Below are 130763 nucleotides of genomic sequence, written 5' to 3'. Positions count from 1 at the left end.
TTTTCATCTCAGAGTAATCAAAATAAGGGCACATTTGGGCCTCCTTCCCCCACATATGGACCTCCTGCAAATTCACCTCCGTTTGGAGGAAACTCTCAATCGTTCAGACCCCAAGAATTTGAACGATTTAATCAGAATTCCCGTCCTTTTGACAACTCTGCCCCAGGATTGCAAAATAATTCAAGCCCACAGCGTCCTTCTCCTTCTCCATTATATGGTACACCTTTTTCAAGTCCTACAAGTGTAGGTTTTAGTCAGGGGCCAACTCAAGGAGGACCTTACTCATCCTCCAATGGTCCATCTGCATCAATATCACCAAGTGCACCATATTCAAACACCCCAAATGCCGGTTTTAGCCAAGGGCTGACTCAAGAAGGTCCTTATTCATCTTCCAAAGGTCCATCTTCATCGATCTCACCAAGTTCACCTTTTTCAAACAATCCAAATGTAGGTTATAATCAAGGACCAACTCAAGAAGGCCTCTATGCACCTTCCAAAGGTCCATCTTCATCAATCTCCCCATCATCCAATAGTTATAATTCAGTCCAACAGAGTCGTCCGTCATCTCCATTTCAATCATCATCTGGTTCAAATCCTCCACAAACTGGATATCCACAACGAATACAGAATCAGCCTCAAGGTCTTTCATCAAATTATGGTTCACCTCCTGGTCAAGCAAGTCAGTCACCAATAGACAGGACCAAAACACCGTATACAGTGCCCTCCAATTCATATCAACCACCTTCACAATCCTTTGCAGGTGAAAATTCTCCATTGTCTTCATATTTACCACCATCTTTGAATTCATTCAGTAACCCTACTGGTTTTGGATCCAGTAGCAATGGAGCTTATGAAGCTCCAAGATCACCTACCAATCCAACATCTTCTAATACTGCATTTGCCACCAATGGGTATGAGATTCCTAGATTATCCACCAATACAATACCGTCTGGGTCTAGTGGAGCTTATGATGCCCAAAGATCACCTTCTGGTCCTGGATTTGGAGCTTATGAGGCTTCAAGATCGCCTTCTAGTCCAGGATTTGGCTCCAGTGGAGGAGGTTATGAGGCTCCCAAATCACCTACCAATTCAGTCCCTTCTAGTCTGGGATTTAGTACTAATGGAGGAGGGTACGAAGGTTCGAGGTCACCTACCAATTCAATTCCACCTAGATCTTCATCACCAGTCAACTCCTTATCGCCATTATATGGCACCCCTTCTACCAATTCTTTTAATCAAGAGGTCTCATCACCAAACCAGCAAGGCTACTCTTCTGGACCAGCTAGTTCCCCTGGTTTTGGCACTGGACCAGCTAGTTCCATTGGTTTTAACAGTGGGCCAGCTAATTCTCCTAATTTTGGAACTGGACCAGCTGGTTCCTCTGGTTTTGGAAACATTCCATCTACTACTGAGACTCCTAGACCATCAAATTCTAATCCTTTATCACCCATCTATGGTACGCCAACTCGAGACTACACAGATGCAGTCATAGGTGATTATAACCCTCCTACATCACCCGATCTAGGCAATACTTACTCCAATAGTGCCAATACTGTTGAAGATTTTGCCAATCTCAAAGGAAACACTCAGCCTTCTCAGAGTCCATCCTTAGATCGAGATACTCCAGCTCAATCAGCATATTCTGCTTTCTCACCAGACCCATCAAGACTCTATAGTGTTCCCAGACCATCTACTGATCTCACAAGTGAATCAAATCCATCCTCATTTGCTGGATCAGGTTCAACCAACTCTGAACCTCAATCAGAGTCAAATTTTGGCTCCCCATCTTCATCTTATTTACCACCAAGTCAGTCGGTTAATGGGGCATTTAGTAACGATGATATAGTTCCTTCCACATCATACACGTTACCAAGTGACCAGCCCAGTTCATCTCAACCAGGGGCATCCAACACTGTTAAGAACGTCAATCGAAATGTGGGATCTGATTTAATCACTGGAGCATCTACATCACCATTTTTACCATTCAAAGACGATTCATCTAAACCAAATGCTGCACCAGCACCATCCAGAGCAACTTATGAGAAATCCCAGGAAATTACCTCCAATGATCTTACCTTCTCTGGATATGAATCGGTAAAGAACTTGATCTTTTCTTCAAGAAGATGAAATTAGATGGATGCAAATACCTACTAATATCTTTTTTTTTGCAGGTTAAACCAGCCAAATACCAATTCAATTACGATGTGAAAGGATCAGGTCCAGAGTTTAGTCACCAAGAATCCAGAAATGGCAGCACTACCTCTGGTTCATATGGTGTGGTTCTTCCTGACGGCCGCAAACAAGTTGTCGACTATGAAGCTAACCAAGAAGGTTTCCATCCAAAAATACGTTACGAAGAAACTCCCAATAATTCTTTGCAACAAAACAACGATCAAAATCAAGGTTACAACTACTCTCCCAGTAATCCTGCGCAAAACTACAGTTCACCTTCAACTCAAAACTTGGGCTCAAGTAACCCAGGTTCTAGCTCAAATTACCCTCAAACACAATCATCTTATTCAAGCAGACCAGATTACAGTATAGGAACTCCGGTTAACCAAGGTTCCTATACATCTCCATATGATGCATCATCATCTCCATTAGGATACCCAGCAAATAATCAAGGATCTGAAGCAAATTTTAATACTTATAGTAATCAGGGCACAAGTCCAAGTAATCCAGATGGGTCTACATTTGATTCCAAACCTAGTAATTCTCAGTTTGATGATAATAATGGATATGATTACACTCCAGGAGGTAACTCGAATAACCAAGTTAGCAGCTTTGATTCTACAGGATATCCAGCTGCTCAAAATGGACCAAAACAAGTTCCATTTTATACGTAAAAGATGTCTTAATTTAAATCATTATTATGGAAAAATTACCCACTCACATTATTTATACATAAATTATATTTTCCGTACAGTGAATGATGAAATTCATACCTATCTATGTAACTACTACCTTCCTGTATTCTTTTGACCAATTTTGTATCGTGTTCATTAGATACTTTTACCTATAGGTATACCTACTTGTAATTTTCAATTGTGCATTTTTTTTAAATTGTATATAATGTACATAGATATACTTTTTTATTTTACCTATGTTTATTATTGTATCACTTGTGAATGAGTACCTACATATTTGATGAATTGAAAAAAAATTTATGGTTTATGAAACATGAAACAATTATTGCCATCGTAAAAAAATACACTATTTATGATGTTACTTACATGCTTGCTTAATACTGTTGTGTTTTAATTTCAAAGAGGTGGAGATGTTAGATTTATGTTCACGATTCAATTTGACATCGTTCGTTTAAAATCAATTTTTATGACAGAAAAATAACATAGATTCTAAACTAAATGTAATTTGAAACAATAGTTGTTGGAATCCAATTCGACATTATGCAATCGCATAGTCCACATTTTAAGTTACTGTTGATTGATCTCTTCAAACAGAAAGATTTGTTCATTAGATACCTAGAGACTTAATGAGAGTGGTAAATACATAATAATTGTTTTATGAAAATATCAATGATGAATACCTACAGAGATAGATGATTTATTTGTGCTGACCATTTTTAATTTCTTAATAATGTAGGGTTGTAGAAGCTTCGATTTCTGATAAATTTTTTAAAATTCAAATTGACCATTTTTGGAAATTTAGGCTTGTGTTTAAAAGTTCCTACACGAATTAGAGTTGGCGAGAATAATAATGCTGGAACTAATATCAACTCTCTCGAACCAAATTCCACATACTTCGGTCATTTCTTTCTAGGTCTTTCAGCATGACTCGAACTTTTCAGAGTCTCAAAGTCTCTCCGGACCAAAAATCGGATTGTGTCTTATCCTCAATTTCTTTCAAACGCTTATGCCCACATTTGAACTGATTTGATCGAAATGGTGAAATTTGAATTCAGCAGGCAGGTTTCAGTCAAGAAACGACCAATCGTGCAAATTTCAAAAATTTCCTCATAAATAAAATAGTGCCTGCAGGAAATTGAACCAAATGTGGATAAACTCGAAAAATGCACTTGCATTTTTGACATAAAAAGCAAATTATTTGGCAGCAAAAAAATTGTGATTTTTTTCCAAAATTCTGGTAAAAAAAACTGTTGGATAATTTTAATTTTAGAAAACACCTACTTATTTTGGACAATTTTGACATTTTTTACAATTCTTACAAAAACGTAGGATTTTTTGAAATTTTGGCAAAAAACTACAATTTTTTGGTAATTTTGGTGAAAAAAAAACTGTTTTTTGGCAAATTTTACAAAAATTATTTTTTTGCAACAAATAAAAGCAAGACTTTCTGGAAATTTTGACCAATAGGAAAAAGTTTTCTGCAGCTTTGGCAAAAAAAAACAAGATTTTTTGACAATTTTGATATAAATGAACCAGTCTAATGATACTTACTTATACCTATACTTACCTACACTCAACTAATTTACGAGTATCATCGAAAGGGACTTTTTCACCAAGTAGGCCCATTTTTCATGGGAGCCCACCCGGCTACTGCCCTTTTTGACTTCTCTGTAAATCCACGTTTGTCTTGAATCATCTGAAAGATTTTCATACTAATTACTCATTTTCAATAATTTCGTAACCTTTTCAAAAATATACTTACATTGCGTAAGTAAGTACCCAAGAGTTTCTCTATGAGCCAAGCATAACTTCTTGTATGTACCTACATATCATAAAATCCTCCATTTTCAAAAACACTATTTTATAATATCAATACACAAAGTAATAAAAATGTATCTTGAGAACACTTTCAAGAACCAATAGAACATCAGATACTATGCAAGGCGTGTCTCTAGTAACTAATAAGAAACGTTACGAAATGCGACGACTCAGATAAAGTACCTAACCCTAATTCAAAACGCCTCTCTTTTCAAAAAAAAAAATCGCAACTGTACATTTTTTCAAATCATCGCAGGGATTAGTGATACTTAATTCTTCATTTCTATACATTTTTCGACGAGTTGAATCATAGTTCGTGGTGCGTTTGATTTTCTTCAATAAATTATGGAAGATGCGGAAAAATCACCATCATCGGAGTCGGATAAACAATACGTTATAACGAGACGTCCTAAATGTGCAAGGTGTAGAAATCACGGTATGATTTCTTGGCTCAAAGGTCATAAAAGGCAGTGTAGATTCAAATCGTGTATTTGCGCCAAATGCAATTTGATTGCTGAAAGGCAACGTGTAATGGCAGCTCAGGTAGGCGAATTACAAAATCTTTTATAACCAAATCATTTAATTTACTTATCATTATTATCATTATTATTATTTTTTTAAATATTGGAGTACTTAATTAAAATACTTAGGTAGGTACTTACTTATTTACGTACTTGTAAGGTACCTACTAGTCTTGAAAAGCTCATGAATTTTGTGTTTATTTAAAATCAAATCAAAAAAATTCAATTTCAAATTGGAAAAATTGGTAAAATTAGATCGTAGACTGGCAATTTTCTTTTCAATAACATTTTTCTTAGAGCTCTTTTCGACTCACGTTTTTTCTTCATGGAAAATTTTGTGCATTTTGCTGACAAGAAACCTCTCGAGCTATCCATCTAAATTTGAATAGGGTGCAATTTTTGGAAAGAACACTATTTGAAAATCCCATAACCAAAATTTCATACGCTCAAGTTGACGATTTTATGCTTCTTTTTTGAAAAAGAAATAAATATTCACGCAGAAAAATGATAAAAATTAGTCCTGAAACTGATATCAACCTCTCAAATCCGGATTTCACTCTTTTGAACCATTCTGGAGCCTCCAGCGCAATTTTCGATTTCTCCATTATTTCGAAATTTCTCTAGAAGACGTAGAAATTGACTTGAGTGCCTGAAAATCGAGTTGTGGCTTAAACTAGACCTGTTCAATGATTTTATATACATCTGCAGGTGGATTTTTTTGACAAGGATTTTTTTTGAAATTAGAAGGAATTGCTGTTTCTTCACTAGAATAACCCCCCTCCACCCCGAATCTAAATTTTGCACTTTTGAGCCATTCTGGAGGATTCAGCGAGAATCTCGATTTCTCCAGAATTTTGATATTTCTCCAGCAGACCTGGAAAATAACTTAGGTAGCTAAAAGTCGAGTTGCGGTTTTATCAAAAAAATTTTGTTCACAAGAAAAATTTTAAAATTTGCAAGAATCACCGTTTCTAAACTGAAACAACTTTTTAAACTCTAATTCCATATTTTTTAGCCATTCTGAAGCTCTCTAATAATTCTAGAGAAATCAAAAAATATTATCGCCAGAATGGCTCAAAAGTGTGAAATTCGGATTCAGGGAGTTGATATCAGTTTCAAGACTGATTGGCATAATTTTGACTCCATAAAAATATTTATGCAATTTTTTTTTTTAAAGAACAAATCATCCGAACTAGTCGAATTTGGATTTTCGAAAATTTCTTAAAAATCGGAAAATCATCGTAGGTTGCGGAAATTTTGATCGTGGTTTGCCTTTTTTGATTTTTTCCACCCCTTACCTCTTCCTGAAAATTTGAACATCTGCAATTTTGAATCAAGGTTATCCCCAAACAAACCTGAATTTTACGAGAAAAATGTAATTTGAGAAATCAAAAATTTCCTATTTGCAAAAATAAAATTGAAATTCTCAGAAATTGTGATTCTACACTTTTCAGACTGAAACCAACCCTTTTGAATCCAAATTTGATCCTTGGTAGTTGTTCTGGAGCTTCCAGCACAGTTTTCAATTTCTCCAGAATTTTGAAATTTCTTCAGAAAACGTGGAAATTAACTTAGAAATCGAGTTGTGGCTTATATTTGACCTGTTTAACGATTTTATCCGCATTCGGGCCAATTTCAGTGCGTTTTCTTGACCATAATTTTCACCAGAGAAAAAATCAAAAAAATTTTTGATTTGCAAAAATGTATAGAAATTTCTGTTTTTAGACTGAAATTAACACCCTTCTTGCATTCAAATTTCATCATTTGGAGTCATTCTGAAACCTCCAGAGCGATTTTCCAACTCTCCACTCTCTCCAGGATTCTGACATTTCTCCAGAAGGCGTAGAAATTATTTACTCGGGCAGATAGAAATCGAGTTGTGGCTTTTACTTACTTGACCTGTTTAACCAGTGCGTTTTTTGACTAGAATTTAAACAAGGAAAAAAGTAAAGAAAAATTCCTGCTCACAAGAAAATTTATGAAATTTGTACATAGAAATTGCTGGTTTTAGACTAAAATCAACTCTTTAAATCCTAATTTTGCCATTTAGAACCATTGTGTAGCCATTTCAAAATCCTGGAGAAATAGAAAATTGTGGTGAAGGCTCCAGCATGGCTCAAGGGAAGGAGAGGAGAGGAGAGGAGTTGATATTGGTTTCAGGACAAATTTTTATCATTTTCACTGAATAAATATTTATTTACTCATTTATTTTTTTAAAGCACGAATCGCCTGAATTTTCAAATATGAATTTTTAAATTATTTTTCCTCAACTTTTTCCCATTTGTGTCCTGTACTACAAATTTGGCAGAGCTTTTCAAGAATTTGCTTTCAATTATCAGTTAGGTAGGTACCTACCTAGTACAGTTCTACATTCAGCTGGGTGTTTATTCAGTTGCAAAATTTCAACTTATCACTCATGGCTTTTAAAAGCTTCATTTTTAAATGTAATTTTCAATGTTTTGTAAATAATTATATTGCTTAGGTTGCTTTAAAACGCCAACAAGCTGCGGAAGATGCAATAGCAATAGGATTGGCGGCAGTTGCCACTGGAAACCAGTTCGGGTATTTACCACCAGGCCCTATATTTGGTATGAAAATAACTGACCCACAGGGTATGTTAATGGTGAAAACCTAAACATATTTAACATGGGCTAAGCTTATTGTTTTGCTGAACTTTCCGATCCACATTTAATTTTTTTCAAAAATTATAAAATGCACGTCAGAACAATAAAGGCCACTCACATTGCAAAAAGCAGCGAAAATAATGTAAATTCTTAATAAATTCCAATTTATAATATTTTGTTGGGGATTTTCCTATAAATTCTGCAGATAAGATGAACGCCAACAACGCATCCAAAAAGAACCACGAAGAAGTATTGAGTGAAAGCGACCAACCGGAAGAAGCAGATAAGGAAAGAAATGCTGAAAATTCTTCAACCGAAACATTGAGTTCTTCCAACAATCCAGATGCAACAAATTGCGCACTTTCGGGCGAAATTCCAACCACAGCTTTGGAAATGTTGTCAAAATTATTTCCAGAGAAGAAGAAATCTGTCTTGGAGTTGGTTCTTCGTCGATGTGGAGATGATTTACTCAAGGCAATCGAACAATGTAATCCTTTGAAAGAAGACTTGAGCTGTTTCAAATACGACTGTTTGAGAAAACATGGGAAGGAAAGTGTTGAAAAATTTAAAAATTGTCAAATAGGTAACATTTTATTCTGTTTGGGGTGTCTGGTCAGGAGATACGATTTAGCCTCGTGATTCTATTTGAAATTTGTCTATTTTTTCCACAATCATTCGTCCCTTTAATTAGTACATTAATAGACAACATATCCATTTTAAATTTTCTTTTCTGAATGTTACCCCCACTTGCATGAAAATTCTTAAGCTGAACATCCCCTAACCAGACACGTTTCGACTTCCAATCAAAAAATCAAATCACTTGAAAATACCTAATTTCCCTTTTAAAATATTTCCAGAAAAACCCGAATATCATTTACTGAACAAAATCGTCAAATTGGGCAGCGATTCGAATTTCAATCCGTCAAAATCTGCATTTCATCCTTTTGTTCCCGAAGAACCACCAGCAGCTCATCAAAATATACGCAGAGATGAAATGTTGCCCAATTTTCGCCTGAGTTATGGAAATAGTCACAATTTACCGGAAGCTCATCAGAACAACAAGAAAGATGTTCAAGAGTTATCTTCTGTTTTAAACTACAACAACAGATTGTTATCTGGGATGATTACCTCTGGTATTCCACATCACGCGACGCTTTTGCAATTACCCGCCACTCATCATCTATATTCGTAAGTTGATTTTTATAACGAAATTCTTACCAGTTCATTCAAAATATTTATTTGGCTGTTATGTCATCACAAAAAAAAAAAAAAATGAAAAAGCAAGCACTCTTTAGTTTTGCATTAAAAAAAAACTCAGATCAATAATTTTTATTTTTACATTTTTTTTCAGAGGTTCTGCTTCAGTTTTATCTTATGAACGATCTCCATTTTACCAACCCATTGGTGGTCCTTTACATTCAATTTTGGTACAACCTAGACCTCATGGCAGTTGCCGTTGTGTTGAATGTATTACTGCCTCTGCAGATTCCACCAATTAATTTCCATTTGCTTAAGTATTATTCAATATAATGTGTTAATTAAAAGTAAAATGTAACTTTATTTGTTTTATGAAAGCTGTAGTAGTAATTTGTTTTTTGTTTTCTTTGTTTTTTTTTCTCGAACTTCGTACTTATAGATACCAACCTTAATCCTAACACCTTTAAGGAGAATAGTTGCATGAAAAATTTTTTTCTAGTAGATTACGAAGTGTTGGAATTAGGGTATTAATATTATGTTGATGAGGTAGGCAGTGGGATATTGAAGGAGAAAAGGTATTCAGCAAGACACCTCAGAAGAGCCCATTCCGGAAATTGTCATTTTTATCCCACAAACTTCCAAAGTTTTGCTAAAATTGCATTTTTTTTTTATTTACATTTTCACAAACAAAACATAAGACTATTATTTGGCGAATTATGACATGAAAAAAAACTGTGTTTTTGGGATTTGGGAGGCACGCTTTCTAAGAAATTAACAAAAAAAATACACAATTTTTGGAACTTTAAACATAAAAAACTGGGTTTTTGGTGAATTCTGGTAAAAAACAGTACTTGGTTAGAACTTATACATACTTCAGCGAAAAACTGATCTTTTTTCGGAAATTTTAACAAAAAAAAAAAAACAAATTCTATGCCACCAAAAAAAAAGACTTTCTGAAAATTTCAATCTTGAAAAAAGTGTCATAAATAAAACAAGAATTGGCAATTTTTATTTTTTTAAAAACCGACCTTTTTCTGGTAATTTTAAAACATGTGCCCTTTTTACAGTTTTTACAAGAAAGTAGACTTTCTTAGAATTTTGACAAAAAAAATCAAAAAGTTGATTTTTGTTTCAAACTTGTACTTAACTAATTACAGAAAAAAACAGATATTTTGTGACCAAAAAAAAACGTTCTGGAAATTTTTATCAAAAAAAGAATATTTTTCTGGAATTTTGTCAAGAAAACAAGACTTTTTGACAATTTTTGACTAAAAAGAAGGCATTTTTTAAAATGTTGACAAAAGTGGTTTCTGCAAGAATTTCTATAGAAGTTTTGATCAAAAAAAGTTTTTTTTAGCAGTGTTGGTTTTTTTAAAAAAAAACACGAATTTTTAAAAATTAGGATTATAAGACCGATAAAAAGATTTTTCACAATTTTGGCAAAAAAATCAAGAGTTTCTGGCAATTTTGACAAAGCAAAAAAAATCATTTTCCGAAGTTTTGACAAAAAATTACCTATCTAAAACGTCTACCAAAAATTAGAATTCAAGTATAAGAATATCTTGGCAAAAAATTTATCCAAAGCAGTTTTTTTGATGAGAAAACGTAATCAACTAAGTATATTTTCTGAATATTTTGACCAAAAAAAGTGTTTTTTTTTTAAATTGTGGCAAAAAACATAATCATGTATTTCTGGGGGTATTTTATACAATTCTTGCAAAAAAAAAAAAATAAACTTTTTGGAAATTTTAATTTATTTAAAGAAACATCTACCATTAATTATCAGTTTTGAAGAAAATAGATCTTACAATTTCTACAGAAACCAGGACTTTTCGCAATATTCTGGCAAAAAAGTTCTGCTTTTTTTTTGTTGGAAATTTTGACACAAAAGCAGATTTTTTTGGCTATAAAAACCCATTTTCTGCAATATTGGCAAAAAAAACAAGTCTTTGACAATTTTGATTTTACTCTAAAAAAGTCAAGTTGATATTCAGACAACAATCAGATTGGTCTTGACAACTTTGAAGAACAATAGGTAGATAGGATTTTTTCCAATTTTGGCAAAAAACCAAAATTTTTGGGAAGGTTGACCATTATAAACAGGGTTTTTTGCAATGTTGGCAAAACATCCAACTTTTTTGCCCACATTTTTGGATTCAGAGTTGAGGATTTCATTTTTAGATATTAATTTTTTTTGTGATTTTCAATGAATTTGACTTTTTAAGCATTTTTACATCATTTCAATAGGTTTTTGACTCCTTTTCATGTGTTTTAAAGAGCCGTCACAATCATCATCTCGATATGCTTTCAGATTTTTTTTTCATTTCTATAAGTTTTTTGGGCATTTTAACACCTTTCTGACACGTTTTCAATATCTTTTTTTGTGCATCTTGGGTAATTTTTCATCTAAAATTTATCAGTTTCACATTTTGGGTCATTTTTGGTGGTTTTAATGCATTTTTGAGCATTTTCAAATCGTTTCAGTGAATTCTGAACACTTTTTCTTGCATTTTGTGAATGCTGTATTGAAATTTTATAAATTTCAGGGTAATTTTCAGCCATTTTGATGCAATTTTGACAGTTTGTTGACATCATATTAACACAATTTAAATTATTCATGAGGGCCCATCCGGCTGCTGTCCTTTTTGTCGCGCGTTGAATCCGCCTCTAGAAGTACCTCTACCTATACCTAGAGGTAATATCTATTTAGGACAGTGGCGTGCACTCTAATACTTTACCGGGCAAATGCCCGGTAAAATTTGGGGGGGGGGGGTGGTGGGTGGTGGTGGTGGTGGTGGTGGTAGCGGTGATGATGGTGGTAGTAGGCAAATATTTAATGTAGTTAGGAAAAAAAAAACAGACAAAAAATCTACTGTGAAATAAATTGTTAAATCAAAGTAGAAATGAAATAATATTAAACTGCTTAATACTGCTATCAAAGTAGTACCCACCGGCCACCTATGTCCTCCTATTATGACTTGAATGAAGAATGGCGATGAAGTGTTGTGTTACGTGATCAGTTGATATGTTTAAAAGCAGGCAATTGCAAATGTCGTTTCACACGAACTTCGAAAAGTGATCAAAAACTAGTGCCGCCATTGAAATGCCATAAATTAACCCTATTATAAATAATATTCAATTCTACTCAACAAAATTCATTTTTTATACCTTAACCTATCAGTACAAGACCAGCGGTACACGGAAAAAAAAATTATGGATAATTTTTACTATTTCATACAGTAACCGGATCCCATTCAAAAATATTGCGATTTTTACTATGAGATTAGTAAATTTTACTATGAGATTAGTAAATTTTACTATGAGAGTAATAAATTTTACCTAATTCTATAGTAAAATGTATTTTTTGGCGGAGTAAAAATCACTATTATTTTTGGATTGGATCCGGTTACTGTACTGAAATAGTAATTTTTATTGTTTTTTTTTTTCAGTGTAGAAATATGATTTGGGAACATTTCTAGGAACGAAAATATATAGCGGTTTGAGGGGGGGGGGTTGACTGAAAATTTTCCAACTGATGTAGGGAAATAATAACAATTTAGCTTCTGTTTTGGATTTTTGAGGACCCAAATGTGAATTTTTTATTTTAAAACAAGAAACAAAGTGGCCTCAGCGAGCAAGGGCGAAAGTTTTTGAAAATTTGTATTTTGAAAAAAGCAAAAAACGACGTTTTTGTATATGTATGCGAGGAGTTTGTTTCGCTTTTAAATTTTTAGGATTTGAAAGATCTTTTCAGGATGTTAATTTTGGAAAAGAAAAGAAAACAAGTCCGAGCAAAGCGAGGGCAACAGCTTTCGAAAATTTGTGTTTCGAGAATTTAAGGAAATGGTTTTTTTTTCATAGCGGGCCCTTCTTTTGACGGGCTCTCCAGAAAGCGTTGGCTCGAGGCGATCTGCCCCTTTGCACCCTTCTCCCCTCGAACCGCCCTGTTTTCAACTCTAAACTATTCCATAATATCGTTGACTTCACTAAACACAGCGAGTTGATAATTGCTGCACACACTCACCATAGAATAGTACCTATAGGTATTAGGTACTTCTCTATACGTAGGTACTATATTAAATAAGTTATAACTTGAATGAAAAAAAATAATGGGCAGGTAAATGTCGTATTTCACAAATATTTTGAAACGTGATCAGAAAGTCTGGGGGCGAATTTAAGGGGGTTGAGGAGGTATTATATCCCTCTCATTCATATTTTAAAAATTCGGAATTTATTGGCAAAATCGTTAATTTGCGGACAAAATCACTAATCTATTCTCAAAATTCTCATTTTTCAGACGCTTTTGCCCTCGCTTTGCTCGGGCTGAATTTGTTATCTTCTATTTCTCAAATTATTCATAATTGTGAGGGGTCCCGAAACAACAAGCGGCCCCCCGCGCCGGGGCCATGTTCAAACCAAAAAAAGATGATATTTGGACTTTCTCCAACGAAAAATTTTGTGAGATTTTTTCTTCAAAAATCTAAATTTTCAATTTTAGTAAATTCAAGTTCTGAAGTTGTGTGATCAAAAGAATAAACTCATCAGTCACCACAAAAAACATTGTTTTTTTCCACTCAAAATACAAATTTTTGAAATTTTCGGTCCTCACTTCACTTGGGCCTGTGTGTTTTTTTTTTCAAATTGAGATCGAACTTTTATAAAAATCTATTGAGTAGATAGGTATTCAAATTTCAAGGAATTTTTCAACAAAAAAAAAAACACTTCTCACCTATAAAAAAACGTTGTTTTTCTATTTCTCGAAACTAGATTTTGCTCTCACTCCACTCAGAGCCTGTTTGCTTTTCATTTTCAAATTTGAAATTTTTCAAGTTCTAAAATTTTGTGCTAAAAAAGTGAACAAATTTTTCAAAACCATCGTTTTTTACCTTTTGAAATGAAAATTTTTAAAAGCTTTTGCCCTCGCTTTGCTCGGGTCAATTTCTATCACTTTTCTAAATCGAAAAAAAAATACATTTTTTGAAACTTTCATAAATTTAGAAGGGAAATTAGAATTTTTCATTAGCCCAAATATGAATTACATAATATGTATATCAATTGACAAAATTGTCAATTTATCTTTTATTTCATTTTTAAAAAGTTCATTTAATTTGGCATACTTGATATTTTTTTCTTATGGCAAATTTCTCCTTCATCCTCGCTCTTCAAAAAAAAAAAAAATCGGTTCTTTTTGCTATTAGGTACCTACTATACCTACATAATAAATATTGAATAAAAAGACAAAAGTAAAAATTAATCGCACAACTTACATTCAAGTATCCAAACCTGAGAAAAAAATAGAACGAGAAAGATTCTTAAGGGGAAGAAAAAAATTTTGGGGGCCTCATTCGGTGCATCCACCAGGGGGCCCAAACCGACCCAGTCCGCCACTGAGTGAGTGATGGAAAAACTAGAATTTCGTATCAAAATTACAGTAGTTTTGCTTCTTCAAACTAAAAATTTTGAAGAGCGTTTGCCCTCGCTTCGCTCGGGCCCTTCATGATGATGCTTTCAAAAATTTTAAGAATAAAACTAAAGTATGAAAATTAGCAGAAAAATTCCAGAAATACTCATATTGAACATTTGAAAAATGCAAAATTTTGTGCTAAGCTGGTTAAATTTTATTTATTTAATCATTTCAAAAAAAAAAACTGATTTTTCATTCTATACTCAAAATTTTCAAAACACTTTGAATGCTTGATTTGCAAAAAAAAAAAAAACTTCAATAAACTGAAAAGTTTTCAAATTAAAAAATGTTTACAAGTTGAAAATTTTTAAAAATAAATCAAATTAAAAATCTGGAAAAATTTTTAAAAAATGAACAAGTAGATACACATAAGATCTTCAGTGACAAGCTGATAATCTACTTCTGGCATGGACGAAATCAATCGCAAGATTTATCATGGGTAAATTAACAAAGAAACCTAATTTTTTGGAACTTGAATAAGACATTTTTGAAAGCTTTTGCCCTCGCTTCGCTCGGGCTAAATAATTTTTATGTTTTTTCACCTTTTGAAGAGCCCAAGATAGAAAAATTTACTTTTTGTTTAAAAAAATACCAAATAATTTACTTCACCCCTCACTTTGTTCGGGTCCGTTCACTTAGTTTTCCTTTTTAAAATTGAATTAAAAAAACATTTATTCAAATTCTAGAATATTTTAAAGCCAAAAAAATGAACTCGTCAATGTTTTTTCACATCTCAAAATACAAATTTTCAAATGCTTTTGCCCTCGCTTCACTTGGGTCTATTGTTTCTCTTTTCCACAATACAACATTCCATATGAAGCTTCTAATTTTGTTGTTTTTTTAAAAGATAACTTTCATCAACAGTCATAAATCTGGATTGAATACTACTTCAATCAGCAAAATTCTTAAAATTGACTGTTTTCTTGGTAAAATAAGTATTTTTTCCAAATCAGTTGGAAAATTTCCGCTTGACCCTACCCCTTCCTAAAATAAAACGTCTAGTTTCGTCTTTGACTTGAAAAAAATTTTGGCCTGGGGGGGGGGTGGTGGTGGTATCGTCATGAATGAAAAATGCCCGGTAATCTTTCAACTCTGTGCACGCCACTGATTTAGGAAATGAAACGTTCCACCGTAAGTCACATAAAGACCTACTTATAGAAAATATTCGAGCACGTCCTTTTCTTATTCTTTTTTTTTTTTATTTTACCTGTTATTTATTTTATTTTTTTCGAAAAATATTTCCTACACGGGGCTATGAGTATACTTATCCAAGTGAGGAATTTGCGTTTTATTCGACGATTCAAAATATAAAAAATATCATCTAAGTTTATAAAGTCAAGCTTTTGCATATGTTTCTCGATACACGAATCTTCGTAATTTTTAAAATTGTTGGAAAATGAACGCATTGTAATGTTGTTATAAGAAAACGTTGGTTTTGTTATTTTTTTAAAAATGCTTGTTAGATTTGTATTTTAATTGGCAACATGCCGTTTGATATTTCACGTTAATTCGAATTAAAACAATGACTTAATGGAATTTTTGTTTGCTTATTCTTCACGTTACTTGGGATGAAATGCTTTTAAGCGAAATCGTTCGAGAAATTAGTTACTTGCTTTTTCTATACAATACGTAAAAATAACCACTATTTTTGTGTTCCATTTTTATCTTATTCGAAAGATTCATGAACCTAAATATTTGCTGATTATCATTGCATTAAATGAACGGGACCGGATGGCCGAGTCGAAATAAAAAATAACAAAATAAGAGATCTAGGAATAATTAAGAAGACTGATACGAAACTTACGAACTTTTTTAAATAAAAAGATTGTCTACATTCAGATCCACTCGAATACACACGAATTTAATTATTAATTATACGTAGGTACCTTCCATACGATTTTAAACTGTTTGAGATTAGGTACCTACCTAAAGAACATCTGAAGTAGCACGAAATGTTTTTGAAAACTCAACACTCTTATTTCTTCGTCATCATATACGAGAGATTGATAAAATAGTAAACTTTTCACTAAATGTTGTGCACACCGCAAATGTAATGTAATGCCGACAGTGTTTCAGCGCAGAATTGATTTAACGTCAGCCTTATGAATACAAATTTAGTAAAAAGGGAAGTTACACAGCCGAAGGGATATTTAATCCTGCTGTATAAACAAAGTTATATGAACGGAGACCACACAAGTTGTCTTCTTTTTCTTTCTTAATCTTATCAATCTTCACTTCCCTCGTGGTTTCTGTGTCTTTCTAGTATTACACTCGCTGCATTAAATTTTGATGTTTTGATTTGTTCTTGTTTACTTTATCCATTACTTTAAAAAGTTCTCGTATTGGAAGAAACAGCTCGATTGATATCATATGGTATCACGCTTTCATAATAGCTTTCGGCTAAAAGCAAAAAACAAATCTAGAAACTTAAACTATCTCCTCTTGTTGCGTATTTTTCTGGTCTCAATGAAAATTTATAACGTGCTCGACGTGGAAGGTAAATACTCGTAGGTAGCTGCAGAATCTTGCGGAAGAAATCGTTTAGAAAGGGGTGGTCGGTAGCCTATACAAAAAGGGTACCTAATCCTAATATTCGGGTCAATTACCTGCCTACTCACTTACCTACATCATTACTAGGTACTAAAATCGTCATGTTATCATTTGTAATTACCTATTACGATTTTTATAATGAAAAATTAAAAATACGAAATTTTCAAAAAATGTGTACGAGTGTTTTTTTTTTTTTTTTTTTTGGACAAGCACTGATCAATGTTATAGGTAGCGAAGTTCATTTTCGGCCTTTCCAGAGACATTTCAAATTTTTGGAGGAATTTGAAAACCCACTGGAGGCCTTATTTTGGGACAGAAGATCGTGTGAACGCAGCAGACCATTTTTCTGTCAGAAACTTATTAAAGGGTGGATCGCCCAAGTAGAAATGAACTGTTGTAAAATTACTCAAAAGTGCTGTTGCGACCTATCAAAATAAGTTAAAATTTCGCGAGAAAATCAAATATTTTTACAAAAATGATTTTTGAGCATTTTTGAAGAAATTTGATCCCAAAATTGGGTCATGTGATTTTTGGGATTTTGAAAAATGTTTACTGCGACCTATCAAAATAGGTTTAAATTTCTCGACGATATCAAATATTTCTATGAAAATGATTTTTGAGCATTTTTGAAAAATTTTGAGCCCAAAATTGGATCATGATTTTTTAGGGTTTTTGAAAAGAAATGTACTGCGACCTATCCAAATAAGTTAAAACTTCACGAAATGATCAAATATTTTTAGGAATATGGTTTTTGAGCATTTTTGAAAAATTTTGAGCCCAAATGTGGGTCATGAATTGTGGTATATCTGAAAAAGTTGGCATGCAACCTGTCAAAATGGGTCTAAATTTTGGCAGAAAATCAAAAATTTCAGTCAGATCATTTTTTGAGCATTTCTGGAGAATTTTGAGCCCAAAACTGGGGTAACGATGTTTCGAATGTGTGCCTTGTGACCTATCAAAATAGGTTGAAATTTCGCGAGAGAAACAAATCTTTCCACAAACATGTTTTTTGAGCATTTTTGAATAATTTTGAGCCCAAAATTTATCAATCTCTGTTTTTAGAAATGTTTAAAATTTGGTCAGAACTTTTTTGAGCATTTTTGAAAAATTTCAACCCTAAACTGAGATCATGATTTTAATTTTTTTTTCAAATATGCCTCCCAACCTATCAAAATGGATTACAATTTCGCGAGGAAATCAAATATTTCCACAAACATGTTTTTTGAGCATTTTTGAAAAATTTTAAGCCCAAAATTGGATCATGAGTCTTGGAATATCTGAATACTGTTTCATGCAGTCAATCAAAATAGGTTTAAATTTAAAAAAAAAAAAAAAAAAATCTCAGTCAGATCATTTTTTGAGCATTTTTGAAGAATATTGAGCCCAAAATTCAGTTATGAAAAATTTCAACTCTAAACTGAGACCATGATTTTAATTTTTTTTTTAAATTTGCCTTCCAACCTATTAAAATGGATTAAAATTTCGCGAGGAAATCAAATATTTCCACAAACATGTTTTTTGAGCACTATTGAAAAATTTTGAGGCCAAAATTGGGTCCTGAGTCTTACAGTATCTGAAAAATGTTTCATGCAGTCAATCAAAATGGGTCTAAATTTCAAAAAAACTCAAAAATCTCAGTCAGATCATTTTTTTAGCATTTTTGAAGAATATTGAGCCCAAAATTTGGTTATGATATCTGTAATTATTTCTGAAAAAGTTCACCATGACCTATCAAAATAAAATAAAATTTCGCGAGAAAATCAAATCATTTAACGAAAATGTATTTTGAGCATTTTAGAAGAATTTTTAGACCAAATTGAGGCCATGATTTTGGAAATTTTCGAAAATGTACCTCGTGACATCTCAAAATGGATTGAGATTTTGCAAAAGAATAAAATATTTCTACAAACATGTTTTTTGAGCATTTTTGAAAAATTTTGAACCCAAAATTTGGTCATGTCATGAGTTTTGGGACATCTCAAAAATGTTTGATGCAGCCCATCAAAATGTGGCTAATTTCCGGAAGAAAATAAAGAATTTGAGTCGGATCTTTCTTTGAGCATTTTTGATGAATTTTGAGTCAAAAATTGAATCATGAGTTCTCGTATATCTGAAAAATGTGTCATGCAACCTATAAAAATGTATCTAAATTCTGTCAGGAAATCCGAAATTCAAGCAGAACTTTTTTGAGAATTTTTGAAGAATTTTGTGTCCAAGTTCAAACTAGGATAACGGTTTTATAGAATTTTGGAAAATGTGCCTTGTGACCTATCAAAATAGGTTGAAATTTCAGCAGAAAATCAAAAATTTCTATCAAAACTTTTTTGAGCAGTTCTATTAAAAAATATAAACTTTTGATCTTTTTCTGAAAGTGTAAGTAATCATTTCGATGATTCACGAAGCGCTTTTTCAAAAATTCCAAACATCATGACCCAATTTTGGTCTTAAGATTCTGACCTAGATCGACGCAGAATTTGATGAGCTCTTTTGAAACTGGCCCATTTCACTCCAAAACAGGTTGGGTTGGAGCTAGAGCGAAAACAAAACAATTTTTTCCAGAAATTCTCTTTTTTTTTGAGAAATTTCAAGTACCTCATTCAAAACCAGGTAATTTGAACAGATTTTATGGCGTTTTTTGGAAAACTGGAATTTCCAAAAAGTCACTGGAGGCTCCAAAATCACGTGAAACCATCTGAAAGCTGCATTTGACTTGACAGCGTGTTGAAAGTAGAGTACAGAATAAATTTCGTTTCTCCTACTTCATTTGGAAATTTGGAGATTCCAAATTTCAAAAATCTGCTGGAGACTCCAGAACACCTCGAAACGGTTTGAAACCCTTTTCCATCGATTTGGTAGAATAAAAATAGGGCATGTCTCAAACTTCAGCTTTCTAGGTTAATTTGGTGAAATTTTGATTTTTTTTCTCATTTATGGCCAAAATTTGATTTTGAAAAATTCATCAAAAATCGAAAAATGTACTTTAGCACCTGAAATTCTAGCTAGTGACATATTTTTACAAGCTCTTTCGATCTAATAAAAATTACAAAATTCCATATGTTAGAGTTTGTACCTTTGGATCTTCGAAACTTCCATTCAAATGTGAACATAAAAATAGGTACATAAATACCTAATGCTAACATAATTTTCGATTTAAAAAAAAAAACAGACCACTCATTGCCTCATTGCAATATTTTTCTCATCTTCACACCTGGAATGAAAACACACACCACACTTGCCAATGTCATCTTTCATCATTTTATTTGTAAATCGATCGTACGATCTGTCAATGAAAGTACCATCAGCAATATATTTTCTTATACGTACAATAAAAGTGGTCTCAAGATGAGAGATGTATTAAGTAGTATATAGTAGACGATAAACATTAATTACTAATAAAGTGTAGTGTAAGTAGGTACACTGTTTGTTATTTGAGTAGACGACCGAATAAGAAAATAAAAAAAAATACGAACAAAGCAAACAATTCGATGGCAATTGGCGCTAAGCAACGGTATCTTTGGTGTGTGTGGTTATTTCATGATATAAAGATCTCGATATTGACATATCTATACTACTCCTATGCATTCGCATCACAATCACAACAAGAAGAAGAAGAGTACTTACCTATATTACCGTAATCTTTCGAGTAGAATATTTATAAAATGGACATGGTCGTATAAGACGAATGCGTATAGAAATAGGTACTTAGACTTACATACTTAGACATTGCGAAATGTCTACTCTCATCAAATGACTCAGGACTCGTCGCTTATACAATGAATAAGTAGACGGTACGTTATTAATTAAATGGCTTTTAATTTTATCATTTTGTACGAATTGCTTGCCTTGCGTGTGGGAACACCTGAGTGCCACCCGTAGAGTGTATATCGTGTATCTAATAGAGCATTGTAGTCGATAAACGATGATCGGTGACAGCAGGCAACTGTCGCAGTAGCATCGAGGACGTGATTTACCCAGTCAAAGGATAAGGAATAAAAAATGGTTCCTCGTGATCGAACACGACCACGATCGTGTATGCCAATTTTAATAAGGGTACTTAATCAACGAAACGAAAAATTTACTGGCGACCATCGTCGTCGTCGGCGATCATTTGAAGAAAAATTATAGCACGAGTAGCCCTATGACAGATGGACGAGGGGCAGATGCTCGTGTACTTTGCAGTATAGGTAAGTATTTTTATATAGAGCACATCTCGAATCGTGTGTACCCTTGTTTAGTAGCTCAAGGCCGGAGATAATACAGAATTATAGTTTTTTTCTCTTCTTCTGAGAGCTCTGAGACCACTGAGAGCAAATAAATTAGGTTGTTATTCGCGACTCTTGTATATAGTCTTCAATAGGTACGTGTAATAGGTAGAGAAAAAAATACTCTACGCGCGACATCGTGATTTGCATATCACCTTTGAATATTATTCTTTGGTCGCGTTCCGATTGGATTTTTCGCAAAGAGTAGCAGCGATGATCGTATACCTAGTATTGTTCGAACTAGTAACCGGAGGTATCCAAAGCGTTGGAAAAAGGTGAACGTTGCGTAAGTCTAAATAAGCAGAAAAGTATCTACTCGGGTTTCGGCTTCGACCAGCGAAAGTGCAAAAGGTCCATTGTATAATCAACTGGCTCGGGCTCTTCGCTCTCTTGTAAATTTTCATTTTTTTTTCTTTCGATACAGAGCTACAGCCTGTGTGCTGGCGCATCCATATTTAGAAATAGTTATGTATAGGTAGCTGTACGTTATGCGTAGGAGTAAGTTGTGCGCCTCATGCGTTAATTGGAGATATCTTAATAGAAGCAAAAGCATGTTTAGTTCTAGCCGAGCGTTATTATCGTAAGCCAATATCGCCGCAGCGCCTTTCGATATGACAGAATGTGGGAATACACGAGCCAAGATGACCTCAAAAGTCGACAAAACACGCGTTACGCTGAGTACAGATACAGAGTGTTCTGTAAATAAGAAAACTAGGTACCTAGTTAAGCATTCTATAAGAAAAACATATCTGAGCTTTTCACCAGATTTTAACCCATAGGTTGCAAGACATTTGTTAAAAAATTCCACAAATTACGACCCGAAGTTACCTACCTACTTATTTGAAAATATTCGAAAAACATTCTCATCGAAATATATTTTGAATTTTTCGTAAAATTTCAACTAATTTTTATTGGCTCTATGACATGTTTTCCAAAATTTTAAAAATTATGTCCTTGTTTCGAGCTCAAAATTCATGGTGAATGCTCAAAAAACATTTTTTTCAAAATATTCGAATTTTTCACAAAATTTTAACCCATTTTAATAAATTACACGTTATTTTTTCAAAAATTTCAAAAACCATGTCACCTTTTTTGGGCTTGAAAACACTCGAAAAACATTCCCGTCCAAAATGAAAAATCATGATCCTTTTTTCTGCTCATAATTATTCGAAACTGCCCAAAAAACATGTTCGTTGAAATGCTTGAATTATTCGTGAAATTTTAACCCACTTTTTGGTACATCGCATGGCAATTTTTCAAAAATCCTGAAAATCATAACTCAATCTTGAGCTTGAAAATTTTCAAAAAATCTCCAAAAACATTCGATTTGAAATATGTACATATTTGAAGCTGTTGTAAAATTTAAACCAACTTTGATAGGTTGCACATGACATTTTTTTTTAAATTTCAAAAATCATGACCCATTTTTAACCTCAAAATTCATCGATCTGCTCAAAAAACATTTTAATTGGAATATTTGATTTTTTCGTGAAATTTTAACCCAATTTGATAGGTCGCATGACGGGTTTTCTTAAATCCATAAAATAGGTACCTATCTACCTAATAACTCAACTTTGGACGCAAAATTCTTCAAAATTGCTGAATGAATATTTTTGCTGGAATATTTGAATTGTTCTTGAAATTTTAACTCATTTTAAAAGGTCACCCTATGACAAATTTTTTTGAAAATCTCAAAAACCATTTCCCATTTTCGACCTTGAGACTCAAAATTCATCATAAAAGTGCTCGAAAATTTTTCATTGTTGATGAAACAAATAGGTAGGTACCTACTTTTGCAAATTCATGAAAATTGAAACGTAAAAAAATTATACTCGATCATTCCAAACACCAGTGTTGTTTTTCAAATTTCGTCAATAATTAACGAATGGGTACACATGAAATGCAATATCAAAACACTGTCTATAGTTAAAGCAAACAAAAACACAAAGAATAATAATCTCTTGTGCTCTGCGTAATCAAATGATTTGCCGTACATTTTACATTTTATACCAACAACTTGAGTAAATTAAAACTGCTTTATCAAATGTTAGAACATAAAGCGTCATCACCGCACACATTGGTTTTCAATTTTTCAACAAATTAACTAGGTCTCTCAACAACAGTTTTTCGAATGAAATAAAAAACACCTTTAACTGAAAAAATTATTATAATATTCATATCGTACTTAGACAGGGTGATCATATATTCGTAACTTGTCTCTGTGAAACTGGCATTTCAAGCATTTCAAATGACTGTGAAAATAATTATTGGTTCATGTTTGATGTTTTCGTGCCTTTTTCTGTATGTAAAGGCAGATAAGGTTTACATTGATGTAACTGAAGACGAATTTGCTAATATGAAAGGGTAAGATAGCAACAATACCTCCTATAACTAAATATAGAATACTTGATCATGATATTGAATAGGTAATAAAGATTAATCAACCTCCATGCTTTTCTTTAGGAAAGATATTTCAGCAAGTTATATTTTATATAAATAAGTATGAGGTATGTTTTGTATATTGAATAAATATTTATCATAGTGATTTGAAAATTTATTGTATGACAATAAGTAATTCTGTTTGTAACTACGCAATCTTAGTTTATTATAACCTCTAGTTTAAGTTCACTCTTTACTTTATCACTGATAATAAAATATCATGATTGCTGCAATAGTTTTTAATTTATATTTTTTCGATCCAGATGGAAATCAGAAACATGTTACGAGTCTCCAATTCTTTGATCATAATTGCCACCTTATTTCACAAAAACAAAAAAATTGATAATTCTTTTGATTAAGTAATATTTTCAAGTGTTTGAGATGATATGTTAGCATCTAAACACAGATGCTAACATGGGTCGGAACACACCCACTAATTAAAAACAGTGTCTGTTCCAAACACTGATTCGAAATGGTGTCCGCTCCAAATACTGATTGAAAACAGTGTCTGTTTCAAACACTGATTGAAAACAGTGTCTGTTTCAAACACTGATTGAAAACAGTGTCATTTTCAAACACTGAGTCGAACTTGCGTTTGAACACATCCACTGATTGAAGACAGTGTATGTTTCAAACCCTGGTTTTGATGGTTTTAAACAGTGACTGTTACAAACACTTGTTTTTAACAGTATCTGTCACTGCCACTGGTTTTAAACAGTGTCTGTGACTACCACTTGTTTTGAACAGTGTCTGTCACTACCACTGGTTTTAAACAGTGTCTGTCACTACCACTGTATTTAAACAGTGTCTGTCACAAACACTGATTTTGAACAGTGTCTGTCACTACCACTGTATTTAAACAGTGTCTGTCACAAACACTGGTTTTGAACAGTGTCTGTCACTACCACTGGTTTCAAACAGTGTCTGTTACTACCACTGGTTTCAAACAGTGTCTGTCACTACCACTGTTTTTAAACAGTGTCTGAAACTACCACTGCTTTTAAACAGTGTCTGTCACTACCACTGGTTTCAAACAGTGTCTGTTACTACCACTAGTTTCAAACAGTGTCTGTCACTACCACTGGTTTTAAACAGTGTCTGTCACTACCACTGCTTTTAAACAGTGTCTGTCACTACCACTGCTTTTGAACAGTGTCTGTCACTACCACTGCTTTTAAACAGTGCTTGTCACTGCCACTGCTTTTAAACAGTGTCTGTCACTACCACTGCTTTTGAACAGTGTCTGTCACTACCACTGGTTTCAAACGGTGTCTGTCACTACCACTAGTTTCAAACAGGGTCTGTCACTACCACTGGTTTTAAACAGTGTCTGTCACTACCACTGCTTTTAAACAGTGTCTGTCACTACCACTGCTTTTGAACAGTGTCTGTCACTACCACTGTATTTAAACAGTGTCTGTCACAAACACTGATTTTGAACAGTGTCTGTCACTACCACTGTATTTAAACAGTGTCTGTCACAAACACTGGTTTTGAACAGTGTCTGTCACTACCACTGGTTTCAAACAGTGTCTGTTACTACCACTGGTTTCAAACAGTGTCTGTCACTACCACTGTTTTTAAACAGTGTCTGAAACTACCACTGCTTTTAAACAGTGTCTGTCACTACCACTGGTTTCAAACAGTGTCTGTTACTACCACTGGTTTCAAACAGTGTCTGTCACTACCACTAGTTTCAAACAGTGTCTGTCACTACCACTGGTTTTAAACAGTGTCTGTCACTACCACTGCTTTTAAACAGTGTCTGTCACTACCACTGCTTTTGAACAGTGTCTGTCACTACCACTGCTTTTAAACAGTGCTTGTCACTGCCACTGGTTTTAAACAGTGTCTGTGACTACCACTTGTTTTGAACAGTGTCTGTCACTACCACTGGTTTTAAACAGTGTCTGTCACTACTACTGCTTTTAAACAGTGTCTGTCACTACCACTGCTTTTGAACAGTGTCTGTCACTACCACTGGTTTCAAACAGTGTCTGTCACTACCACTAGTTTCAAACAGGGTCTGTCACTACCACTGGTTTTAAACAGTGTCTGTCACTACCACTGCTTTTAAACAGTGTCTGTCACTACCACTGCTTTTGAACAGTGTCTGTCACTACCACTGGTTTCAAACAGTGTCTGTCACTACCACTGGTTTTAAACAGTGTCTGTGACTACCACTTGTTTTGAACAGTGTCTGTCACTACCACTGCTTTTAAACAGTGCTTGTCACTGCCACTGGTTTTAAACAGTGTCTGTGACTACCACTTGTTTTGAACAGTGTCTGTCACTACCACTGTATTTAAACAGTGTCTGTCACTACCACTGCTTTTGAACCATGTCTGTCACTACCACTGGTTTCAAACAGTGTCTGTCACTGCCACTGGTTTTAAACAGTGTCTGTGACTACAACTTGTTTTGAACAGTGTCTGTCACTACCACTGGTTTTAAACAGTGTCTGTCACTACCACTGTATTTAAACCGTGTCTGTCACAAACACTGATTTTGAACAGTGTCTGTCACTACCACTGTATTTAAACAGTGTCTGTCACTACCACTGGTTTCAAACAGTGTCTGTTACTACCACTGGTTTCAAACAGTGTCTGTCACTACCACTGGTTTTAAACAGTGTCTGTCACTAATACTGCTTTTAAACAGTGTCTGTCACTACCACTGCTTTTGAACAATGTCTGTCACTACCACTGTATTTAAAAAATGTCTGTCACAAACACTGGTTTTGAACAGTGTCTGTCACTACCACTGCTTTTGAACAATGTCTGTCACTACCACTGTATTTAAAAAATGTCTGTCACAAACACTGGTTTTGAACAGTGTCTGTCACTACCACTGGTTTCAAACAGTGTCTGTTACTACCACTGCTTTTAAACAGTGTCTGTTACTACCACTGCTTTTGAACAGTGTCTGTCACTACCACTGGTTTCAAACAGTGTCTGTCACTACCACTGGTTTCAAACAGTGTCTGTTACTACCACTGCTTTTAAACAGTGTCTGTTACTACCACTGCTTTTGAACAGTGTCTGTCACTACCACTGGTTTTAAACAGTGTCTGTCACTACCACTGTATTTAAACAGTGTCTGTCACAAACACTGATTTTGAACAGTGTCTGTCACTACCACTGTATTTAAACAGTGTCTGTCACAAACACTGGTTTTGAACAGTGTCTGTCACTACCACTGGTTTCAAACAGTGTCTGTTACTACCACTGGTTTCAAACAGTGTCTGTCACTACCACTGTTTTTAAACAGTGTCTGAAACTACCACTGCTTTTAAACAGTGTCTGTCACTACCACTGGTTTCAAACAGTGTCTGTTACTACCACTAGTTTCAAACAGTGTCTGTCACTACCACTGGTTTTAAACAGTGTCTGTCACTACCACTGCTTTTAAACAGTGTCTGTCACTACCACTGCTTTTGAACAGTGTCTGTCACTACCACTGCTTTTAAACAGTGCTTGTCACTGCCACTGCTTTTAAACAGTGTCTGTCACTACCACTGCTTTTGAACAGTGTCTGTCACTACCACTGGTTTCAAACGGTGTCTGTCACTACCACTAGTTTCAAACAGGGTCTGTCACTACCACTGGTTTTAAACAGTGTCTGTCACTACCACTGCTTTTAAACAGTGTCTGTCACTACCACTGCTTTTGAACAGTGTCTGTCACTACCACTGTATTTAAACAGTGTCTGTCACAAACACTGATTTTGAACAGTGTCTGTCACTACCACTGTATTTAAACAGTGTCTGTCACAAACACTGGTTTTGAACAGTGTCTGTCACTACCACTGGTTTCAAACAGTGTCTGTTACTACCACTGGTTTCAAACAGTGTCTGTCACTACCACTGTTTTTAAACAGTGTCTGAAACTACCACTGCTTTTAAACAGTGTCTGTCACTACCACTGGTTTCAAACAGTGTCTGTTACTACCACTGGTTTCAAACAGTGTCTGTCACTACCACTAGTTTCAAACAGTGTCTGTCACTACCACTGGTTTTAAACAGTGTCTGTCACTACCACTGCTTTTAAACAGTGTCTGTCACTACCACTGCTTTTGAACAGTGTCTGTCACTACCACTGCTTTTAAACAGTGCTTGTCACTGCCACTGGTTTTAAACAGTGTCTGTGACTACCACTTGTTTTGAACAGTGTCTGTCACTACCACTGGTTTTAAACAGTGTCTGTCACTACTACTGCTTTTAAACAGTGTCTGTCACTACCACTGCTTTTGAACAGTGTCTGTCACTACCACTGGTTTCAAACAGTGTCTGTCACTACCACTAGTTTCAAACAGGGTCTGTCACTACCACTGGTTTTAAACAGTGTCTGTCACTACCACTGCTTTTAAACAGTGTCTGTCACTACCACTGCTTTTGAACAGTGTCTGTCACTACCACTGGTTTCAAACAGTGTCTGTCACTACCACTGGTTTTAAACAGTGTCTGTGACTACCACTTGTTTTGAACAGTGTCTGTCACTACCACTGCTTTTAAACAGTGCTTGTCACTGCCACTGGTTTTAAACAGTGTCTGTGACTACCACTTGTTTTGAACAGTGTCTGTCACTACCACTGTATTTAAACAGTGTCTGTCACTACCACTGCTTTTGAACCATGTCTGTCACTACCACTGGTTTCAAACAGTGTCTGTCACTGCCACTGGTTTTAAACAGTGTCTGTGACTACAACTTGTTTTGAACAGTGTCTGTCACTACCACTGGTTTTAAACAGTGTCTGTCACTACCACTGTATTTAAACCGTGTCTGTCACAAACACTGATTTTGAACAGTGTCTGTCACTACCACTGTATTTAAACAGTGTCTGTCACTACCACTGGTTTCAAACAGTGTCTGTTACTACCACTGGTTTCAAACAGTGTCTGTCACTACCACTGGTTTTAAACAGTGTCTGTCACTAATACTGCTTTTAAACAGTGTCTGTCACTACCACTGCTTTTGAACAATGTCTGTCACTACCACTGTATTTAAAAAATGTCTGTCACAAACACTGGTTTTGAACAGTGTCTGTCACTACCACTGCTTTTGAACAATGTCTGTCACTACCACTGTATTTAAAAAATGTCTGTCACAAACACTGGTTTTGAACAGTGTCTGTCACTACCACTGGTTTCAAACAGTGTCTGTTACTACCACTGCTTTTAAACAGTGTCTGTTACTACCACTGCTTTTGAACAGTGTCTGTCACTACCACTGGTTTCAAACAGTGTCTGTCACTACCACTGGTTTCAAACAGTGTCTGTCACTACCACTGGTTTTAAACAGTGTCTGTCACTACCACTGCTTTTAAACAGTGTCTGTCACTACCACTGTATTTAAACAATGTGTCTGTCACAAACACTGCTTTTGAACAGTGTCTGTCACTACCACTGCTTTTGAACAGTGCTTGTCACTGCCACTGGTTTTAAACAGTGTCTGTGACTACCACTTGTTTTGAACAGTGTCTGTCACTACCACTGTATTTAAACAGTGCCTGTCACTACCACTGCTTTTGAACCATGTCTGTCACTACCACTGGTTTCAAACAGTGTCTGTCACTGTCACTGGTTTCAAACAGTCCCGTACGGAAAAATACTATAGTTAGCCATAGTATTTTTCCGTACGGGGTGTCTGTTACTACCACTGCTTTTAAACAGTGTCTGTTACTACCACTGCTTTTGAACAGTGTCTGTCACTACCACTGGTTTCAAACAGTGTCTGTCACTACCACTGGTTTCAAACAGTGTCTGTCACTACCACTGCTTTCAAACACTGTCTGTCACTACGACCGTATTTAAACAGTGTATGTCACAAACACTGATTTTGAACAGTGTCTGTCACTACCACTGTATTTAAACAGTGTCTGTCACAAACACTGGTTTTGAACAGTGTCTGTCACTACCACTGGTTTTAAACAGTGTCTGTCACTACCACTGCTTTTAAACAGTGTCTGTCACTACCACTGCTTTTGAACAGTGTCTGTCACTACCACTGGTTTCAAACAGTGTCTGTCACTACCACTGGTTTTAAACAGTATCTGTCACTACCACTGCTTTTAAACAGTGTCTGTCACTACCACTGCTTTTGGAACAGTGTCTGTCACTACCACTGGTTTTAAACAGTGTCTGTCAGTCATATGGTAATCACGTGGTTTTATTATTAGTAGGCTTACAAATAATAGGTACCTACATATTTTAATTATGAATTAAGATTTAATTATAGGTAAGTACAAGTTGAATGTAATAAAGTAATAATAAACTAAAATTATTGGACCTTTATATCATTGTAAGGTACACAACTGCTAGGATCACAATTGTAATTCATCACATGATTTGGACCTTGACCCTTACCGTAGTGATCATCAGTACAACTATCTTCCCAAGCACAAACGAGCATTTTAGTATTTTTATAAACCAGTTCCTGGCCACCTGTTTTTTGTAACTGAACATTTCTCTCAACGCATTTTGGAAGCCCGTTTTCAAAGGGTTTATTTCCGTGTGAGACAGGAGCGTGTAAAGACCGACGGGAGGGTGTCTAGTTTTCACCGATAAATTACTGTTTTGATGGGGAGTGAAACATTTTCCACGGCTATTTATCTCTTATGTAGCTTCTTTTTTTGCGGAGGAGTACTACAAATAATAATTTTTGCGAACTTGCGAACTCTGAACATATTATCTAATTTAATAATACGAATCGAATTATAAAAAAATAAAAAAACAGAACTGTAGAACAGATACGAATAAATATGCTTATTATACGTGCATATTTTTTAAAAATCATCCAAGTATTCAAAACGAGCATTGAAATTGGACTTCCCAGTTCCCATCAACCACGAAAACAAGAACTATAGCTCCATTACTATATTTCTCGGTTACCAACGTTACATCTCGCTGTTATTTCTGAAACTAATGATCGAATTATTTATTCAAATTCACAACTTTGAAAATTTTGAATCGTCAATAAGACAATAAAACATTGTTATACTGTTACCTTTTTTTTTCTACATAGCAATGTTCACTTTATTCGAAGCCGGCAAGGTTGCATTAGTAGAGTGTACCTCCACTGATGCTGCAAAGTCGGGTACGTCAATTCGGGATTCATCACCATTGATCAGGTTTTCAATTCGGATGTCTAGTGAAGATTCATCGCCGATGACGCCGTTGATCAGGTTTTCAATTCGGATGTCCGGGATGTCTAGTGAAGTCTTTTCCGGTTTGGCTAGTAAATCTGCTATCGGCGCATCTTGTTTTTTTTTCTGAAACAATTTATCGAATTATTCAAATGCACAACTTTAAAAACTCTGAATCGTCAATAAAACAACATTTTTATACTGATTATGATTACCTTTTTTTTAACATCATAACAATGTGAACTGTCTTCGAAGTCGATAATATTTAAAGCTTCTGCTGTGTCACCATCCTCTCTTCGAAGTGGCTCCAAGATGATGTTTTCAGAATCTCCTGATAAACAGGGGCGTATACGTTTTTTCTTCTTTTCTTTTTTAAAATAATACGTCTGCTTTTCTATTTTACTGTTCGTGTTGACAGGATTCGAACGCTTCTCTTTCTCTGAATTTTCCTCTTCCATTAAAACTGCTGTCGCTCGATCTAGTAGTTTCCTGACGATGTCAATACTTTCTTTCTTTACACTTCGGTTGGATAAATAACCAGAAATTACATTACAGCGAGCAATTAAATCAACTTTTGCATCATCTAAAGATTCTCTTTGAACAGTTGGTAATATTTCGTCTCCGAAGTGGTAACTTTCCAACAATAGGTTCTGGTTGCTGTTTTCTGTTACACTGTTGGTAGGTATATCGCTGTTGGTAGGTACTACGGATAAAGAGTTACAATTTTCATCATCGGCCAATTCTTGATTGATCTCTTCGTCTTTTTGCACACAAGCATGAATGTGCTTACACATATTTCTATTGATCTGACTATCTCTGCATGAACACACGTACATACAAATGCAGATTTTGCATTCTTTGCATACATGAAAACAGCATGGTTCAGGTTGTTGTAACGTGACCTCGTAGTCCTTGACTTGATATTTTCCATTGTCAATTATTTCTACTGAATTGATATAATCAGCAGATTTAGCATGACTTTCTCGGATGGCTTTGGATTTCTTCGTGGGTTTTTCTTTGGCTAACTTTATAAGATGGTCATATTTCTTATCTCGAAGGTAGCGGAACAGCTGATAAATAGTATTATCCAATCGCGAGCATCGTTTACCATTCAAGTAATGATACTTGATCGTTTTATGAAAACTTTCCAAATGCATGTTCGTTTGAATTACAGCATGAGATCGGTAACAGGCAGCCCATGATTCAGTGTTTTTAGTATAATAATCATTCAAGTACTTATAAAATTTAACAGTATCTTCGTCTTCTTCCAACTGCTTCAAAAAGTTTTTATACTCTTGGCAAAAATTTTCAACATTAGGTTCAGCTGCTACTGCATACAACGTTTTTTTCACTAGTTTTCTTTTGTTCAAGTCATCAATCTTCGGAAAATGTTGGTTCCACGTTTTATACAGATGCCACAAGCACAACAATTGCCGCTCAGCTGAACCCATAACTGCAGCCCAAGCTGTGTAAAAGGTGACTTCGCCATCGGACATGAATATCTTCGTAGTAATCGTTTTTCCCAAGGATTCTTTGACTTTTTCAAAGAAAAGCGTATACAATTGAAGCGTGCCGCGATTACTAAAGCAGAATGCCACTGGGATTCCGTTGTCAAATTCATCCAAGACTACGATGGTGTACAAAATGAATTTATATTCGTTTAATCCATGAGTACCATCAATACAGACGCAACGATGGCCATATTTTACAAACATTTCCTTTTGGAACTCGGACATCATTATCAGAATAAAATCTTTTTTCTCAAACGATTCCAGCTCCGTTTGTTGATCTTTGAAAAAAATTATTGGGTTGCCTTTTTCATTCATTTTCATTTTCTCTATGAAGACAGCTACACTTGTAGGATCGTTATTATCGTACCTCAAAGGGCAATTAATTCCATAAGTTTTTTTTATGTTATGGAGGTCATTTCTGTCGGTGAGATGTATTCTTTTAATGGTGGTAGGCTCCTCTTCTCGGATATCATCCAAAACTCTGGACAACGGAACACCTTGTTTCATTTTACCTATCCACAAAATAACAATACAATGTAAACAAATTTTTGATTCAATTAACATTAATTAACTTGATTGTAAGAGAAAGATTGGTACCTGCTAATTCAGCTTTTTCTTCAGCATTCAACGTTAGCCTACCAACTTCACAGCAATGACCAACATGTGAATTGCAATAGTTTACTGTGATTTGTTGATTTGTTTTCGTCACTTTCATGTTAGCTGAACATGCATATCCGATTTTATTTGATCCACGATTTTTCCTTCGAGATGTTTTTCTTTTTTTCGTGCATTTGAAATGAAAACTGCGGTGACAGACGTAATATCCGACAGTACTACCATTCTTCCGAGTATATTCTCTCCTACGTTTCACGAATTTAGACATCGTTTTGTTTTCCTCTTCCAACTTCCATGTTTGGAATTCTAAGAAAAAATGAAAGAAAAATGACAGCTCAGTGATAATTTAGTCAATTGAATTAACAATATGCGAGAATCTTAATTAATGTACCTATTACTTACCACTGAAAGAGTTGAAAGTAACACATTGTTGCTCAAGATTAACATTGTGTATTAGTGTTAGATGGTGGTGAAAATTGGAGAATTTACCAGGTATAATCACATTACACAGAGGACATACAATTCGTCTTACTTTAACTTTGACTAAAACAAATTCAGGAAAATGATTTTTAAACATGAAAATTTCAAACAGAATGATAGATAGGAAGTTGGAATGCAGTACTCAATTAGATCAAGATTACCATTTTTCTTATTTATTTTTGGATTAAGATGAAAGTTTTTGATATGACGAACCAAATTATCTTTTCTGGTAAACGATGCACTGCAATGAAAACACGTAAGAGTAGTTTTCTCAGTCATTTTTCGGAAAAAAGAACTCAAAAAGGATGAACATAATCTCTCGTACGTAAGAAAAATATACCTCTCTAACAATGTTTACAAACAGGAGCGTGATAAGCGGAAAGATGATTTATTGGTGATAAATAGCCGTGGAAAATGTTTCACTCCCCATCAAAACAGTAATTTATCGGTGAAAACTAGACACCCTCCCGTCGGTCTTTACACGCTCCTGTGTGAGACGCCTACCGCTTTCTCGATCTGATAGCACATGTTTTGCATAGATTGAGCACATCCGCAAGTCGCTGCAACGTCTACCCTGAAAAAAATTTACGAAGGTCAATAATCTAGTCATACTTTTTGTAAATTTTTTCGCTGAGTTTCCAATTTAAAAAAAACAAGCACTACTTGCAAAAAAACTGTGGATTTTTAACCAGCACTATGCGTTTTTCCGAATTTTTTTTTTTCAAATAGGTACCTACCAAGGTAGGTACTTGAGAAAATTTCATGAACAAGCAGTTATCTTACCCTTTGAAATTAGCGAATTCATCTTCAGTTATATTCTTGTAACTCATTATGCATAGAAAAAGGAAAGATAATATCATAGATGAGCCAATAACTTTCACTGCCATCTTAAAACACGTAGGTAGGTATAATGAAATCAAATTCTGGTTTCAGTAAGATAAGCTACGAATAATCACCCTGTCTAACGTAAGTGGGCTATGATTTTTACTACGAGAATGATTTCAGTCCAGTTCTGTTTTATTTCATTTAAAAAATTGTTTTTCTACCACATATTACAGTCATTTTTTTACAAAAAGGAAAACCAATGCGTTTGTTGGATGATTACTTATTTCAACATCTGCTATAACGCAGTCGTGATACTACAAAATGTAACGTGCATGCTGAATTATTTGATTAGGTACATAGAGCGCACAGATTATACATACATTTCCTCTGTCATTAGTTCAGTTGCAGAAACCTTAAACTGTGGAATAGGGTTGACTTTCAAAATTTCCACGAGGTCATTATCGATAACAAGATGAGATGTGTTTTCAATTGAACAATTAAAAGAGCGGGTGTTTCAGTATTTAACCAATGTGTAAATTATTGAAAAAATTTGAAAAACAAAATTTTTCAAAACAACCACCAAATCCATTCAAAAATGAATTTATTGAAATTGGTGTTTTCGAATGATCGAGCAGGTACCGCCTTTTTTTGAGTAAAGAATCGCTCAGAAAATGTTTTAGCTTGGGGGTGTCTTTGGAAGGTTCTCAAAGAGAGGACATTTTCGACAAATTGTGGTTTTTTTTGCTTTAGCCCCTACGTGGCCTTTTCAGATAAAAATGGCCCGGTCCCAAATACCTAATGATACATACTTGAGATTCAGCGTTGACCTAGGCCGCAGAAGTCAAAATCCAAGATTACTTTTAAGGTTCTACACTGACAATTTATGGTGATGATTTTTTGAATCTTCATTTCATTACTTATGCCTTCATTAATAACGATACTTGCAATATTTCAATAGTGTTTATTGTATTGCATGGCATAACTTCTAAGGCAGAATGTCCCAACTTCTGCTGAAATATTAAAAAATGTCATGTTTTTTGCCGAAAACTCGGAAACAGTAATTTCTAATTTTCACAAAATGGTTGTTTTTGAAAATACGTATTAAGTTCTGTCCTGAAAAAAAATCAAGAATAGGTAATTGTGAATTTTCGAGATCTTTTGCCCTCACCTCGCACGGACACTCTTCATACTTTTAAAAATATTATAATTTCCTGTAAACTGAAAATGCCAAAGCCATGAAAACCAACTTTTCGCAGCATAAAAATAACAAAGTACATAGATCAATTTTTCATTAAAATATAGAAAAACACTAGCTTTTGATAAGATGACAACTTGAAATTTTATAATTGTCAACACCTAAGCCCCCAAAATTATTTATAAAATAAGCTTAGTAGGCACCTCAGCATTTATTCCGAAAATCAACATCAAAATTGAACTGTGTCAACATTTCGAGCCCCTTTTTAATTACCTAAATATAAAATTTTTATCGAGAATTTGATAAAATTCTCCAAAACGACGTTAGCTTGTGAGTAAATCAATATTCGTAAAGTGGTTCTGTTGTGATATTTTTTTTTTTTTTTTTTTTTTTTAGATTTATAATCTACAATTTATTGCAAGCTCTATTAAAATATAAGCAGTAAAAAAACAATTAGCCATTTTTGTAGATTTTAAACTCATGAATTTTGAAAACGGTGTCATGTGACCTATCAAAATGAGTTAGGTATAATTCTGCAAAAATTTTAAATATTTCAATAATTTTTTTCTTTTTCACTTCGAATGACCCATACATCTTAAATCACGAGTTCCTGATACAATTTTTTCAGCAATTTCAATAAAAATGCCAATAAAAAAAGATCCAACTTCTATATTTACATGATAAATGTACATGAGAATGATTTTATTCAGAATGAGGAGTCGCTTTTGAAATGAATGAATCATTTTTAAAACGAACAAACAAAATACACAAATAAAAAGATAAAATAAATAAATAGTATTAAAACAATGAAACTATAATACACATTAAGATTGCAAAAAATTAAATAACATTGTAACCAAGCAATACATAGGATAAGTAGGTACTTTCTCATCATTTAGTTGATACCTGCATAAAAATGAATAATTTGCATTTTGTTAAAAAATTAAAATCCATTCAATTTTGTTTTAATTTTAAACAAAATAATAAGTAAAATATCAAAACACTTCATGCATCATATGCTATTTTATTTTTTTTTCAAAACAAAAATTGGAATTTTATCTATTTATTCGAAATACTGGAAAAAAGACATAGATTAATACAACCCTGAAGGGAAATCCATAATTTTACCGCTGTATCCATTATAATTGATTTCCTTCGGACTACCAGCACATCTTTTAGGATAACTAGAAGTGATCGTGGTTACCTGATTGTTGTTATAATTATTACTCGATGAATTTTGAACGTGATTTTGTCCGGAATAAAGACCAGCGTTATTATGTCTTTTCAAAGTAAAATCAGAAACGTTGGTGGGAAATCCGTTGGATTTATTTAAAAAATAAGAAATAGGATTAATTTTAGTACTCGGTGGAAAAGATGGCGAATTGGGAGCTTTCACCTGATTCATCAACGGTTTCGTGCTAACCGAACGGGAAACTTTGGTATTTTGTTTTACACCTAAATTTTTATTCTTTAATTCTTTTTCAAAATTATTCGAGTTTTGTATAATATAATTATTATTCTTCTGGTTTATATTTTTTTTATTCTCGAATTTCGGTGGAATGTTCATCCTGTGATTCGAAACATTCGCCGTTTTACGTTTACCTTCATTTTGTAAGTAATGAAAGGTTTCGCTTCTTTTGAGACCATTGAGTTTTGTATTTTTTCGTCCATTAACTTGCGGACTCCCGCAACTTTTGTTTAGATAGGTATCGTTTTCGTAAGAGTAATCAATTTTTGAATATTCGTGATCAGATGCAGCCGATGAACAACACTCTTGAGAAGAACAACTACAGCGTGAATTATCTGCACTTTCATCCTCGAAAAAAGGATTCAATTCGATATTATCGTGTAAAAAATGCAAGCTTCGTGATTTCTTTGGTGGTTCGGGTAGGATTTTGGAGGGAATTATGTCGCTTTCTTCTTGAATGATAATGGCTCTTGAAACCGACTCGAAACTTGAATTTTTAACTTGAGATCTTTTTTGTTTCAAGTTTTCCTGATTATTATGGTGGTTTTTTACTTCGTTGATGAGATTCTGGAAACCTTTCATCACCTCGTCTATTGTAGGGTCGACTGAAGTTGTATCGCAATTATATTTGTACTTCATGGGTGGTGAATTGTTCTGTGCTCCGTATACGTATGTGTTCAAATTATTCTGATGATGGAGGTTATTCTCCTCCGAATCATCTTGATCTGACGAACTGATACCTTCGTCTTCGGCTGGTGTTGAATTTTCACCTCCTTGTTTCGGGTAATTGATATGAGTTTTGAATGTGAATGATTTTTCAATCGAGTTCGAACACGAGTCGGAAGTTGAGATGTTTAGTTTGGAGGATCGTTCTTTAAAGCGGTTTTCGGATAAAAAAGATTGTTTTTCACTTTGCAGAACCTGCAAAAAAATCAAAAAAAATTTATAATTAAAAAAACAGCATAAATTCAAGTTTAACGAAAAAAAATTGTTAGTGACTTAAATATAAGCATAGATGTGATAAGTTCTCATTTTAGATAAATTTTGGTGGGTAAATAGAGGTAGGTATCCATCTACCTACTTACTTATACGATTACTTACACAAACTTACCCTTATTTGTGCTTCCAGTTCTGAAATTTTTTCTTTCAACGCTGATATTTCTTTACATTTATTATTGTGATTATTTTTTAAGACTTCGACATCAATGTACAACCTTGACCATCGATTCAATTCCTCGGTTATTGCTTCATTTTCGGAATTTTTGGAAGGCATCATCTGTATAGGTAAAACACATATAATTTCGCGTAAATCAATTATCTACTACTTATTTTCAATTATTGAACTGGCGAGGGAACCTCACAAATGTGCAGTAACCTTACTTTGACCTGACTTTTAAAAAAATAATAAGAAGACCCTTATAGGGTATGAATCTATCACAACCTTCATAGCTGAATAATCGCAAAACTTTGGATCTCACAAGGGTCCAAAGGCCTTTAAACTTCCATTTTTGGGCAATTCCGTCCAAATAAAATAATTATGAAAAATGTGCTTAAAACAGTAAACCAGTGATTCCAATACAATTTCTTGGACCATAAATTTTCGAAAAATTGTCCAAAAACGATTGAAAAATGTGTTTGAGCAGCTAGAATTTTGGGATTCATATTTTCGAATCACAGAATGGGGTTTGAGTGCGAGTTTAAGTCTAAGCATTCAAAAAGACATTTTTTGGGATCGAAATTTTCAACCAAAAAAAAATCCCAAAATAGATCTAAAAATGCATTTGGGCAACTACAATTCTGAGAATCGTATTTTCCAGATACTCATCGAATTTCTTGAAATGGGGGGGGGGGTGATTTCATTCAAACACATTCAAAAGGGTATTTTTTGGGCCCAATTTTTTTTTTAAATTGCCAAAATGGTCAAAAAATGCTATTAGGGAGCTACTACTTTGGGATTCATATTTTCTAGTTACTCCTCAAGTTTCCTGATGTTTGGGGTTGATTCCGCATCTGCGCATTTAAAAAGGTAGTTTTGTAAGCCCATAATTTTCAAAAAATTATTTATCCAAAAATGGTTGCAAAATTATATTGGGTTCAGCTACAACTCTTGAAACCATCTATTCTAGTCAGAAGTCGAATTCACTGAAGTTTGAGTGCGATTTCAAGTCTGTACATCTTGAATAGTATTTTTTGTATCCAAATTTTTCAAAAAATGTCCAAAAATGGTCGAAACATGTGATTGGGCATCTAGGTAACAACTCTGTACATCGTCTTTTCAAGTCACAAGCCTTGTTTACTGGATTTTGGCGCAATTATCGAGTCAGCTCATCTGAAAGGGTATTTTTTGGCCCCAAATTTTCATAAAAATTGCCCAAAAATGGTCGTAAAATGCGATTAGGGAGCTGCAACTCTCGAAATTGTATTTTCTTGTCTCTTGTCGAGTTTCATGGGGTTTGGGGGTGATTTAAAATCAGCTGATCTGAAAAGGTATTTTTTGGTTCCAAAATTTCCAAAAAATTATGTACTCAAAAATGGTCTAAATATGAGATTGGAAAGCTATGTACTACTCTCAGACTTGTTATTTTTTGGCCACAAGTTGAGTTTACTAATGTTTGAGCGAGATTTCGAGTCTGCACATCCAAAAAATAATTTTTGGGGCCAAAATTTTCAAATAATTATCCAAAAATGGTCAAAAAATGATATTGGGGAACTACGTGAGTACGTGTGTACAGGAATTGTCTTTTGTAGTCACTCGTCGATTGGTTGGGGGGGGGGGGGGTGGGGATGATTTCAAATCTGTGAATCCAAAAATACATTTTTTAAGCCCAAAATTTCAACAAAAAAAAATGCTCGAAAATTGTAATTGGGCAGCTACAATTTTGAGAATCGCCTGCTCTGGTCGTTAGTCAAGTTTCTTGGAACCCTGCAGGATTTTTTCTGAGTTTTAAAAAGGTTATACAAAATGTCGAAAGGTAATTTTATCAATTCATTCCCACGTTCTCAAGTAAAAAAAAAAATCAATGTTCGTAAATTCCAAATAAACAAAAAACTTTGACAAAATACATTTCAAAGAGTCATTTTTGAAGTGACATACGAGTAATTTTAGCAATAATTCACGTATAGTCCTCCCTCTTCTCTGAAGAATCACCTCCACACGATACCTTTTTCGATTCCCCATTAACAAAAATAAAAATCATCTCCATCTCCATTACACTCTTTGCAGATCTTCCTTTAAAAGATAAATTTAACTCTTCGTGATCGGAATCGAAAATGAAATTAAACAATACAAAACAAATCGACCATGATGATCGATCATATAGTTATTCGTAGGATGCAATCAAAAATCAGAGGGAATCGATTTTTTGGGGTTCGATTGATCGAATTTTATTTTTGATCATTTTCTTAATCGGAAAATCAAATTTTCGAGCTGAAATTTATCTTTTAGTTCAAACATAATCGACCATATTGTGGAATCGAATCGAAAATCGTTCATGAACCGATTCTCGATCATGATCAATTTTTAGATCTGGTAGTTTATTTTTGAGGTTGAAATTAATTTACGAACATTGATCCATCACATGTCGATTTTCAATCATGATCAATTTTTGACCAGAGAGCCTATTTTTATGGCTAAAATTGATTTTTCATTTCAAACAATATGATCGGTCCGTAAATAAGTTATCGAAAATCGCAATTGAAACAATTTTCATGGTTTGATGGATCGATTAATTGGACAGCTGCCAAATAAAAATCAATCTATGATTGATCACAATTTAATTATTTTGTAAAAATGGCTTCAAAAACCTGCTTAGTAGAGTTAATTGCGAAAAAAATTATCAGCGGATTTCTGACAAGATTCAGCAGAAGCTTTCATTTTGAGTTGAATGTTACTCAGAAAAAATGTCAACTCCAAAAGTGCCCCCAGATACTTGTAAGATACTTAATTATTATGAGCCCTCAAAGGAGACGAAATTTTCGATAGAAAATTGTGGTTTTTTCAGTTTGGAAAAATAGTTTGGTCCCGAATGAAATTATTTGAGGTTCTGCGTAAAATCCAAACCACTTTTAAGGTTCTACTAACTGGTTAAAAATTTTCAAATTGCAAATTTTTGGATAAATTCGTGTATTGAAAATTTTTTTGGCAAATATTTTGCGTTAATTATACCTACCAAAATAATAAAATATACCCATAAACCTATCATTCTCAAAACTGGGGAAATATTTTAGAGCGAAATTATGTCAATTTTTTTGAAAATTTTACCAATTCCAAAAATCGAAAAAATTTGTGGTCTGGGTGCGATTTTGAGTCCGCATCCAAGAATTTCTAGACCCAAAATTTTCTAGATTAAAAAATATATATACACTATGTTTACCAAAAAATGTTTGAAAAATGGGATTAGGCTGCTACAGTTTTTGGAATTTTCTGAAACATTACTACACAATTGTCTCTAGAAAATATAATGATTTTCAAAGTTGTAGACCCAATCGCATTTTTTCGACCATTTTTGGGCAATTTTTTGACAATTTTTATCCCAAAAAAATACCTTATGGACTCTATTACTTTTTGACGTCCGATATACTCACGTACTTACTTATTCCGAGAAATACTATTTTAATGATTTATCTTAGGCACATTTATATCATATTTTATATTGGCAGAATTTTCCAAAAATCAAAATTTTGAGACTTTCGGACCCTAGTGGGGCCCATTGTTTCGAGATTGGGCAGCTATAAAATTTGTTTTAGACTATCCTAGGGGTCCTCTCACCTTTGGAAAAAAAAAATCGGGTCAAATCGATTACTCCACACTCGTGATGTTGCCTTGCGAATAAAAACTTTTTTTTTTAAATTTAATTTTGCCACAGAAATTTCAAGTCTCCCCTCCAATAGAATCTATAATATCAAATTCTATATTGCAACATCATACTTACATCTTTCAAAGTCTTTATGCTAAATCCAGCTTGCTCGAGTTCAGCTTGAATATAAAAATGTATTTGCTTTTTGGGCGAAGTTTCCAAAAACGTATTAATAAATCTTAATCCCGATAGTAACAAATCGGCGGCGGCTCCATTAAGCATGCTGACCAAAAACCGAAACCTAACGGGTTCTCCGAATCTTAACCGCATAGTCGACATCGCCTCGGATACCGCGTTATGACCAGCAATTGAATAACAGCATATTTTTGTCAATAACTGTGCAAAAGTAACGAGTTGTTTAAAAAACTTGAATCATTCAATAATAATCGTATAAATAGGTACGAGTAAAATAGCTGCGAAGAGAAGATACTCGTATGTATAGATATGTAGAATGAGTTTACCTCAAGAGCAATTATCCTAGATTTACTGACGCTGCTCATTATGCATACAGTGAGTGAAAAAAGACCAGTGGGGGCCATAGCTAATCTCCTAGTCGTTTCAGGACATCTCAGAGAATACCGGAGACACTGTAAACAAGAATTTTCATCAAGTAAAGACCGACGATGCAGAGCTGATGTTGCCTTCGTGTGTTGATTGCTATCGTTGGCTTGTATGGTGCGAAGGAGCTCTAGAAGTAATGTAATTCCATCTATCGGGTCAGCTACAAATTCTTGCACGAAACTGTAACACGAAATACACTGCAGTTGTAGAATAGGTAGGTAGGTACTTCGACTTATACATATGTAGGTATTCCAAGTTACTGAATGTAAATAAATTAAAAATTATACTTAGGTACCTATGCATTTCCTTTTTCTATTCAAAGTCACTGAAAACATTTTTTAAAATGCTTCAGAAAAATCTTTTAAAAAAAATTAGGTACCTACCTAATATAGGCGAGGCGAAGATCAGTTTTGAGTTTATTCAATAGATCCGAAATGCTAGAAAATTGTCTCAAGCTCATCTCCCTTTCAGCAGAACAAGGCTGAGGTGTCTCATTTTGCTCGTTCGTATTTACTATCGGTTTACTGGTCCATTTTTTCAATGATAAAGCGTAGTCTTCAGGGTTATAAATTGGAGGTCTCGATAATTCCTGTGAAAATTAAAACAAAACGTTATTTAATTAAATTTCTTCAAAGACTATTGAAGCTACTCATTCATATTCTTATAATAATTTCACAAAACTGATTTCAATGCTTTTTCCCCACATATTACAACGATGCAGAAAATATAACAGTAGCCAACAGCCAAGTCTTAAAAACTCTCGAATCACGAGAAATTATGAAAAGAACACTAATAGATGGTCTGCAGTAATTGACAAATTTCTTTTCATAGATAACGGTCGAAGGTAAGCTGCTGAGAGCTTCACTTTTCAAATATAAAGTGGAAATTTATTAATAACGTATTTACTACCTACGACTGTTTAAGTAAATGCGAAATTTCCACCTTTTTACCTCTATGTATTCATACCTACTTGTTATAAGTTGTTTGTATATACCTAAGTTCACTATACAGGCAATACTGTTTCCTGCGAATTAAAATATTTCGATCCATTATCTTTTACTTAATAACGTGAGACAATTCCCATAGACAGTAGGTAAACATTACCCACAGATTCATCGCTTAATGAATGAAATTATGCTCATAATCAACTTTTCGTTTGACCTAATTTTACCTACCTACTATAAGTACTTGCTAGAAAATTCACAAACGTGTACCTACGTATTGTAGGCACTTAGGTAGTCAAGTAGTCAAGTGAGTTGTATAGTATTTTGAAGGAAAAGATGTAGTTTGAGTAAATTTTGTTGAAATATTCATTTTAGAAGACGACGAAGTACACCGAACCAAGTACAATAGTATTACGTACCTACTGATACCTATACCTACATACACGAAAAATACATAATGTTTGAGATATGCAAGTAATCATGTCTCTCTGTACATGTATAATAGGGCCTTCTTCAATACACCTCCACTATATTATTCCTAGTCGTAGGTAACTTATTGTTAATTATAAGTGCCTATCTACTCACCTACAATCTACATGCTTATGGGCTTAATTCATTATTGAAATAAAATCAACGAGAAAATAGTGTTACACACTTGCAAAAACTATAAAAGTCAAGACGTCTGATTGAGGTGTTACTTAACAACCTACAACCACTTAATCAACCATAGACTTTGTATAGGTCTTTGTGACTTGGTTGGGTAACTCTATGATTAATTTGCTGTATGGATAGCTGCATGCAAAATGCTAAAATAGGTAGTTGGATTCAGAATCAGATAGCGTTGCTCACGAAGGAACCTTTATAACTCGTCAACTTCTATCGAGCTGAAATTTGGCTCGCTGAAAGAGCATGCCATCCGGACTTCAGGACCAAGTTTTCAGCTGAGGAAGTTGATTTTTAGATTTTTGGCGAATTTTCAAAAATGGCGGAAGTAGCCTATTGGCATTCCTATTAATTTTCTACAAAAATAGCAAACACAAAGAGATAGAAATTTTAAACTCTGTTTATAAGTATATTGATGTAGACCCCCCCCCCCATCAATTTCCACCATTTTTTAGCGGATTTGGAGACTCCCAAAAAGTTAGGATTTCTCCAGAAATCTCAAATTGCTGCCGAAGGACAGCTGAAAACTCTAAGAAATTGCTCAAAATTTCGGCCACTCATTATAGTAGAGACCTCGGGGATCAATTTTCATCATTTTCGGCCCGATTTGGATCCTCCAGCAAAATTTGACTTTTCTCTATCAATTCCAAATTGTTCCAGAAGGCGATGTAGGTAGTAGGTACTTTTCACCTACCTACGTAGTACCTACCTAATCAACTTCACAGCAGCTGAAAATCTCAATTTTTTCTTAATGTCCTAATGCTATGGATTTCCTTTTATTTCCTTTATTAATAGGTAGCATTTATCTTTCCTGATGCCGAAATGCGAGATCTTGTAAAAAAAGATTAACGGTTCATCCCTTTTTATCCTGAAAAATTGCAAAACATTTTATACCATTTGTTTCATCTTTTTATTTTTACTATCTTATTTCAAAAACTCCGAAACCACCCACTTCATAAGTCCTGACCAATTTCCTTTCACCACTTTGACGTACTTATCAGTTTTCAAAAGCTTTCACATTCACTTCACGTGGGCTTCAATTTTTTTTTCAAGATTGTTATACCTACTCGTACTTTGACAACAAGATACATATTAGCCTTGATTCAACTTCAAAAATGTCGATGATGGACAAAAAATTATTTTAAAAAATAAGGTGCTGTTCTCGTGTGAAAAATGAAAGAGTTGAAAAAAATGCGCTTATAATTATGTAATTTTAAGTGAGTCATTCACGAACGAATTGATTATTTGTTCGTGAATCATTCGCGAACGAATTGAATAGTTTTTGGTGAATCACTCGCGAACGAATTGAATAATTTTTGGTGAATCATTCGCGAACGAATTGATTCCTTTAAATGACTCGTTCGCGAACGAATCGGTTCTTTTATTCAATTTTTGGAGAATCATTCGCGAACGAATTGAATATTTTTTTTGGTGAATCACTCGCGAACGAATTGATTCCTTCAAGTGACTCGTTCGCGAATGAATAGGTTCATTTAGTCAATTTTTGGAGAATCATTTACGAACGAATTGAATAATTTTTGGTGAATCATTGGCGAACGAATTGAATAATTTTTGGTGAATCACTCGCGAACGAATTGATTCCTTTAAATGACTCGTTCGCGAACGAATCGGTTCTTTTATTCAATTTTTGGAGAATCATTCGCGAACGAATAGAATATTTTTTTGGTGAATCACTCGCGAATGAATTGATTCCTTCAAGTGAGTCGTTCGCGAACGAATAGGTTCATTTAGTCAATTTTTGGAGAATCATTTACGAACGAATTGAATAATTTTTGGTGAATCCCTCGCGAACGAATTGATTCCTTCAAGTGACTCGTTCGCGAACGAATAGGTTCATTTAGTCAATTTTTGGAGAATCATTCACGAACGAATTGAATAATTTTTGGTGAATCCCTTGCGAACGAATTGATTCCTTCAAGTGACTCGTTCGCGAACGAATCGGTTCGATCAATCAATTTTTGGTGAATCATTCGCGAACAAATTGAACATTTTTTGGTAAATCACTTGCGAACGAATCGGTTCATTCAGTCAATTTTTGGAGAATCATTCACGAACGAATTGAATAATTTTTGGCGAATCACTCGCGAACAAATTGATTCCTTCAAGTGACTCGTTCGCGAACGAATCGGTTCATTCAGTTAATTTTTGGAGAATCATTCACGAACGAATTGAATAATTTTTGGTGAATCATTCGCGAACGAATTGATTCCTTCAAGTGACTCGTTCGCGAACGAATCGGTTCGATCAATCAATTTTTGGAGAATCATTCGCGAACGAATTGAAATTTTTTTGGTAAATCACTCGCGAACGAATTGATTTTTTCGAGTGACTCGTTCGCGAACAAATTGGTTCATTTAGTAAATTTTTGGAGAATCATTTACGAACGAATTTAATAATTTTTGGTGAATCATTCGCGAACGAATTGAACATTTTTTGGTAAATCACTTGCAAACGAATTGATTCCTTCAAGTGATTCGTTCGCGAAAGAATCGGTTCATTTAGTCAATTTTTGGGGAATCAGTCACGAACGACTTGAATAATTTTTGGGGAATCACTCGCGAACGAATTGATTCCTATAAGTGACTCGTACGCGAACAAATCGGAATGCCAATGCGAGATCTTGTGAAAAAATATCAACGATCCCCATCTACTCCTGGACTTGTTGGAAAATATAATTACTTATATGTCAATTTGAATTTTTGATTTTATTTGGTTGTACCTAATTTCTATTTGGAATTAGATTTTTTTTCAAATTTAGTAATTTATCAAATTCTTTAATTGAGATTGAGAATAGATGAGAAACTTACCTAGGTACATCTCGATATTTTCTCCTTCAAGTTTCAAAGTTTTAAAATGAAATTTCAACCAGTTTTCAAAATCTTTACTTATTTTCCTCCTCGAACAAAACGTTATTTTAACCAATTAAAGCAGAAATTTTTTTAGTTTCAAAAACATGAAAATAAGTTATTAAAAATTTGCAAAAATTCCTCATTTTTACCCATTTTCCCCCTTAAATTGAAATTCCAAATTTAATTTAACCAGTCAACGTTTCAATATACCACCACAAAAAAATTTATAATTATTGAATCAAGAGTGAAATTCACTCAAAATTTTATTCAAAATTTCAATTTGGATCATTACCAAAAAAATGTATTCTAAATCGTCACAAGAAAATGTATTTGAAATTACAAAACAATCATTCGCAGTCACCTTCCAAAAATAACACAGAAGTTTTATAAGTTTTTGACTTTTTTTTGGGGGGGGTACCTACGTATTTTGAACTTGTCAAATATTATAATTTTAAAAAATGGGCACCACTGCATTTCAAGATATTTCCCCAGTTTCAGGAATCATATATCTTTCAATATTTTGGCTCAATTAATGCGAAATATTTTAGGAGAAAAAATGCTCAAAATACGAATTTATCCAAAAATAATTTTCAACCGCTCAGTAGAACCTCAAAAGTGGTCTTAGATTTTGACGTCAATGACATAAATCGACGTAGAATCTCTAACACTCGTAGGTCTAGGTACCTTCACTTGAGATTAGGTCAATTCTCGAAACAGGCTGTAACGACAGAAGCGAAAAAACCACAATTTTTTCGAAAACTCACCTTTTTTTGAGGGCCCAAATTTCCTCTCCAGGAGCAACTCCGGAGCTGAAATTGTTTATGGGTAACTTCGGTAGGTCAAACATGGGATATAGGTGTACAAAATTTCAGTTTTCTAGGTTCAAAAATGCAAAATCTCTCTACTTTCGATTAAATATGTTTTTTAATCCAGTGAGTATGATCTAATGCGATAACATCAGCTCATAAAACACCATCAGAAGTAATGGAAAATAACCGCACATCGTCCAAAGACCCATGAAACAATATTATTGGAAACGGTATCGCGTACCGAAAGGGCAGCAGGGTAAGAGGTTTACAACGTCTCAAGTCGAACTATGTTGTCTTTTGTAGTACTTGCTGCACCGACACAGACGACATATTTTTCCTCTTTTGTTATGGAAATATGTACAAATTACTCGTACCTACATACAACTCACACCTTCGAGAAGTCGTAGTACAATTCCCAAAGAATAGGTTGTATACTGTATAGGTTTAGGTATAGATCACAGGTGCTGATTTGTGGGTATCTAGAATTAATATCGAATTCGTGCTTCGGGGAATTATTTTTCTCACCTCGGCCATTTTTTTCACTTCGAGAAAGTAGTTCGGTAGATAGATACCTACATGTACAAGTAGTAACAACACGATGAAATTCAATTCGAAACCGATAGATAGAAGAGAAAAAAAACCGCCGAAAATACGTATACAAGCGATGAGGAATCCGGAAAGCGATGGTTATGTCACGTTTTTACAATAATTCTCCATTATCAAAACGCAACCAGCACGTTAATATACCCGTAGAAAATGTAAAACGCGATGAACTTTAATTACCTAGCTAGATCTATTAATGATGCATGAACGGCGAACACCGTATTTTCTCTATTTGCGATTGCGAATGCGAACCAATGAAAATACACGACGTTAGACGTTACCGGTCGTCGGTCATCAGTCGCGAGAAAATAACGCGAGCTTAGCATTTTTTATTAGAATTTAAGTAACTCAATTAACTAAAATATTGATCGTAAGATATTACGATAGAACTGGTTTCGCGCTCTGTGTGTATGATTGTATAATGTAGTGCTACAATTATCTTGCTCACATTTTTATTAACCTTGATGTTGGTGCGTTTTCTAGCGGTCCGCTATATAACGCATTTTTTCAAGATGCTACGATAAAATGAGTATATATACACCGCACCAGATGAAAACCAGTTCATGCTCATTTACGAGTATTATTTTGAAGTTAGCGTTTATTCGCACGGTCATCGTCAGCTCCCTCTGCAAATATTCAACTTCGGATGGAAGCGTTTTTTTTTTACTCTCTTTGTTTGTTACATTTTCAACTCTTCTCATATATCTACTGCCATCGAGTACAACTGAGAATCGCGCGGATTCGATTTACATATTTCTTTGGGGAGTAGGATAGGAGTAAGTAGGTAGGTACCTCTAGATGTACATGGACAATTATCCTATTTTCGTACTACCCTACCTATCCTACTTATTAGGGTAGTTCGCGAAAAAAAAAATGCCAGAGGATTCAGACCAAATTCCGCGGAGACTTTCATTTTGAGTTGAAGTTGACTCAGAAAAAATTTTAGCTTTGGAGGTGCCCCTGAAGAGGAAATATGAGGTCTCAAAGAGACGAAATTTTTGAAAAAATCGTGGATTTTTTCTCTCCAACTTCTCCCCAACCTGTTTTGGAAAGAATTGCTTAGCTCCAAAACACGATATAATGTACTCCCAAGATGGCGATCTCTACCTTGATACCAAAGTTTCCAAAGACGCCATGCACGGTGTCCTCTATGGACTCAAAATCTCTAGCGGAGAATTCGTTCACATGATCAATCAAGTCATTCCCAATCGCCCAGGTGTTTCCAAATATGTCGACGATGTCAAAATGGTACATTCCCGACAATACTTGTCCACTTCTTCCTCAAAAGAAGCCATGGTTCAACTTAGTATGAAATTCAGCGTGGATCTAGACCATTCCCGACCATTGCCATTAAAATCCAAGACCACTTTTAGGGTTCTATATATACAGACCTACCGAACGCTTAAAAATTGGCAAATAGCTGCTTTTGGCTAAATTTGCATTTAAAAATTTTTTTACTGAAATATTTCACAGTATAATTGAGTCAAAATATTGAGAGATATCATTTCTAAAATTGGGAGAATATTCTAGAATGCAGTGGTGCCAATTTTTTAGTCACTAGGGTCATTACAAAAAATCGAGAAAAACCAACAATTTTTTCAAGTGTAGGTACGAACCCAATTACCTACGTTTATCGATATGATTCAGTAATCTATACCAAAAGGTACTCACAGTATGACTGAATTGTAATTACCTACCGGCGTACAAGAATGTAGGTAACACATCACACATCGTATTTTTTTTTGTCGATTTTGACAACTTTCACAACCTCGTATAGAGTATTGTAAAACGTAATATTAACATTTCACTTTTGAATTAGTCTTGTAATATCATTTGGGTCGGTGTTAATTTGATTGATTCGCGATGATAGAATTATTTGAAACTAACGTGTCCATAAGTGTACTGTACGTGTACCTACAGTGGACGCGTATACGAGTATGTATACAGTATACCCATGACATAGAATTAGAGATTGAATGTAATATTATACCGTATCAATAGGTATAGGTTCTCAACTTAGAATGTGATCCTTATTTTCAATGGTTTTTATTGAATTTTTGTATCTCGCAGAAACCATACGATAATTCATTCACACCCACATGAATGTACTGCATACCAAGAGGACGATTCTATATACCACCCACAGTTGAACAAAAACGATGTTTTCATGATCAAAGATTTACCGAGTCCGAGAACTGATATGTATAGCACTTAAGGGTGTAGTTTAGCTTCTAAAAATCCGAGAAAATAGGTAATGGGAAATTTTTATTGAAAAATATTTGGCTGCCAAATCAAGAGTTAAAAATTTTACTTTTTAATTTTATCAGTAGACAAATAACTGATTTGTTCGCGAACGAAAAATTGAATAATTATTGAGAATTTATGAATTTTATTTTAAACGAATTATTGAAAATTGTGCGTGCGCATTTTTTCATTAACTGTTGCCATTTGTTGCACTCACACTCGTACACGTTGTTATTTATTCATACGTATGAAGCGTTGCCAAATCGAATTTTTCGTTTCATTTCTAAAATTTTCAAAAATAATTCCGACTTTGGATAGTCACGAAGAAATAATTTCTCTTGCGAAGCCGGGCCAAGCGCGTCACCACTTTTTCTCCACGACGTTGTCGTGGAAAAGTGTAACCAACGCGCTCGGCCAGAGAATTAATTTTCATTTTTATTCAATGCCAGTTCTAATGTGCCATAATATTGGATGGATGCATTCACGAAGTATTTTTAATAAATGGAGGATTTGTTTGATTTTCCTAATGATTTTTTTCAATTTTTTAAAATTTAATGTTCTGACATTTTTCGTGGTGGCACCCAGTGCCTCCGAAATAAATTTCAAAAATATCAAAAATTGGTCATAAAAATTTATAGAAATGAAATATGGGATGGGGGGAGGGGGAAATGAAATTTTACAAAATAAGCTTTCAAGCAATTTTGTAGAAAAACAGGGCTTGTTAATATTATAAAAAGAGGAATTTTTAGGTTGGAAAGACAAAAATTATTGATTTTTGGATGTTTTGGCAAACAAATACAAGTCTCTTAGCAATTTTGACAAAAATTACGAATTACCACCATTTGACTACTTTATCAAAAAAACTACTTCCTGAGAATTTTGACGGAAGAACATTTCAAATTTTCATCAATTAGCCAAAAATTGACACTCTCTGACAATTTTGTCAAAAAAACGAGAATCTTCTGACAATTTTGGCAAAAATAGGTTTTTTAGCCAACCTTGACAAGAACAGGAATGTTTGACAATTTTGGCAAAAATTGACCCTTTTTGAGAATTTTACCAAGTCAAAAAACGAGAATCTTTTGACAATTTTGGCAAAAACAGGTTTTTTTTGGCCAACCTTGACAAAAACAGGAATGTTTGACAATTTTGGCTAAAATTGACCCTTTTTGAGAATTTTACCAAGATGATCACTTTTTGACAATTTTGACTGAAATGGATACTTTTTGATTATTTTAGCCAAAAATGGCAAAAATCAACGCTTTTTGACAACTTTTTCAAAAAAATGACACTTTTCAACTTGGTTAAAGGCAACAAAACTATAGAACCTTGTTGGCCCGACTTGTTTTTTATACATGTTATTGAAAAAATTGATAAACCAGTCAAACGAGCTCACTTAATGCATTTCCAGTGCTCAAAAATTTTGGTCAAATAGTCTGTACTAGATACCTAATCTACCCATACCATCATTGGCCGGATCCGGTCTTCCAGTCAAAAAACAGGATTTTTCCCCATATTTTTGGAGAATTTGAAAAATGGAATTTTCTCCCCACCACATCAACTTGAGCAGCTGAAATTTTGGCCAAAGGATCTATGCTTGATACCTAATTGACTAATACTACTGTCAGCAGGATGTGGAATTATCATCAGAAAACAAATTTTTTCACATAACATGAGAAAAAACAATAAAAATTTTTGTTTTCTGAACGGACGGTCGGATCCGGCCAATGATCGTATCGATTGATTTGGTATCTAGCACAGACCTTCCAACCAAGATTTGAGCTCCTAAAGTGCATTACAATAACTGATTTAATGGACAGAAAATTCCATTTCTGATGATAATTTCAGATCTGGCCGACGATAGTATTAGCCGATTAGGTATCAAGCATAGACTCTTTGGCCAAAATTACAGCTGCTCAAGTTGATGTGGTGGGGAGGAAATGCCATTTTTCAAAATTCTCCAAAAATATGAAAAAAAGTAAAAAATCATGTTTTCTGACCGGAAGGCCGGATCCGGCCAATGATGGTATGGGTCAATTAGGTATCTAGTACAGACTGTTTGGCCAAAATTTGAGCACTGGAAATGCATTAAGTGAGCTGGTTTGATTGGTTTTTCAATTTTTTCAATAACGTGTATAAAAAACTGGTTGGGCCAAAAATATGATTTCTGATGAGAATTCCAGATCCGGCGGACGGTAGTTCCACTCAATTAGGTATCAAGCACAGACCCTTTGGCCAAAATTTCAGCTGCTCAAGTTCATGTGGTGGGAAGAAGCGGTCATTTTTCGATTTCACCGAAAAGAAGAAAAAAAAGTAAAAAACCATGTTTTCTGACCGGAAGGCCGGATCCGGCCCAGGGTGGTATGAGTCGATCAGGTATCCGGATGACTGCCCATGGCCAAAATTTGAGCTCGGGAAGTTGATACGTGGGAGAGATACCTATTTGTAATTTTTTCCCATTTTTTGAGTTGAACGTTGAACACACAAAACTTCAAACACTCACCAAGAATCAAAAAATCAACTTGAGCAGCTGAAAATTGGGGGATGGTGTTTTTTGAGGTCCTCTTTCCAACAGTCCAAGTTTCATTCAAATCGGAGATTATCATGTGGGGGGCTTCCCTTGTCAGGTAAGATAGTCTTCCAAAATGATCAAAAAAATATTTTCATTGGAATATTTGAATTCCCCGCAAACTTTTTTAATAGGTAATCCCACAAATTCAAACCCAATTTCAGGCTCAATTCTTCGAAAATGCTCAAAAAAACAGTTTTGTCGTTATCAAAGTTGAACAAGAATAGCAAAAAAAATTGTTGAGAATTCTTCAACCATAAGTAAAAGATCTAAAAACACTGTGTACTTTCAAAAAATGAAGTAAATTCTATCACAAATCCCAAAAATATAATTATGAAGAGTGTTAAAAATGTGTCAAAATAACACAAAAAGACTCGAAAACAATAAAATTGCTGTAGATCATTGAAGAAAGGATAACATTTCTGTCAAGTACAAAGATAAAATTTTCAAAAATTCTTTAAAACATCGTTAAAATTACCTTACAACATGAAAATCACAAAAAAAATTCTGAATATTCAACGACATTCGCCTAAAATTCATGAAGAAGTGTTGAAGATGTGTGTAGAAACACTCAAAAAAGCATTAAAATTACCCTGTCATCAATCAGTGAGAAATGAAAATCATCAAAAAAGGAATTGAAATTTCAGTAAAATTACAAAAAGTACAAACAAAATCAAATAAAACTTCGCCTATTGAGAAGACGTTCAACTGTAACTGAAAACCAAACCTGTATTGAATTGTGTTTTTTTGCCCATTATTGTCATCTTGGTTTAGAGAGATCAAACTTTGAACTTTGAGAAATGAAGTACACTCACGAGATGTTGACATTTTGGGAAAATTCACAAGGTAGTAAATTTTTGAAATGAAATAATGAGAGGTATAATTTTGAGATTTTCAGTTTGTTCAAAGTTGGAAAATGTTTTCACTTACTTTGAATCTGAATAAATGGAAGTCGATAAGCACCCCACATATAAACTTGAGTGAATAAAATGTAAGCAAGCAGGTATAGTAGGTAGGTAAGGTACATGGTTTATTGGTTGTTAAAACGGCGTGAAATTTATTTTGGAATACTTCGATGAAAATTATTAATTATATCAAGAATAAATGCGATTTGTTTTTACTTCGAAGTGATAATTGATAACTTCACGAAATTGTTTTTGATTTTGAGTTAAAATAAATGTAGCCAGAAGGGTTTATAATGAAACGAACGAAAAATACCATTCTCAAAACGCGCGTCTGGAGTCTGACGGGCTACAAAACGTTCCCACCAATCACATCACAGATGGGGCGGTCCTAAGTACTTGTGCTATTTTTCATGTAAAATTCGATGATGTGAACAGTTTTATGCGATGTTTTCGTGAATTTATATTTTACTATGAAAATTTAAAACAGGAGATGAAACAAATATTTTTTTCTAGCATCTAGAACTAGAAGTACCTACTGCAGTACCCACGAATACAGTCCTTGTCACCCATCAATGAGTATAATTCACGATTTTTGTCACTGAAAATGCTAGGTGTAATTTGAAATTATTAAATAAAAGCGAAATGTTGACCTTTTTTTTCATTTTATACTTTTTTTTATTATTATTATTCATAATTAAAAAATCAGTACAATAAGCACAAAAAACAAAACCATAAATCATATTTATGATGATATTTATCACTTTTGAAACAAACAGTAGGAAGCTACGAAATACAACGAAAAACTAAATATTAATAATTAGAAAATCAGTTCAAAAAGTAAAAGAACAAAAAAAAATCAAAAATCATATTTATGATGATATTCATCACTTAATTGATAATAAGAAATGAGATTTTTGAAATGAACAGTAGGAAGGTACTAAGAAATACAATGAAAAACGAAATATTATTAATTAGAAAATCAGTACAAAAACTAAAAGAACAAAAAAAAATCAAAAATCATATTTATGATGATATTTATCACTAATTGGTAATAAAAAATGAAATTTTTGAAACAATCAGTAGGAAGGTACTTAGAAATACAACGAATAAACGAAATATTATTAATTAGTACAAAAACTAAAAGAACAAAAAAAAATCAAAAATCATATTTATGATGATATTTATCACTAATTGGTAATAAAAAATGAAATTTTTGAAACAATCAGTAGGAAGGTACTTAAAAATACAACGAATAAACGAAATATTATTAATTAGTACAAAAACTAAAAGAACAAAAAAAAATCAAAAATCATATTTATGATGATATTTATCACTAATTGGTAATAAAAAATGAAATTTTTGAAACAATCAGTAGGAAGGTACTTAAAAATACAACGAATAAACGAAATATTATTAATTAGTACAAAAACTAAAAGAACAAAAAAAAATCAAAAATCATATTTATGATGATATTTATCACTAATTGGTAATAAAAAATGAAATTTTTGAAACAATCAGTAGGAAGGTACTTAAAAATACAACGAATAAACGAAATATTATTAATTAGTACAAAAACTAAAAGAAAAAAAAACATCATAAATCGTATTTATGATGATATTTATCACTTAATTGGTAATAAAAAAATGAAATTTTTGAAACAATCAGTAGGAAGGTACTTAGAAATACAACGAATAAACAAAAATTATAAGAAGAAATCACTACAATTTCATCTGCTACTACTAATAGGAAAAAGTACTCAAGTTACAGTTACAAGGAATAATAAAAAAAAACAAAATAAAAATCACTACCTGACTATGACTACCAATATTTGGCATAAAAATAGGATTTTTATTTTTTAGATACAACAAATAATAAAAAAGTAGGTAGGTAATTGAAAAATACAATAATAAAAAAAAAATGGAAATCACCACCAATATTTGGCATAAAAAGTGTTTTTTTTTATACCTACATTAAAGCGAAATACACTTACAGATACAACACAATATATAATAAAAAAATGAAAAAAATGAATATCACTTTAGTTTCAGTTTGGCACCTTGAAACAATTTAAAGTAAATACTACTTTAGGTAAAAATCATTTGATCACAGGTAACAAACAAATAAGCGTTTTTTTTAGTCAATAGAAGGTAATTCAATCTCAAGTTCTTCAATATTCATAAACATAACATCTAATCCTATGTCATTTTTCTCCTCTTCCTGTGGTGCTTGAAATTTAGCTGAACTAGCGCGTTTTTTTTTTAGTAGAATAAATTCTTGGTTGAGGTTGAATATTCCTCACATAATCACGACTCTTCGATTTATTATCCTTCTTACAGACAGGTGCAGATTTTAAAACATCAGATTCGATGCATAATTGAACCTTGTTCAAATATTTCATCACCAACTTTCGATCGTCTTTATTTTTTGCTAAATTTAGAACAGAATTAAATTTCATCTTCAAATCCTCCTCACTGACATCCTTTTCAGCATCAACGAGTAATATATCCTTGATTTTTGTAGAAATAACTGCAGAGTTGTTGTTGTTGATACTTTCAAATGATTCCAAAGTTGCACAATGAGCATGAGCATTAGCATTATTAATATCAACACTAACGTTGTTCTTTTCATTTTCAATCATGCACACTTCATGTACATGCTTACACATGTTCCATTTGATTGAATAATCTAAGCATGTACAACTATACCTATGCAGACATGCATTACATAATGTACATATAAGACTACATGTACAATTCGCATCGTTTTTCTCAACATAATATATCTGTTTTGACGATACAATCCAACGTTCATCAGTAGAGTCATAAGTAATCAACGAATCATTTCTATTGGCAACAGCAGTTCGATGTCGTCTTCTCAGGTCCTGAATTTTTTTTGTAAGCTTGCCTTTATGATGAAGAATAATCTGATCAAATAAACGGTCACGTATAAATTTCATCAATATTGAAATTGTCCAGTCCAATCGTTTCACTTTTTTCCCTTCTAAATACACATACTTCAACGTTCGGTGAAGACTCTCTAGATGAGTATTCGAATTCAGTCCACTTTGCTTCCTATAACAATATGCCCACTGCTTTCTATTACTCACGTACGTACTTTCAAAATATTCTGCATAATTTTTTGTATCTTTGTCTTCTTTCCACCGAGCGATGGTATCCGGCAATAAAAGTTCGAATTTATTCTCATCCAACTCTTCTAATAGAACACGTAATTGTTTATATGTCTCGTTTTTCTTATCAGCTTCACGTTCGCCACCAATTCTGTTCAGATTTTGCTGCCATGCTCTCACAACATGCCATGTACAATATAATTGTTTCTTAGGTGGTCCCATAATTCTAGTCCAAGCATTGCCAAAACCCACTTCCATGTCTGACATAAATAGATTCGTGTCAATCAATCCAACGGAGTCTCTGATTTTAGAGAAAAAAAATTCGTAAATAGCTTGGTCAGAGCGATTCGTTAGTAAAAATGCACAAGGAAATCCCTGATTGACACTATCTAAAACTAATATAGTGTAAAGAATGAAATCGTATCCCATGCCATGAGTACCGTCCACGCATATTGTATTTTTGCCGTATTCTTTCAACATTTCTTTCTGGCCATCGTTCATGAAAATTGCTACAAAATCAGATGGTTTCAAAATCGAATTCGGATCTTCAACGTCTTGAGGTTTGTAAAAAATAACAGGATGACTTTCCTGTAATCGCAGTTCTTTGATTAAAATATCAACACTTCGTGCATCACTGGAATCCCGCACTTCTTCATTAGAAATATCAAAAGCTGCGCGGATATTGTGTAAATCTTTGTTGGTTAACAAGTGCTCTCTTTCTATATCACCCTCAAGCGAATCTCGTATATTACTCAGAATGACCGGAGCGGGTATTTTTAATTGCAGTTGCCTGGCAATTTCTTCACGTTTTGTAGGTGAAACATTAAGATGTTTCAGATCATTACAATGCCCAACATGAGTTGAAATGAAATTAGCACGACATACATTTTTACCGATCACAACATCAATAGCCGCTGGACAGAAAGCATTAATTTTTTTGGAACCTTGAATTTTCAACAGTCTCAAATTTTTGCCTTTACTTTTGAAAGTACCACTGCGGTGACATATGAAATGTGCAGTACTTTTTTCTTGACGTCGCTTCAGAATAAATTTACAATGCGTTTTTTTTTCTTTGAGTTTCTTCCAGCTCATAAAAGTATTCCATGTATCAAATTCTAGGTTTTCAACTTCGTATAATATCTGATGTTCATCACTAAAATGTTTTGAAATTTCAGTACTGTTACCTTTGAAGACGCATAACGGACATTGAACTACTTTTACTCGTAAAGATGAATCTTGATTATGAACTTGATTGTGGTATTTGAAATTTTTCAACGAATTGAATGATTTTGGGCACTCGGAGCAAACATATTTGAAATTCCCTTCTTTTTTGCGAGGTACTTGCTCTCGAATACTTGTAGATGATTGAAAGTGTATATTTTTGAGATGTTTTCTCAAATTACTATTTGAAGAAAATGATTTGTCGCATAGGTTACAGTCAGCTGAAAAATCAAAATACACATATGTCAATTATTCACATTTCATGAATTTAAATCATAATTGACTTAGTTGATGAGAAACATACCTTTGAAAGATGCCATTTTACGTGAAGTCCGGATGTTATTTTCAAGAGAAGTGGCAAAACTTTCATTTTCACGTCAGCTGAAAACTGAAACAAGTTATGTCAACTAAGTCAACTTTGAGCAAATGAACACATACATGATTTTTATTCATTTCAATGTTTTACCGAAAATGATTTTTTATTTTTACTTACCTTTCAAACTTCGAAGTTCGAAGATACATGATTGTGACGGTGTTTTAATTATTCGGAATAACGCAAACTTCAACTTCCAAGTTCCATTTTTACGTAAATAACTTAATCCAACATCAGTGATAACGGTGATAAACATACCGCTACGCTGTGATTGGTGGGAACGTTTTGTAGCCCGTCAGACTCTAGACGCGCGTTTCTCAAAATGCAAAAATTGCAAAAACTGCACAAACGCTCTCTTTATTGAAAATGCTTCAACTAAAATATGTAAACAAACCATCGATAACGCAAATTTGTTTACTTTCATGGCGACTTTTCGATGTCTTTAATCCATACAAATAGTGTTCGTATTTTCCATTTTTCACGCTCAAAAATGATCGAATACTGTTCATTTTTGGATATGTTATTTAGAAAGGTTATATCTCGGCGAGTACAAGCTCGGTTTTTTGAAATATTGTCTCATAAATGAATAATGCTCGCATGAAAATGACCCTAAATTACGTAAGTTTAAATCCAATTTATTTTTATTCTAAAGCAAATTTTAAAAAAACAGCTCTGTACTCGCCGAGATATAATCTTTCTAAACAACATATCCAAAAATGAGGCAGATCCATTCGTCCGTTTTTGTGTAATTTGGAAAATAGAATTCGTCATATTTTACCTACTCATTTACCTACTAAACTACACCCATTACGTTTTAGAATTTCAATTTCAAAAAAAAGTAAAAATTAGGATTTTTGAAAATTGTTAAGAACTAACAAAATTTTTATGTTTTTGAAATTTAAAAAAAAAAAAATCTGCTTTGATTGAATAAAAAATATTTTGTTCGAGGAGAAAAAACGTAAAGATTTTGAAAACAAAAAATAAATGAGAAAAAAAAATCAAAATTTTACAAAATTGACCTAGAAAGCTGAAATTTGGAATATACCCTATTTTCGACCTGCCAAATCGATTTAAAACGAGTTTAAACCGTTTTGAGTAGTTTTGAAGCCTCCAGCAGATTTTTCAATGCTCGAAATTTTCACAAAATTTTATCAAACGAAGTTAAAAACCCGAAATTCACGCTGCACTTCAACTTAAACACGCTATCAAGTCGACTGCTGGTGAGTTTAGGTCATTTTGGAGCCTCCAATGACATTTTGCAAATTCTTGGAGCCTCCAGTGGATTTTCAAAACTTGAAATTTCCACAAAATATCATCAAATGCAGTTGAAAAGCTGAAATTCATTCTGTAAACTAATTCAATACACTATGAAGTCGACTCCAGGTAGATTTAAAGTCATTTTAGAGCCTCCAGCGATTTTTTAGAAATTACTGGAGGCTTCAGCAGATAATGTGCAGAGTGAATTTCGGCATTCCGACTACATTTGATCAGATTTTGTGGAAATTTCAACTTTCAAAAATCTGCTGGAGACCCCAGGAGTTTTCAAAAAGTCATTGGAGGCTCCAAAATGACTGGAACCTATCTCAATTGACTTGATAGCGTGTTGAAATTGAAGTCCAGAATAAATTTTGCATTTCCAGCTCTTTTTGGTGAAATTTTATGGAAATTTTGAACATTGAAAAATCTTCTGGGGGCTCCAGTAACTTCCAAAAAGTCACTGGAGGCTCAAAAATGACTTCTCATCTGCAGTCGACTTGATAGCGTATTGAAATTGAGGTGCAGAGTGAATTTTGGATTTCCAACTCGGATTGGTAAGATTTTATCTGCTGGAGGCTCCAGTATTTTCCAAAAAGTCACTGGAGGCTCAAAAATCATCTGTAGTCGACTTGGCAGCGTGTTGAAATTTGAGTCCAGAGTAAATTTTGGATTTCCAGCTCTGATTGGTAAAATTTTATGGAAATTTCAAGCATTGAAAAATCTGCTAGAGGCTCCAGTATTTTCCAAAAAGTCGCTGGAGGCTCAAAAATCATCTGCAGTTGACTAGATAGCGTGTTGAAATTGGAGTCCAGAGTAAATTTTGGATTTTCAGCTCTGATTGGTAAAATTTTATGGAAATTTCAAGCATTGAAAAAAAACTTCTGGAGGCTCCAGTATTTTCCAAAAAGTTGCTGGAGGCTCAAAAATCATCTGTAGTCGACTTGGTAGTGTGTTGAAATTGTGGTGCTGAGTAAATTTTGGATTTCCAGCTCTGCTTGGTAAAATTTTATGGAAATTTCAAGCATTGAAAAGTCTGCTGGAGGCTCCAGTATTTTCCAAAAAGTCGCTGGAGGCTCAAAAATCATCTGTAGTTGACTTGGTAGCGTGTTGAAATTGTGGTGCAGAGTAAATTTTGGATTTCCAGCTCTGCTTGGTAAAATTTTATGGAAATTTCAAGCATTGAAAAGTCTGCTGGAGGCTCCAGTATTTTCCAAAAAGTCGCTGGAAGCTCAAAAATCATCTGCAGTCGGCTAGATAGCGTGTTATAATTGTGGTGCAGAGTGAATTTTTAATTTCCAGCTCTAGCTGTTTGGTAAAATTTTATGGAAATTTCGAGCATTGGAAAATCTGCTGGGGGCTCCAGTATTTTCCGAAAAGTCGCTGGAGGCTTCAAAATGGCTTGAATCCATCTACAATTGACTTGATAGTGTGATTCAATTGAAGTCCAGAGTGAATTTTGGATTTCAGTTCTGTTTGGTAAAATTTTATGGAAATTTCTGGCATTGAAAAATCTGCTGGAGGCTCCAGTAACTTCCAAAAAGTCACTGGAGGCTTAAAAATTACTTCTCATCTGCAGTCAACTTGATAGCGTGTTGAAATTGTGGTTCAGAGTGAATTTTGGATTTCCAGCTCTGCTTGGTAAAATTTTATGGAAATTCCGAGAATTGAAAAACCTGCTAGAGGCTTCAAAATGACTCAAATTCACCAGAAGTCGACTTAACAGCGTCTTTAAGTTAGAGTTCAACGTAAATTTCGGATTTCCAACTTCATTTGATGAAATTTTGTGGAAATTCAAAGTTTCAAAAATCTGCTGGAGCCTCCAGAACTGCTCAAAACGATTCGAAACTGTTTACAATCGATTTATCAGGTCGAAAATAGGGTTGATGTCAAATTTCTGCATTCTAGGTCAATTTGGTAAAATTTTGATTTTTTTATCATTTTTTGCTTTTTGATTTTCAAAAATTCACCAAAAATCGAAAAATGCAAATTAGCGCTTGAAATTTTGGCTGGTGATACATTTTTACATGCTCTTTCGATCTAGCTACATCCTGTTCAAAAAATTCTGTGCGAGTCCTAGGTATGTTCCCCATCCGCCAACATATTCTCTCTAAAATACCTGTTGTGTTTCATGTACCTAGACCTACGTTTTCATCAGTTAAAAGAGAAACAATCTAAAATTGACGAGAAAGCGACTAAATCAATTTTTTTCATTCTTCAAACACACATTTTGTAGGTATTTTAAAAAAGGCGTAGGTAATAAATTTTCATTTCAGAATTTTGGGACATTATAAATTAGGCTTACGCGAGTCTCTCTGTCGTTTTACCTTATAATCACATCGGCCGTTGTACTCGTACGTTTCGGTCGAGTCACGAAACGAACATCTATTATAAACATTTTTGGATTTACGAGTATTATAACTTGTCAGGTGAACCTATATGAAGAAGACTTGTCCATTTAGGTACTCAGTCCAGACGTAGGCAACTAGACGTAGACGCTTCATACGCCCAGATTCTTCAATTTAGGATTATGGGTGTACTTTACAAAACATCAAATATCTTTGTCATGATGTTGTATTTCTCTTCCATTATATATTGTATTTTAAACCATATCGAAATCGTCTTCAGTATACGTATAACGTATTCACTACCTATTCAGATATTCGGCGATTCAAATTGATAGGTAGGTAGCTCTATATATATAGGTACAAGCTACTTTGGTATATCGATGCGAACAAAATAGGCAGACAATGTTGTACTGATTTGCAACAGCTTCGACGCTTCTATTCATTCTGTAACACTTGATCAGTGATCTGAATAAATTACATATTTGAAGAAGAGCAGAACGTGTAGCATATTTTTCTTTCTTTTTTAATGATGACATCCCATTAGCAAAGGTTCTGAAGTGTGGCAATCTGTTGAGCAGCGTTATGATTACCATTTTCATATCGGATATTTATCATCATTGTACAAGAGGATGTATTTTTTTTTTTTTTTGTTTGGTCTGATCGCAAAATGATATATTGAAACTACTTCGGCTTCAGCGTTTTTAAATTTCGTATTCGATTATCGATTAATAAGCAGGTGGTACCCTGGAAATCATCAGCTCTAGTATAACGTGTACCTAAGAGATAAATGATGGCTCGATTTTCGCGGTCTTATAAAAAATGAATTATCAATAATAAGCTGAAAAATGAGTTCATCGTGAATTATTCGCGCTCCATTAAGTCATAAGTGTATATCTTATCCGCGATAGTACCTTTACGGACGATACAGTTATTAAATATTATAAATTTTCTATATAGGATAGCTTCGAGCTGATTTTATATAAATCAGTGTAAACGAGTAAATTACCAGATAAAAGATGTATATATTTAGTCTCTTGGTACTGAGAAGGTAGCCTATAGCCGATTAATTATATAAGAACTCGAAACAAAAATCTTCATTCGGATCAGTTTTTCATAAAGTTGGTGTATTCGCTTTGTTTATTCTCTAGGAATGATTAGCTGTATCTTATAGAAGATCAACGACATCGACATCTCTGCTGTGGATGCTGGTGAGTTGGTTTTAATAAAAGATGGGAAATGAGAAATAGGTAACTACCCATGTTATGAATTATTTGTTGTTATCAAGAATGTAAAATACGGTGCGATCGTACTATGTTTTTTCTTACTTTGGAAAGAAATTGATCGGCTTAAGATGTTTTTAATGATATATTGTTGATGTCCTGCTGAGTTATCATGGAATATTTTATATGTTCTTGGTATTCGAAAACTTTTTTACAATTATTTAGTACGTACAAAGTGTATTCGTACGTCCGACTGGTGAGTTGAATCCGTTATGAGTGAGGTTAAGGAATTGATACGTAAGTAGGAAAAAAATATGAATCATTAAAATATAGGTATGTTTGCCTACTTATAAGGTAGGTTGGTAGGTACTCGTATTTCTAAAAATATTTTTTATTCGAGTTTTATAAACTGTAGTTGTTATAGTCACATAGGTACTTTTTGGGATTTAGAATCTGGTGTTCTACGTAGGTACTTATAATAATTCAGACTACCTATCTGATTAGGAAAATTAAATTATTCTTCTGTTAAGAATTAGGTAGATAGGTAGGCAAGGTAGGTACCTAGTAACTCTAACAAAGGAACCTCTTAAAATGTCCACCACGAATTTGAACAGGACCACGATTTTCAAATAGAGCATGGTCTGAGACCCCCAAAACCAAAATCTCAGATGCCCAATTTTATTTTTTGATTTTTGGCGAATTTTTGAAAATCCAAATTTGACTACTTCAAGCGATTTTTTTCAAAATAGATATTTATTCATTCAAAATGATTAAAATGAGTCCTGAAACTAATTTAAACCCCTTAAATCCAAATTTTATTTTATTTTATTTTGCAATTTAGGTCTTTCCAACAGCTAAAGCCAATTACAGGAGAGACCCTAAGATTTGCCCCAGAGAAACAAGTTTGAGAACTACAAAAGTGCAAAAGCAAGCAAAAAGGAGAAAAAAAAGGAAATATTTATAAATGTAGTTCTTCCTACCTAAAAGAGAATGTAAGAAATAAGCAAAAAAGTATAACACCAAACAGAAGAAATACCTATAAAAGAGAGGGGAAAAAAACACGGAAAACTAAAGGAAAATAAAATACAGAATATGAAATGGTTCACAAACAGCTCCCACTGCGCCCCCACTCCTACTCCCATGCCATCCCCACCACACGTCTGAAAGCAGACCTACCCATACTAAAGATATTAGCATCTGCACACCTACAGAGGAAAGCGTCAGAGATACCCATGACGTTGTTCATAGAAGATGCCTTCATCCTAAATGTGTTGTAATTGTTTAAGGAGAATATTTTTTTCTGCCTGGAGTGGATTTTTGGGGCCCAGAAATTGATTTTTCCCAAAAGGTTACTGTCATTTATGTTGCAGTGGATGAGATCATATAGAAACATTAATGCAATTGAAGAGGTCTATTCCAATTCCAAAGTGGATTAAGTCATTTTTCCCCCCAAAAAATGCGTTTAAAATTTTTGTTGCTAAAATCTGTTCTGTTTCGAAAGGTTGGTGCACCTTTCCTTTCTTTGGACATGGAACAATCGCTTGTAGAAAAAATTATTTTGAAAATACAATGACTTGACCCTTTTTTGAAGTAAAAATCACCGTAAAACATGCATTTTTTTAAAATGACATAACCAACTTTGGAATAGAGCTCTTTTATTGTTTCTCTTCTTTTTTCCAACAGATCCACTTCAAACCCTTCCAAAAGTTCTTTTTGTGATAAGTCATAAGGATAATATTCAAAAGTCTTTAAATGTGTCATTCCGCAGGTAAAGGGCCCATTTGGTCGATATTGAGTTGGGGGGGGGGGGGTAAAGTAGACCTCCGGAGCAATCATATGAGCTGGATAGAAGCCCAAAAAGTGCAAAAAAACTCCAAAAAAAAATCCAGAACTAAAAATTTGAAAAACTCAACTTTTGAGAAAAATGCCTTCAAAGTTTTTTTTCTGAAAAAAGCTGAAATTTCACATAATCCGAAAACCTTCATACCTAAAATTGAAGATTATTGTTTCTGATGTCAAATATTACTACCCACCTGCAATAGCGATTTTTTTTACTCAATATTTTCATGTTTCTGAGTATTTTAAGCCTGAAAAACAATGATTAATAAATTTAAATTTTGCATAAAAATTCATTACTCTGTTCAAAAGCAGAAAAAAAATGATTAAATTACATTTTCTGTCAAAATTCAACTTGTAAAAATAAAAATCATGAAAAAAAGTTTTCAAAAAATTTCTTCCTCGGGCGCGATTCAAACCCAGATCTCCTGCTCCGCAATCCGTTATCAGTGTCACATGGCTAACGCTGCATCAACGTAAAACCGGTTTTTGAATGGTATACATGTTGCCACTGACAACTAGGTGCAGTATAATTTGTAGGGTATTTTTTTGGAAGCGAATTTACTGCTAAAAAGCAAAAACGACCAAATGGGCCCTTTATAGAAAAACTTTAGTTCCGTTTTTCTCTGCTTGGGGCGCACCTGCGGCCTTGATACTTCGACACGAGATAGTCGGATATGTTCTACATCAAAATCCATCAAAACCTCGATTTTCGATTTTTTCAACTGTTTCACTAAAAACACAATTATCTCGATAAATAGAAACGACCAAATGGGCCCTTTACCTACGGAATGATACAAATATAGGTATTTCAAAAATCTAGTTTGAATTTTTTCAAGCTCTTTTATACATTTTTTAGTATGAGGGAACTAAACTAGTACACCAAACTCCAGAATTGACCTTATGAAGGACTAGAAGGAGAAGTATAAGACTTTGAGTGTAGGTACTTATTCTCTTGAAGTGCACAGAATTTCTGACAACAAAATAGGCCATCCTCCTTGCCTTTGCTATCACAATGGTAGTATGATACTTGAAAGTAAGTCCCACATCAAGATTTATAGCCAGGTCCCAAACAGTAGTTAAAAGACAGAGTTCTTCCCCACTAACTGTGTACTTATACTCCAAAAGAGTTTTTTTATGAGTAAATGTCATTGTTGCACATTTAGAAATACTAAGGGGCAGTTTGTTCTCAGTACTCCATTTTACAAACATATCCAAATCTGCTTGAAGACCCTCACAATCCTTTATATCTTGGATTTTCTTATATATCTTAGCATCATCAGTGAATAGCTCTATTTCAGAATTACCTATCACAGATGGAAGGTCATTTACAAATAAAAGAAAGAAAAGGGGACCCAAGTTCGAACCCTGGGGAACACCCGATGGACAGGAGTAAATACTAGATATTTTATTTTTGTAAGAGACATATTGGGTTCTACCATTAAGATAAGACCAGAACAAATTACACAATTCATTGGAGAAACCAAGTCTGGCTAGTTTTTGAATCAGCTTTCGATCGAGCCATTTTGGAGCATACAGTACGATTTTCGATTTTTCCAGAATTTTGATACTTATTTCTCCAGAAGGCGTGGAAATTAACTTGGACAGCTAAAATAATCGACCTGGCCGATTTCCGGGTAAACATTTCAAACACGTTTTTTTACCAAAAAAAAAAAAATCAAAATTTTCTTGTTCAAAAGAACATTTTTGAAATTTGAACGAATCGTTGTTTCTATACTAAAATCAGCCTCCTGAATCCGTATTTCACAATTTTGAGCCATTCTGGAGCCTCCAGCACGGTTTTAGATTTCCTAAGAATTTTGAAATTTCGCCAGAAAGCGTGGAAATCAACTTGAGCAGTTAAAATTCGGATTTTGGCTTACATTCGATCTGTTTAACGATTTTACCCACATTCGAGCTGATTTCCAGGCGGACACTTCAAGTTCGAGGGCGTTTTTTTGATCTGAACTTTGAGGAAAACCTTAAAGTCTGCAATTTTCTCACGATGAGAAAATTTTTGAAAATTGGTCGAATTTTTTTTCTAGACTGAAATCCAATCCACCCTCCCCCCACGGTTTTGAATTTCACACTTTCAAACCATTCTAGAGCCTCCAGCACGATTTTAGAACTCTTTAAAATCTTTCAATTTCTCCAAAAATCGTGTAAATCAACTTGGACAGCTAGAAACCGAGTTGTATAGCTCATACTGGACCTGTTCAATGATTTTATTCACATTTGGGTCAATTTACAGGAGGGCACCTCAAGTTTGTTTTTTTTAACCAGATTTTTCACAAAGAAAAAAGTAAAAAAATAAAAAGATTTCTTAATCATGAGAAAATTTTTGAAATTCGCCAAAATTGCTGTTTTTAGACTAAAAATCAACTCTCTAAATTTGAATTAAAAACTTTCTAGACGTTCATGGAACCATTTCAAAATTTTAGAGACATCGAAAATTGCGTTGATGGCTTCAGAATAGCTCCCAGGGGGGGGGGTGATTTGGATTTGGTGAGTTGATCTGTTGATCATCATTTTGACTGAATAAAATATTTATTTATTTTAATTTTTTTTATACTTAGCATAAATCGTCTGAATTATCTACGTCAAATTGGGATTTTTAAAAATTTGTCAAAAAAGAAAAATCACATTGAGCAGCTGAAATTTTGGTACCCCCGGAAAGGAGAAATGGGCCCTCAAAGAGAGTCATTTTGGAAAAAAATAAGTTTTTTTTTCGCTCCTATCGCAACCCAACCTGTTTTGGGAAAATGGGCTGGTCCCAAACGAAAGTATTTGAGATATAATCCAAGACCATTTTTGGGGTTCTATTGAGCGGTTGAAAGTTTGCAAATCACTCAATTTTGAATAATTTTGTATTTTGAAAATTTTTTCTCAACAGATATTTCGCATTAATTGAGCCAAAATATTGAGAGATATGATTTCTGAAACTGGGGAAATATTTTGGAACGCAATGGTGCCGATTTTTTAGTAATATTATAATCAGTTTCCAAAATTCGAAAAAATTTCCCAAGTTTTTGGCTATTTTTCTCAATGTATTTGAATTGGCAATAATGACCAAAAAAGTTGGAACCACTGGGTTCCAAAATATTTTCCCAGTTTCAGAAATAATTCCAAAATTTTGCTTAAGTTAATGCGAAATAAGTATCTATATGGATAAAACACAAAATAAGCAGTTTGCAAATTTTCAACCACTCAGTAGAGCCCCAAAAGATAGATCGATGCAGCGAAAAAAGTGCTGATTTTTTCGAAAATGAACCTCTTTGAGGGACACATTTCTTCCCTCCAGGGCTCTTTCGAAGCTAAAACAATTTCCTTGGTATCTTTCAAATCAAAATGAAGGTCCATGTTGAATTTGGTCAACATCCGGCGACCATTTTTTTCGCGATCCACCTTGATGTTCAGACAAAATTTCGGTTCCCTGGGTCAATTAGGAAGGCTCAAGAGTTTGTAGAGTGTGATAAAAAGTTTTTCAAGGTCAAAATTGTTTAAAAAATGATTTTCTCCCCTCCAAACAGCTGATTTATTCCTATCGACTGATTCTCAAGTTTGACTTTTTTGGCCTTTTCCACCCCCTTCACCTCTTCCTGAAAATTTGAACAAACCCTTTCAAAATCCAACGCCAAATCAAGCATAAATACCAAATGTGAATTTATTTTGTTGCAATCCCTTCAGCTAAGATTAGCTTATACAACTTCACGTGGAGGAAGAGAAAATGAAAAAAAATTGCAGACAAGCATGAAAACGATGAAAATGGATCTCTCGGACTCCAAAATCATCCCACCCCCAGCTTGGAATTTTTATAGACTATACGATCCTTATTCCTCCTTTCTTCTATGCAGAATCGGACTAAAATAAAACTATTGAAAAAAAAAAACTTATTTTGAAGCCTTCACAGATGGATTTTTGGATTTTCCAGCAAAAAAAAAAGAGGGTCAAGACACAAATTATCAAGAATCGTTTCTATTGACTCAAAAAATTCAAAGTTATTTTCAGAACTGGAAAAGCCAAATGTCATCATTCCACCTAAATTGGATCAAATTTTGTATTTTTCATGGGAAATGAATCAATGTGTTTTAAAAAATTCAACAAAAATCGAAAAAAAGGAGTCAGCAGCCGTTTGGTTTGGAGAAATACTCCATTTGTATTTTTTTTCTCATTCTGGTTTTTTAAATTTGATATACATACGAGTACATAACATTACATAGTAAAACAATTTTCTTTTTACATTGTTTCAAAACATACTCACTCATCTTTTCTATGAGTTTTGAAAGATGTTCGAGCATCATCATATTATTATGTTTACTTGCGTAAGTTGGGTACCTATGCTTTATTCTTATCTATACAGATTATTATGTAATATCACTCCAAAGTTATTACTTTTCCCCCTTCAAATTCTCCACCGGCTGCTTTAAAAATATTGTTCGAAAAACATTTTTTTAAAATAAGAGTCGCAAATGACTACATACCTTTTGAAACGGATTCATTGGAAACCGATGAACAACTTTTCAGCGTATTTTTTCGAATAACTATACCAACTGTGTTAAAAAATCACAAAACTGACACCGAATGCATTTTTCAATGGTAACTCTTCGTTAAGAAATAAATAGATCGGCACTTTAATTCACTCACGTCGTTTAGAGCATCGCGAATAATAAACTAATATGCGATACTTCGCGATAGTAATTAATAAAAATACAATATTTTTATTCAAAGTGTAATAAGAAGTACAGAGTTTCGTAACACAACTTACACCAACGTTAACATGTAAACTGAAATAACATCAACAGGTATCAACAACAATGAAACGAACCACTACCATCTACAACTACTACTCTATTTCACGTTCACGAAATTATGACCATTATCGAGGTAGAATTTACCAGAGTGAAATACGGAGCTGGAGAATGCTTATGGCCTCTTGTGGAAAGACGCTCGTGTAAGTGGCGACAGTGAACTTGTTTTTTTAGACTGGACAGGTATTATACCTTATTACAGTACAGATTACTATAGAGGTAGGTAGGTAGGTAATTCTTAAATCTACCTGTGAGGTGTAAAGATGATGTTGGTTTCACTGGTGTGGTAGTTTGGTTGCTCGACTTCATCAATGAAGGCAAAAATGTTGTGAAATTATTCAGTGAAATGCATTCTTTACTCACCTCACTAGCATGTCATCCACACCTCAGAATCAAATTTTCAGAAAAAGAGCAAAAATGCAGATGAAAATGGGAAACTTGGTTTGTTTTGTACAAGTAGGACTATTTCCAAAATTTATATAATGTATTTTACTGTTGATTTTTTGGTATACATATTTTATCGTTTAAAAAGTGTTATTTTCAATTTTTTTTTTTAATTTAAAAAATAGTTACCCGTCTGAAATTTTTGCATTGATTTTTTACTGTTTGATTAAGAATTAATTGGTTATGAGAATTTGAAAAAATATTAAGTATGTATATTTTATTTACAAATGAAAATTCAAAATAAAAAATAAAATAAATTATGACACTTACGTTTTAATTTTTCAAATGAAATTTTGAAAAATCTTCACTTTTCGAGTAGGTAGGCACTTTTCAGTAAGTATGGATTTTTTTTTGAAATCCAATTAAGTACATAAAAATCAGAATTTATAAACATTTTTTTAATTGATTTTTTTACCTACCTGTTTCAAAATATTTCAAATTCTCCGTATTCATTTGAATTAAAAAAATAAAAAAACAATAAAAAATAAATATAGACATGATTTTAAAAATTTTTAACAAAAAAAAGTGTGCTTCGTTTTTGAACTTCCAGAAAAATATTCTCCACAATCATCTCGAATTTCAAAAGGAAAAAATTAAATGCAAAATAATTTTGAAAACTGTTATTATAGTAAACTTATTTGCGTTTTAAAATATTTTGAACCGAATTATCAAAAAAAATCTAAACAGAATTAATTTGAAAAACAACAATTTTGAAGCTGAATGCAAATATTTTCAACTTAGTACTGGAGCTTCCAGCTGTAGTATGACTCTTCTTCGGCAATTTTAAATCATTCCAGAAGAGGTTAAAAATAATTTAATCCTTTCATAAGTTCGACATTTGACATTTGAAATCGATTAAGATCGGTGAATCGCGAATTCGAGGTGACGAGCTGAAAAGTGCATGGAGAAAATTCAGCTTTTTCTGGAGGCTCCAGATCGGTAAGAAAATGATGTCAATCGAATTGGGAAGTCGACTTTAGGATGCAGCAGAAATTTCGACTAATTTCTTGCAAAAATTAACGTTTTTTGAATTTTTTTTTATTCAGATTTTTTAAAAATACACTTTCAACTCGTCACTTTGGATTTGCAATTCACCGGTCCCAATTGATCTGGAATTAATGTCGAACTTACGGTAGAATTAAATTTTCAGCTGCCAAAGTTGATTACAAAACCTTCTCGAGTGATTTGAAATTGCTGGAGGAAAGTCAACTTTTGCTGGAGGCTTCAAATTGACTGGAAAATGATGCCAATTGATAAATAACATGCTTCTGATTGGATGGCAACTTGAAATTTTGAAATTTGCAAGATCTAAACCTTGCCGAAACGCGTCTATTTATTAAAGTTTCGTGCAGTAAAAGGAGTGAAATTATTAAAAAAAAAAAAAAAACGTTAAAAAGGAAGAAAACACTAAATTTTACCCGATTACTTTTAAAATAGGTACCTACATCATCAATTCAGGATTTATCCCATAAATTAAAATCAAAATTTAACAGTTTGAACATTTCAATCCTGATTTTGATCAATTTGAATTTCTATCAAAGGATTGTATAAAATTCTTGAAAACAACGTTAGCTTGTGGGAAAATCATCACTCGTAAAGTGGTTCTGTTGTAATACATAGTTTGTGTTCTTTTAATTTCAGATTTAAAAAAAAAACTACCTACCTAATCTAAAACTTCAATCTCCAAGATTTTACAAGATTTTATGAGCAGTAAAAAGCAAACAAAATTGTAATATTCTAGAAATAAATTGGAATTTTTTTCTCCAATTTAAAATTTATATCGTTTCCCAATTACCTCGTAAGAAAATTATGAAACAAAAAAGGTACAGACAGAAAACAGGTATCAGTTTAGATTTGGAACTTAGATGGAAAAAAAATTGTGTAGGTATTTTTGATTTTAGATTTTTGAAAAAAAAATTAACATTATTGAAACAAAAAGCAAAACTCAAGTTACCTATTCTGAGTAGTTTTGAAGCTCCAACACATTTTTGAAAGTTGAAATTTCAACATGTTAAAAAATGAAGTAATTTTTGGGAATTAAAATTAACTACACACCTTAATTTCAGCACGCTGAGTCGACAGGAGGTACCTATATATGAAAAATAACCAAATTGTAATCTTTGAGAGAAAAAAAAACGAAAAAAAATGCCTCACCAAGGATCAGGTTACCTTTGTACTTTATGTAATTTTAACAAAATTTCATTTCATTTTGATACTTAATATTGGATCAACTTCAGTTCTAATGTTTCAAAAAAAAATCCACAAAATTGTGCTATTTTAATTTCAGATTTGGAAAAAAATGCAACAATAATTTAGGAGGTAAAATGTACCTACTTTTATAAATGTAAATTTTGGATTGAAAAAAAACTAGATCAAGATTGCAATCTCTCAGGTATTAAAAGTAAAAAAAAAATCAAATACACGAAGAAACAAACAAAAATTGTGTCCTTTTCTCGAATTTACAATTTCCTAATCACAAACAACACGTCTCTAAGAAAATAATGGAGCAGAAAAGATATTAAACAAAAGCTGCACCATTTTAAACTTTTGTTGTGACTGTGAGAAACTCAAATTGTAATCTTATAGGGAAAAAACCAAAATATTGCGTTCTTTTGATATCACTACTTAGTGATAGAAAATGAAAAGTGGAAAAAATTGTACCTAATACTTTTTTGGGAGGGAGGGTGGATTGTAATATTTTTTGGGGGGATAGTGATATTTTTTGGAGGGGATTGTAGATAATATTTTGGGGGGAGGGGAATTATTGTAATATTTTTTGGAGGGAAAACTGTATTTTTTGGAGGAAAAAAACTGTAATATTTTTTGAAGGGAAAAATTGTAATATTTGGGGGAGGTGGGAAATATATTATTTTCAACATGGGGAAAAATCAAATTGCAATCTTTTTTATGGTTCTTCTAATAAATAGGTACTCGAAAATTCTATAAAAAGTAATTGAAACCCCTAAAACACAAATCATCATTTTATTTTATTTAAAAAAAAAATAAAAATAAAAAGAACGAAAACATATAAACAATTGAAATAAATTATATCTACATTTGCACGATATAAAAATAATATACAAAAGAGAGAAAGAAAATAAATACTAAAAATAAATAAAAAATGCATTACAGATAAATATGACTTTTTCTTTACTTCACATTATAAAATAATAATAGCCTGAATAGCTGGAAAGTTCAATGGGTAACATCAATGCGAATTTCCATCGTTGGAATCGTCAACAGGTGGAAGTCTCATACGTTTATGATTTCGACTACTCCTCTGTTCTTGTTCTCGTTCTATCCCAAATCTATGATCTTGCTGACTCGATGAGGATGGAACATTACCAAGACTGGGATAAGCATTGAAAATATTTAACGGATTCGCCTTGGAATCCGATTCAGGCAGTGCTAGTGGTAAATTCAATCTACCTAATCTAGGAGGAGTATTTTGGGTTTCTTGAATCGGCGACATTCTTATTTTATATAAATGTCCTCCGCTACTTAGGAAAGAGGATACTTCGGGTTTTATGTTGAATAAAGGAGGCAAATTCATACGTTTGTGAGTTCTAGCGCTACTTCTCAGAGGATGAGCTTGAGCTGCACTGGCTGTCGATGATACTCGGATGGTCTGTTTGGAATGGAGATCAAATTTCCTAAACTCTTCGTCGTCATCGTCATCGTCGTCATTGGCGTAATCGTTATTGCTGGAGTTTTCGTTATTGGCTAAGACAATGTTACTGGAGCTGCTTTCGTCCAGGTCTTCGTCGCTGTCGTCTAGATCATCGTCTAGATCTAGTTCTTCGGAAGATGAATCGTTTTTCTTCGTGCTGCTTTCGTCATCTACGTCGAAAACGCTATCGACAACGTCTTCGAATTCATCGTCGTCGTCGTCTTTTGCAGGAGCTTTGGTTGTTGGACGATTGATTTTTAAGCCTAAAGTTGAGCTAACGGTGTTCACTTCCATGATTCTGTCGTTGATTGTGGTCTTGGTATCGGAATCTACCTCGTTGTATTCGTTATCTGGAGTCGATTCTGTGGCGCTGCTTTCAATTGTGGCTACTTGAACCATATTATCGTTAGATGAGTTGGAGATTTTTGAACTGTCTCCTTGCATTACACTGACTGACACTGATGTCGAAGTGACCGGCTCGAAATCTCCATCTGGGGTTGATAGGTTGACTGGGATGTATACTTTTTCAGTCGATTGGAATTGCTGAGTCGTTGGTACGTAATAATTGCTTATTGTGTGTTGTTCTTTATCATCCATGGTAGACAGGTAGTTATTTTCTGTGGTTTGTTGTTGGCTCAAACTACTCGGGTATATTTTATCAGTAGTGATTTGCTGAGGTACGGTTGGAATATAGCTTTGTAAAGATTGTTTGATCGTTTGAGGACGTATACGTTCAGTTGGCTTGTACTGCGATGGAGAAATGTAAACTTTATCCATGGTAGAAGCTAATTTCTCCGAATCAGGGATCATCACAACTTGATCCGAAGTGGTAGAGTGTTTTTCGGAAGACGATTGGTATAATTTATCAGAGGGTGGAGAGACGTAGACTTTATCTGAGGATAAACTCGACGCACTGATTGGCTTTTCAGTACTGGCAAGACCTAATAGTTTCGAAGGAGTTGATAGGACTAATTTTGTGGTCACTACTCTTTGTGGTTTGGCTTTCTTGGCAGGAGCTGAAGTAGTTGGAAAAGGTTTCGAGGTGATAATTTGCTGAGGTTTGTAATTGATAGGAACTGCATTAACGTTATTCTTCTTTTTCTTGTTGGGGGAATCTGATTCGAAAAAGCTGTCTAGGAAGTCGTCACTCAATGCTGAAAATCCAGTGTAGTCTGTTTCGCCGGACTCGACTGTGTTTTCAGATTCGTTTTCGTCGTCGTCTTCTAAACCAAAGACGTCGTCGTCTTCGTCATCGTCGTCGTCGTCATCATCGTCATCGTCGCCTGGTAAATCGAAATCGTCGTCGTCGTCGTCATCTTCATCGTCTTCGTCGCTGGGCACTGGTTTACCTGGTTCGACGTTTATACCTTTGGGACCGAATTTGAAACACGAGACTCTGAGAGCTGCTTCAACGTCATCTAGAGCACGTAGTTCGAGACCTAGACAGGCGCGGATTTGGTCTCCGTCTCGGGAGATTCCGTAGATTCGGCCGCAGAATTTGGAGATACCGCCAGGTAAGCCCATGCAGATTGGACGTGGTTTTTTGCCTGAGGAGAGTAATAAAGAATTAGTGATGGAGAAATGAAAATTGGCAACATAATTTGTGGTGTACAGTCCAACAGGAAGAAAGGGCTGTAGAAATCGAATTTGGTCAACTTTGGTAAAGCTCAAAAAATTAAGTTGGATTTTACAGAGTAATGAGTTCGTTCCACGTTCAATGAATCAAAAATGGCCAAAAATGATCGGCACATTGGGGTGCAGAAAAATGTAAAGTTCCCTTTCCTCCAATTTTGAGTAAAATTTAGCCATTATAGCCGTCAAAATTGGTTAAATTTTCACATAAAATTCAAATATTTCGACAAAAATGTTTTTTTTTTTACAATTTTAGAAGAATTTTAGGCTCAAAATTGACTCATGATTTTTGAGATTTATGAAAAAGGGTCATATACGACTTAGGTATTAAAATGGGTTAAAATTTTGCAAGAAATTCAAATACATATTTCAATCACAACATTTTTTGAGCACTTTCAAGGATTTCGTAGGTTCTCAAAATTATATCTACCATTATTTTCAGGATTTTAAAGAATAAGATACTCGTACCTTTCAAAATGGGTTGAACTTTCTGCAGAAAATCAATAATTTCTATGAAACATTTTTTGAGCACTTTTGATAAACCCAAACTATAGGAACATGATTTTTGAGATTTTTGTAAGAGAATCATGTGACTAATCAAAATGGTTTATGCAAAAAAATCCAAATATCCAGACAGAAATGTTTCTTAGGAATTTTTGAAGAATTTTAGGCTCAAACATGGCCCACAATTTTGAGGATTATTGAAAAAAGTGTCACGTGTCGTGTCAAAATGAATTTAAATTTCGCGAGAAATTCAAATTGATAAAGCAACAAAAATATTTTTGAGTACTAGGTATTTTTAAAAAAGTACTCAAAAATAGTTTTCATGAAAATTTTTGATTTTTTGCTCCAAGTGACACCTTTTTTTATGTATCCTAAAAACCATTACCAAATTTTGGGTTCAAAATTTGAAAAAAAAATGGTTGAAAATAGACATTGTTGTTGAAACATTTGAAATATTTGCGAAATTTAAATCAATGGATTGCGTGACACGTCTGCCCAAAATTCCAAAATTTATGATTCATGACCCAATTTTGTACTCGAAATTCTCCAAAGAATGCTCAAAAAACTTATCAGCAGAAATTTTTGATATCTGTTGAAATTTCAAAAGAAACATTGTTATTGAAATTTTTGAAATATTTTCGAAATTTTAATCAATTTTAACATATTGCATGACACTCCGTCAAAACTTCCAAAATTCATGATTCATGACTCAATTTTGGGCTGGAAATTCTCCAAAAATGTTCAAAAAACTTTACAGCAGAAATTTTTGATTTTCTGTTGAAATTTCAACCCATTTTGATCAATTGCATGACACATTTTTCAATCCAATTTTAAGCTGAGAATTCTTCTAAAATGCTAAAGAAACATTTTTATTAAAATACCTATTTGAAATTGTTGCAAATTTTCACCTATTTTGATAAAAATACATGACATGATACCATTTTTATAAAATTCCAAATTTGGACTTGAAATCCTTCAATTTCGTCGAAATACTTATTTGCCTTTCTCGATAAGTTTCAAAACATATTTTGATTTTTGATGAGTCATGTGGCATTTTTTCGAAAATTCTGAGAATCGTGGCCCAAATTTGGGTTTACTTATTCTTCAAAAAGGCTCAAGAAAACTTTCAACACAAAGTTTTGATTTTCTTTCAAAATTTTAACCCATTTTGATAGATCGCAGAATATTTTTTAAAAAAGAATTCGAAAATCGTCACCCAATTTCCAGCTAACAACAATTATTAAAAGATATTCAAAAAATATTTTCGTCGAAATATTCGGATTTTTCTCAAAATTTCAATCCATCTTTGATAAGCCAGATCACATCAATACTAATACAATACTTCATCAAAACTCCCGAGAATCATGATCCAATTTAGGCTTAAAATTCGCATCATACCTTTTTGAAACATCTCCGAAAATCGTGACCCGATTTTGGACTCAAAATACTTGAAAAATTTTCAGGAACATTTTCGTTGGAAATATTTGAATTTTTTTGCATAATTATTTTAGCCCATTTTGATAGGTCAGATCGCATAAAACTTCAATTTAAAAATCCCAAAAATCATACCCTTTATTTAGGCTCAAAATTAATTTTTAAGAAAATCGTCGAAATGTTTGACTTTCTCGCAAAGTTTTAACCCATTTCAATAGGTCGTAATAAGGCACTTTTCAAAAATCCTGAAAATCAGGGATCAAATTTGGGCTTTTTACTCTTCGAAAATGCTTTTGAAAAGTTTCAATCAAAGGTTGGTTGCATGACATAATTTTTCAATAAATTTGAAAATCTTAGCACAATTTCAAGCTCTAAAAATTTTTTATTGCAATATTTGATTTTCTTGCGTTCTAATCTATTACGATCGGTTGCACACATCTTTTTGAAAAATCCAGAAAATGATGACCCGATTTTGGGCCAAAAATTCTTCAAATTTCATCAGGTACCTATATTTGAATTCCTCACGAAATTTTAACCAATTTTGATAGGTCTAATTGACACTTTTTCAAAAATCCCAAAAATTATAATCCATGACTCAATTTTTTGGGCTCAAAGTTCTCCAAAAATGCTTTTAAAACGTTTTCGTTGAAACATTTGAGTGTCTTGTAAAATTTCAACCAATTTTGAAGGATCTCACGGTCTTAATTTTGAATAATTCTACCACAATTCATTTTTATATGAAATTGGAGTGAGGGTGCAATTTCAAAATTGGATTGCTCTATATAGCTGTTTTTTTTTTGAAATGTTCGATTCAATGGACGTAGAATAACACTTTCATGATATGGATATGAATATGAATCCCTCCTCCCCCCCACAAAAAAAGTTTTGTGATTGTCTGGGGCTTTAATTAAAATATGTGAGGTGCCAAATGAAGGAGAATAAAGCAACACTAATTCAGTAAATTGCCTTCTTATCTCCACCTTCAAATCTATAGAAAACCGTCTCGTGGGATGAAGATGTTTGCGGGTATTGACCCTAAATTGTTTCAGATTTTTTTGACCTCAAAATTCATTTTGAAAAATCCAAATTATTGAGGAAAGGATTCCAACATTTGAAAAAAGGTCAAGAAGTCATTTGTACATTTAATTCTGTATTTTCTACCACTGATGGGTGAGTAATTTTTTCAGAATTTTTCGTGAATATAAAACCATTTTAAAATACGCTTTTTGTAAGTTTTCGACTTCGTAAGCCCTTCAAAAAATGCAATATTCAATTTGAAAAAAAAACATATCTACAAATGCTTTGACCATTGAAAAACTTATTTTATCAAATTTACTGGAGTTATCTCCGAAGAAGAAAAGGGGGTGCTCGAAAAGAGGCATTTTCGAGAAAATTATTGTTTTTTCGCTTTATAGCCCCTATTCCAGCCAAATTCAACTTATAGAAAATTTGTCTTACCTGAAATCGTAACATTTCGTAGAACTCTATCTCCAAAGCTCATAGTGACCAGCATCGAGTCGCCTTGGACGTACTTCAGGGTAGCACATCCTAAAATATTGAAAATAAGATGTAAGTAAAATACTTTCACAAAATATTGATTTAAATTAGTTCCTATTTAAGATATTCTTTTAGAAACAAAGTCAGCTATAGATATTTTAATGAACCTAATAAAGCCTTATTTTCTCGTGAGGTTCATCGTAGATATCTCTTCCTGCCAATAAATATCGTGTTTCTGCAGATTGATTTATTTTTCAGAGAAGATAAGGTAGGAGAGGTACGTATTTGAGTTTGACATACAAAGTGTAACGGAATCTCGTTCAATGAATCACATCGAATGTTCGAATCGCCATAGCAAATGATTACTAGATTTTTGTCGTAACTGTCATTAGACTAATAACGAAAACAGTTAGGTAGGTACTCTATACAAGACAGTATAGATACCTAGTATTGCACCGCAATTCATTTTCTCATTGACAGTTTTTTTTTTGCTGCTGATGTTTTTTAATTCAAACGATACCTTACTCGAAATTTTTACATTTTCTCAACAATTCAAGACGATTCATTAAACAATAATAATTGTTGAAATAATTATTTTACATGTTTTAATTTTTACGCATCATTGAAGACGTTCAATAGGTAGGTATGTACTTGAGATAGAGACAACCTTTTAAAATTCTGGGTTAATGTTTTTTGTCCAGTGTTCTCATGCATTAGATGGACCTGTACCTGTAGGTATTTATGTAGTATGAATTCGAGAGTAAATTTTTTGTCCAAAAATGTAGGTACTTGAATGAAATATTAAGATGTTAAATGACCTACCAACGTATTAATTTCTACCAGTACAGTTTTTATGTTCGGTTTACCTACTTACTATTAAAAAAAAAAATAAACCGTTGTGTAGGTATATGAAATTTTTATGGAAGTGGCCACGGTGTATAAATTTTAATGTATCCAGGTCCAAGAACCCATATGCATAAATTTTCTGTCGCGGATAAGATATTTTTTATTTTTTAATCATATCAAATCATTAAACTGTGATAGCGAATTGTGTTGATACTCAAGTACCAAGGTAGAGGTATATTGGTACATAAATAAACACACGTGAAGAATGCATCACCACAGCTGTTGCCAGTGAAAGTGAACATCAAAAACAATACGCATAATTGGCTCTCGTACCTTCCGATGGAAGCAAACAGAATACCTAACGACAATGATGACATTATCACGTATCTTAGATAAGTATTCGTTATCGTCACATAAAATAGAATAGTAATAGGACAGCCTATCCTAGATACCTTTACTTTGTGTACATATATTTTATAGGTACTTGATTTAATTTTCAATGTTTTTCGAAAGTCGAAATGAACGATTTATAATTTGATTGCTCGATCAAAAACTGTACTGGAAACGTAAGTAGGTAGCCAGCTATCTTGCATCTTGCAGATAGGCACTTGAAATATTTTTAGGCATCGGATGCTCACCAATCTGAGTGAATTTGTTAGATACGAATAATATCGGATTATATAGCTTAAATACAATATAAGATTTAATTACGTTAACGAACCAGGTCCTTTAACTGGAACAACAGGCAGTGAAAAATCTCTACAACAGTTGCATGTTAGATTTGAACACGAGCAATGCCGATTCGGTGTATTCTGTCTTTCTTTCCTCTGGTGGTCTTTATCGGTGGATTTTTCCAACTGTGATTTCCATTTTGTTCCGCCTTTCGGATCTGAAAACATATTTGAGTGTAAGAATATTAACTCGTTCGAAGAGAGAATCATTGTTAAACATGTAAATTTTTAACGAGATTATTAATGATAATTTTTTTCTTGTATACTGGAAGAGTTGCGATATTAGGGATACTATACGAGTAGTTTTAATCGTTTTAGTTAACTCTGAGAATTATTTGATGGCTCCCACGCAGCTGCATTCCAATTTTTATATGAAGTAGGCATATTATAATCCCATGATAGTTCACGTGTAGAAGATTACCTATTTAACGCAGATTTTTTAATGGAACGAATGTTTTCACTTTCAATTTTTATAGGTAGGTAATTCAGTTTCACATTTTTGAAATCGAATTTTATACATGTTTTTAATAAGATTAGCCTATTGGGATTTGTGATAACGAGTTTGAATAAGCATTACATTAGGATGGATCACGAAAAAAAAAAAAAAAAAAAGTTTGAGGAATTTGATCTAATTCAGCGGAGACATTAATTTGTAAGTTGAAAGTTGACATAGTGTATATGGCCCGCACTGCTTAAGGGGTGCAGATGTTAAGCACCACTTAAGGAGATGCCTATTTTATTTACCCCTTAAACCGATAGGTTATGGAAACGTGTAGGTATACTTTAAAGGGTAGGGGTAGAGGTGAAGTGTGGGGAGGGAGAAAATGTAAAATTTTGCTTGTATTATCGTGTAATATGCCGACTAGCGCGATAAAAGTACAGCTGTCTGAAATTTGGCCAAGTCGACGGACAAATGGGCGCTGGACAAGCCGAAGGACAATCTCAACGTTTTTTCGTTTCTAGCCTTACCTACTGGACATTATTCGATTTTTAACACGTAATAAATGTGTACTTATCATGTAGAATAACTTCCCGTGCTCAATTATTGGTTTTGGCGGGTTCATCAGGGTAAATAAAAAGGCAAGCCGAAGGACACAGATTTTGCGAAATATCAAAACTTCACAGATAAGTACGATCAGAACGAGCTGTAATGTAGTTTTTAAAAAGAACGGTGCGGGGTAACATTTCTATGAGAACAGTGAACCAGTGCACAGGGATGCGGAGCGGAACTGAACCGGAACGAACCGGAACGCTAAACCTCTAACTTTTGGGAGAATTTTGGCGGAGCGGAACGGAACCTGGAGCAACTTTCAAAAAATATGCAGGAGCGAAACCGGAACCGAACCGGAATAAAAATTTGGGTTTTTAAAGCTCCGACCTAACAAAATTTTTTGACCTTTAATGAACGATTTTCAAGATTATAGTGTGAAGAAAAGGTGTTTTTGCTGAAATTTTACCTCAATAAACTAGAAAATTGTGAAAAGACATGGTAAATGACATGAAAAAGACCATTTATACAATGTACTTTTGGAACAAAGCTGCAATTTTCAGCGATCAAAATTCAAATTTCTCATGTGAGCAGTGAGGTGGACTTTAAATTTCATTAAAACGCGCCTAATTCAACCATTTTTTTAAAATTTCGGGTATTTCAACATTTTCAACTTCAATTTTTGCTCAGAACATGAAAATTCTGATGTACTTTGAATGCAACCTTCTCTAAAACAAAAAAGAAAAATCGGAGCGGAACGGAACGCTAAACCGGAACGGAACGATATTTTTAATCGGAGCGGAACGATACAGGAAACCGGAACAGAATTATTTTTTATGTCGGAGCTGAACCCTGAACCCGGAACGAAATTCATTCCGCTCCGCATCCCTGCAGTGCAGCCACTCACCAGAAAAAAATGTTGGATTGGGAAGCTACCAAAAATAATTGAAAATTGCTCGAAAATTTGCGCAAAAAGTGTGTGACAGTTTTCAAATGTGAATTGTGAGCTTCCTATAGACTTATTGCAATTGCAATTTGCACAATAAGAGACCTTCATGTTCTATGATAATGAGAATGTGTCAATTTTTCCAAAAAAAAATGAAGTTCATAACACTTTATAACATTCATTTTCAAAAACATGATGTGTGACAGCCAAGTCGAAGGACATTTGGGGTATAAAATCAAATGTACACCAATGAAAGGAGGGTCTAAAAACCTCAATACCATGTGTGAAATGTGTGCGGGGTCATTCTTGAATGAACCAAAAAAAAAAAAAAAATTCATGCTAAAACCGTTGAGAAATTTGCCATGTACACGAATTTTACCTTTTTCTGAGAATTACCCATATACTGGGATTTTAGCGCCAATGACAAGACTTGGCTTCGAATAGTGCACAATTGCGGTTCCTCGTCGTGAAAAATACGTACAGTCGCCGGTCGCGATTAATTCTTCTTATCATAGAATTTCTCACCTTAAGTGTAGAATTCGTAATCTATGATAATGAAGTGCGCGACCTACACCCTTCGATTTACATCACCTTTGCATGTGATTAATACTAATGTAAATTCAGTGATCATGGATCCAATGATTAATAATTTGTTCCTTTTTGGTGATTCACTATGGTGCTGGTCATATGCGAATCATGCAAAGTGTTTACTAGTGCCTCTTTTAGTTAAGTTCTATCGAAGCCTTTGGTATTGGAAAGGCATCAGAAGAGATGGAAAAAGTGTACAGTTTTGGTAAGTAGGTTCGAAGTAACTTACTTGGACTAATTCATTTAAATGTAGCGATTAATTAGTGGTGATGATTTAATCTACAAATATGGGGGTTGTGGTTTCAATCAATTTAATTAATTTATTTATTTATTCAAATGGAGTTAAAACATTGTTATATCGTGTTTCTTTGGACTATTAATCATGTACTCACTGGAGCTGGGTATCTTTAGTTAGATTTAGCTACGATGTATACCTATTATTGTTACGATATTGTACCATGATGTGAAAATATTTATACTCTGCCTTGAAACAGTCCTTAGGCAACCATTTATGTTTGTAAAAGGATAATATGTTTTCCTATGTAAATTACATTTCAATAAAATGTTTGTAATTTGTCTTGAATGTTGGAATAAGTTCTTTCTTCATTACATAATAATTGACTATAGTAGACTGCATGACTGTTTAATGTCTCTTACTGAGCTAGTCCAGGCAAAAACTACTCTCATTCTTCCCTTAGAGAATGTGAGGAAAAATCTAAATAGGTAAGCAGGTCATTATCACTTGTTCTAACTATATACCAGGTATGCATGATTTAACTATATCAAAGTCACTCAGAAAAATAATCTAGCTTCAAAGGTGTCTCTGGAGTAGAAAAATAGGTCCTTGAAGAGGTGGAATTTTCGAAGGAAAAAATCATGGTTTTTTCGCTCCTGTCGTTATGCTCAACCTGTTTTTGGAAAAAGGGTTCAGTTCCAAGAGACGGTATTTGAGATCCTATGTCGACCTAGGCTATTTTCATTAAAATCCAAGACCACTTTTAGTGTTATACTGAGCAGTTGAAAATTCGCAAATCACTTATTTTTGGGCTATAATTCGTATTTTAAAGTTTTTTTTTGCTCGAATATTTCGCATTAATTAAGCCAAAACTAGGCCAGAGGGAATATGTTGGAACGCAGTCGAGCTAATTTTTATATTATTAATGCCAATTTTCACAAATTTGAAAAAATTTTATAAGTTTTTGGCAATTTTTTTCGATTTTTTAAACTTGATAATTTTTTCCAAAACAGGTTGGATAGGAGATAGAGCGAAAAAACCACATTTTTTTCGAGAATTCCTCTTCTTTGAAGACCCATAGTTATCTTATTTTCAGGGGCACCTCCGAAGCAAAACTACCTATCTTAGTAGGTATCAAGCAGTTTCCTACCAATTGTAGGAAGTACGATAATTTTTGCATTTCCTTTACATTACAATCGCATGATGCATAGCAAAAAATATCGACAGATAAAACTCGCCATTAAAAATTCTCGAAGGAAGCAATATATATACATAATATAACTAATAATTAATAACATAGATGATAAAGTAATGATAAGACGTAAATTTCGGAAATAATTTTATCATTGGCGGACGCGAACGTGTGCAAAGCAGAAATTGAAATGGCGAAAAGTGATAGATAAGTTGGAGAGCATTTTTCAAAATAGTATAAATTGATTTGAGAACTTTCGACGATTCATATTTCGTTTCTGTCGCTTCAGTCAGTTGTAACTAATTGCATTATTTGCGCATTTTTAATTCGTTATTAACTGAAGAAAATTTTACTCGATCTGATCGTATTAGTAAGTACATTGCATATACCTATCTACTTATTTATTGCGGGTTTATCTTTGTTTCGAAAATTGTATACCGATTTAATGAAAATCTAAGGTCTATTTTGGTAAAATCTCATATTAGTTAGCCTAGATAATTAGGTAGGTAGTTCATTCATTCTTCATTTTTTTTCTCCTGAAATTCTGCCACCTAATTTTATTATATTTTTGTGATGATTAATTTCAAATTTTTTTTTCAAATTTTATTTTTGAATCGAGTTAACAAAATGCCTCGAGTGATTATCGAGACTTCATTTTTTATACTGGAAAGGAGACAGGCACCGTATCTAATTTTATTATAATCCATTATATATTTTAAAGAAAAATAGCTTCATTCAAGTGCTCAAAATTTCTGAAAAAAATTCACAAAAATTAAGAATTTTTTGTTTCATGTATCAAAGTTACATCATCACTAGTTGCTAGCATCGCATCATTTTCATAATTTTGTTTATTTCAACTCAAAAAACTTATTTGAAAAAAAAAAAAAAAAACTTAGTTTGGAGTAATATTGCTTGAGTTTTGGAGGTTTTTTCAATGTGTCTTCACAATGGGGGTGACTTGGCGGGTTGAAATTATGAATTAAGGTAAGTTGAACCATCTGCTATCGATTAGTGTGTTTTTAGTGTGCGTAGCACACTATTGGTTTCGCTTTGAGAAATGAAATTTTATTGGAACTGAATGTTCTCTTAAGCTACCCAACCGTTTTTTGTACCTATTGGACACCATTTGAGAATCATTAAGGCGGAGGGAATAGATTAATTTTCATTCAATTCGGATGGGTAATTGCTGAGTAATTGCAATTTTAGTTCATTATTTTAATGCATTAAATCCTAAAAAAGGGAAAAGGGGACTTGTAGAACACCTGCCGCTCATTGTACCCTGCTATACCCCCAGTCTATTCCATCACCAGCTGTGTTTCATTGTACCCTGTTACACCCCCAGTCTGTTAGCTGTAAATTCCAAGTGGGCGTGGTTTGGTGGGGCGTTTACCAAACAAATATATTATTTTAATGCCTTAACCCTCGTAGCAAAGTGGTGGCTGAGTGGTTAGGGCATGTAGGTAGGAATAGGAAATTTAGGGACCCAGGTTCGAATCCCCGTGAGGTAAGTAGGTAGGTGACGGATTTTTCGTAGGAAAATTGGATAGGTAAATGATTTGGAGTTACTATGTAGTACATGGTAATGGGGCAAAAATAATGCTGAAACTGAGTTATGAATTATGATATCATTTGCTAACTAAAAATTCATTTCATTAATTTTTTGTCTACCTATAACCATAAGTATAAAGTAAGAATTACTTGACATGAATAATTTTTAACTTTTTACTTATAATTTAAAAATTACTTCAAAATGAGAAATTAAACTAATTTTTGTACAATTGAAACATGTAATTTTTATTATCATGATTTAGTAAAAATTATTAAAACAAAATGATTTTTACTATTGGTACCTATAGCAAAATTTATTAAAATGATAAGTTTTACTATACGATTACAGTAAAAATTATTGAATGGGATCTGGTACTTAATTGTGAGTATTTAGTTAAATTTTTTTGTAAAAATTACCCATATTTTTTTCGTGTAATAGGCAATGCAAATTCTTAACATAGGTATTTTATAAGATTTAATTCTTAATTTAGAATAAAAAGCAAGTTCTGAAAATTGGTTTGAAAATTTATAAATTTGAAGACAATGGAAATTCTAAAAAAAATAATATGAAAATTTGTATTCAGAGACGCTGAGAATTCCAAAAATTGATTAAAAGTTCTGTAAGTTGCAGATAATGTGAACTTGAAAATTATATGAAATAAGTATTGTAATATTTATGAAGAAGATGAGAATTCTGAAAAATTGGAGGCAATGTGAATTCCAAAAATTGAGTAAACGTTTTACAATTTGTCGACAATATGAACTTGAAAATTGAATTTGAAATTTTTTAATTTAAAGACAATAAGAATTCTGAAAAATTATTCAAAATTTGACTATTTAGAGGCAATGTGAATTCTAAAAATTGATTGCAAATTTCCTAACTCAGCAGCAATGAAAAATTCTGAAAATTTATTGAAAACTTTATGAAATTGTAGCGATGGGGAATTCGGGAAATCGATTTGAAATTTTGTAAATTTTAAAACAATGCAAACTATGAAAAACAACTAGAAATTTCTTAATTTAGAAGCAATACAAGCTTATAAATTATTATGAAATACCTATTGTAATTTGGAAAATATGAAAACACTGAAAAACAATTATTATTTTGAAGCAGTGAGAGTTTCAAAAATTCTCATCACTGTGACATGGTTGATTCACTTATGCACTACCTAGATGTAATAACGGTTATAGCTGTAGAAAAGGCAGCTAGCTACGCACACTTTGCAGCTAAGCTTTGCTTAGCTGTCTAGTTTGATTTTGAATCAATCGTTTTTTATTTATGAATTCTTGGAAAGTGACCGATAATACGCCAGGGTTAGGTTAATATCGGTCACCTCAAAAATTTCGTATGAAAGATCAGTTTAAAGTGTCTCAAACTGTTCATTTAATATTAGAAATTGGATAACAGTTCATTTCAAATGTTTACTAGAACATCTCTTAGAAATTTACTGAGTGCATAGGTATTTCTACTTTGTCTGCGCAGTCATCATTCCAAATACTTATCAAAAATTGCATCCAATTTTACATTTTCTACCTTCAGACTTACTTTTTACACTAAATTAGGTTACGTGAATAATCAAGAATTTTACAAAAATTTGTAACCAAAAACCAATAAACCAAAAATGATTTTTTTTATGAACCATACTCATATCTCTGGAAAAATGTTGTTTTTCGGATTAACCAAAAACCAATAATAATTTAGGTACCTACTTTAATTTTTGTTCAATTTTTTTCAATTATTTTTTCATGCAATTTTTTGTCTATTTTCTATTTTTTCCCTTCACTTTTTCATTTCAAAAATTTAAATAATTGAACGCTGATCTGAAATTTGAAACAGAGATGTTATAATTTTTTAAAACATTTTTATACAAATTAATTCATTTTGATTTTTTTAAAAATTAAATTTCAATTATTTTTGAAAAGAAGGAAAAAATCCTGAAAATTACAGCGCTTTACATTGAAAAAATGGCGAGGAAAAAATGAAAAAAACTAATAGGTATTGTAACCAAAAACGAAATAAACCAATAACCAATTATTATAAGTTTGATGATTTAAAAAAAACCATAACCATTCAAGTGAAAAAAATTCTGAATTCCATAACTTCTTTCAAAAAATATAATGAATTGGAGAAAAACTTTTTCTGAACAAAAATTCATTTCCAAGTGTCCCAAACACATGTACACAAACTTCACTTTGATTTTTTTTTGTAAATTAAAGTTCATTGTGCAGGAAAATTATTTCATTCGTGTTGTTCAATCAGGCATTATTTTTACTTTGATTCTGGTTTCAACGAAGATCTTAGAAATACATACTTAAAAGTACTACTTATTCCTGTCCACAGATTAAAAATGGATAAAGAAGCCCAAGACAATAAAGCAAACCAATGCAATCCGAATCACGAAAAAACGGGATCAGGACGCGAAACCGGGTATCACGGAACGGGAGATAAAGCTGATTTAGATAATCATGCAAACCAAAAAAATCCCAACAATGAACGATACGAAGGAAAAAAATAATTTAATCGTTTTCGTGAAATTTATATCTTGTAATTATTGGTAGAAAATTTATTTACGATTTGAATACATAATAATTATTTTAAAACTATGTGCGTTAGATATGTTTTTTGAAGCATCTTCCCAGAATGAAATAATCTTTCAGATAATAGGAATGTGATATGAGTTGCAATTTTTTCAAAATTACAGCGATTCACTTGTTTGTATGTATATCATGTGTACTAATGAGTTGATTGCGCGGACCGTCGTCGACTCTCGTGTACCTATCTAATTAAAAATTGGATGCATACTTGGATTAGAACATTAAAGTTGTATAAGATGATAAATAAATTATTCGTCGATAAGGGTAGATAATTCAAAATCCGAAAAGTGCATACTTGTATGATGTAGGTACTAGTCCGGCATATGACAATAGGAGTAATTGCACCCCCCCGCCGATCCTCCGGGACAACATTTTTCTTAAAGGGGACATCCTTAGGAACATTTTAATGCAAAGTTGCCAAAAAAAAAGTTGGCCTTACTTACAAAATGGCGGCCATTTTGATTGACAGGTCAGCCGAAATCGCAGATTTTGCGTTTTAACATAGGACTTGCACAAACTTTTTCAAACTTTACAAAGGTAGATCGAAAGATCATGCAAAAATTTATCACCTGTCCAAATTTCAAGTGCTAAAGTGCGTTTTTCGATTTTTGGTGAACTTTTGAAAATCGAATTTAGGCCAAAAATGAGGGAAAAAATCAAAATTTTACCAAATTGACCAAGAAAGCTGAAATTTGGGATATACCCTATTTTCAACATGCCAAATCGATTGGAAATGGTTTCAACCCGTTTTGAGCAGTTCTGGAGCCTCCAGCAGATTTTTGAAACTCGAAATTCCCACAAAATTCCATCAAATTGGAGTTGTAAAGCTAAAATTCATTCTAAAAACTAGTTTCAATACGCTACGAAGTACTGCAGGTGAATTTCAAGTTGTTTTGGAGCCTCCAGCGACTTTTTGAAAATTCCTGAAGCCTCTAGCAGATTTTTGAAACTTTAAATTTTCACAAAATTTCATCAAATAGAGATGAAAAGCTGACATTTACTCTACACTCCAATTTTAACACCCTCTGAAAACGACTTCTGGTGGATTTCAAGTCATTTTAGAGCCTTCAACGACTTTTTTGAAAATTACTGGAGCCTCCAGTAGATTTTTGAAACTTGAAATTTCCCCAAAATGTTATCAAACCAAGATGGAGAGTCGAAATGTATTCTGCGCACTAATTTCAATACGCTACGAAGTTGACTGCTGGTGAATTTCAAGTCTTTTTGGAGCCTCCAGCAACTTTTTGAAAGGTTGTATGACATTTTTTTGGAAAATTGAAATTTCCTAAAAGTAGCTGGAAGCTTCAAAACCATTTGAAACCACCATGTAGTCTGCGAAGTGAATTTCAGCTTGCAAACTCCATTTGATAAATTAATGTTGGGGAAATTTCAAGTTTCAAAAATCTACTGGAGGCTCCAGTAATTTTCAAAAAAGTTGCTGGAGGCCCTAAAATGACTTGAACCCGCCTGAAATCGTCTTCAGAGGGTGTTAAAATTGAAGTGTGGAGTAAATTTCAGCTTTCCATCTCCATTTGATGAAATTTTGTGAAAATTTAAAGTTTCAAAAATCTGCTAGAGGCTTCAGGAATTTTCAAAAAGTCGCTGGAGGCTCCAAAACAACTTGAAATTCACCTGCAGTACTTCGTAGCGTATTGAAACTAGTTTTTAGAATGAATTTTAGCTTTACAACTCCAATTTGATGGAATTTTGTGGGAATTTCGAGTTTCAAAAATCTGCTGGAGGCTCTAGAACTGCTCAAAACGGGTTGAAACCATTTCCAATCGATTTGGCATGTTGAAAATAGGGTATATCCCAAATTTCAGCTTTCTTGGTCAATTTGGTAAAATTTTGATTTTTTCCCTCATTTTTGGCCTAAATTCGATTTTCAAAAGTTCACCAAAAATCGAAAAACGCACTTTAGCACTTGAAATTTGGACAGGTGATAAATTTTTGCATGATCTTTCGATCTACCTTTGTAAAGTTTGAAAAAGTTTGTGCAAGTCCTATGTTAAAACGCAAAATCTGCGATTTCGGCTGACCTGTCAATCAAAATGGCCGCCATTTTGTAAGTAAGGCCAACTTTTTTTTTGGCAACTTTGCATTAAAATGTTCCTAAGGATGTCCCCTTTAAGAAAAATGTTGTCCCGGAGGATCGGCGGGGGGGTGCAATTACTCCTATTGTCATATGCCGGACTATACATTACCTAACTTTTTGAACGAAAAATTGAAAAATAGTTTTTTTTATATGGACTGAAATACGTAGTTGAGGGTTAAAAATTACAAAAATAATTTAGAGGTAGATACCTGCTTTGTAATTTCAAAAAAACTACCAAATTGGTGTTGAATTTTTTTTTTTATTTTCCTCTGAAATTTCGACTTATTTTGATAAGTTGCATGGCATCTTCTCCAAGAATCCCAAAAACCATGATCCAAACTTGATGTCATAATTATTCAAAAATACCCAGAAAAAATTTTGATCAAAATTTTTGAGATAATGTCGAAATTTAACCAATTTCTGATTGCCAGGTGACGAGTTGAAAACGAGAGTAATTAGAAAACTCAAATTTTAAACAAAATCCAAAATCATATGGATTTCTGCAACAAATCTTATAATGTTCTATCGCTCAAGTTGACTCCCTGGATCGATTAAAAATAAGCTGATAAAATTATAAATTGTCCCAGTGGTAAAAAAATTACAATTTTTCACGTTATTTGACGTTACTGTTTCTGTTACTCGCACATTTCGAAAGGCGTAAACGACTTTTTCAGGTGAGCATAAACAATAATGAATAACAAACGCCAACTGAGCTTGACAACCGATCGAATAATGAATGTTCTTCGTAATCGTAAACACACATTACACAGCATTGCATGCCTTTTACCCTTACTTGACGTGCGTGCTTTAAAACACATTTCGAATTGCAAGTTTTAACGTGAATTTATTTCAGTCCTTGAGAAAGTTTCTAACTGAGCGAATGAAGCTTCTTCGCTCCAAAATGTGGTTCTGAGACAATTGTGTGCGGATACGTCTTATTAGAATATTTTCATCACATTACAGTGACTTAAGGTTTGAAATCATGGACGATCGAGTAGTCGATTCTATATTTGCCGGATCTCTGGAAAATTTACCTCCAGTCAGTTCGAAGATAGTTCGAATTTTCACTAGTTCGACATTTACAGGTTGGTAGTCCAAAATGATAATTTTTTTTTAAAATTTTACAAAGTAAGTAGAGTGATTTTGATTACTTCTACATATTATTTTCTTTCAAGATACTACGATGGAAAGAAATACTTTGATGGCTCAATGTTATCCAAAGCTGAAAGATTTCTGCAGAGAAAAACACGGTTTGGAATTTCAGGTAGGTGAACTAAAATACCTCAGTGATCAATTTGTGGTATTTCGAGTAGATAAAAATTTGCAATTCTTAAATTTTCAAAAATTCAAAATCATATCATTCTTTTCTGTTTTTTTTTTATGTTTATCAAATGCTGTAAAAATCGAGGCGTTTATTTTTATGACAAAATAACAAACACGGATATGTTTTATGTAAATGGTACCACTTTCTCGTAAAATTCATAAATATAGTGCTTTTATTCACCATTCATCCTCAATCACCGCTATAAATTTTATACCTTCGCGTGTCAGAATTGTTACGTTAATAAATTTAAAGCTGATAAATATTAATACCTTGTTGATAAAGTTTCGGTGGAGTAAAGTTTTGAGAATTTGAATCTTTCTGACGAACACGTTTCTGAATATTTTTGAAGAATTTTGAGACAAAAAATTGGATCATGTTTTTTGAGATTTTTTAAAAAGATGTAAATAAGTAACTTGATTACCTACCTATCTACATAAATAGGTTAAATTTGAGCAAAAAATTCAAATATTTCAACAAAATGTTTTTTGAGAATTTTTGAAAAATTTTTAACACAAAAATTAAGTCATATGATTTACAAATTTATTCAAAAAATTGTCATGCAAGTTACATCCTTTCGAAATGGGATAAAATTTTGCGCGAAATTCGAGATCTTTGACAAAGTGTTATGGAATTTATCAAAACGTTTTCAAAATTTTCAAGGATTTCAAATATTCCAATAAAATGTGTTTTTTTGGCAATTTTAAAACCATTTTAAAACCCACAATTGGGTCATGATTTTTGAAATTTTTGAAAAAGTGTTGATAGAACCTATCAAAATAAAATAAGTTGAAATTTCACAGGGATTTCAAATATTTCACTAAAACGATTTTTGACAATTTTTGAGAAATTTCAAAGCACAAAATTGGGTCTGACTTTTGAAATTTTTGAAAAAGGTGTCATGCAACACATCAAAATAGTGTAAAATTTCACAAGGAAGCCAAATATTTCAACCAAAATGCTTATTGAGCTTTTCGAGAAGAATTTCTATACTTAGCTTAAAATTGCGTCAATGATTCTGAAATTTTTTGAAGAAGGGTTCATGCAACATTATCAAAATGGATTGAAATTTCAACAGAAATTCAAAACTTTCTTTGGAAATTTTTTTGGGAACTTTTTAAAGAATAATAACTCCAAACTTGTGCCATCATTCTGAGGATTTTCGCGAGGAAATGCGATGGGAGGACTTATCAAAATGTTTCTTGAGCATGCTTGAAAAATTTTAAGACCCAAAATGGGGGGGGGGGGTCATGATTTTTAGAATTCATTAAATTTCAGCAGAAAATACAAAATTCCCAAAAAACTTTTTCTGAGCTCTTTTGGAAAATTTTCAGCCCGAAATTGAGTCATGATTTTCGGTATTTTATTAGAGGTCTAAGAGGTCCCTTATGACCTACCACAACAAATAAAATTTCAGATTGTTTTTGGCCCTTTTGAAAAATTTCAACTTCAAATTTGAAAAACATTGGTTTCTTTTAAATATTTGAATTTCTCACAAAATTTTAACCCATTTTGATCGATTGCAGGATCACTTTTGAATAATTCTACAACGGTTCATTTTCAGTCAAAATGGGGGGGGGTGGAAATCTTAGTTTTTATCGAGTTCTTCCTTCCTAATGAGAGCCAAATATGGTTCAAAATTTTATGAGATACAAAGGATACCATTTACTAAAATATGTTGTGGTCACATTTCAGTTTTTTCAAAATTTTGAGAGGAAGGAGAGGTTCAAAAATTTTAAAAATTTGCCTTTTAGAGGCATATCTACCAAATTGATTCAAATTATGATTTTGATGTTAAAATGCAACGTTTAGAACAAATATAATACTTTTCCAAAAATTTTCAATGTTGATTTTTTTGACTCCCCCCCCCCATTTGAGATCCTTGAAATCAAAATTGCACCTTTGCTACGTCGAGAGCTTCCAGTTTTTAAAAAAAATCAGCATTCTAGCTCAAATAAGAGCAAAATGAAAATCTGGTAAACGTATTCGTCTTCATGTTTACATTATTGATGAAATATTTCACCCAACTCTTATTGCATGTGTTGCAGTACCACGTCGTGATATCTCCAAAGGTCTGTCTTTGTATTCACCTTTTAACCATGAAATTTTATGTCATTTCGCAAACGATTATTCTAAATCGCCGATTGTTTTTGCGATTACATAGTTTTCGTACTATACGATTTGTATTCAAATTTCTATTTTGGTGTTTGATTTTAGGTTGTAGACATGCGATGGGGTGTGAGAGATGAAGCTACTGATGATCACATGACTACCGAATTGTGTATGAAAGAAATAGAAAATTGTCAACGGTTATCGATGGGGCCGAATTTCGTTGTTGGTATTTTTTACTTACCTACAAACTATTGTATATTGTATCGTAAATTGCCTCAATTTATTTCTCGATGTGTTTTTTTTGGCTGATTTTATATAGGTTTTTTTAGGTCAGAAGTACGGTTATAGGCCCATACCTACTTATATCATTTCTTCGGAATTACAAATGCTTCGCGATAACTTGGCTGAAAATGGGATAGATGTGATTTTATTGGATACATGGTATCGAAAAGATACCAACGCTGTCCCACCTGTATCCGTTTTGCAGCCCATTTCTTCTATTTTAGTCAATTTTAATAATAAAGTAAGGTCAGCGAGAAATAATTTAGTCGAGTGAATTTCCTCCATAATAATAAAATTGACTCTGCGATATATTTTTTTCAGAGAGTTCCTAAGCTTCAACAACACGATCAGGCAGTCTGGTGGGATACTTTGGCTAAAATGCAAAAACTGTTGAGGAAGGCTGCTTTGAATTTAGCCAATATTGGATCCATCGATAAAGATATTATGCATAATTATTTCATGTCAGGTATGCCTTCAAAATGGATTTTAAAAATACGCATTTTATTCTACGAGGATAAAAAATTTAAAATTTCTGTTTCAGTTACCGAACGAGAAGTGATAAATGGAATTTTGAATGTAAAAAATACGAAAAATCACTGCTTAGCATATGTTCGTTACATTAATAACATTAATTTGCAAAATGTCAAAAAAGCATCACTATTTTTGGATATTATAAATAGAAATATAGACGCCGAAGCTTCCAAATTACTTGCTAACTTAAGAGATGAAAGACTGACCGCTAAGATTGAGACAACTAATTATCAAAGGTCGGTAAAAAAAATGTCTGATAACCTCCATTTTGTTGTTTTTTTTTCGATATTTATTTCTATGGGATTTTTCTATTGATAAAGGTACACTGTGGAATGGATTGGACGAGAAGGTTTAGACCCAGATACACATGGAGAATATTTACAGCACTTCATTACTCATTTTTATAAAAATATTACCAAATTAGTCGATCGAGCTATGCGCAAAGAGGACAGCAGTGCTCAAGGTCAAATAGTGACAGAAATTTTGCAACATTTGCACGCTTGCAATAATTCAGTTCGGGTAGATGATAAACTTATTTAGTTCTGTAAGGTATAAAGTGCTCAAATGTGACCATCTACCCTGAAAAGTCAAGCAAGGATTTTGGCAAGGGGGCCATTCTAGCTAGTTGGTCTGAAATCATTTTATAAAAAGGTGTCAGTGGTGGATCTAAGGAAAAAGGCAAAACCTTTTGGCAATTTTTATTTTTTTAAAAAAGAAGTTTTTTTGCCAATTTTGACCAAAATGAGTTTTTTTTAAATACAATTTTAACGAAAAAGTACTTGAGTAAGATTTACTGGCAGGTGTCATGTCATATCTACCTATTTTTACGAGTATGAAAACTTGATCTCTTGGGGGGGGGGTATTTGACACCAATTTGATTTTTAAAAGATTTCATGTGCAGTTCTGTCAAATAAAATATGACTTGCAATTTTTATGAAAAAATCGACTCTTTTGGCAATTTTTACAGTTTTTACAAAAAGAGTGAAATTTGATTTTTTTGCAACAGACAAAAAAACCACTTTTTAAGAATTTTGACCAAAAACGGTGTTTTTACAATTTTGACAGAAAATTAAGACTTTTTGGTAATTTTGACAAAAAAACCGGTATTTTTTGCAATTTTGATAGAAATGATTTCTTTTACAATTTTTACAAAAAAGTAAGATTTACTACAATTTTGAAGAAAAAAGTAGGGATTTTTCAGCAAAAACTGATTACCTACTTACATACTTTTAGCAATTTTAACATAAAAGGCAAATTTTTTGTGACAAAAGGAGCAAGATTTCCTGGTAAATTTTTTTGAAAGCCAAAAAAAGGGCAAAAATCACTTCCTATGAAAATATTGACCAAAAAAATCAGTTTTCTGCAATTTTGACAAAAAAGCAGGCATTTTTTGCAATTTTGACAAAAATATTTCTTTTTACAATTCTTACCAAAAATCAAGTTTTTTAGCAACTTTGGAAAAAACCAACATTCTTTTTTAAATAAAAACTGATTACCTGCTTTTGGGAATTTTGAACAAAAAATTCCACTTTTTGGGACAAGAAGTAAAATTTTCTGAAAATTGTGACCAAAAAAAATCGAAATTTTCGATTTCAAAGCAATCATCTCACAATATCTTCGACACAGTCAAATTTTTCAAAATAATTATTTTGATTTTAAAAAAGTAAAAATGTTGAGAATTTGGATGAAAAACTGTGTTTTTTTTTGCAATTTTAGAAACAAGAAGCAGATTTTTTGGCGAATAAAAAACAAGGCTATGTGGAAATTCGATCGAAAAGCTGTTTTTTTGTAATTCTGGTGAAAAATAATACTATTTAAATTGCGTGCAATTTTGACAAAAAAAAACTTTTTGGAAATTTAAAATTTTGAAAAACATACCTAGGTTTTTTTTTTAATTTTGATTAAAAATTGCACTAGAATTTTTCTCTATATTTTGGCAAAAAAGGTAAGGTTTTTTCCAGTAATTTTTATACCAACCTAAAAATCTTAATAATTCTGCACAAACATCAGATTTTTGACTGGAAAAAATTATTTTCAAAAATGTTGACATTTTTAACCATTTCTACAAAAACGTAGGATTTTTTGCAACTTTGGCAAAAAAGTACCCAAGATTTTTTGATCATTCCGAAAAAAAAAACTGATTTTGCCATTTTGGCAGAAACAAAAGTTTTTGCAGCAAAAAAAGCGAAACTTTTAGGAAATTTTCACCAAAAAAAGTTCACAAAAATTTGAGAAGCTACAGTAATTTTTATACCTACCTAAAAATTTTAATAATTCTGCACAAACATCAGATTTTTGTCTGGAAAAAAATTATTTTCTGAAATGTTGACATTTTTAACAACTTTTACAAAAACGTAGGATTTTTTGCAACTTTGGCAAAAAAGTAAGGTTTTTTGATCATTCCGAAAAAAAAAACTGATTTTGCCATTTTGACAGAAACGAAAGTTTTTGCAGCAGAAAAAGCGAAACTTTTAGGAAATTTTGACCAAAAAAAGTTCACAAAAATTTCAGAAGCTAAAGTGAATTTCTCGATTTTTGGTGAATTTTTAAAAATTAATGCTATAAAATCCGTCAAAATGAACATTAAAAAATATGCAAAATTCAATGATCTTTTTTTTTGGATCATTTTTGAGTCCAAAAATGACCGATTTCCGATAAAAGGAAGCGTCACAGTGGCAATATGGCATCGGAAATGAATTCGTAGTCCCAAAAACCTCAATGGTTTATTTTTTGGAAAAAAGTGATCTTCATATTTACGGCAAACTGGTTAGGCAATTTTATTAACACGGTCTCTTGCGGTCCGAAGTAATTATTTTTTCCATTTTTGAAGGTAATTTCCGACTGATTTGAAATCGCCTAGTCTGAATCTGGTGTCCAATTTGAGGCCCATTTCTCCTTCATTGAGAATAACTGACGATTTTCTCGAAAACTTTCGGATATGCTTTTAAAAGACCACTTTTGGGCGAAATCATTTCAATTTTCAAAAAGATATTTTGAAACCAGGAAGTGTGATCCATGGCTTTCCAGGTTGCATTTACCAAAAAAAAAAAAAAAACTCAAGATGGCTACCTTTGGGCACTTTCTCAATTTCCCTTGGAAAAAATAAACTTCTACCTCGAGATTATTTCGATCTAGGTATTTTATGGTCGAGAAGAAAGCCTGAAAAGAATCGAAGAATACATGATGAACGATTGTGATAAACCTTTAGTTTTGTACGGTGAAGGAGGGTGCGGAAAAACATCACTTCTCGCAAAAGCAGCAGCTTTAACGGTCTCTGATTGGTTAACAAACGCGAAACCATTATGTATTATTCGATTTCTTGGCACGACGCCGGACAGCAGTGCTCTAACTCCAGCTTTAATATCTATTTGTAATCAAGTAAATACTTGATTTTTTCCGAAATAAGCATGAAAAATGAACGACCTTGCCCAATATTAATATATTTTTTTTTTCCTTCAGATTTCATACAATTATATGCTTCCTTTTGAGGATATTCCTGATGATTTAGTTCCCTTGACCGCGTATTTCAAACATTTGCTGACTAGTGCTACCAAAGAGCAACCGTTGATCGTATTTTTGGATTCGGTTGATCAATTAACCGGTACTCAAGATGCTAATAAGGTTTCATGGTTGCCAACTCGTCTTCCATCTAATTGCAAAGCAAGTGATATAAATTTATAAAAATTTGTGAATTTATTTTCAGTGAATTATTATTTTTTTGCTTATGTACTTGTATTTTATGCTTGATGCAGTTGATAGTGTCGTGTGCTGCCGAAGAAGATAATATTGAGGTATCTCGAGACTACAATTTACTTCGCAGAATGATCGATGCTCCTGAAAACTTCATCGAAGTTACCGCTTTAGGGGAAGATCTTGCAATGCAGGTTATTCGGTAGGTAGTAGGTACCTTTCCAGCCAGGTATCAAACTGGATTTAATCTCTGTTATTATAATATTGTTTATTTGGCAGCATGTGGATGAAAACTGCATTCAGAGATTTGACCAATTACCAATGGAGACTGGTAGCGAATGCCATTGGGCAATGTTCGTTACCAATTTTTGTGAAATTAGTTTTCGCTGAAATTTGTCGATGGAGGAGTTACACAAAACCTCAAGAGACTCATTTAGCTTCGAATGTCATGGATTCTATTATGATGCTGTTTGAACGAATTGAAAAACAGGTAACAATACAAAATATGCGAAAATACAGACGAGGAAATTATTGTTTTTCAAACTCATTCGTGTGATTTTTTCAGCATGGACGTATTTTGGTATTTCACGCGCTAGCTTATATTACAGCGGCAAAAAGTGGATTGTCTGAAACTGAATTGGAGGATTTAATTTCGCTGGATGATCGAGTCCTAGATGACGTTTACCAATACCATTTACCCCCCGTGAGAAGAATCCCACCTCTGTTATGGACTCGTATTAGAAACGACTTGCCGAACTATTTATCAGAAAGAGAAGCCGATGGTGTTAGCGTTTTGAATTGGTATCACAGGTAAATGAAAATGCATTTTGGAAACGGGGGTTTAAAATAATTATACGATATTATCTGACCACAGACAGTTTCGTGATACTGCAAAGGAACGATATTTTAAAAATGTCAACATGGCTATTTATTTCCATTCGTCAATCGCCGATTATTTTCTAGGTATTTGGGGTGGTGGCAATCCAAAACCGTTCAAGTATACTGAAATACAACGTCATAGGTAATTTTTTTGAAAATCCGCAAATCTGCGAAGAATATAACGTCAAATGTAAAAATTAAAATGACGAGTTTTTTCTTGTTTAAATTTTTGCATAGATTCAATTTGACTGAAAAGGAAGGATCAGCTGATCGAAAAGTACCTGTTCAACCGCTCGTTTTTTATTCTAAAGATGGAAAGGTTACTCGTTATAATTTGAGAAAGGTGAGTTGAATGAACTTTAAAATGGAAAAAATTTGCCTTCAGAGAGGAACTTTTACAATTCGTCAACTCCAATCGAGTTTGGAATTTGGCTCACTGAAAAAAAAATGTCACTCAGACCCCAGGACTACTTTTTTTGCTACCGAAGTTGATTTCTTGACTTTTGGCGAATTCTTGAAAATGGGGGAATAGCCTATTGAAAGGTACACATTAATCATCTACAAAAAAAGCAAACAGAGATGAAAATCTGAAACTTGGTTTAGGTACGCATAAACTATACTAAAGTCGACCTCCCGAATCATTGGCTATATTTTTCAGCTGATCTAGAACCTTTGGCAAGAGTTGGATTTTCTCCAGCAATTTGATAACCTATACAATGCCTTCATGCAGTGATTCGAAATTGCTGGGAAAAAGCCAACAACTGCTGGAGGCTCCAGATTGACTGAAAAATTGAGTCAATCGATTCGGGAGGTCAATGTTAAGAGGTTATAGGGTGTCTACTAGAATACAAAAAGACAAATTTGCACTTTTTTTGTACCTTTTACATACCTTTAAAATGAAATTTAGTATCACGTCAACTCTACTCCAAATCAATCCCTCCTCCCTCCCTCTCTCCAAAAAAAATCGAAGTCTTCAGGATGTCTCACTCTTCCTGAAATTAGAACCAAAATTGTTTTGAATTATATACTGATTTATTTCAAATATTTATGCAGTCAAAATCAGTCAAAATTATGTTGAAAGATAGAACGTTGATAGAGCTGTTTACCTCCCTTTCCCTCTCTCCCAATTTTTAAAAAAAAATTTTAGGTAGGGGCTGGTGAAATGGCAGTCTTGCCTATTCTGCAAAATCAGCCAACAGGCGGACAGAGGACTTTGGGAGCTAGGAAGGTAGGTCAGTGACCTTGAATGTCCACTCACTCAGGTCAATGACCTAAAGAAGCCATGCAGTCCGGTAAACGACCTTGAAAGGCCAAACAGACAAGTCAATGAGCTTTAAAGTCTAGATGGACGGGTTAATGAATGACCATAAGAGGCCAGGACAAGAGTTCAATGACCTTAAGAAAGCAGCCAGACACAACTATGACTTTGAGAGGACAGACAGACAGGTCAATGACCTTAAGGAACCGTACACACAGGTCAATAACTGCAAAGGGTCAGATATTCAGTTCAATGACCTTAAGCGGTTATATGCAGACCAGTCAACACTGTAAATGGTCAGATAGACAGTGCAATAGCATTAAAAGACAAGCCCGACAAACAGGTCAATGACCTTGAAATGCCGAACAGCCCAGTCAATTACATAAATATGCCAGACAGACAGGTCAATGACCTTGATGAACTGTACATACAGGTCAATAACTGCAATAGGTCAGATAGTCAGTTCAATGACCTTAAGAGGATATATGCAGACAGGTCAACACTGTAAATGGTCAGATGGACAGTTCAATGGTCTTAAAAGGCAAGCCGAACAAACAGGTCAATAACCATAAAATGCCAGACCGACAGATCAATGACATTAAGAGGCTAGACAGCCCGGTCAATCATCTCAAGATGCCAGACAGACATGTCAATGACCTAATAACAGGCCATATAGACAGGTCAATGACCGTAAGAAGCTGTGCAGACAGCCCAAAGGAGGTAAAAAGCCAGACAGGCAGTTCAATGACCTTAAGACACCAGCCAGACAAACGAGTCAATGACCTTGAGAGAGCTCACAGATGGGCCAGTGACTTCAAGATGGCAGACAGACAGGTCAATGACCTTAAGCGGTTGTACAGACAGGTCAATGATCTTGAGAGGACAAAAGGTGGGTCAGTTACTGTAACAAGCTAGCCAGACAATTCAACGACCTTAAGATGGCAGCCAGCCAGACTGCCAGACAGATGGGCCTATGACCTTGAGAGGGCCCATAAACGGGTCAATGAGTGTATAAAACCAGATGAGCGGTTCAATGGCCTCAAGATGCTAGACAGGCAGGTCAATGACTTTAAGCGGTCGTACAGACATGCTAATGATCTTGAGAGGGCAGACAGCCTCAAGATGCTAGACAGGCAGGTCAATGACTTTAAGCGGTCGTACAGACATGCTAATGATCTTGAGAGGGCAGACAGACAGTTCAATGACCTTACGGGGCTTGATTGTCGAGAACCCGGTGTTCTGTGGTGAGGGGGAAAAGGGAAATGCTCGGAGGATAAAAGGTAAGCTACTCTAACGTCTGGCCTGGGTGCTCCAATTTGCTCCAACGATGCTTTATATCCTTTCAAGGAGTCTCCCTCCACTCCCCTCCTAAACCTGGCAGGTCCGACAAAATCTATCTGCAAATTTGATTTTGTGGTCTGAGTTTGGGTGACATGCTATTTCACTGAGCCAAATTCCAGCTTAATGGGAGTTGACGAGTAGTGAAGGTTCCCTTGTGAGCCCATACTTTACCTATATTATTTTTTCAATTTTTAGTTCGGCGAATTACCTTTTCATCTTGTCCGTTCGAGGCGTTTCCAAGATCTGTATACAAACGTGCTATTTAACTATTGCTGGCTTCATGCTAAATTATCATCGTGTCCTTTACAAGCAGTCCTTAGTGATTTTGAGGACGCTTGTTGCAATATTGACGACCGAGACACCACGAGGTATTTTTTTTCTTGGGTTTTGTGTCTGATCGATATTATTGTGTACACATGTTTCATTACGTTTTCTCCATTATTCATTCATTATACGTTGTTATTTAGGAATCAAATTAAGCAGATGAAACGGTAAGAATGTCGTAAGAACGTTATTTCCTTTCCACTCTTTGATATTATCTTTAAAAAAAAACAAACGCTAAAATTGACTTCAGCGTTTAGTATTAAACTTGTTAGCAGCAAAATTGCCAATTCTAATCGAACAAACAACTCGATTTGGAATACCTATTATCGCGGTATACCTACCTAACAAATCTTCAAAAAAATTTGTTACTTTTTCACGTCGTCACATTTTTTTATCGCACTTATCTTCTCGTACCCATCTTGGTGACGATTTAATCCAATGAATTTTCAATAGACGAAAAAAAATCAATACTTATGGTACTTATTGCATGAAAAATTTATCAATATTTTCATTTTAATCAATGTTATATTGCTCATAGATCACATCACTGTACTCATTTGCTTGAATTCATTTTTCGTAATTTGTTTCCTCGAGAAGAGCATACTTCATTTTAATGACTGTATTTTGCTTTTTGTAGAGAACTGATGTTGGTCGCCGACGCTCTGAGATTAGGAGGAGCAATCCTCAGCACATTTCCTGACATGTTAGCTCCACAACTGATAGGTCGATTGCTACCTGAAATTGGACCAAATCCGAATGTGAAAAGCTTGCTGCAGGAATGTGATGCCTCAGGACCGAAAAACTGCGCTCTGATACCTTTCTACCATTGTTTGCATACTCCCGGCGGACCTCTTAAAGTATTTCAATGCTCATATAATAATAACTCTTCGAGTATTAAATTCGAGTACTTTCTCATGGAAGTATTTTCTTCAGTATTCCTTGGAAGGCCATCAGTTCGCAGTGTTTGATTTCTGCCTAACTACAGATTATCGTTACATCGTATCTATTTCCAATAAGTTCATCATGTGGGACGTTTCCACGAGTGATATGACTCGTGATGTGAACCCAGGACTGGAAGGAGTTATGCAACAATTGTGTCTTAGTCCAGATAACAGATATGCCGCTGCTTATACGAATTATAACGAAGTGAGCATCTTATAGCATAGGTAATCTTCGTTTCAGAATATTCAAAATTTACTTAACGTGGAAATTTTTGCAGACAGTTTTATTAAATTGTTTAACCAGCGAGTTCATCGTGATACCGAATTCTCTGGAAAATAATGAGAATGTAGTCGGAGTTTTTCTCTTGAATACATATATTTTTGTGTATGGACAAGGTAGCTGGTGTCGATTCGATTTTCGAGGCAATTTACAAGAAAGGTACCTATCTATAAAAACGCTACCTTCATTTATTAGTATGTGTTGACTGTTGAAGCTATTTCACAATATACTTTTTTTTATCTCAGTTGCCGCAATAGTGAGCCACCTACTTGGCCTATACATCTCATGGATTTCACGTCGATTGATACCTACTGGGTATTATTTTGGTCAGGTTCATTAGACGATACCAGGTTGAAAATGAGATCGGTCTTTGACGATGATAATTACGAAGCTGTGGAATTATACAGGTGAATTTCTTCAAACGTAATTTCCACATTAGATATACCTAATATCGGTAATCGAATTTATTTCCTTCGCAGCGCATTTACAGTCTCAACAGATAGAAAAACCATGTATGGCTGTATCGAGGAAAACACTTGTAAAATAGCATTTTTCCAATGTGATCCTGTCAATAAAAAATGGATCCGCTCTAAAATTTTACCCTTACCTGGTACATCTTAAATACGATTTTCCTCTTTAAAAAATCCACCTTAGGTACATATTTCACAATTGTGCTGATTTCAGAATATTACAACAACGATAACCTTCTGCAACTTAAACTGGGTAAAGATGAAGAATCTCTGTTGGCAACTTTGGCCAACAGCTTCATGATTTGGCTTTTGAACGAAGACGTGGTGAAAATATTAAAACTACCTCACGGTATTCGAAACATTTCGGCTAAAATGACTCAGTCCAATTCCTGTATGTTATCTCAAAATAAGGATTACGTAGTAGCTGGTGTCAGGTGAAAAATTCTCAAAAATGGAATATTCCTCGTGTAATTGACAAATCGTTTTAATCGGAAATTTTTTTTAGACGGAATTTATATATTTGGAATATACAAAATGAAGAATTAATCAAAATACTAGATGCTCATTTTGGCAGGATTATTTCCTTGGAGCCATTAACTATTGGAAATTGGAATTCGGTGAGTGTGCTTTGATGATTTATTATGCGTTTATCTACTGGTTAAGGATAATTTCTAATTAATTTCTATTTAGGCCATTACGTCATCGATTGATCGATCGGTCAAAGTGTGGAATATAAATAATATTTTTGAACAAGTTCACGCCATCGATAGACATGAATTACAAATCGATTCCATCAGGTGAAAAATCAACTTTAGTTACTGTACTTAGTTATCAATTTTAATCAACCATCCATCTTTCATGAGCAGAACCGCAGAGGTGGAATTTTTATATGTCTAAAAAAGAGTGTTGAAAATGAGTCCTTAAAGTCTAAAAATATGACAAAAATACGCCCAGTAAATGAGTACCCAAATTCAGGATTTTCAAAGGGTACTTTGTAATAAGAAAATGACAAAATTGTGGACCAAATTGTACAAAAAAATTGTAAAATATGCTTTTAAAAAATGGCCTATAACATGAAAAAAATAAGGTAGTCAATTCGTGCTTTTAGATATGGATTATTAATATTATATGCCTACAAAAAATGCACAGAAAAAAATTGTAAAAACATAAAAATCCCAGTCTTGTTCAAGAGATTTGTTATTTGTTTCACTTTTGACTTTTCCAATAAGAAAAAAAACATATTACCCTTCGACTCAGGCATTTTCAAAGGCTTCTGTTCGGTTAAAATTTCTTTAAAATGCACGAAAAGATATTCATGAAACTTATTAAAATAATCTAAAAACGATCTAAAAAAATTCAAGTTATAGAAAATTACCAAAAATTGAAAAATTTTCTTCAGTTGCTCGAATCGGATGAAAAAAAACTTCAAAAAAAAACATTAAATCTCTAAAAATATCAAAAAAATATAAAAAATCCAACGAAGTACCTACCTGTTAAAATCATTGGAAATTATCAGAAATTGTTAACATGAATACAGAAGTGTTGAAAACATGTTAAAATGAGGTGAGAATATTAAAAAAGCATTCAGGTAACAAATTATCAAAAAGCGATAAAAAGTTGCAAAAAAATAAGAAACAGTCTTAAAGCATTTCATAATTTATGATGTGAGAATTGAGAGCACTAAAAAAATGTTCAGTTCACATAAAAATTATCACAAAAAAGGGATGGGCAAAATCCGGGTCAAAAGTGCATATTCCAAATCCGAAATCCTTTCAGAGAGCGGATTTAAAATCCAAAATAAGGTAAAGGCATGAAAAGAAAAAGAAAAAGATTCAAAATTTTTAAAACGTTTTTATTGCAACGAAAATTTTAGAATTATTTTAAAATAAAAGATTTTGGAAAAAATGGATTTTAATCCAAAATACAAAAATTGAAATTCCGGATTTTAAGGGTTTTTTTAGATTTTGAATCCAAAAAGATTCAAATCCTGCCCAACCCTGCCAGAAAGTGATGAAATTTCAGTCAAATTTTCCACAAGGACACGAAAAAGTGTTGAAAACGTGGTAAAAATTATGCAAAAACTTTCAGAAATGAATTAAAATACTTGATTAAAAATTGCCCAAAACTAATAATGTTTTGGAAAAAGTTGACAAGAATTCAGGCGTTGAAAACACGTCAGAATGCTGTAAAACCACTCTTAAATACACAATAGAAATTTGTTGAAAACAACTTGAAATTATAAAGCACTCTCAAAAAAAATTAAAATCAGTAAAAATTACCAAAAACATGAAACTTTGAGAAAATTTTTCCAAAAATGCGCGAAAAAGTTTTGAAAGTGCCTTAAAATTACGTAAAAACACACAAAAACGCAGTAAAATCCTCGAAAATTGCCAAAAACGAAAAAAAAAAAACGTAGAAAATTTCATAACAACTTGCGGAAAATGCACAACAAATAGTTGAAAATGTGTTTGAATGATGAAAACCCTCCAAAAAATATCAAAATCATGAGGTAAAAATTGCTCACTCAAATTAATGTAATTTTGGCAAATTTGTCAAAAATGCACAAAAGAGATCACATTTTCATTATTCTGTTGAAAAAAAAAAATGGAAAAGTGTCAAAAACTTTTTAAAATGAAGTAAAACACTCAAAAATGCATTAAGATTACTAAAAATTTTAAAACAAAAAAAAAAAACGATAACGTGCAATATTGAAAGTTTTCCAAAGCGTTGATGCAAAAATACTTTTTAAAAAGCAATGAATCCCCGAAAATTGCTAAATATTAAGAATGAAATTGTCATGAAAGAGTATTAAAGTAATGTGCAAAACCTGTTGAAAATGCATTAAAATCACTGAAAATTGCCCAAATCTAAAAATTTCATCACTTTGTGATGCTTTGCACTTTTAATGTTTTTTTACTTGTGTTTTGAAGATATTTCAAAGATTTTTTGCAGTTTTTGTCGATTTTTACATTTTAATGCATTTTTGACAGTTTTTACAGTAATTCAAATTCTGTCTAGTTTTTATGTATAAGTACCTACCAACTGTATGAAACAATAAAATGACTATTTCGTTACTTTTAATAATTTCTATTTTTAACCAAGTATTTCACAGTCTGCTGGAATCGCAGTAACCGTTACCAGAGGTTGTGTCGGTGTATGGGATATTTTAGTAGGAAGATTAATATCACAATTGGCTGACAGTCCATTAGGTGCCATAGTAACCCATGCTCTAATCACCCCAGATGGAAAGTACGTTTAATTTCATACCTATACGTTTTATAAAAAGTTAATAGGTAGGTACAGGTAGGTACTAGGTACGACTTGTATTTTCATTTTTGCATTTCTTCAGGTACATTGTTTGCTCAGAATCGGGAAATGTACTAATCTGGAATAGGCTAACGGAACAAGTGGTGTATAAAGAGGCTCAACCAGGTGTCGTACAACTTGAATTTTTAGAAGATGGAAGTAAATTCTTCGCCATCTCTAGACCTCAGTTGATAGGAACCGATAACCCAGCCCGAGTTACAGCTACTTGTATTACGAGAGTGATTCCATGTACGAATGAAAATTTAAGAAATAGTGTCTCAAAGACATTCGCTTTAGTGTGTTCATCTACGATTTGTGATATTTACAGCTGGAAATCACGCATATTCTTTCGAATTTTCGATCCGAAATATACCAGGAGTTGCTTTCAAGGAAGCTGTAATTACCAGCGATAATTTGAATATATCTATTCTAGCAGCTGATAAAGGCCATCGCGAGGCTATGTTTACTTTTAATAATAAAACTGGCGAATTGGTTTCGAAAGTTCCTCTGAAATATTCCAACGTTAAAGTAAAATGAATGACGTCACATTAGAAATTATTAAGTCTAATTTATTTGAAACCTAATCTCTTGATTATTTTTTCCCCAGGACGTTATGTTTCTAGTGGCAATACCCAATCGACCAAATATCGTCGCTATGATCGATCCCGATAAAGCTGTCTTGGTTGATATTCGCGGTCGCAAGGTATCCAAAACGTTACCAAAATGGGGTGGAATGTGTACAAAAGATGGAAAATATGGACTTTATGCCCCTACTCGGTAACATGCTCTTGATATTTTGCAGTGTATTTAAGTGAATGTCTCGTGTAAATGTTTTTTTTCGATCATTTTTAGCGGAGGTTTGGAACTTATCGAGCTGAAAAAAGGTACAACAGTGCGAACATTTATTCCAAAAGTTGCCGAAGGTGTATTTTCAGTCATTTGTATGTTTAATAAAACGGACGAATACGTGTTGTATTATCACAGTGGTAAAAAAACCATAAGGGTGTTTAGGTAAGCAAGATTTATTCAGCGAAAAATTAATACTCCTAATTTGGAGGTTGCTGAAAAAAATACTCGATAAAAAAATTTTCAGACGCTCGGATGCTGAAATGATCGCCAATTTTCGGGTTCAAACCGAACTAAGTGCTATTGAAAGTACCGAAGATGGCCGAGCTATAGTGCTGGGTACAGTTGATGGGTGTTTATCGGTATTAGCTTTGGCAGATCCACAAAAAGAAGACATGAAACCATTTTTAGCTTCGTTACCATCTAGAGATGAAAATGTAAGTATTTTTGAATACCTCCTTCTCCATTCCTTCTTCAATAACCAATTAAAAATGTAAAGGGAACAAATTTCACAAAATTTGGCTCCCATAGTCTAATAAGTGACGAGTTTTTCAGTGAGCCAAATTTTAGCTCAACCGGAGCAAACAGATTGAGAAGGTTTCTATTGTTGGAAAATTGTAGAAAAAATAATTTTCAAATAATTTTTTTCCAGTGGAAAAAGAAACAAGAGAAAAAACGCATGTCACAAAGATTCAGAGCTGCAGCAGCTGCTGCAAAATTATGTGTTAAAATGTCCTCGGAAACAGCTTCGTTCGATAATTTATCTACAAAACAACTCGAAGAAACTGCCTGAAATTATTTGATCATCAGTTGGTACCCAGACGACAATGAAAGAAATTTTCAATCTTATTGTACTTTTTTAACTTGGAAAAATGCACTCATAACAAGTAAAAAAAATTTTAAACATAAAAAAATGTAGCTTTCTTTGAAATCGCAATATGGTGTAGGTAATTCGAGTTGATGTAGTTTTGAATCGCCCAAAAAGGGGGTTCAGGGGTTCCCAAAATTGCACAATTCAATTTTTTGAGTAAAAATTATACCTAAAATGTAGAAATAATAATGATGAATTTGGTGCAAATTCTTCCAAAAAAAAATTGCTTAAAATTTTAAACATTCAAAAGGCAAAACTCTTAAAAAAATCAGTTTTTTATTTTTCGTTCTTTGGCGAATTTTTAAAAAATCAAATTCGGGGCACATGAGAGAAAAAAAATTTTACTCCACAACCCCATTGGGAATGGTTTTGAACCGTTTTAAGCAGTTTTGGAGCCTCCAGCAGAATTTTTAAACTTGAAATTCCCATTGAATTTTACCAAATGAAATTGGAAAACCAAAATTTCATCTGTACCTTACTACACTTGGAAATGCGGGTGGTTTCAAGTTATTTTGAAGTCTCCAGCAACTTTTTGAAAACTTCGACTCGTTGGAACAGATTTTATAACGGTTCTATTAAGACGACTGTAACTTTCAAAAAATCACTGGAGGCTCCAAAACGACTTAAAATCACTTGCAGTTGACTCGATAGCGTGTTGAAATTAAAATGCAGAGTGAATTTTGGTTTTCCAACTTCAGCTGGTAAAATTTGGTGAAAATTTCAAGTTTCAAAAATCTACTGGAGGCTCCAGAAATTTCCAAAAAGTCGCTGGAGATTTCAAAATGACTTGAAACCGTCTGCAGCAGACTCAATAGCGTGTTTAAAATAGATTATTGCAGAGTAAATTTGGGGTTTCGAAATTCAAAATATGCTGGAGGCTCCAGAAATTTCCGAAATGTCGCTGGAGACTCCAAAACGACTTGAAACCATCTGCAATCGACTTGATAGCGTAATTAAATGTGTGTTGAGGGTAAATTACAGATTTTCAACTTCATTTGACAAAATTTTATGAACATTTTCAAGTCTCGAAAATCTGCTAAGAGCTCCAGAAATTTCCGAAAGGTCACTGGAGGCTTCAAAACGACTTGAAACCGCACGAAACAGACTTAATAACGTGTTAAGATTATAGTGCAGAATACATTTGAGATCTCTAACTTCATTTTGGTAAAATTTTGTGAACATTTCAAGTCCCAAAAATCTGCCGGAGGCTCCAGAAATTTCCGAAAAGTTGCTGGAAGTTTCGAAATGACTTGAAGCAACATGCAACGGGCTCGATAACGTGCTAAAATAATAGTGTAGGGTGAATTTGAAATTTCCAACTTCATTTGATAAAATTTTGCGGAAATTTCAAATTCAAAAAATATGCTGGAGCCTTCAAAACTGCTCGAATCGGATCAAAACCGTTTTCAATTGATCTGGCAAGTCGAAAATAGAGTAAATCTCAAATTTCAGCTTTCCAAGTAAATTTGGTAAAATTTTGACTTTTTTTCTCATTTTGGCTCGAAGTCCAAAAATTCACCAAAAATCGAAAAATGCACTTTATTACCCCCTCAAATTTTTATGAACCTTTTTTGGTCAAAATTTCCAGAAGCTTAGCTTTTTTTGTAGCAAAAAATTAATTTCTGCCAAAATTGCAAACAATAAATATCAGTTTTTTATCAAAATTGTCAAAAAATCGTAGTTTTTTGCCAAAATTGCAATAAATCCTACGTTTTTGTAAAAGCTGTTAATAATTTCAAAATTGTAAAAAAAATTTTATTGAAAAAAATTGATCAACTTACCGATATATTTAGAAGCAGCGAATGCGATGATTAAAAATATCAATAAAAGCTCAAATACTGTAGAGAGTTTCATTCTCTAAGAATTTGAGTCTTCTTCGTTTCTTAGTCCCAATCTTCAGCTCTGTTCTGTAACACAATAAAACATTCAGAATTAATCACTGAAAGATCTCTTCTTGAGTACTAATATCATTCAATATGGGGCACGTGTTCAGGTACGTGATCCTATTTTTAAAAATTCTGGAAATCGCTTCGAGCATATTAATTGAACCATCGCATTTAAAATCAGCATTGAGGTAGGTTATTCTACATAGTTATTCATTATGAACGGCTGGTTATCGTATAACGTTCAAGATCAAGACCGAGTAAAATATTGTTTCAAATCCTAAGAAAAGAATTTCGATTATCACCGTATCAAAATAATCTGTTACAGAAGACCTCCGCGACGAGGACCAGAGAAACAAGAATAATAAATTTCCATATGGTTTATATGTATTTAAACTAATTATCGCTCATATACTCGTACAGTTAGGAACCTAGGTACTAGGTACCTATTTGAAAAATGGCGTACAATGTGCATTGTCAACGGGTACGTGCGGATGTTTTGTGAAAAAATTCTCACGTGAAAAAGATAAGCCTTATTCCAATTTTAAATATTTCCCGTCTGCGATTAAATTTTTATCAGTAGTGAGTCAATATGCTTGTACTGTTACACACGATACTAAAACGTGGTATACAACACTATAGGTGCTTACTAAAATGTTGAAAAATACAGGACTAAGAGTAAGAGCCATTCAGCTCTAATACGAGTACCTACCTTAAGTTATTATAATTTTGAAGATATTTTGTACATATGTACTAAAAACTTGATGATAAATCACGTTTCACATGCATTGTATATAGGTCGTCAGTGCACCGTCATTCATTAGGTACCTGCCTACTTACCTACCATATTTGTACGCGGGTTGTGAATGGGAATGGTAGGTATACTTATGCATATTATTACTTCCGTTAACAGAGTATAACAAGTTGAAAAATTCGTTTGCTGATAAAATTACGCCAAACGTACCATAATAAGGCAGTAAAAAAAAGTGATGGGCCAAAAAATACTCACACATATCTGGCGAGGGAAACTTTTGAACTGGCACTGTGTGATTTGAGCTAAACCAAAAGTACTTGTACAATGTACATCGTTGGAGGCCATTCAATTCAAATGAAAAAGGTAAATTTGGGAATTTCAACACCTTGAGTCCGAATTTAACAATTATTTTTTCAAAATAGAATTCTCAGAAGTCAAAAACTGCAAAAAAATTATTTTGTATTGAGTATTTGAGAAGAACAACTGAACGACCGAAGAAAAAATTATTTTAAAACTTTTTTTTTCTCAAAGGTTAAAGAGACCTGATCAAAAAACCAAATTCACAGGTAAGGTAATTTTGATTTCCTCGCGAAATATTAAACCATTTTGATAGGTCTCATGATACCTATTGACTTGTTCAAAAATCCTAAAAATCATGACAAAATTTTGGGGCTCAAAATTATTTGTAAATGTTTTAAGAAATTTTTGATGAGTATTTTTGATTTTCTGCCGAAATTTTACGCCATTTTGATTCGCCCCGTGACACGTTTCCTCAGAAATTCTCAGAAAATTATGACCTAATTTTGGGTACAAAATTCTTCCAAAATGGTTTTAAAAAAATTTCGTCGAAATATTTGATTTTCTTGCAACATTTTAACCTCTTTTGATAGGTCACATGACACCTTTTTCAAAAATTCTAAAAATTTTGAGATGTTCAACAAACAATTTTGTCAAAATTTTTGACTTTGTCACAAGATGTTGTCCCCTCACCACTTTGATAAATCAATCCACAACGTTTTTTGGGTGCAGAGCAGAGGTATTTATGAAAGTAAAAGTGGGGAGTAGGTACACCGATCTAAACGAAAAATTCAGTCGGACAAACCCAGAATTTTGCACATGAAGATTCTGAATTTCTGTTACTGGGGTTCTTATTAAAGGCGACGATTTCATTTTTGATCAACATTTGACTACAAAACCCAAAATGAGCCCAACAGGAAGGTGCAAAATTGCGGAAATTCCCAAAAAATACAATATGGGCATCGCAATTTGGGTTTTCAAGGTCGCAGAATTCATTTCCGTAGACCATTTGACCCCAAAGCCCAAAATCAGCTTCACAAGGAAGGTACGAAAATTGAAAATTCACAACAAAATACAAGGGTATCAAAACCTGAGGTTTCAAGGACTCAAAAATCATTTTTGAAGATCTTCTTTGACCTCAAACACCAACATTGGCTTCGAAGAGGACGACCATACGATTAAAAATAGGAAATTTCCAAAAAGTACGATGCTGGTATCAAAATGTGGGTTTTCGAGGATTCATTATACCTCAACCTTCAAAGGAGGTACAGAAAAAACAATTTTTAAAAAATAGGTACAATATTGGTATCAAATTTATAGATACAAATGATAATCTATTTTAAAATGTCATTGAGAGGAATTGAAAAATACGTATTCTTGAAATGGGCGTCATCAACTTCGTTGATTTTTGAATTTTACCCCCCCCCCCCATGAGGCTATTTTCGGTCTATCAAGGAATAGTATCCCAACCGACACGAATATTTTTGAATTAGACAATCAGGAATCCGTAGACAATTCCAAACACCTCATCAAATAAAATTGCAAATGCTGAAATTCATTTTTCGATTTTTGGCGAATTTTTAAATATTCAAATTTGGGACAAAATTATGAAAAAAATCAAGATTTTAACATATTGATGTAGAAAGCTGAAATTTTGTTTATACCTTATTTTCGACCTCCCGAGTTGATTGGTGGTGGTTTCAAGCCGTTCTGGAGCCTCCAGCGGATTTTGATTTTTTTATTTCTTCAAAAAGAAAGTTTTGGATTTGAACCAGCACAAAAATATTTCAATGAAAAGATGGCAAATCAGAGTTGATAGGTGGTGAGTTCTATTTTCACATTATTTACTGCGTTTTTTCGAAAACTTGAGAAACCTAAAATCCACTGGAGGCTCCAGAACGGTTCGAAATCGTCACCGAATGACTCGTGGAAAGTCAAAAATGGTCTATGAACCAAATCTCAGCTTTCTAAGTCAATTTGTTGACATTTTTATTTTTTTCTATCCCTAATTTTAATTTTCATAAATTCGCCATAAATCGAAAAATGAATTTCTGCATCAGAAATTTTGGCAGGTGGTATATTTTAGGGTCATCTTTCGACTCCCTTTTCGTCCGATTCAAAAGTTGCTGTACTGATTTGGATTCTTCCTTCATGAGAGGGAAATGGCAGATGAAATTCGAATAGGAAAATTTTTCATAAAAATTGATTTAAAATTTAAATTTTTATAGGATTGCCAATTATGTACTGTAAATTCAAAAAATAAAGCAAAAATATAGCAAAATTCCCTGATTTTGGAGTGAAATAACTTTTCCATAATTTTTCCAAAGGAGCGAAATTCCCACACTTTTCAGGTTTTTTAGAGAATGGACACCCAGTCATGATTTTTTTGGGACTTCGACCAAAAAAGCTAGTGAAATTGGAAAATAATACTTATGGGAATATTTCATCGCAAAAATTACAACCTTCAGTTCTGCAGCTTTTACCTACTCGAATTTTTATAACGCATCTCATTCTGTGTTAAAGACTTGGTAATAAACGCATCACCCAGTGTTAGAAATGGAATTGAGGTAGTTCAAGGTCAAGCATAAGCATTGAAAAAAAAAACTTTCTAAAAAAAACAGTACCTACTGCCCCGCTTATTACGTACAAAACATAAAATAATGTTAGGTGAAAATATTTCGAAGAAAAACACAATTTTTTTCTACACATCTAAAACTGTAGTTATATTGTATGTAGGTAAGAAACGTACTCGTAATTAAACCGTTTCTTTCCTTTCGCCCAATGTTCGAAAGTACCAATGTTGACATCACTTCAGTAAACTGTTTCTGATGTCAATTACTCTATAGACGAGACGAGACCGATTCCACTCGTGGGTACCGAAACTAACACCGGACGAAACTTTTTCCAAGGTTAATAATGAAGAGTGAAGACGTCGAACCTCGATCAACGTTGATGAAATTTCAAAGAAAAGACCGTCCAGTAAAGAATAAAACTTTTAACGGAGGTGGATAAACCGGAATATTACCCATGACGTCGTGCCGGATTCTTCATACTATACGATGAGTACCTTATTCTACTGTATAGACTTATGTACTCGTAGACCACGAATTCAAAGTGAAAGTCAGTTTGACTTTCTCACGACGACGCGGACGTACGTATTGAATCGTATGTTCTTTAATTTAACTCGATGTGTGTTTTACGTATTTCGATATTTGTTAAATGATCGAGCTGCATTAACATATTATACGTGCTTCTGCGATCGGAGATGGCTTTTCTGTGTATATGCATTTTTATAAATTTGCGTAAAAGAATAATGAAACGTGAGTAATTGAGGCAAATTGATCGGTAAATGGATAATTTTACGGCGTGAAATATCACCTGATTGTATACCTACTTATGTGGGTATACCTAAATTTGTTATTGAACAGATATGAATGAGTCATTTGCATTAGGTAATTTTTAATGAGATGTAATGGAGGGTATTATTTTAAAAGAATAAAGAGATGCACCGTATGAGATGTACCAATACACTAATTTATACACGAACAATAGGTTACATCGACACATAAGTTTGTATGCATTGTAAAACGCCTTGTCCCAACTTATACGTCATCGTTTCATTTTTGATGCAGAACTTTCGTTTTTATTCACAGATCGGTTACGTTATTTATCTGCCTAGAATAGGGTCCGCCTTATTTAGTAAGATTGGATTTTTTTTCATCTCTTACTTCTCAAAGTTGTTTCATTGGATGAGAAAATAATTTCATAATTTTTCATTTTTTGTCCACATATCTAAAAAAAGTGGCGCCAGTAGCCCGCACACAAGTTGAAAAAAAAATAAATTTACCAAAAAAATCATATTTTTGGTGTTATAATTTTTTGAAATGAGTAATCCAATAAAATATGGTCAAATACTACGTGAACCTATGAAATGATCCCGACTATGAAGTCGAAGTGGCAAACCATGAGGAGATCAAGTACCTATGAGCCATTCTCTTGGGAAGAGCTGGATAGACTCTTGAAAAGCTCCAGAAATGGAGAAGCCCCAGGCTGCAATAAGTTACCAACAGACTTATTAAAGAACACCACAATAACCGTTAAGAAGAGACTGCTAGCTTTCTACAATACAATACTATCAGGTGCTACCATGCCCAAAGACTTCCATACTGCAATTGAAGGGTTTAATTCCAAGTTGGCCTAAGTCCATTTTTTCCGTTTCGAGAAAAACACAAATAAGTGTTTTTCTCGCCCTTCCGCTTCAATAATAAATGATGTGATTATATGGTTGTGAAGCTTGATCTTTCTGCTTTAAAGTACCGTATTGATATTTTTTTAATTTTGCGTATTTTCAGCTCCAGAGCGCGTCAAACAGTCAGAAAAAGTGGACTTAGGCCCATTTGGAATTATCTGATGTTAAAAATTTCGAAAAAGAGCTGAAAAACGCGTTTTTTCAAAAAAAAATTCACGAATCATTAATTTAATACATTTTTGAAACAATTTCATTCGAAGCACCTTCAAATTTCGTCTCTCGAAAATCGTTGAAAAACTTGAAAAAAAAACGGCACAACCGCACTTGTATACAAATACTCTTAAAAAATGTATGATTTAGGCCACTTTGGAATAATCAGCTGTTTTTTTTGAGCCGGCAAAACAGCACTCCTGAGCGAAAAAAGTAACGCCAGGTGTTGGGACAAGGTGATAAAGGTGTTAACCGACCTGTACCACCAGATGGCGCTGCTAACTCAAAAATGATAAAAATGGACTTAGGCCGACTTGGAATTAAACCCTTCAATTGTAATACCCATTTTCAAAAAAGGAGACTAAAATGACCCAAGAAACTACCGTGGAATTAGCCGACTAAATGCTGCTTACAAAATACTTGCAAAGATGCTAGCGAAAAGAATCGAGAGCCATGCAGAGCCAATAATATTGAAATGCCAAAATGGATTTCGAAAGGGAAGATCATGCATAGATGGGGTATTACGCAACAAAGCTGCTGATGCAGAAGAGAGGAGAATATAATCTAGAAACCCTCATGTGCTTTGTTGATCTGGAGAAGGCGTACAATTGAGTACGGAGGAAGAAGTTGTTTGAAATCCTGAGAAAAATCAAAGTGAACAAACGAATAGTAAGCTTAATTGAAGAAATATACACGGATAATGTAATATAAGAGTAAAATCTGGAAACATGTCAGAAGCAAAGAAGACAGGAAGAGGAGTAAGACAGGGATGCCCAATATCATGTAGTCTGTTCAACATCTAAAGAATGACTGAAAACCAAGCCAAAAGGGCTAGATATCAATGACACCCATGTCAATACCCTGCTATTTGCTGATGATCCGGTGGTCTTTGCTGACAACAAAAATGACTTGCAGAGAGCAATGCACAACCTTAAGAAAGTAGCTGATAAATACAGAATGAGAATCTCGTCCTCAAAAACAAAAGTGATGGCTCTTGAGGGGAAAGAGTCAACACACAGTAAAATCATTGTAAATGGGCTGCCAGTGGAACAAGTTAAAAGCTTTAAATATCTCGGATGTGAGCTATCATATGAACGCAGTTGGGTGAAAATCTGCTCTTACGTGACATAAAAACGTGGGCAGGAGATTTAACACTTTATGCCAATGCTTTTTCTGCCCATTAATCGGCGCGTATTATATTTACGCGTAAAAATCTGCCATTGATCAATATTCTTGAAAAAATTTTTGGCACCAGCGGGGATCGAACTCGAGTCCCCGGATCTGTGAGCAGAATCCTTGCTACCTACACCACCAGAGCACTTTGGTAGAAGTGACTAAAGATTTATATACTAAGCTGAAACACGCGCAAAATACCACATTTACACGCGTTTTTCAGCAAATATGCGAATAAATACGCTACAAAATATTTGCGTAGCGTATTTTTGTGGCTGGTTTTTTCAACGTGCAAAAATACGCCACTTAATTAGAAGCGTAGTGGCTTTACGCGATAAAAATACACTACAAAATATTCTTGTGGCGTGTTTATCAGCAGAATTTTTTTTCTGCTGTGCAGAAAATGTGACAACCTAAAAAGTCGCTTCAAATTACGCCAGTGAATTGAAGCGCGATTTTGAAAATTGTAAAATCTGCTGCATGGCAGCAGTTTAAAGTCGCGTTGAAGTATAAAACGCCAATTAAACTGCTCTTTACCGCGTATTTATTGGCAGAAGGGGCAAATTTTCACCCAACTGGGAAGGAGAAGTTGACGCTCTACTTAAGATCAATAAATTCCTGAGAGTAAGGGGAGAAATAAACTGAGCCATTCCACCAAAAAAAGTCAGAGTCGAAACTCGAATAAGAATCTACAATATGCTGGCAAGACTAATGCTGCTGTATGGAAGTGAAACATGGACAATGAGAAAGGATATAAAAAGCTGAGTAACCGCAGCGGAAATGAGATTCATGCAAGCCACAGCAGGATATATAAGACGAGATAGGAAAAGGAACAAAGACATCCTGAAGGAGCTAGGAGCAGAGCCAATCATTAGACCAGCGAAAGATTACAGAAAGAAATTGAGAAAACACGTTGATAGCCTCATTCGTCGACTCTCCCCCTTTCCTCTCAAAAAATTAGCCAACTTTTTTTTATTTTATTCTTTTCACTTTCTGGAGCCTACAACGCGATTTTTTTATCTCTCCATAGTTTGAAAATTTCCCCAAAGATGTGCAAATTAATTGAGCAGCTAAAAATCAAGTTACTGTAGCTCATTTTCGACTTCATCTTTAGAGAATTCATCCTGCACATTACTTTTGCAGGAAAACTTTTGAAATTTGAGTGAATAGCTATATTTTGCCAATCTTCTCTCCCCTCCCCCCTCCCTCGAAATCAAATGTCAACATTTAGTCATTCAGGAGCCTTCAGCTCAATTTTCGATTTCTTCTGGAGGCTAGGAAGTGAATTTGAGCAGGTGAAAATCAAGTTATGGCTTATTCTCGACCTATTCCACGAGTTCATCTTCTTTTGGGCTGATTTTCAGGCAGATACGTATATCAAGTGCATTTTTTATCAGAAAAATTTCCGATCCACTTTTTTTTGTTGGGAAAATTTTTAATTTGAGAGGATGGCTATATATTACCAACCCCCCCCCTCAAAACCAAATTTCAAAATTTTGAGTCATTCAGGAGCCTTCAGCTCAATTTTTGATGTCTTTCATAAGGTTTGGATGTGGATTTGAGCAGGTAAAAAATCAAGTATGGCTAATTATTCTCGAACTATTTCACGAGTTTAGTTCACTCTTGAACCAATTCCCAGGCAGACATCTTGAATGCGTTTTTTTAAACCAGCAAAAGGATAAAAATTTCAAAAAAAAAACTGTTCAAAGGGAATTTCTGAAAATTTGCACGAATGACTGTCTGCCTAATATAAATCCCCGGGCCCCTCTAATTTCACCATTTCAAACCATTCTGGAGCCTCCAGCGCGATTTTCGATTTTTACAGAATTTTAAAATTTCTCCAAAAGATATGGAAATTAATTTTTGACAGCTAAAAATTGAGTCCAATCTTCAAATAAGTGACTCTAAACTCTAATTATTGAATATTTTCACTAAAATTTCGAATTTTTTCTTCATTTTCAAAAGTTTTTGATTCAATTACGTCAATTTTTGAATCAAAGAATTCCGTATTTCAATAATGCATTTTTACAAGCCCTTTTCAAGCAGTTCGAGAGGTCGAAAACTGGGCACATGCCATATTTCAGATCTCAACACCAATTTGGTAAACTTTAGGCTTATTTTTAATCTATTCAACGAGGTTAATTCATTTACATTTGAACACCTCGAGAAACTACAGGCCTAGTCTGGTAGGAGTTGAAAGGGCAAGATCAAAAAATCAAGTTGATATTCGGGCTCAGCATTTCAGAAAACCAACAAATGTTATGTCACCCGATATGGTCTGTTATTTGCAACTCTGCACAAATCTTCCCTATCATCTTTCGGGAATAAAGCTCCCATAAAATTTTATTTTTTGATGCTCTGCAACCTTCGTTCGAATATTTTTTCAATATCTGGGTAAGTTTTCAAAAAGTTATGGATGAAAAACCAACATATTGACTCTTTTGAACTACCCTTCCTCCCCATAAGGACAAGACAAGCACGAATTTCTGAACTCACGTACAAAATTTCCTTTCTCGTGGATTTTTTTGGGTGTTTGCCTTTATTACCTCGAGTTTAATTTCGAATAAGTGACCTTTTCAGAAAAATTGGTCCAAAGTTATGCAAATTCTTGATTTTTTCCAATATTAGACTCAAAATAATTGCAGTAAAACTGAGCATTCCACGAAACAAAAAAAATTGCCAACAACTGGAATTGTAGAGTGTAAAAGTCCCAATTTTTCAGTGAGTGGTAAATTCTTGTTGGATTCTTTATAGTTTTAAAAGTCATTTCATAAAAATTACAATTTATGGAATTTTTACATTTTTTTTTTCATCCAAACCTGGATTACATTCATTTCATTTTCAGACTAGAACCTATATTTTACATCTATCTCAGGTTCATGTTTCTGACTGTTGGAAGTTGTCACTTTTCATACAAAATACGATCCAATTCGGGCATTCGATCGATCATTTTATTGATTTTTTACATTTATACCCATCACTTTCCAACGAAATATTTCTACAAATGAAATATTCGAATGGCGTTAGTTTTCGATTGGAATAGGTATTGCTGATCGATGAAAAAAATTTCTACTTTTGAATGTTATCTTTTTTACTACCTTTCACCGTCTCTAATTTTTATTGAGGTGACATTAAAAAATAAACATTAAAAGAATTGTGGATTTATAAGATAGGCGTTATAAATGGCTTTATAAGTAGAGGTACCAAAAATGCATTGAAATTCTTCACTTTACTGCTATAATGATGTTATCATTTGATGATAAAGCGTCGTCATTCTCGAGAAGAGAAAAAAAACTTCGATCGTTGCTTCGTTGGAAAAAAAATTACCCACATTCATTCCTATTGTGTTATTTCTCTTTTATTCAGCTGGTAGACAAAACATACTTAACACCTTGTTTAACACGAAAAAAAAATTAAAAATATGTACAAAAGAAGAAAATGAGGAAAAAATTATCAGAAAAATGGAAATCAGTGTTACCCAAATGGAGAATTGAAAATGATGAAAAAAATCCAATCATGAGATCGGTCTGGTGAATCATTATTATTACCCATTTTAAAAAATTTTCGGAAACTGATCATCAAAGTTGATCGTGAGTGATCTGATTAAAATACGTTTTCAGTTCGAAAATCTACCTCGACGATCAACATTCGGCAAAAAAAACTCGATCAAATCACCAAGATTTTCTGCATCTCATTCATTCCCATGTCCTCTATAACTACATGAATACTCTCACGTTTAATCACAATCATCCGAATATACACCGTGTCCTTGTACTTTTCCAGCGAAACATGCATTAAATTTAGTTCATCTGCGATCAGATCGTTGCACATGCGGAAAAATAGGATCACTGGGACGATGAACCGAGCGCGAGCAAAAAATTCACGAGACCAGCTGCGTAGGTAGGTATAGTGCGTATTGTAGGAGTCACGTTGACGAAGAGTCTGTCTACCGTGAAATGATTATCATAAAAAACTGATTCATCAACTTTGCGCAAAGTTGCAAGTGATTGGCTGATGTAATCGAGAACCGGAGAACGATCGAATGTTACCTTGTAATTTCCAGAAACAAAGCTGACAAATCTACCTATCTACTTGCGTTCGCATAAGTTTCATCATTGCGACGAAATGAGAGATCCAGGATCCTCATCCTCATCTAGTCATAGTTACTTCAGAGTTGGTATAGGTACCCTAGGAAAGTTGTAGCTGCACCAGGATGTAAATTAATTTCTAAAATGTTAATTCTATTCGAATACGAGTAAAATGTTTTCGATGGTGACGTCATTGTGATGTTGATAAGAACTATTACGAAGATGAAGAGCAACGTTTTTTTTTATGGGTATACTATTGTTTGTGCCTCATGCCTGTGCGAATTCCGGAAAATTATTATTTTTGTCACTTTCCCCTTATCATCTGACGCGTATCTATGCGTTATTCATACCGGAATCGAATATATTGCGATGAAAATTTATACACGTTTATTATTACGTAAAAATGATTTCATTTCTTTCCTGTAGGTACCTTATGCGTAAGGTTATCATACTCACTACTTCTTGATGGTTCATTATTTTCTTAGACGAATTCATTCATTTTTGCTATTTTGTTTCTTATTTAATGTACCTAAATAAGATTGGCGATTTGGAATTTAGAAAAAATGATGAAATAATTCGTACTGATGCTAGTGTAGTAAAATTGGCAGAAAAAAGGAGGGAACAGAGAAAATTGAGCCAGAAGTTTGAAATTTTGTACACTGGTTTATTTTTTTGCCAAACTAGGATTTCAGATATCTGGTCTCGTCTGAGGTGAACCTTCTCTACTATTGTGAATTTTCAGCCCTCTCTTCCCAGGTCAGGTTTTGGTTCATATCTGCTAAAAAAAAAAACAACAACGAAAGCACGTCAATAAAATTCAATTACGAAACAAAACATTCCAAATCAAATCTAATAATGGAACTTGATCTAGAGACTGTAACAATTTTCGCAAAAAGTCTGTAGGGTCTTTCAACAACTTCTGACAGAAAAAGCTAGACTTTAGGGTACTTGGGGGGGGGGGTGGCACTATCAATTTTCCCAAAATAAAATTTTACTTGCATTAAAACTTGAAATTGAAAAAAATGAACAATCAACTCACCCATGAGTGATTACTGATTACAACATTATGAATTCACTTTTTAATACCTACTTATGTACATTTTTTTAAATCAAAACTTTTGGAAATTTTTGGTGCATAATTTTGGGGGAATCTGATTTTTAGCTATTTAAATAGGTAGATAAAAAGCCAGAATTTTGCCAATTCGTGGCAAAACCCACAATTTTTAGGTATTATAATAACTGGTAAAAAACATATTTTCTGATAATTTTTGTCAAAAAAAAATTACAGATTTTTCAGAAATTTTCGAAAAAAGGAAGGTACCTAAATTTTTGGCAGATTTTGGGAAGAAAAGAGGCTTTTGGGAAAAATTTCTTTTAAAGGCCAGATTTTTTAGTTTTTTTTGTGAAACAGCGACACATTTTAGCAGTTTTAGGAATTAAAAACGAGGCTTTTTGGCAATTCTGACACCATAAAGTGAGATTTTTTGCGACTTCAAGGCACCTACCGGAATCGAAAAAATAAAAATGGATGACCTTTTTATAATGGATTTTGGGTGACATTCATTAGAAATTACCTTTGTACTCGTACATGATGGGATTGAAATTCAACTTTAATGGGCAACTTTTAAGGGGATTTTTCGAACTCATCACTGGAAAAATTATAAAAAATCCCATCACACCAGAATTTTTCACAATTTCAGAGTTTATGACGCTGTCATGCAGTATGACAAAAAATTCAACATGTCTGATTTTAATGAAAATTTTACAGTATTTATGACATTTCATGAGTTTTATTCATTTATTGTTCACGATTTTATTCTCTTTCCACAATACATATTTAATCAATTTTTCGTTTGTGATAATAGATACTGTTGAAAAACTCCAAGAATTTGCGATCTAAAAAGCTCAGAAAGGAATAATTCAATAGAAGCTAAAAAAAATTTACCACCAGTTTGAGAAAAATCTCAACTTATCTCATATTCGAGTTCAGAAAGTTCAAATCATCTAAAAATTATCATGAGAATGTGAATTTATGCATCGACTTTCCGTCTCAAAAATTATTCAATCTCTCTTAATTTAAAAATTCTGTTTTCATCCCAAGATTTCTCTCTTAGGATTTTCTTGATCTGAAAATTTCTCAAGATGCCTCGAAATTTAGTATTTTTCCTGTGCAGAGATTATCCAAATCTCAAGTTTTTTTGATCTCGAGAATTTTATCTGAAGACTATTCTGTTTCGAATTTTTTTCAATCTCAGAATTTTTTTCTCGAGACATTTTTTGGACCTCAAGAATTGCTCATTTTCATGATTCAAAAATCTTGGAGTTTTCTAGTTTTTTACATCAAGACTCTTCTCGTGAGTTTTTTTCAGCTTGCCTCGTCAAGATTTCCCAAAATTCTGATGTTTCGAGGTCGCGTAATTTCTTATTTTGCTATCGAGAGTTCATTTCGCTCTCAACATTTTTTGATCTCGGAATTTCGAGATTTTTGAGAGTTTTATACTTAGATCAAAATTTCAAAAAAAAAATTCGTCTCAATATTTTTTGACCCGAACCTTTTTTTTCAAATTTTTATTATTTTAATTTTTTCAGATTTTTTACCATCTGGAACCTTTTTGTTTCGAAATTTTTTCAATTCCAAGGTTTTCTGATCAGTATTCTTATCATAATTTAGTTGGATTAAATTTTTTTAGGTACTACCTATCTAAGATTTCTCAAGATTATGTCTTAAGATTTTTCTGTCTCGAGATTTTTTCAAGCTCATGATTCATCTCTCGAGACTTTTTATGTACTTACATACTTGGAAATTATTCTTAATCTGCAGATTCTTTAATCGTGAGATCTTTTTGATTTTATCTCGGGTTCTTCAATTTCAAAATTTTGTTAATGCAGAGATTTTAAAATGGTTTGATTGAAAGACTTTTATCTTGAGATTTTCAAGATTTCTAAATTTCTCACGATTTTTTCTGTACCTACTTTGGCATTATTCGCTCGTAAAATTTGGAAAACGATTTCGAACACTTTGCATGATTTTTTCAATTAGAACTCCCTGTCTTTTATTTTATTTGAAAAAAACTACCCTCCTTGGGGTAAGAGTGATGATGTAAGCATCATGCCAATTAATATTTATTGACGTAATTCTCACTCTACGGTCAATATTTCAGCAAATATACGATCCAAAAACTAAATCTATGGGGCTAAAATCGAAAATCAATTGGAGAACGTTGACCCCACACAGGATCATAGACACCTCAGCCCCTTGATTATGAGACCTACAAAATGAACCAGTGTACCAAATTTCAGCTTTCTAGTCCAATTTTCCAATCGTATGATCAATTCTACAACAGACTAGAGGTACTAATAATGGAGTAGAAAGTTAATTGAAAATACTCGAGGAGAATCTCAAGCCATGAAAAAGTCTCTCCATAAACTGTTGAAAAATAATTTCATTTTCTATAAATAACTCACAAGTTATTCATTAACTATTAGCTACCTAGCTTATGTTCAGCTTGGCTACCAAAGCGCGTTGTCACTCGTTGAAAATTGTAGGTCTAGATACTCAGGTTGTTATCAACGGTGCGTAAGATGATTAGAAAAAGGATGTGCGTATTATTAATAGGTACCAACCTGAATTGAATACGAAAGTATTGAAAAGAAGAGATATCCGTCTCAAAATCAATAAAATCGAATACTTCACCGAGTAGGCTTTTTTTTCGATTCACGAGCACAAATAATAGACCTTGATCCATCAAATAGCTAGAGAAAAATTTGTCTCAAGTTAAAAATGATGAGATATATTGGATCAGCTGATGTTCGAGAATGTACCACGACATTTCGTGCGGTCAAAAAATACCTACTCCTGAAGATTATGATAACCTAGCTCGGTTATGGTTTAATATTTTAAACATTCTCCGTCGTCCCTCAGGTGAAGATGGTGAAAATCGGCGATTTTTGCGGATAGACGTTTAAATTATCAGGAATTTATGACCTATATTGTAAAACTATCATACTCTCTATAGGTATTCGTTCGGTTGATAAAACATCTCGTATCTGATCGCGGTTACGAATACACGCAAAAATAATGAAAAATATTCCAAAATCGCGACTAATCACCGAATCTCGAAGCTACGAACGTCAAGCATTCAATTTGGCTGACCAAAAAAAATTTTTTCAAAATCTTATCATCTTTAATACACACATCAACAGCTGATAGGTTGAAAAGCACGCACATACATTATCACGAACACAATACACAACATACCTATCTAATTTTTGAACACATCATCTCGTTGAATAGACCAATAAATATTTAATGAAACCAAAAAAATTTTAAAAAATTCCAAACACACTTACCAAAATATACAACGTATAAAATTCCGGATAATTACGAGATATTTACGTAGAACAACAACAACAACAGGTGGCACAAGCACAGGCACAGGCACAGACACAACGCGAACAACACCAACACCGGGTATGATTACTTTCCTTGAACTTGTCCAAGTGAAGTATCCAGTCTTCCGTTGATACACGCTACCGCGATAGACTTGGGGAATCAGTCGGAGCTGGAGTGAGGAGACTCTTCCAGAACCATATCCTCGAATAAACGAGGTCAATGGGAATGTATGTCAGTATTGACTCGTTGCTGCACTTGGAAACGAAGAATCACGTAGAAACCGGCTTCTTATACTTATTAATATTATTGTATTTCCAATTAAAGATAAGAGTCGAATGCGTGAGGTACGTTAAAAATTACAAATTTGCACGTGATGATAAAAATGTAACGCGATAAATTCTCCACCGGGCTTAGAAATTAAATTGCTTTTTTATTTTAATGCGCCATGCGCCGGGTTTCTAATGTATAGCTCGCTGTTTTGGATTCTTAATCGATGGAAATTGGTGCAGTAAAAGTGAAGAAGCTGGTTTGTTTTTGGAATGAAATTTTTATTGCGTTGGGTTTGAGGTGAAAAAAATTTTAAGCGGGTTTTAGTCGAAGAGTGGTATTAACGATCGATTATTTAATTAATTAATTAATTGAAAGAAAGGGAAATCAGTACGAAAATTCATCGGTTAATCGAGTGTAGGTAGGTGATAATTTTTTTTAAAAACGGAAAAAAAAGGAATTTTTACCAAACTTATTCGAGATTATTTCGAGGTGAAAGTTCCTCTGAAAATTTTTTTAGCTCCAGATGTGCCTCAGGAAGGGATATATGGATCCTAAAAAAGAAGGCAATTTCGAAAAAATTATAGTTTTTTCGTTCAAGCCCCTGCTGAACGTATGTAGGTATCTTGGAAAAAAGGGTCCAATTCCAAAAGACACCGTTCAGTAGTAATTAAGATTCAGCGTCGACTTAGGCCATTTTGGAACCCAGCAGTTCCAAATTTCTGATCATTATTGCCAATTTCAAAAAACCGAAACTATTTCATAAATTTTTCAAACTTTTCTCCATTTTTTTGAAAGTATAGCACCGACTAAAAATTTGGCATCATATTTACCCAGTTTCAGAAACGATATCTCTCTATACCTATTTCTGCATAACACTAATGCGAAATATTTGCGAAGAGAAAATTTTCAAAACACGAAGTGACCCAGAAATACAGGGTGTTCCAACTTCGATCGGCAAGCTAGCGTGTGGTGATAGTACTCGGTGAGACGAACAAAATTTGTTATGTACACAAGTAGTCTATCTTGTGAATTGAAGGAGCCACGTGCTCCGCAAAACTAGAAATTCACTAATTTTGAAAGGTTCATCAAAAATAAGGAAGTGTTTGAATCATTCAAACGATGCCCAAAACTAATAGTACTCGAGTGGACAAACAGAAAATGTGATTATGACAAATTGCCTATCTTCGAAATTGAAGGGGCAAATTTGATTCAAAATTTCCAAATTTGTCTTGTCTTAAATTTTGAAAATTTTGAATTTTCAAATCGTGTTTGCGCCTTCAATTTTGAAAATAGACAATTTGTCATAATGACTTTTTTTGTACGTCTACTCAAATACTATGAGTTACTGGAGTGACTTAAATGATCCAAACATTTTCTCATTTTTGGCAAATTTTTCAAAATTGGTCAATTTTTGCCCAAAAATGGTGTAACTTCTGCAATTCACAGATAGTAAGAAAATGTCTGCATCACTGAAATGACTTCAATAACCCATGGTACTCGAGTGGACAAACAAAAAAAGTTATTATGACAAATTGTCTATCTTAAAAATTGAAGGAGCAAACAAGATTTGAAAATTCAAAATTTTCAAAATTTAAGGCAAGACAAATTTGGAAATTTTGAATCAAGTTTGCCCCTTCAATTTCGAAGATAGGCAATTTGTCATAATAACATTTTCTGTTTGTCCACTCGAGTACTATGGGTTTTGGGCATCGTTTGAATGATTCAAACACTTCCTTATTTTTGATGAACCTTTCAGAATTAGTGAATTTCTAGTTTTGCGGAGCACTTGGCTCCTTCAATTCACGAGATAGACTACTTGTGTACATAACAAATTTTATTCGTCTCGCCGAATACTATCACCATACGCCAGCTTTCCGATCGAAGTTGGAACACCCTGTATAAGCGATAGGTATGCAAATTTTCAACCACTCAGTAGAACATTAAATGGTCCTGAGTTTTGATGGCAATGGCCTGAGTCGATGCAAAATCTCCAATACTATTTTTTGGAACTGCGCCATTTTTCTCAAAACAGGCTGGGGAACGTGATAAAGTGAGAAAAATTTTGATTTTTCCAAAAATACCACATATTTGAGGACCCCTATCTCCCCTCCAAGAGCACCTCCGGAGCAGAAATTTTATCTGAGTAACTTTCAACTCAAAATGAAGGTCTCTGCTGAATTTTGCCAAAATCCACTGACGATTTTTTTTTTGTGGTATCCAGCACCCTCCAGTATCAGCCCTTTGATTTAAAAAAAAAACAACAACAACAACAACAACAGATTTGGATTTTTTTAGCCAATTAAAGAAAAGACTGGTGAATAGTCCTTTCTTACAATAAATTCTAACAAGCAAGTAGTATTTTCCGGAATTCTGACAAAAAAAGTGGAGAATTTTCAAGTCCATTCTGAAAATCATCCAATATTCCCATCAAATGAGTGGAATTGCGTCGGCGCGGAACATTATCACTTGATAATTTTTTAACGTTTGATGAGAAAATCAGTTGAAGTGTGGTTTGAGATTAGAATTACCTATATTATCATTTTATGAGTAAAATCGTTTTCCAGAATAGCTTACGTAGTACGTACCTTCTTTTTTTTGAATGAGAAATAATTGAGAATTAATACTGAAATAATTCAACTTTTGTCAAACAACTTTCCTCACGCATTTCTTAATTCAGTTGATTCCCATAACCGCCGAGTGTTTAAATTACATTAGAAAGATCCCTAACATCATTAAAGTTTATTATTCATTGGGAAAAATAAAAAACAATAGCAATTTGAATAGGAAATTAAGAAAATCACTCAAAATTGCAGCAATATCACTCTCTTATTACGTTATCACAGCAGACGATTGGAAGTCTTGTCATTCAGAGATTTGAACGAGTGGATGCTCTGACAGGCGTTCAAATCATCAAATACAGATTTGATCGAAGATTTGTCAAATATATTGGACCATCTGGACCCAGCTTTATAAGAAAACACTCACGCAAATAGCGTGAGAGAACCGACTTTTCAGAATAATGAAACAAAAAAAATCACCACTAACCCATCAATAGTCAGGTCTCAATTGCATATCCGCTCGCTATTCATGTTGAAAGCAATTTTATGATTGATTCATTTGAAATTCGTGTATCTCCTAATCTATGGGTCGTACAAAAAAAATTATTCAACAAAAATTGCTCCTTGACATCACATCTACAATTTGAGCTCATCAAAATTTGTTTTGGAGCAACCCTTCCCCCTCAAATTTCGTAAATACCCCTCCAGAAAACATCAATTTTACGTTTTTCACATTTTTAATGAAAAGTTTCAAAGTTGAAGAAAAATCTGTACTTATCAAACATAAATTGTTCAGAATTGAATTTCTTTGCCAACGAATTATAGTACAAGCATTTTTCCATCCCTCCCCCCCCCCTTGGTTACAAATACCAGACAACAAGGGAAACAATCCAACGCAAGTTGTTTTGGGTTGAAATTTGCATGGTAGGTGGGTACCATCGAAAGACTTACGCGTGGAAAGTTTCAGACCCCCCCCCGACCCCTCCCTTTTTGAGAAACCTCCCCTTTTCTGAAAATGAGAATTTTGGGGAAAATAACCATTAATGAGTAGGGTGTCATTTTCATATGATTTGATACCGCTGAGTACGAATATGACGTCACATTTTCTGCTTCATTCATCTAACCCCCTCCAGACCCCCCAGGCCACCACTACAAATTTTACCATTTTTGAAAACAATTACTTTGGTGATATTAGTATTGTTTTCATATGATTTGAATCCCCTGAGCACAAATATTGCGTCAGATTTTGTTTTAGGTACACTCATACAGCCCCTCCTGGGCCTCAGCCCCCCCTCAATTTT

General features: G+C 33.6%; 7 protein-coding genes across 8 annotated transcripts in view; 3 read left to right on the top strand and 4 right to left on the bottom strand.

The window, feature by feature from the left end:
* Positions 1 to 3204, top strand: part of LOC135833020 (mucin-2-like) — an 8365-nt gene extending 5161 nt beyond the window's left edge. The window contains exons 2-3 of the mRNA XM_065346619.1: positions 1 to 2094; positions 2172 to 3204. The exon at positions 1 to 2094 is cut by the window's left edge and continues 1113 nt beyond it. Of these exons, the coding sequence (XP_065202691.1) occupies positions 1 to 2094; positions 2172 to 2846 (2769 nt within the window). The 3' untranslated portion in view covers positions 2847 to 3204. The remainder of the gene's footprint in view (positions 2095 to 2171) is intronic.
* Positions 3205 to 4999: 1795 nt separating this feature from the next.
* Positions 5000 to 9329, top strand: LOC135836246 (uncharacterized). Its single transcript, XM_065350959.1, has 5 exons — positions 5000 to 5228; positions 7689 to 7818; positions 8114 to 8413; positions 8688 to 9018; positions 9182 to 9329. Exons 1-5 carry the CDS (start codon positions 5031 to 5033, stop codon positions 9327 to 9329), a joined length of 1107 nt encoding a protein of 368 aa, XP_065207031.1. The 5' UTR covers positions 5000 to 5030.
* Positions 9330 to 30114: 20785 nt separating this feature from the next.
* LOC135833011 (uncharacterized) lies at positions 30115 to 33913 on the bottom strand. The gene is made up of 4 exons (XM_065346606.1): positions 32994 to 33913; positions 31101 to 32908; positions 30747 to 31011; positions 30115 to 30661 (listed from the first exon to the last, which is right to left on the bottom strand). Exons 1-3 carry the CDS (start codon positions 33277 to 33279, stop codon positions 30757 to 30759), a joined length of 2349 nt encoding a protein of 782 aa, XP_065202678.1. The 5' UTR covers positions 33280 to 33913; the 3' UTR covers positions 30115 to 30661; positions 30747 to 30756.
* Positions 33914 to 36162: 2249 nt separating this feature from the next.
* Positions 36163 to 70254, bottom strand: mwh (multiple wing hairs). Its single transcript, XM_065346592.1, has 6 exons — positions 69864 to 70254; positions 42780 to 42985; positions 42297 to 42576; positions 41911 to 42171; positions 38091 to 38255; positions 36163 to 37900 (listed from the first exon to the last, which is right to left on the bottom strand). Exons 1-6 carry the CDS (start codon positions 69879 to 69881, stop codon positions 36605 to 36607), a joined length of 2226 nt encoding a protein of 741 aa, XP_065202664.1. The 5' UTR covers positions 69882 to 70254; the 3' UTR covers positions 36163 to 36604.
* Positions 55566 to 59406, bottom strand: LOC135832998 (uncharacterized). The gene is made up of 3 exons (XM_065346581.1): positions 58845 to 59406; positions 58656 to 58739; positions 55566 to 58572 (listed from the first exon to the last, which is right to left on the bottom strand). Exons 2-3 carry the CDS (start codon positions 58669 to 58671, stop codon positions 56246 to 56248), a joined length of 2343 nt encoding a protein of 780 aa, XP_065202653.1. The 5' UTR covers positions 58672 to 58739; positions 58845 to 59406; the 3' UTR covers positions 55566 to 56245.
* Positions 70255 to 73597: 3343 nt separating the features above from the next.
* Positions 73598 to 126815, bottom strand: LOC135832991 (dentin sialophosphoprotein-like). Its single transcript, XM_065346568.1, has 5 exons — positions 126592 to 126815; positions 111369 to 111494; positions 80939 to 81106; positions 79333 to 79422; positions 73598 to 75851 (listed from the first exon to the last, which is right to left on the bottom strand). Exons 2-5 carry the CDS (start codon positions 111439 to 111441, stop codon positions 73843 to 73845), a joined length of 2340 nt encoding a protein of 779 aa, XP_065202640.1. The 5' UTR covers positions 111442 to 111494; positions 126592 to 126815; the 3' UTR covers positions 73598 to 73842.
* On the top strand, positions 91150 to 109624 carry LOC135832975 (NACHT and WD repeat domain-containing protein 2). Of its 2 annotated transcripts, XM_065346549.1 has the most exons (31): positions 91150 to 92220; positions 92311 to 92399; positions 94674 to 94790; positions 94888 to 95091; positions 95172 to 95316; positions 95392 to 95617; positions 95702 to 95900; positions 98517 to 98759; positions 98841 to 99041; positions 99134 to 99273; positions 99351 to 99561; positions 99637 to 99881; positions 99946 to 100092; positions 100188 to 100293; positions 102745 to 102917; positions 103017 to 103040; positions 103511 to 103730; positions 103807 to 104019; positions 104093 to 104253; positions 104340 to 104501; positions 104574 to 104704; positions 104779 to 104998; positions 105070 to 105181; positions 105255 to 105361; positions 107667 to 107813; positions 107914 to 108119; positions 108199 to 108398; positions 108478 to 108647; positions 108723 to 108881; positions 108964 to 109153; positions 109369 to 109624. In XM_065346549.1, exons 1-31 carry the CDS (start codon positions 92118 to 92120, stop codon positions 109507 to 109509), a joined length of 5112 nt encoding a protein of 1703 aa, XP_065202621.1. In that variant the 5' UTR covers positions 91150 to 92117; the 3' UTR covers positions 109510 to 109624. The 2 variants fall into 2 exon arrangements, with proteins under 2 accessions (XP_065202621.1, XP_065202628.1); XM_065346556.1 differs by lacking the exon at positions 103017 to 103040.
* Positions 126816 to 130763: the final 3948 nt, after the last annotated feature.

The sequence above is a fragment of the Planococcus citri genome, chromosome 1 (genome assembly GCF_950023065.1).
Source record: "Planococcus citri chromosome 1, ihPlaCitr1.1, whole genome shotgun sequence".
Taxonomy (NCBI): Eukaryota; Metazoa; Arthropoda; class Insecta; order Hemiptera; family Pseudococcidae; genus Planococcus; species Planococcus citri.
Note: the sequence above shows the minus strand (reverse complement) of the source record. Positions and strands in the feature narration are given on the sequence as shown.

Excerpts from the sequence above, each read along its gene's own strand:
- LOC135836246 (XM_065350959.1), top strand. The coding sequence starts at position 5,031 with ATGGAAGATGCGGAAAAATCACCATCATCGGAGTCGGATAAACAATAC. Across the intron at positions 7,819-8,113 it reads GAAAATAACTGACCCACAGG|ATAAGGAAAGAAATGCTGAA; the intron begins GTATGTTAATGG and ends CGGAAGAAGCAG. Across the intron at positions 9,019-9,181 it reads GCCACTCATCATCTATATTC|AGGTTCTGCTTCAGTTTTAT; the intron begins GTAAGTTGATTT and ends ATTTTTTTTCAG.
- LOC135833011 (XM_065346606.1), bottom strand. The coding sequence starts at position 33,279 with ATGTCTAAATTCGTGAAACGTAGGAGAGAATATACTCGGAAGAATGGT. Across the intron at positions 32,909-32,993 it reads AGAAAAAGCTGAATTAGCAG|GTAAAATGAAACAAGGTGTT; the intron begins GTACCAATCTTT and ends TTTTGTGGATAG. Across the intron at positions 31,012-31,100 it reads GTTATGATGTTAAAAAAAAG|AAAAAAAAACAAGATGCGCC; the intron begins GTAATCATAATC and ends AAATTGTTTCAG.
- mwh (XM_065346592.1), bottom strand. Across the intron at positions 42,172-42,296 it reads CTAGGATAATTGCTCTTGAG|TTATTGACAAAAATATGCTG; the intron begins GTAAACTCATTC and ends ACTTTTGCACAG. Across the intron at positions 38,256-41,910 it reads GCATAAAGACTTTGAAAGAT|ATGATGCCTTCCAAAAATTC; the intron begins GTAAGTATGATG and ends TTACCTATACAG.
- LOC135832975 (XM_065346549.1), top strand. The coding sequence starts at position 92,118 with ATGGACGATCGAGTAGTCGATTCTATATTTGCCGGATCTCTGGAAAAT. Across the intron at positions 100,294-102,744 it reads CTCGTTATAATTTGAGAAAG|TTCGGCGAATTACCTTTTCA; the intron begins GTGAGTTGAATG and ends TTCAATTTTTAG. Across the intron at positions 107,814-107,913 it reads CTAATCACCCCAGATGGAAA|GTACATTGTTTGCTCAGAAT; the intron begins GTACGTTTAATT and ends GCATTTCTTCAG.
- LOC135832991 (XM_065346568.1), bottom strand. The coding sequence starts at position 111,441 with ATGAAACTCTCTACAGTATTTGAGCTTTTATTGATATTTTTAATCATC. Across the intron at positions 81,107-111,368 it reads CGCTGCTTCTAAATATATCG|ATCCGAAAGGCGGAACAAAA; the intron begins GTAAGTTGATCA and ends ATATGTTTTCAG. Across the intron at positions 75,852-79,332 it reads ACGAAATGTTACGATTTCAG|GCAAAAAACCACGTCCAATC; the intron begins GTAAGACAAATT and ends TACTCTCCTCAG.